Source organism: Cyprinodon tularosa, unplaced genomic scaffold, assembly GCF_016077235.1.
Source record: "Cyprinodon tularosa strain WSP-4 unplaced genomic scaffold, ASM1607723v1 ctg241, whole genome shotgun sequence".
Lineage (NCBI taxonomy): Eukaryota > Metazoa > Chordata > Actinopteri > Cyprinodontiformes > Cyprinodontidae > Cyprinodon > Cyprinodon tularosa.
The window spans coordinates 619,973-764,151 of NW_024038899.1; the positions used below are offsets into that span (position 1 = coordinate 619,973).

The 144,179-nt window shown below is 38.9% G+C and overlaps 5 protein-coding genes across 8 annotated transcripts; 3 read left to right on the forward strand and 2 right to left on the reverse strand.

Moving 5' to 3' along the window:
• Positions 1 to 4,090: 4,090 nt before the first annotated feature.
• alad (aminolevulinate dehydratase) lies at positions 4,091 to 13,776 on the reverse strand. The gene is made up of 12 exons (XM_038287596.1): positions 13,692 to 13,776; positions 11,795 to 11,928; positions 11,624 to 11,674; positions 10,516 to 10,612; positions 10,266 to 10,401; positions 10,100 to 10,183; positions 9,072 to 9,160; positions 8,895 to 8,950; positions 8,730 to 8,817; positions 8,548 to 8,634; positions 7,819 to 7,948; positions 4,091 to 4,403 (listed from the first exon to the last, which is right to left on the reverse strand). The coding sequence occupies exons 2-12, from the start codon at positions 11,911 to 11,913 to the stop codon at positions 4,345 to 4,347; spliced, it is 996 nt and encodes a 331-aa protein (XP_038143524.1). The 5' UTR covers positions 11,914 to 11,928; positions 13,692 to 13,776; the 3' UTR covers positions 4,091 to 4,344.
• Positions 13,777 to 17,149: 3,373 nt separating this feature from the next.
• On the forward strand, positions 17,150 to 20,381 carry tmem203 (transmembrane protein 203). The gene is made up of 2 exons (XM_038287627.1): positions 17,150 to 17,307; positions 17,721 to 20,381. Exon 2 carries the CDS (start codon positions 17,880 to 17,882, stop codon positions 18,294 to 18,296), a length of 417 nt encoding a protein of 138 aa, XP_038143555.1. The 5' UTR covers positions 17,150 to 17,307; positions 17,721 to 17,879; the 3' UTR covers positions 18,297 to 20,381.
• A 3,081-nt stretch (positions 20,382 to 23,462) lies between these two features.
• tprn (taperin) lies at positions 23,463 to 62,539 on the forward strand. Its single transcript, XM_038287622.1, is given in 5 exon segments — positions 23,463 to 24,866; positions 24,868 to 25,477; positions 56,604 to 56,805; positions 60,162 to 60,280; positions 60,937 to 62,539. Coding segments are annotated over 5 exon segments (2,334 nt in total). The 5' UTR covers positions 23,463 to 23,526; the 3' UTR covers positions 61,000 to 62,539.
• Positions 62,540 to 66,189: 3,650 nt separating this feature from the next.
• ssna1 (Sjogren syndrome nuclear autoantigen 1) lies at positions 66,190 to 74,039 on the reverse strand. Of its 2 annotated transcripts, XR_005281020.1 has the most exons (4): positions 73,823 to 74,039; positions 71,392 to 71,591; positions 69,236 to 69,324; positions 66,190 to 66,414 (listed from the first exon to the last, which is right to left on the reverse strand). XR_005281020.1 is itself a non-coding variant. In XM_038287603.1 (3 exons), exons 1-3 carry the CDS (start codon positions 73,872 to 73,874, stop codon positions 66,322 to 66,324), a joined length of 345 nt encoding a protein of 114 aa, XP_038143531.1. In that variant the 5' UTR covers positions 73,875 to 74,039; the 3' UTR covers positions 66,190 to 66,321. The 2 variants fall into 2 exon arrangements, 1 of the variants encoding a protein (XP_038143531.1); XM_038287603.1 differs by lacking the exon at positions 69,236 to 69,324.
• A 5,170-nt stretch (positions 74,040 to 79,209) lies between these two features.
• On the forward strand, positions 79,210 to 142,762 carry ehmt1b (euchromatic histone-lysine N-methyltransferase 1b). 3 transcript variants are annotated; one of them, XM_038287616.1, is made up of 26 exons: positions 79,210 to 79,266; positions 109,054 to 109,135; positions 109,220 to 109,737; positions 114,227 to 114,449; positions 114,535 to 114,683; positions 117,980 to 118,132; positions 118,249 to 118,320; positions 118,461 to 118,563; positions 120,393 to 120,491; positions 122,306 to 122,583; positions 124,539 to 124,771; positions 124,872 to 125,078; positions 125,165 to 125,247; positions 128,714 to 128,820; positions 128,911 to 129,033; positions 129,131 to 129,232; positions 131,976 to 132,080; positions 132,990 to 133,144; positions 133,258 to 133,428; positions 133,612 to 133,756; positions 133,852 to 133,929; positions 136,638 to 136,753; positions 136,844 to 136,930; positions 139,510 to 139,588; positions 139,787 to 139,962; positions 141,600 to 141,780. In XM_038287616.1, exons 1-26 carry the CDS (start codon positions 79,246 to 79,248, stop codon positions 141,778 to 141,780), a joined length of 3,846 nt encoding a protein of 1,281 aa, XP_038143544.1. In that variant the 5' UTR covers positions 79,210 to 79,245. The 3 variants fall into 3 exon arrangements, with proteins under 3 accessions (XP_038143544.1, XP_038143542.1, XP_038143543.1); XM_038287614.1 differs by lacking the exon at positions 79,210 to 79,266 and adding an exon at positions 92,431 to 92,634 and having other exon boundaries at positions 141,600 to 142,762; XM_038287615.1 differs by lacking the exon at positions 79,210 to 79,266 and adding an exon at positions 107,583 to 107,672.
• Positions 142,763 to 144,179: the final 1,417 nt, after the last annotated feature.

The following is a 144,179-nucleotide window of genomic DNA, read 5'->3' on the forward strand; positions in this document are numbered from 1 at the left end:
TTAGGAAATCCTATACACTACTGTTTAGGCTCTAAAAACATTCTAAATGACTTCGTTTCGAGTAAATTCTGGATGCTACCCACTCAGGACACTTGGATTACATTGGACGAGCAGTATGGAGGAATATTGACAAGTTTTTGTGGACTTTTGTGGACCTTTCTGTCTCGGGCGCCATAGACCTCCATTATTTGAATGTCAGCAGACAGCAAGAAGCCTCCCAGATCTCCAGATGCATTTGAGATATCAAAAAAGTACTCCAGAGTTTTGTTCAGCATGGGGGTGAGTAGAAAATGAAGGCTAATCATGTTTTGGGTGTACTATTCCTTTAAGGTACGGCTGCTGATTACACTTCACATGCACATATTGGTTGATATAAAAACAAGATCCAAATGCTAATGTCAGCCAAAAATATCTGTATCAGTTTATCTCTACTTCTTATATCTTGCCTTCAAACTTGCCACCTACTAATCAACACTGGATCTTTGATGCATTAAATCAGTGGTTGTCCTTTAAATCTGTTCTCTCACCTGAGCTTTGGATCTCAGCAGCTCCTCCAGGGTTATCATGGACCTCTTTGCTACTTCTCTCATAAATGCTCTAGCTTTTTTAATTTTAGTCTAGGTGCATGGTGGAAGATTTACTGTCACAGCACATTTGAAGATTGTTTCGATGTTCAAACTTTGATTGCACACATGTCCCCAACTTATATTTGCCTTTAAGATAAATCCCCCAAAGCACATCAATGTTTGCTGTAATTAAACTACAATAATATGAAAAATTGTTTAAAGATGAATCAGTATTTTTTTCTACAGGGCTCAGTACCTCCTAGCTGAATAATCTCTATCAATTTCAGTTTATCTCTATGTATTTCAGTTTATGTATTGTTTGTCCTTTTTTCATAAGGTTAGAGTTCAGCTTGGGAGTCACTACCTACATGAAGCTCCTCTCCTCCTGCAGATCTCCCTGCAGCATCTTCATCATTCTGACAGAAAGGAAACACATGGCTTCTTGGTTTTCATGCAGTCAAATATTGTTAAAAACAGCGAAAACAGGCATCGCTGCTCTGGAAAACGGTGCAATTCTGCCCTCGTGTGGTCGCAAGTGGAATTGATATTTCTCTTGACTTATGATGGTTTTTGGTTTGTTTTTCTTATTTTAAAAAAAATAAACACCACTTCTTACATGTAGAAATCAGACTTTGGTAAAGCTAGCAGCTATGATTTCATTCATTTTAATTCAGTCAACCTCTCCTATGGCGGCCATTTTTGATCTGAATCAGAACCTCTGACCTTAACGAAGGCCTCTGAGGCCTGCAGCGCTGTAGATGGTGTATTCCAAAAAAGTTAAAAAATAAAACCACTGACAAAAAAAGCCAAACGACCCCCGTTCCAAAGGGGTGGACCCGTTCGTCTGTTTCGAGTTGCATGCTGTATAAGCAAAAACAAGGCTTTGTCGGGCTACCGTATAAAGCAACTCAACGCTGTTTCTGACATTTGAATTGAAAAAGCTTCCTGTATGGGAACCAAAACATCTTCAAACCTGGAAACAAAGTCCACTGGATTGTTTGTTTAACTTTTTTGGAATGATTATAACCTGGATGACTGAGAATCTTCTACCAGCATTTAGATTTTACTCTAGGTTCCTCAGGGGCGGAGCTAGATGGGGGACCAGGGGTGGCCATTGGCCACCCCTACCATTTTCCCCCTCTAATTCAGACATAGGCAGCACTAATACTCTCAACTGGAATATTCAGTACATTTTATTTTTTATATATTATTAATTACTTGACAACAAAAACACTGTGGTTGATTATGCACACCAATATACTAACATTAAAGATGATAAATACAGAATTAATACTCTTTTCAGAACTAGATTTTGTTTTTTATGGGGTAAAGTAGAAATGATGCATCACCGCAAGTCATCCAGGAGTCTTCAGTGAAATCATAGATGAGTAACTGTTTTAATAAAAACTTAATAATAAATTCATGTAAATATTAGTGGTTGTAAATATCAATTTTATGCAGAATGGTTATTGATAAAAGTAGGAAAAGATGTTCACCCCAGAACTCAAACCTCAAATAATTTTATCCACTATACCTTTTGTCTAGAAAGCACAGATGTTTGGATATCTGCGTCTATTTGTTAGCAAAGGGTGTGGGAAAGTATAGTTTGTCTTTATTTAGAAAATACGGATGTTTTGCTCGTTAATTTTACTGTTGGAACGGTGTAGATTGACCATGAGGTTCTGGCACAGATCCACTTTCGGCCGCCCCTCAGTATACACTGGTTATTGCCAGTGTTGGGCACGTTACTTTGAAAAAGTAGTTAGTTATAGTTACTAGTTACTTCTCCCAAAAAGTAACTAAGTTAGTAACTTAGTTACTCCACAATAAAAGTAACTAGTTACTAGTAAAAGTAACTATTGATTTACTTTTGCGAGTGTATGAAATGAATAACTGGGGATGTCTAATTCTGAAATCTTGTGTTTGGGTTGTTATAGATACTGCAACATGTAGCTATATCTAAACCGTATCTGATGGGGAAACGCAGCTCGACGTAACACCAGTATTTCCATTGGAAAGCGCTGTTTTGCTGCTGGAGTCCTCCTCACTCACCATCCTCCCCTCTCTCATGACGCGCGCACGAGTCCTATCATGAAAAAAGGTTAAAGGAGAATTCCGGTTTTTAACACTTTTAGCCCATTTTCTGTAGTGTCCAGGATGGAATCGAATGATCGACACCAAAATTTTGACAATTGGTCCTGTCTCTGCTTTTTGGCTCATGCAGAATCCCCCCCTGGCTGCTTCAGAATGGCTTCCATAGTGCATGTCCGATAATGTCCTTAAAACAACCTTAAACGTTCTTTTTTTTAAATATGCTACTCACCGTGTCGTCAGCGCTGTTCAATGACGTTCCAAAAAAAGTTTCGTAAAGAAAAAACGTTCCTGTAGTGTTTAATTTAGCATTTTGTAAATCCCATTGAGTTCTGTTGGAATAGTCAATATTCCCCTGCCACCGGAAACGGAAATGGGGCCTGTTTACACAGTTGTAGTCTTTTCGCTTCACTCTGTGTACTCCGACGTCGAGGTGCTAACGTCTCTGTTAAACACTTTAAAAAACTCTGAAAATGGAATACGAAAGGTGGATTCTTGATTCTCGACTTCAGAGTACACCGAGTACACCGACCTGAGTAACGTGCAGTAATGGGGCGTCGGCAATTGTAACTGCGTTATAGTTACAGTAAGAGTAATCATTTTGATTACTCGTTACTAAAAAAAGGTAGCTGCGTTAGTAACGCCGTTACTTTCAACGCCGTTACTCCCATCACTGGTTATTGCCTGGCCACCCTTATAAAAATTTTCTGGCTACGCCTCTGCCTCTGTGACCTCCTGCATGGCCGTAATTTTGGGAGGGATGGGGGGGACATGGCCCCTGCACTTTTTAAAAGGTCAGTATTGGTCCCCCACATTTTACTGTCCAAAATAAATATAATGCTTGGACCATGCGGACAACCACAGGTCAAACTGAAGCCTGCTTCCCTGAGTGGCCCGCCCTCTTTTCTTTTGTGATTGGCTGTCACTCCTGAGAAGCTCACGTTACAAACATCTGATGCGTCTCTGAATCGGGTCTTTGATTGGATGGTCAAACACCCTGAAGTTAGTTAAATTTAAAATCTCCCCAGTCACCCCTTCTGAAATCAATATTTGGTCAATGATGTCCTGTTTGTATCCCAGGAACTAATTAGAAGAACTTGTTCTTATTTTTTTTTATATAATCAAGTATCAGGTGTTGTTCTGGGTTCTATTGGCCTGCTTCATGTTGTCAAACTGGCTCTGTGTTTTTGCTTAATTCAACTGGTCAGGCAGTAATGGGTGCAGTGAGGGAAAACAAATTAAAATATCCCAACTTTCTCATTTAAATAACTTTTTTTCACACAGTGAAATGAAATAATCTGAAAAGTCTTATTTATTCAGTCTTCTTTGATTTACATATAATCCTAAAATGTTTAATCATACGTCAACAAACTTCAGACTTATTCGCAGCTTTATGAGACAAACATCAGTTCCATTTAAAACCAAACAGTAGATGGAATGAACAGCTTTATTTCATGTCATTACTATCTTCTAAATGGTCCTTTAGAGGTTTTCCTTTATGCAGAAGTGACTTGTTCAGCTTAAAGCAAAATACTCTGTTTTTACATTCAACACGTCCAAAAAGCTGAAACCCAGATGTGATTTGCAGGATTCAGGATGGAGGACTCAGTTGTTTCCAGTTGATAAAGTTTCCCTCTGTCAACACCAGAGTGTGAAGGTTTGAGGCTCGCCGCAGCTCTGGCTCCTTTTACTCCTTCAGCCAGGTGAGCAGCTCAGGTGTGTAGTAGGTGATGATGATGTCAGCGCCTGCAGGTGACACACACAGCTTTACTGTACTGAACTCAACAGAAAAAAAAACAAGCTCTCTGTAATCATTCTTCCACTGCCTGCAGCTGCTGCCCTGCGACTGGAAACACAAACCGGTTTTAGCTCCTTTATGCTTGTCTGAACAGATCACCTTCACCTGAACTTTTGAAGCGGATGCAGAACTTGAGCTCCTTTAGTGACAGATGAAGGAACGCCGTCACCGATCCTTCCTCCAATCTGCTGTGAGACTTTAAAACCTTCACTGTTTCTCAGCTTTTATCGTTTGTACATTAACACCTTTATTTGCAACTTAATCTGATCTTATTCAAGCAGTTTTTCTTCAGATATGTTGTTTTATCTTGAACATTTTCATTTCATCTGAGTACGCCCTTTTTTTCTCTTCAGAGATGTTTTTCCCTCTGCAGTACAGCCTAGAGATAATTTTTCCTCATATCGTTATCGGCCGATGTGGGCATGCATTGGTCAGCATCCATGACTTCAAGAAACATTAAAGGAGAAGTCCGGTCATATTCAGAATTCAAACATCTGAGAGTGCTTTAAATATGAAATTATTACATGCTGTTCAATAAATGATAAGGGTTTTTAATTTAGAGTAATTTTCATTTGAATGTGCTTTACTGGAGACACCCATAAACTCTACTGCCACCTACTGGTTTGTGACTTTACGGCGTCAACGCGCTATTATCCAAGTCATCTTGAAAACATTTTTCTTCCAAATGTTGGCTACATATTACGGGTTTTTTCTCTGGCAAATCCTCCCTCTTCAAGTTGGCAATCCAACCACGAACCCCTCCGTGGAGGATCAGGAATTGGAAAGGTGAAAGAACTCTTTTTTTTTTCCTTTACCCGATGTATTCCAACATCCAGCTGCCATGCACGTGGGCATTGTCAGTTTCACTACAGCTCTGGTGAATTTTAATGGTGAAGTCCTTTGGAAATCTTCAATAATTGTTGTTGATTGCAGATGTGTCTAGTAGTTCCCGCTGATTTTGCTTGTAAAGCGGGGAGAATGGCGCTAGGCTTACCGGAACTGTGACATCACTGCCGGAAGATGGCAGGAGGGAGGTGTTGCTATATTTGGGCAAAAATGGCCGCTCCCAGACTCAGTGATCGAAACGAAAAAGAATGTTTTTTTATTCTTTTACTGACTAACGCTAAATTCATTAAAATCACTGAGGATGTATTAGCTTTAGGTATAAATAATGATCCATTGATTATTTCTTGCTGACCGGACTTTTCCTTTAAATGACTCACATGCTCTGCTGCTCCCTCCATCTGTTATTCATTATTGATGTTTTGTTTGATTTGTCAACAAATATTTCTTTTGCTTGAATTAAGATTTGTATAACATTTGGAATTTGGCTGGGCTCAGTGGAACAGTGGGTAGCAACAAGGTTGCAGGTTCGATTGCCGGCCTGGGGTCTTTCTGCATGGGGTTTGCATGTTCTCCCTGAGCATGTGTGGGTTCTCTCACAGTCCAAATACATGACTATAAGTATAATTGGCTTCTGTAAATCCTCCTTAGCTGGGAGTGAATGGTTGTTTGTCTCTATGCTGCCCTGCGGTGGACTGGCGAACTGTCCAGGGTGAACCCCGCCTTTCTCCCGTAGACAGCTAGAGATCAGCATCAGCACCTACCATCCCTACTTGGGATAAAGCGTGTCAGAAAATGGATGAATGGAGTTCAGCTTTATCATGTAAACTATTGGCAGCAAAAATGGGATATCAGATAGGCTTAGCGTTTGTCTGCCTTTTGAAGGGAATATCTGCAAAGCGTACCAAAGCGTTCGTCCCGTTTTCAGAAATTGTTGTTACCATTTAAAGACCGTGTAAAGAGAATCCCCCAATTTCCTTCTAAACACATCAGAAATGTCGTAAATATATTTTTCTATGTGTAAAAAGTTTCCCAACCTTTTATGATGCTCTGCGACACTACAATTAAATCTGGGTTTCAATAATCCTGTTTCAGAACTTTTTGGGTGCAGCTTTATTTGATCAATTTAATTCAATTTATTTATATAGCGCCAATTCACAACACGTCATCTCAAGGCACTTTACAGTTCACCCTATCATAGTCAAATTGATTCAGTTTTCTATCTAAGGAAAACCAGTTGATTGCATCGACTCACTAAGCATGCTTGTAGCGACAGTGGAGAGGAAAAACACCCTTTTAACAGGAAGAAACCTCCAGCAGAACCAGGCTCAGTGTGAGCGGCCATCTGCTGAGGCCGACTGGGGTTCAAGGAGACAGAAGCAGATCATCATCTGCCTTTAGCATAGGCCCCGCCCCCTGCTGGCCCAGCAATATAAAAACAAATGATAAGGCTGCCTCTGCATCATTTGCACCTTTTCAGACCCTTTTTTCAAAAAAACCAGCTGGTGATTAATCTCGCAAAATTTTCCTGTCTTATTGGAGACTTTGGTGAGACTGTGGAACAAACTACTCCCTGACATCCGCACCACTACTGACCTCAGCCTTTTTAAAAAAAAGCTTAAAACCCACTTTTTTAATTTAGCTTTTAATTCTGACTATAATAGTCTCTTAGATGTCATCTTTCTGTGTGTTCCTTTCTATGCACTTCTGGAAGGCTTTTAATGTCCTGCAGCACTGCACCACTACAGCACTTTTAATTGTGTCTTGTACGTTTTTATATGTGTTATGTATTGTTTTTATGGCTTTGTTGTAAAGCACTTTGGGTACCATTTGGCTATTCTAAAGGGCTACACAAATAATTTTGATTTTGATTTTTTTTTTTTTTGAAACATAGAGCACCGATCGCTCTGAGTTTACCATCTTTTCCGTGAGCGACCCCCTCCCTCCTCCAACACACAGGGACTCGGACGCAGCAGCTGCAGCCAGTGTCTGCAGTCAGAGAGCAGCTACTCTCCCGTTTCCTGTTTGAACACGAGTCGCTAGTTTGGAAGCTTTCACAGATTAAAAATCAGAGGGTGTGGACTTAGCAGCCAATGCAGACACAACGGATGTTTTCTCATTATTTATAAGATCTAATTTTAAATGCTGTGTTTGTTTTTATTGTTCAGATTTGGATGGGTGATTCATAAAACATTTCTGTGGCGTGACAAACGAAAAAAATGTTTTATTTCTACTGTACGCGGTCTGAATATGCATTAGCAGGTAAGGATTATTTTATTCATTTCACTAAGTTTCGTTTGATGTCAGCTAAAAAACAAACAAAATAAAGCATATCTTGTTCCTTTCCTGACAAAAATCTCCTCTTCTTATAACAGTCTATCAAATTTGTTCTGAAAAGGTAAATAAAGGGATGTATTCATTCATGTATGTGTCAGTCTTTAACTCCTAAACCACCTGGGTTTATTGTTCCTTTACTCAGACCCCCCACAGCTGTGATGTTAGTCTGCAGATTGTTCGCACCTGCCCTGCGAAACGCCGTCATGGCCTCCATCACTGCAGCCTGTAGGTCGAACGCTCCAGCCTTCGCTCCGTGCCACAACATGGCAAACTCCCCGGAAACATTGTAGACTGCCAGAGGATGGCTGGGGAACTGGAGGAGAGATACAGAAAAACACCCAAAGAGCTTTAAATGTTTGGGAAAAAAATGATAAAATGCAGAAATGGTGCTGTAAAATATGTCTCTCCTCTTCTTTGGATTATCTGGCTTTCACTCTCACAAAGAAAGAACCACAGGACGCTCTCAGCAGACAATCAGATCCTGCCTTCGATAGGAAAGGATGTTTTGCTCTAGAAGTCTCTGTGTTTGCCTCCAATTATGATGCATCAACACAACAGTTTACTCTGAGCTTACAGCTGAATTTTAGGATCTAAAGATAAAACCTGGAGAAAGTAAACACCGGTAGGTGAGGACGAGGGGGTTAGTGAATGGACAGATAAGTCAAAGGATGAGTTCAAGGAAAACAGCATGAAGGAAAGATGAGTAAATAAAGAGATAGAAGGATAAACAAATGGATTAACTAACAAACTGGAGAAATTGAGGATTAAATGCTCATAAACATGAAGGAAGATATGAATGGATGATATAAGGATGAGTAAAGAACTGCCAGATAATGACGGATGGATTAATGGTCGAATCAAAGGATGGATAGAGCTTTGGAAGAAGTGATAAACAGAGTGAAAGAAGCTCACCTTGTCCTTGACTTCCCTCATGATGTCCAGGTACGGCAGGCCTGGTTTCACCATCAGCATGTCGGCCCCCTCCTTCACGTCTCGCTCCTGCAGCAAACAGAAACCCAGAGTTCATCATCATCATCAGCAGGGGCAGCATCGGCGTCCTAATCTCCCCCCTTCTTAACAGAACCCAAACATACCACGGCTCGAAGCGCCAGACCTCTCGCCCCGGGAGGAAGCTGATAGCAGCGTCTGTCTCCAAAGGCGGGCTTCGACTGCGCAGCATCCCTGCAGAGAAACAACGCCGGGTTACAGACATCTTTAGAAAAATATCTGATGATCGCTGACCGGCGGCGGGTTTTCACCTGAAAGGACCGTAGTAACAAGAGGCAAACTTGGCGCTGTAGCTGAGCACTGAGACCTAGACCAGGACATGGAGACAAACAGAGCAAAATGAAAATTCTGCATCTTTATTAACAGGTTGTTGTTGTTTTTTTTTTTTTAAATCTGCTGCACAGACATCCGCTTCAGAGGAAACCAACCTTGTTTCCCAAACCGTTGGAGAGCAAAGCTTGTTTTATGGCGCGGATCCGTCCGTCCATCATGTCAGAGGGAGCAATGATGTGGCAACCTGTGCGACAAGCTCTCGTTAAAACCTTCAAAGCTGCGTCAAAAATCACTTCATATCAAACATGAGAAACGAATCCTTCTCTAAACCAAAGTCTTTACGGATCCTTCACACAAATGGAAAAACAACAAAACCTGAACTGGGTTTAAGAGTGTGAGAATTTTTTTTGTCTAATCCATAATTCTGCAGCCTTTCTAATCCAAAGAGATATTTTTTTTATTCAGTTCAGCGCATAAAAGTTGTTTAGAGCCGTAAACACTACATGAAAAATGAAAAAGATAACGTAAATTTAATAAAGATCTACCACGGGAGATTTATCCCTCTTAAGTAACCACTGTGCCAGTTCAAATTGTAGCTTTTAAATCCAAGGAAAAAAACTTGTGAAAAGAGAATAATTTGATTAAAAATTTGTTGCTGAAATTTATAGAAAATTATGTAAAAAAAAACAAAAACAAAACACATTTTCTCGCACTTATAAGATGAAAAAATATGCTTCTGTTATAGTCAATTATGAAAAGCCGAAAAAAATACATTTGTTTGTTTATCTATATTTCAAAGTATTATCTATATTTAGCCGTCACTTTATCATTTTAAGCCAAAGGGATGAGGAACCACATGTTGCAGACGTCTGGTTAAATCCATACAGGGACAAGATTATTAAGCTACAAGCAACGAAATGAAAAGTAAATGCTCCTCAAAGATTAAGTCTGTTTTTTTAATTTGTCAAATGTTTGAAAGACCAATTGAGCAGCTAATGTTTTTACCATCAGGTTTTTTGATGAGTCAGCAAATCCACACTGGCGATCACAACTTAGATCAGGAATCATATTGATGCTTTCAGAGTAACTTTAGTAGCAGTTATGAAGCAGAAGGAGCGAATCCGCAGTAATTTATCCAGAGATTCACTCTTATTAAACAACATAGGAAGGAAAACACGTCTACCAGCTTGTGCATATGCCAGAGCGACCTCTGCCAGACGCAGACAGCTGGCGTCGTTGTTCAGGGTGCCGTCATCATTCAGGATCCCTGGAAGCAATGATCAGGTAGAATAATCAGACAAGTGCTGCGTCTTTATTTATAACCATGGAGCGGGGGGGGGGACACTGACCGCAGTGTCCATGTGAGGTGTAAGGGCACAGACAGACGTCGCACGCCACCAGCAGCTCCGGGAACAAAGATCGGATTTTTTTAATGGCCAGAACAGCAGGAGTCTCATCAGAGTCGGCTCCCGAACCCCTTTCATCCTGAAATAAAAAGGGGGGCCGGTATGGACGACACGTTCAGAGTAATCACTGTGAACAAGCATTTCTATTTATGCAATAGTAAATTATGTTTCCTTGACTTCAGATTTGACGTACCTTTGTTATTTTGGCAGGGACACCAAAAATGAGGACACATTTTAAACCTTTCTCCACCAGGGGGCGCAACATTCCCTCCAGCTTATTCACCCCATATCTGTGAATCACAGTCGTTTTATTATTAAAAAACAAAAAAAAAAACACTCATATATCACAAGTAAAAAAAACAAACAAACACAGAGTCAGTCACTAAATAAAATAGGAATATAAAAGAAATAAATTTTTCAAATAAATACTTATACTTGAATATCAAATAAAATGTGAAATTAACTTAAAAGGAAATAAATATTCACTAATAAATAAAAATGACCTAAACGGGGTATAATAAAAATCTAATAAATAAATAAATATTCTTTTTTATTCACTTTTTTCAATTGAAACAGATTAAACTAATTTCATAGAAAGCAACATACCATAATGTATGATGTTTATAAAGAATACATAAAAAATAAAATAAAACCAATAGAGAAAGACCTTTCGAAAGGTCAAATAAAATCAAAATCAATTAAACAAAAATATATTTTAGGTAAATCACATAAACTAAATATGAAATTCCTAACATGTCACTTAGAAAGAAATTAAAATGACATAAAAAATTAATAGAAAAAATAAAGTAAATTAACAAAATGGGCTGAAATGAAAATCAGTGAATATATGATGCAAAAAATAAGCACAACCAATTATTTAGAATAAAACTGAAGAAACCAAAAGAAAAATCTCAACGAACCAAAAAATTAATAGGAATAAATAAAAACTAAGAAATATTTTTAAAAATACAAGATTTATAAAGGAAAATAAAATAAATAAAATTGGACAAATTGAAAAAATTGAACAAAAAAAATGGGAGCGAAAAGTTTGCAACTTTGAATAAAACAAAGCTCTAACTGATTCTCCTTATCTCTTCAGCCCGGGTTCCCTGTTCAACTTTGGCTCCACCCTGCCTAGCAGCTTTTATCTGAGGACAACACCCATGATGTCTTCATGAGTTTGGGCTCCTTATTCATCTAAAGCCATGCATTAAAACATTAATCTATCAGGAATCTATCCTTTCCACATTTAACCCTCGTTCCGTTCCTATCTGCAGCTCTGGTTCAGGTGTGATTCTCACCTGGCCTGTCCTGGCAGGCTTCCGATCGGCTCCACTGCATCTGAACTGTCTCTGTAACAGAAAATCAGACACAGGCAGCACCATTCATACATGTTCAAAGATCAAAATCCAATTAGGCTCGTTTCCATTTGTCTTTAGATGAGACTCTAAACAAAAAGTAATTTAACTTACGTGATAAAGATTGGATAGATGAGATTGTCTGGTCTAAGATCAGTGGCGCAGGTCTGCCAGTAACGGAGCGTTGGGTGGAAATATCCACTATGAAGGATCGACTGTGCCGGTGTCTGCATCTTCACCCTTCAGCACTAAAATACCAGGAGATAAAGAATGCAGAGAGAGAAAACAGCTGAAATTCTGTTATGTCTTTGTTTAAAAGCAGAGCCAAAATACGGCAGTAGTTTCTTTTTTCTACATTGAAAGACCAAGTCACAGCAGAATGAGGAATATGTGAAAAACGTAAAAGTGTTGAACATCCAGCGACTAAGGCTGCTCTTATTTTCTTCATGTTGTTGAGTGATGAAAATATGCCAAAATCAAGAAAACCAATAAATTTATATCTATGTATTTCATAATAATATTTATATTTCTCGTTCTGCTGATAAAAAAAAAACATTTGCACTATCAATATTTCTTTTTTCCCCCCCCCTTCATGCCCAGTTAGGAACAGCCGAATTTATTTACTGGAAGTTTAGTTTTTTCTGCTCAGTCACTGAGAAAACTGAGCAAGCATGCATGGTTAATTGTGAAAATAACCCAGGATGAAACGAGCTGAGGAAATCCAGTGGAATGTCAGGAATAATCCACTACAAAGGAGCAAAATGAAAACAATCTATTGTCTCAGCAACATGCAATAATCCTAAAATCATGTTAGCTCATAAATGTATTTATGAATCTAATTACTATAATCTTATTAAACATTTATAATGCATTTCTTTTTAACACCAATCTTTATTTGAATTACGTTATTGTGTAGACTTAAAATATAGTGTCAAGATGAGAAAATAATTAACAATCCTTAAAGAAAAAAACTAAATATTAAATTTTTTTAGGAAAAGTTCCATTCATAAATCTTTATGAAATTGTCTTTTGGTTAGCTAAGCAGAATAAGCTAATTCTGATAACTGAAAAATAAAAAGCAGCGACATTTAACATTCACTTTAGGTGAGAACTGCAGCCAAAAAGACAATTTTCTTAAAATTTTCAAACATATGGTTTAAAATAAAGTTTTAAACCTTATGTCTAATCATAAAATCTATATTTTAAAGTTTTATGAAGTGAGAACATTTTGGTTATCCTGATGTTACACATCAATAATAACTTCCTACAGATGTTTCAGATCCTTTTCAGGTCCTTAGTGTCTAAAAATGAATAACTCTTTTAATATTTTTGTGTTTTTAATCATAATTTCTAAGGTTAAGTTTTAACAAAGAATCTAATTCTCGTTGGTTCACTTAATCTTTTTTTTTTTAGTTTTTTTTAACACAAAGGAATCTTATTGTTAGTATCAACTTATTATGTAGTTACAGCTAAATATATATAATTTATTTCGCCCAAAAAACTGGTTTTCACAGAAGCTTCAAAATGAAATAAAATCATTGTCTAAAACATAATAATAAATGCTTGTAGAGTAATCTCCATTTTTAACTGTTTAAAAGCTGCAGGCTTAATGTTAACAAGAGAAATTAAGAGCTAGTTCACCTTAAATAACAGCATAGTAACATTTTAATTACATTAAAGTCATTCTAATTATGAACACATTAGCTATCAAAGAAATAAAAAGTGTTTCAGTTAAAGTTCAAAATCCCCTGAAACATTAAGCGACGTTCAATGGGTAAAAAAAAGTTGTATAATTTAGGAAAGTTTACTTAGAAACAACTACAGGCCCCTGTTTAAATAAAAGGAACTTTCTTGTGAGCAGAAGGGTCAACCCCTAACCGTCTTTAGATTTTAAGCTAACAGCATATCGCCGCAAGGGACATAAATGAGATAGCTTTAAATTAAATTAATATAACTGTAAAGATATTCAAAAAAAGATAAACACCAACAAAAATCTTTTAATTAAACTCACCTCAGAGTAAGAGGACTGTCACTTCCACTCCTCCGCTCAGATATGCTGCGGCTTCTGCTTCTACTTCTTCGTCTCCTCCTTTTGGAAGTGCAGCAACTACTTAAGAAGCAGCACCATAGCTAGGTTGCGCCTCCTAAAGGCGAAGAGTATAAATGCAAGCAAATTAAGCTTGACTTCCCTTAGCTAATACCACTGCTACTACAAATAACAATTGTATAAATGTGTGGTAAATTCGTATATTTAGCCTTAAAAGTAAAAAGAAAAGAATTTTAAATTAAAACGTGGAAAACCTGACTAATTAAGTAGATAAATTTAATATTTACAAGACTATAAAAAAGAAGACACAAAAGTTACGATTATACATTGATTAATGATTAGACTTAAATCCAAGAAATAATAAATAAATAAATAAATAAACTGCTTCTGGGTCATTAAATGTTTTACTTTTTCTTTTAAACAGATTGTAAATGTCATAAATATATTGTTCTAAATGTGTAAGCAGTCTTACAACTATTGAGAATGTTATCATATATTTATAATTCAATTTGTGTTCCAAGATTTAGGATTAATATTAACTTTATTGTCCCAAAGGAAATTAGATTTCTGTACAGACTCTGGCTGGTACATATTCCAAACTATGTGTCACACTGCATTCACACATAAAAAAAAAAAAACTGCTATAAAAGTCAATTCTAAGACAATAAATAAATACACAAGGAAGCATGTTACATTACATTCACAATAAAAAAAATTATAAAAATATGTGGGAAAATAAATATATAAAAAAGCATGTCAGTTTAGTTTAAATTTTGAATACCATTGCCTATTCCACAATTTACTGCTTGATACGGCTTGATTTGTGTTTCAGGATTTTATGGGTTTGGCTCTAAGGATGGTCATCAGAAGTCATGCAGCTGAAATCTATGTATCATTTATGCAGCTTCTGCCTGGTGTTAGTCCAGGATTTGACTTCTGATGGTATTTTTTTGCACTATGTTCTATTTAAGTGTGTCAAAAAATAGGACTGAATATAAATACAAAAACATGTACTTTTCAGATTTATCTGTCTTTCTGATGTTGGTTGTTTTTTTCACCTCTGTTGTAATCTTTTTTGTGTTGGTCTGTCACAATGATATCCAGTTAAAGATATAAAGGCTTGTTGTGGTACTGATGCACTGTAGTCATTGTGTAAGTATGAGTCAGTTCAATGTTATGAGGAAGAAGATTAAAGAAAATAAACCTATAATTATGAATGGACTGTATTTATAGACACATGCGATTACATTTCTTTACAGCTCTTAATCATAAGGAAGCCAAAAAAAATGTTTTTCCAGGGTGATTCACAGTAAGAAGGAAATTATTTGACTCATTATAGAGAAATGTTAGTTGTGTATGACACAAATCGTGTCATACATATGTCTGGAAGAGAGCTACAAAATAAATTGTTTTGTTAATTGAATTTGGCCCATCTAATGTGATGGCAGATCCTTCAGCCATTACTCTTCTGTCTAATCTTAGAGGTTATAGCTGTACCACTTTCAGACCTCTAATACCTTTAAAGGTAGACCTTTAATGACCATATAAGGGCAATTTTTACATTTTATTTTTTAAGACAAGGCATATTTGAATAGCAGAAATCAGTAAAATGTCAGTTAAAAGTGCTCTACATGAATTAAACAGTTAAATAAAAAGCAAGTAAAGATAAAACACAAATAAAACAGTGATACATTTCTTAAAAGAGTCTGTTCTAAGTTTAAAAAGTATTCCAACCATATAGAAAATGTATCATGAATTTATAATTTAATTTGGGTTTTTCTGATGAAGGATTTTTTGGATGCGGCTCTAAGGGCAGCTCTGGGCTGTCAGGAAGCTGAAATCTATGTATAGAAAGCATTATGGTAAGTTTTTTTCGTTTTTTGTTTTTGGTCTTTCGCGTGTATTAAAGGCCGGGTCACATGGTACACTGAAAAGTTCTTTTGCAGTGCATTCCAAAAGAACACGGCCCCAGATTTTCAGAGCAGAAAAATCTTTCCATTACTTTTGAGAGCTAATTTTACATGCTTAGTGATGTTTTTAATCATTCAAATTGTGACTGGCTGATTAATAGCACATGTTTCTGTTGACTGAAAAACTTAGAACACATGTATTCCTACTTTACATGGGCTTTAATTAGATTGGTTATCTATTCATCACACTTTAAGTTCTACGGAAAGATGTTGAGACACTTAAAATCAATCAGTAAACTTCATTATAACTATTAGTCACATATAATTCATGGTAATTTTTGGTTTCTTAATAGTTAAATCCTTTAACTGAATACTGTGCATCAGCTTGTCATCATAGATTCATCACTACTTGGTCTTTTTGTATATTTCAGAAATAAAAGACTCCAGAGATGAACGATCAGCTATGCAACCTTTAATTAGCTGTTTTTATTCATCCTCTCTCTGCCCTATAATAACCTTTGTGAATGTGTCCAAGAAGCCTTTTTCTATACTTTTCCTTCTGTTTTCTGTTTATAATAACTATTATAATGTTGTGTTTATGTCTAACAGAATCTTTATTTAACAGTTTTGAATGTTTGAACGTATGGGATCGACTGTGCGTATGGCCATTTGTATGGGAATGTATTTCCTGTTATATCATACTCTGCACTATCTGTCTGTTTTATTTATTTTTGATTATCACATCTCCAAGGGCCATTCCTTTCAATTCTGAAAAAGTAGGAAATATTGCTTTTTTTAGTTATCTAAACACATTTATGAATAATTTAATTTTGACTAAATTAATGAATGTATAACTTTATTTCATACAATTCAGTAAAAATTCAAAAATAACACATATGCTAATTTTGTGATTATATATATAATTATATAAGATGTATAATTTTGTGCTTATTTCTAATAGGGGATAGGAGGAAGTAAAACTTAATAAATCACACCTCTTCTCAAAAAATATAAAGATGTACACAATCCTTCAGAACCTACTGTATATTTTATTTATATATATATATATATATATATATATATATATATATATATATATATATATATATATATATATATATATATATATATATATATATATATATATATATATATATATATATATATTATATATATATAAATAAATAAATTAACTTTATTATCCAATGTAAATGATTAATTTAATGAATTGGATAGTGGTTTATTAAAAATATGTTTATGTTGTGCAACAAATTTGATAAGTTTGAAACAAGATTTAAATGAAACAATAGACGAACCCTTCAAAGCGTCTTTTTTTAAGCTTTGTAAATATTACATTATATTAAAATATAACTAATTGGACAGGAGTGTTTATGTTATTTAGAGAAAAATAATAAAAAGGCAGAAAAGGACAAATAAATTAATGAATTAATTAATGGCATCGTGGCGGATGCCTCTTTCTTGGGACCTCGCGTTGCTTTGTACAAATTGTTGATCGCCAGTAGGTGGCAGCACTGTTAAATCAACGCCACCGTTGAGCCGAAGAAGAGCGGAGGCAAAAGCTACCATGTTAGCTGCTTGTTAGCATCGCCGTGTTCTGCCTGTTTCACCTTAAACTACATGGAGAAGAAGAGCCGCCCTTCGTTTCTAAGGTAAATAACTCCACACAACCTTGAATATATTTATAGTTTTGCCTGTTATCGTGTCGTTTTTGGGCAACGGAGCCATACGTAACTGTGGTTAGCATTCAGTAGCATTCGGATGGTTTCTTTACCTCAATCTTCGAGCTTTTTGTTTTGTTTGAAAATGACCTGAAATGTTTATGTGATCCCATGACGTAATTATGTAGAATGAAAATGCACAATCTGGTTCGTGATCTATGTGAAATGCCAATAAAAAGTCACCTGACAGTAGGGAAAGTTAGATGCTGGGCTCAATTCAGGGGCCCTTTGCTTTACTAAAAACCAAAACTTAGTTTTTTTTTTATGCTTTTCTTTATTTTTTCTAGGTGAAAGTAGGATTTTAAGAATCACAGAGCAATATCCACATTCTGCTTTTTCTTCAGGCTAGATGAGAAGATGTAGCCACACAGGTGGGGGATCCCTTCACTGACATAAACCCTCCTGTTTTTGGGATAATCCTCCCACTCTCCAGCCCTGGAGCTCCTCCAACTCTGACCAGGAGCTCGGATCGGCAGCTTTAGTCCATCCGTCCATCCTCAGCCATGCTGTTTTCTCTGAGGGAACTGGTCCAGTGGCTGGGCTTCGCCACCTTTGAACTGTTCCTCCACCTGCTGGCCCTGCTGGTCTTCAGCATGCTGGTGGCCCTGAGGATGGACCTGTTCGACGCCAAGCTGAGCTGGTGGCTGGTGTTTGTCCCCTTGTTTGCTGCAGACGGGCTCAGCACTTACTTCACGGCCATCGTGTCCATTCGGCTGTATCAGGAGAATGAGAAACGCCTGGCCGTTCTGCGGCTGCTGTGGGTGCTGACGGTTCTCAGCCTGAAGCTGGTCTGCGAGGTGCTGCTATGCCAGAAGCTGGTCGACCAGGAGCGAGCCAGAGACCTATGGTTCGGCCTTATCGTGTCGCCTCTCTTTATCCTGCTGCAGCTGCTAATGATTCGGGCATGCAGGGTCAACTGAGGGCAAAGTGGGCTCCATGCTGATGCTGGAGCGGAGAGCACTCTCCATCTGCCATGAGAGATTTTAGGGATACAAGTTATTTTTTCTTTTTTCTTTTTCTTTTGAAATGTCACCTTTTGTGATAAAGGTTTTTTATGTTTAGGTCACTAAGAATCACCTATAGCAGAAAAGCTTCAGGAAACAAGAAGATAATTGAGAATATTACCGCAAGGTTACTTGTGGGCTCAAAGACATCTTGTCTGTGGTGTAGGTTTGGAACATAGAAAGGCCGTTAACATCATAGTTACTGACTGATGATGAGCCATGAGGAGAAGTATGTTTCAGTATGTGCAAAGGTCTTGAGTCATCTTTTCTTTCTTTATAATTTCCTTCTAAGCAGCCAGTTTATCTCCAGTCTTTCTCTATTTATGTTTAAAGTATTTCCTCACAATGCTAACAAACTAACCAATTAAGAAATAATCAACAAATCAGAATGTCATCATTTTAAATTGGCTAAATATGTCAGACTTTATGAAATGCACCATCTTTTATTTTATCTTTTTATTTTGGAGAATTGAACTGAAGACGTTGGAAGTAAATTCTCTGTGTAACACACTGCTTATTCTAAATAAAATTATATCTGTTCAGTTTCACCCAAAGTATTTGCAGCAAAGCTCAGATGAAGGAAACTCAGGAATATCCATTGAATTAGAAACATGTCTGAATAGATCAAAATTACAAAAAAACCTAAATATTGAGAATAAATTCAGTCAAATGGCTTTAATTAAGAACTGTCAAGTAAAAAAAACATTTTTAAAAATACATATTTTGATAGATTTAAATGATTAATGTCCAAAATTAATAAGTAAAATTAATAATGCTAAGCCAAGTTGAACAAGGTGTGGCTACTTTGAAAAACAAATCTAGAGAAATACTTAATATGATCATTACTAAAGGTAAAAGTACTCATTTAGTCTGGAAACCCTCTGCAATTATTACTTTTAATCCGCAACTGTGTTTTCTTTTCAGATTTAATTTTTATTTTCCAGTTTAACATTTTATTCTCCGTCTTGCAGCTAAAAACATTCAAACTGTCACTGTACGTTTTCAACAGTTAAATAGCAAAATAAGATGTCTCACTGGACTGCGTCACGTTACACAGAGACCGACACCCTCCCTCCTTCGCTGTTCTTTCAACGCTGGAAGTTTATTCAGATAATTCTCATTTATTTCCACATAAAAAAAAAAAAGTAACTCTGGATTCCTGTCATCTTCATTTTCATCTCCATGGAGGTCATAGGGAATGCAAAATCTGGCATAATTTTACTGATAATCATCAGTTTTTGTGTGTGGTTATTAAAACATAAATATAACTGCTGGGATATTTCAGTTTGCATTAAAATATCTAAAAACACTATAATATAAAATAATTGAACTGATTCCTAATATAAATACTAGAAAAATAATTTTAGAAAAAATAAAATAAAGTTAGTATTAGCACTACTGCAGTGGCATCTTGTTTAATATGAACAGGGCAAAACCAGTAAATCCAAATAGTTTGGTTCCTTCAAAACAAAATCTAAAGAAATTGCAGTGACTCAAACTTTTGCATAAAACTGTTCTAATGTGTTCAAAATGTGTGAACCTAATAAGGTGATATTAGAGGAGGAGTTCCCTGTTCATCTGATGGGTTGTGAGATCCCAGGAAGCCGCTGCAGCTCTATTTTCCCCACAGGACGACGCTGCTCATCAGCTTAGACTCCATTATCTCCCATATCGTTGTTGGGAGCGTTGCTCATCCAGCTTCTTCTCCTTTATTTAAAGTTGTCTGCAATCATCTTCCCTAAATATGCTGTTCATGTTTTGTTTTTTTACCAATGGTGTAGAAAATATCCAGTCTGTTTTTTTTCTTTGTAAATATTTTTTGCATGTATTTATGGCCTCCTTTTAATTTAACTCTTGATGTATAATTCTGTGTAATATGTATATGTTGAATGTTTAAACAGAAATCCACATGTTTATATTTATGTTATGATTTTTTTTTGCTGTCGTACGCATAGGGTTATTTGGAAAGGATCTGTTAATAAAATAATAAAAAACTTAAAATAATCTGAGTATGTGATGTCGGGGTGTATAAGCACTGGCTGTCCACAAGGAGTCGCCAAAACTGTGATCGCTCATGTTTACATTTTCTTTTCCAGTTGTGTGTTTAAAGGCAAATTAAACTCTATGCTGCTCTTGCTTTAAATTAAATTTTGCGTTTCTTTATATGTAAGCACTTTTGGAATGCTAATAGATATACAATAATGTGGAAAAACTCAACACACCAAGATTAGCTCATGTTTGTTGAAAGGAGAACTGATGACAAAAACATCTTATTTCAAAACAGAAAATCTGAAATGTTGGGTGTTTGTATATTTAATAAGCCCCATTTAATCTGAAACATCTTAATACATTATTTGAAACCCATTAGCATGATAAACGGAAAGATTTAATCATAAGATTTGTTCAAGGGTTGTCCGTTAATATGACGAAGGACAATTTCCAGCACTTAATCCATTGTGGTTTTCTAATAACATACTTCAATTGCAAATTCAACAGCTGAAGTTACAGCACAAAAAGAATGACTGGTGCATAAACATCTTTATGGGTTTTTGATTTCAGGATCTTGCAGGAACCCGTTCCAAGTTAAAAAGCAGGCATTCTCAAAGTTGGTCCTCGAGGGCCACGGTCCTTCAGGTTTTAGAGGTTTCCCTGCTTTAGCACTGCTGATTATGATGATTGCAGTTGAGCAAACGCCTGTTAATCAGCTTTAAAATCAGATGTGCTGGAGAAAGGGAACCTCTACAACCTGCAGGACCGTGGAACGACTTTGGGGATGCCTGGTATAAAGGCTATTGCTCACATGGAAAGGGCTTTTCAGCTGACTGTCAGGCTGGGCAATCAGAGAAGCAGACAAGAATCCCAGTTAGAAGAGGCTGCTTTTTAATCAAGCAGCCAGCAAATCTTTCCAAGTGGTAAGAAAGAAGCTGTATATTTTTCAACAAACACTAAACCATGAAAGAATGTGCTCTGATGAGATGAGATTTAAACTGAAATTTAAGCCCAATGTCTAAGAACTGACCCATGCACCACATTGAACATAAACCCATAGAAAAGTATGGTAGAGACAGCATCGTGCTTTGGGGAGGCTTTGATCCAGCAGGTAAGGAGAAGTTAAACTGAGTCAAATTCAAGGCAATCGCTTGTAAACAGAGAAAAATAAAACTGAAAGCACATATCTCTTTTAACAAATAGTCAACCTAAAGACGTGTAAAAAGAAGAAGGGTTTAACACCTTTGCTTTTTGTCCTCAGCTTGTAACATCCAAAGTTAACAGCAGATCTTTTACAGCTCAGTAAAAGTCCCTCCTGACATTGCAGAAACATTTCTATTGGTTTGTTTCCTTGTTAGTGTTTTTAGGTACGGATTTTATCAGTAAAGCCTTTCATGATTGAGGAAATGACACATTTCAGGTCAGAATTAATGTCCTCTGTGCTCTTTGGTCAGACTGTGTTTAATTACGCCTTTGACATGAATATTTTATTAGGAGCAGTAATCTCCTGTAGCACCCAAGAATAGCCCACTTAGTGCTGATTCATGTGCAGCAGACTGCACAGCTTAGGTGTTCAGTGAGCTGTATCGCTTAAAGACATTTGCTGCGGTGCATCAGAAACATCTCATAGCATTAAATACAACCTTTAAATGTGTGATTCAGCTGCTATACTTCAGCTGATGCAAAACTAAAAGATGTCATTAAGAACAAACTTAAAACGCACCGCTCCTGCAAGCATTTTAATATCAGTAGTGGGAGGATTGTTTTATAACCCTGAGTTTATTTAAATTTACTCATTATTTATTCTTTTACATTTCTTGTATTTTGTGATGTACATCACATTACCTTGTGACGTTTGCTTGCTTGTGACAGGCGCTATAGAAAAAAAAAACTTTACCTACTTAAGCATGATTGTTCCTACAATATAGCGCTTCTGCAAAGAAAAAATCCTGTTTTTAATGTAACAATTGTGTGTTTTGACTATTGGATTTCATTGTAATCAGTGTAAATACGATAAATTTTTTTTAAAAAATGTATTCGAATAATCATGTATGGATGATATTTGATAAATTATAAATGAGTGTGCCCAAATAGCCTAAATTATTAAAAAGTGTTAAAAAATATATAAATAATATATATCATTATTAATTATTATAGTAATATCAATAATAATTAAATAATTGTTAATAATAATTAAAAGTAATTAACAATACTGAAATAATGATTTATATATACATATTCAAAAGCTTTATTATTTTATTTATATATCTGTATTTTCAAAAATGCATAGTCATCTATGGATATATAGATAATTGAAATAAGTAATAATATTTGATAAATTATAAATAAGTGTGGCCAAATAGCCTTAATAATTAGACAGTATTAAAAAATATATAAATAATATATTATATTACATTATTCTAATTAATATTCAATTTATATGAATGATAATCAAATAATTATTAATAATAATTAAGATTAGTTAAATAATAAAAATGAAATAATGATTTTTATATAAATTTATGTATTTTTTTTGTCATGTATGGATATATAGATAATATTTGATCAATTATTAATAAGTGTGCCCAAATAGCCTAAATAATTAGATAGCTAGATAGAAGATTAGATAGTTAGATGATTAGATAGAAGTATTAAAATACCTTAATATATAAATCTTTGAAAGTTTTTTTTTTTTGTTAAAACAATTACAGTTATTGATGAAAGTGCATATTTAAACTGCCATTTTTTTTTTTTTTATGAAAACAACGCCTTAAATTATTCCAGATGGCTTTGGCTTGGCTTTATTTTCTAATCAACAGATTTATTATTTTTAATTAAATTTGACATCAACTATTTTGATTGACAGTTCTTCATTATGGTAACAATGGAAGCGGGAGTTGCTTCAGAGAGTGAGGGGCGTGACTTTAAGTGGCTTTGACCAATCAGCATTCGAGAAGGCGGGGTTTAATTCGAGGGATGTGAGGAGAAAGGGAGCTGACCTGAAAGCAGGCAGGGAGCGAGATAAAGCGGCGGAGGAAGGGATGATTATCTGTCCGCTGCTCGGTGCTGCAGGTACGGTTACAGCCGGATAACAGCTCTCATAGCGCCGCAACGGACTGCGGTCCTCCCGTTTTTCTTCACGAACAAACGTGTAAAAATGTCCGGCGGGGGAGACACCCGCGTTCTCCTCCAAGAAGCCGGCCAAGAGAGTCCGAGGATGCCGGCCTGGAAGCGAGAAATCCTGGAGAGGAGGAAGGCTAAGGGCGGCGTTTCTGCCCCGGAGGCGAGCCCCGGTGGCGCTCACGTGAACGGAGAGCTGACGGGAAACGTGAACGGCAGCGGCGGTGGTCCGAGGAGAGACGGCGAGCCGAGCGGTGTGACCGGGCGGAACTACACTATCACCACGGCCAGCCAACATTTCGCCCACAACAAAGAGCCCCGAGCGGCGGCGGCGGCTGAGAGGATGGCACCGAGAGAGAGTCTGGTGCTGCAGGAGAGTCTGGGGCCGCTGGAGGAGAACCCGTTCATCAAGCTGGAGAAGGAGCGCAGGAAGCGGCAGGACCGGGAGAACACCGCCCGTCCGGTCCAGCACATCCTGGAGCTGTACGGGAGCGTCCCTGGGATCAGAACCATCCGGGCCGAGAACATCATCATCATCGAGTCGGATCCGGATTACTTCCAGGAGGCCGGAGACGGTAAAAGCTGGCAGCCGAACGGCGGGGACAGTTACAGCTCTCTGAACGACCTGCTTGAGCGGAAAGGCAGCGCGGTGACGGAGATCAGAGCCAAGGAGGTGGTCATCTACGACAACACGCTGAGCCGGAGCGAGGAGAACCTCAGCACCCTGGGCCGCCCGGATCAGGTCTCCGATGATGCCGCAGAGGGCCAGGGGAGGGTCAGCCGGATCCTGCAGAAGTTCGACTGCAACTATGGGAAGCTGCAGAAGAAGTCCCGCAGCACAGATAACCTGCTGGACCTGGATTGTAGTGCCAGTGCCAGGCCAAGACGTTGGTCCAAGCCACAGCCAGATCTGGTGCCAAATCCCAGAAGTCCAACCTTCAGCAGCCAGCCAACGTTGCCTGTCTTCCAGGCTCCTTGGACTCCCAAACCAAAGCCACAGCTGCAGCAGCATCCAGGGTCCCCCCAGCCTGTGTCCTCCTTCCGGCAGAGGTTTGAAGTGCCCCCTGTTCAGGCTGTGGTCCCCAGAGATGAACCAGACAGAGGGCAGAGCAAGATCACCAGGGAGCGAGACTGGGAGGGCGCCGAGGTGCCCCCCAGACCTAAGGTGCCATGTTCTCCCGAGACCCGCCGTACCCGTGCCGAGTCCTCCTCACTGCCCATCTCCTCGAAAGTTATACGCTCCTCCTCTGAGTTCGAGATCCGTCCCTCCCCTAAGCCGGACATTGACCGGATCCCAGATGGAGACACCCAGGCTAGGGCCCTCGCAAACCTGCGTCTGCAGTCCAAAAACTCCTTCACGGTGGTCCCAAAGCGTCACCCTCGAAACCTCGACCGGCAGCCCTGGACCCCAAAGCCCAGTCAAGTCGTCACCCTCACACAGAGCAGCTGAAGCGCCCTCACCGGGAGTGCCAACCCCTCGCTCCCCAACACTCCCTGCCCCTCGCTCCCCAACACTCCCAGCGCTCACAAAGAAGAAAGAGGAGAAAGTTCAAGAGAAGAAAGAACCTCAAGCGCCTCCTGTTCCTCCTCCAGCCAGTGAACCTGTAGCTCCTTCCTCTCCACCTGTCCTGACCTCACCCTCTCCACCCTCAGAGCATCCCACCGTGGACAAACTGCCAGTCACAAATATCGACGACATCGAGGTGGAGCCCGCGCAGCGTGGCCCCGTCCCCAGCCCCATGGTACAGAGAAAAAAGGGCAACACCTTCACCGTGGTGCCTAAACGTAACCAGCAGACCCCAGCCGAGCCCCAGCAGGAGGCTCCGATTGAGGCCCCACCGGAGTCAACGGCACAGCGACCAAAGTATCCCCAGCTGGGCAGTCGGCTGAAGAAACGCTACCCCGCCGTGGAGGACATAGAGGTCATCGGAGGGTACCTGAGCCTCGCCAAGTCCTGCCTCTCCAAGACCGGCTCTGTGGGCAAGAAGGTGAGAGGAACCGTCTCAGTTACTGATGTAGGGAATCACAACATCAGGAAAACGTGCAAGTGGGAGAAAAATGGGATTAATACCAGTTTTCCTCCGTCTTCTCATTTCACATCCTCACTTTTCTCTATTCGCTTTAGCATTCTGAGAACTAAACCAGACAGCATCAGATTCACCTAATCCGACACTTTGTGATGCTCCAGATTTCCTTTAGCTTTTCTCTATAAACTTTGCCCCTAAAAATGACAAAATGTCATCTTAACAATCTCTATCTAACTCATTAGGACTTAGAAATCCCACAGTTTTCATGTGTTTAAACGCATCAACCAGTCTGTGCTTTGATCCACTTCTTTAGTTCAGTAATATTTGGGGGAGTGATGGCCTAGTGGTTAGGGCATTGCACTTGGAATCCAGAGGTTCTGCAGAGGTACATTTCTCCAATGGGAGACAAATCTTTGAGGGCCTTAATTTGGAGGTTATTGCAGTTTTTCCCCCCCAATTTTAAATAATATGCAACACATTTTACATTCTTTCTCTCCTCAGAGTTTTATGATTATATGGTTAAAATCAGAACCGGTAGTCAGACCTTAATGAAACGGAACATCTTTGTTGACCAGGAATTATGGGATTGCTTTGATGCATACATGGGGATAATCTTCTAATTCCATCATGTTTGGTGGTATTTAAAATAACTTTAATACAGAACCTGCAGCATATTTGGTTCTTGGAGAAAAACAACAACATTTTTGGTCAAAAATCGGAACCTTGAGGAATGATAATCAGTGGATCTCTGGCTTGGATTCTGAATTTTCCGGTTTGTCCTTTTATAAAAACACAAAAGAATTTTTATTCACCTGATTCTGGATCTTCCTGTGATCTAAATAAAGAACGTCACTGAGGAGTGGCTCTGTTTTGGTTGCACCTGTCTCCTAACTGTTCTCCAACAAAGCCGTGCTGAGTGTGTGTGTTGATCTAAATCTCTTACGTCCGATCACTGGACCTGCTGCAGCTCTTTCTGTCTAAGTGGATTAACTGTGTGTTTACACAGCCGGTTGGAGCAGCATGCAGAGCTTTTCTGCCCTTTTTTTGTTGTTGGTCGTCCCACTAATTCACGCAGTTTGTTGTTGTTTCCGTTGGATCTCGTTCAGTGACCAATCCCATCAAAGCCGTCTGGTCTGCTGCAGCTTCTAAGAAGCAAAATTTTCCGTTTCCTTAAAAACTGCGTGTTTATTCCCTGTAGCTTTTGTGATTAAATCAATTGAGCGTATTTTAGCGTTATTTAAAGATCACAGATCTGATGCTTTGCTGCTTAAGGCAAATTATTTCTGATTCACAAGCTTTTGGGATTAATTAAATATCAGGCGGTGTTGCTAATTAATTTTTGTGAAGAGCTGTAGGGCTGATCTCTCAGATTGAAACCGGATCAGTCTTGCATGTGATGCTTTTTCTTCTGCAGAAAGCTGGTTCCTTTATGATGCATCGTCATCTTGAAAGGAGAGGAAATAACTGCACCCTTTGCTTTGAAGCTCTCTTTATTTTTACCGAGGCTGCGGTGAGATGCACAGGAACCACAGCATCCTGGACAAAGGTGCATCATGGTTGAACCATAAACCTCATCCTCTCATAGATATGCACAGTGCAACATCACTCATGCATGGAGAAGTTTTACACATCTTATTACCAAATTAAAGCAGAGATGCGTAACTTTTGACCCAAATATTAGCTTCAAGTAGGATACATGATTATGTACATGGCGCGTATCGATGCTCCATGCAGGCTGCCCTTTTTAAAAACCAGCTGAACTATCACTGCAAAGTTAAAGCTGTTTTTTTTTTTAAGTTTAGGGGTAGTCTGAACATGTTTAAGTCTTTAGTCTAAGTTTTAGGTCTGGACTTTGACTAGGCCACGCTAACTGATGAATGGCTTTGAGCTTAAGCCGGGCATACACTTTCCGATATAATTTTTTTTTTGCAACGCTTCTCCAGTCGTGCAAGAATTTTTTTTCGATAAAGAACGTATAACTTTTAAACCCTGAGGTTTCTTCATACATTTAGTGTTGTAGCTGCGTTCAACAACTGAAAATATCATGCTTTGTATGCCCGACCCAAGATGTTCAATTTTGGCTTGGCCTAATGTTGGCCCCAGTCTCTAACAGGGGTTCTTCCAGGATGGCTCTTTGTCTTTAAAGTCGTAGGGAAACGGCTGTTCCAACGGTGCAAAGTGAATGTGATTGGTCGTTTATCAAGGGGGCGGGATTGCTGTGGTGGAAGGTTCGCAAACAAGTTTGATTGTGGCTGGTGTCTCTAAAGCATCTTGCTAACCAGTTAGCAACTTAGTGCTAGTAGGTTCCCAATGGGAAATTCCATTGGGACCAAGTAGCACTAAATTGGACAGCGGAAACATGCAAGAGGAGGAGAGTTTTGTGTCGGACGTCGTGGATGAGTCTCCTCCGTCGTACATTTTTTTTTATTTAGAAGAGGAAAGCAGGAACGAAGTTGTTGTGGAAGAGGACGCCAGGGCGGCAGAAGCTTGGTTTGGTGTAGAAGGCTTCCAGCCGTACATGTTTGAGCCCTTGCCTCGCAACGCTGCCAGTTCTGTTAGCTCTACGCCTGCCGATGACACAGACGTCCATCCCCGTGAACACTGGGATGGAACTCAATGGGAAAGGAAATTATTCTTATTTCAACCGTTGCGTTTATTAGCTGTGACATATGAATCAAGATGCTATGACCGAGAAAATGTGATTGACAGATGACCGTTGATATATGATTGACAGAATTTAGGTGTACTAGCTGATGTATAACTAACTGGTCTGCATAAGATAACAAAAAAAAACAACACAGATTTTAAGACAGGATTTACATTTTTTTTATATAAATTTTACAGTACATTTATATACATGTTTAAGCAAGAATGTTTTAACATTTAGCTATGCCTTCCCTACAACTTTAAATAGCTTCTTCCCCACATCATGATGCTGCCTCCGCATGTAACTTTAAAATGATATTGCTTGTGAGATTTTTTTTTTCCTACAGTCGCTTTTCTTACAAGTTTGGTCTTTTTTCCAGAGTTGATCTCAGAAAGGAAATTATTTGCATAGTTGAAGCTATTAGGCCTCTTTAACAGCTTTCAGAAAGCCAGAAAAACTGCTCTTGATCCGTAGCTTTTAGGTTCTCTGTACACTTTTGCTGATTTTGTTTATTGCAGAAAGGTTGCTCATTAGAAGAACAGTGTTTATCTCGGTAACCTCTCCCATCGGCAGCACATGGACCCGGGCCAGTGTTACAGCCTCTCAGACTTTGGCCTGCCATTGAGATACTAAATCCTCCGCCGTCTTTTTACAATCAGCACAAGGAACCTTTACATGTTTCATTATTGGCAGCCCTGGTTAAGCATGTGCTCAAAAACAAAGAATCATAAAAAGAACAAAAAAATCTCTTTCTTTTCTACTTTCTACTCTTTTCTGGTACTGACCCGAGTTGCACAGCCAACTGGAAAGGCATGATGGGTTTGGGCCCGCTCTGCATAAATTGTGTGGAATATTTTTTTCCCTCTGTATAAAAAGGGCCTGCAGAGTTCTGGCCCGGTGTCGGGGATTTATTTATTTTTTTTTAATGAGGAGTTTGGCCTAAAAAAAAAAAAAAAATGTTCCCATCAAAAACTTGAACTCTTTCCTCTTGGTTTTTTTTCCACAGCTATTTCTCTTCCCAAATGTCTGATTTTTCTTGTCGGACGTCAGGCAGCTCAGACCCCGCTTTAGCCTGCTTCCTCGTGTTTCCATTGCACATTGTTTTGGAGGGGAAAGTGGTGATTAATAAGCTTCGCTCCCAGCTTCCTGTGATCTCCTCTCTGTTGGAGAAAGAAGTGTGGAGGAGCTACTGTATGTAGGTCAAGTGCAGCTTTTTGTTCCACGTCACTCCTATATTTGCATAAAACCGCTCAGAGTTTTTGGGTTAAACACAGAATGGGATTGACTCCATTAGCTTCCATTTGAAGTTTGCCTGGGTTTCCTTTCCTTTTAACTGATCGCTGAGCATTTTAGACATGATGGATGTGGACTGCAGAGAGCCGTGGGAGGAGGCAGGGTTTGTTTTTGAAGTTTCCCTTTCCCTCTAACTACTGGTTATTATGGGAAAAGGAAGATCTAACCACGTGTTTCCCAGCAAAAAAGATGCATATCAGTGTCTCTCTTAAGTGTTTATGCTCACTTTAAAGAAACGTAACGCTTAATTGAGGCTCAAAGAGCTGTTTCTTATGGAGTTCTGATCAACCTGTCACTGACGCTGCAAAAAATTAAATATAAGAAAGTCTATTTGTTCCTGAAATAACTGTATTTTACCTTGTTTTGACCATCTAAGCTAATTTGCCAACAGAATAAGACGATTTACATTTAAAATTTTAAAAAACAACTCCATTATTCCATCTCAAGTATGTAATGCCTAATTTCATTACTGTAAAGGCAAATATATGGAGAGCTAAAAGGGCCAAATTACATAAATGAATATAACAAGAAATAAAAAAAATGTAAATCTATTGCGAAATAAAGAAACAAACGTTAAATGAAAACATAAATGTATAATTAAATAATTAACTGCATCATTTATTAATTGTTTACATTACTCAATAATTATATGTTGATTTCATAATGACATGCAAAGTTAAACAAGTGTGCCATTGAGTACTTTATTATACTTATAGTATGACATTTAATAACATGTCTTTTTTTTATGAATTAAATTGCACATATATTGTCATTCCATCATTTGGTGGGCGGGACCACAGCCTCGTCCACAGAAACCCTGATATCTGATTGGCAGCTTCTCACTTAGCAAGACAAGACGGCTTTAAACTCTTCCCACTGAATCTTGATTGAGTTTAGGTCTGGATTTTGATCTTGCCAAACTTGACAAATTGATTACTCTTTTTCTCCTTACTTCAAAGCATCCTGTAGAAAATAAACCAACAGTCTCAGCCTATTACAGATCGGTATCCCATACCATGATGCTGCCATCACCATGTTTGTTGGTTGGCAGGCTGGATTCAGGGTTTCGTTTTAAAGAAACCTTTTCATAAATTACATTTAAGCAGAAATGTATATCGTAACTGTCAGGTCTAAGGACCTAAAACATCATACATACATACAGGGAAAGAAAGAAGGCACAGAGACAATTAATTTAGTTTTACTCGGGAGGAGAGTAGGAAGAGACTGCAGAGTTTACAATCTCCACCTTACTCTGCAGTTCCAGCGTTCTGCTCGCTATTTATTAGAAATCAGGGGTCCCTTGTTACAACAGCTGAGACTGCTCTAGAGATCAGAAACAACATGAAAAATTCAGACTTGCAGTCTCAGTAAACATCCTATAAATTTCAGGGTTCAGTCAAAGTTTAAGCGGTTGAAGCTGTTCACCAAATATCAGCAGGTCGAGTGCTGCCCGTAGATCAACCACAACCTCCCCAAAAGCAAATCTTACAAATCACAGTATACTTCAGAAAAGATGGCTATAAACACATGCACATAGCACACAGCTTTATGCATGATAACACTACAGATACATTTATATACTATTATTCTAACAGTAACACAACAAGATAATCAGACAGAGAGAGAAAAAAACTTAATTTCATTTTTTTAAGTGAGGAAAAATGTAATGTTTCCTTCCAGACAATAGTTGTATGAATGGGCAATAGAAAGGATACAGGAGTAAATGGAGAAATATTAAATGAGTCGTAACCAGCAATAAGGCTGAAGTAGAGTCTAATTGTTGCACAGAAGTTGTTCCTGACAGTTAGTCAGATTCAGTTGATTTTTAGATTGATGGCTTGTTGATAGAAACGGTTCCTAATATTGTATCTGTTTTTCTTTATCAGACAAAATGTTCTCAAAAGTAAGGTTGAAATTTCCCTTTTGTATTTAGAGAATAGGCTGCTTTAATAAAAGACGGATTTCTCTCTAACTTGGTCACCAATGACGTTAGAAGGTGCATTGTTTCCATAAAGCTGATGTTAAATAACTGTTCACACGGAGGCGAAACTCGGTTTCTAACCTCCAACCTAAACTTTCAAACTCTGTGGTTCGTTTACATCAAGGTTTGCATGAAGCAGCTGAAATCGGTCCGTCTACAGAGTTGTCTGTGTTCCTGTTAAACAGTTTGGAAAGAAACCAATGTGGTGTTCTTTCATTTGAAAAGGGTTGGTCTCTCTCACGGTCTCACTGTTGTACCAACCCATAACGCAAAATGCAGCATTTGGATATGTAAACACGCTTAATAACACGTCTGGAAATAGAAGCAGTTCAGAACTTTATGTGCATCTGCTTTCCTGCAGCTTCCTTTTCCTTTATGAAAAGAGCAACAACCTTGGATTTGACTGTCAGATTCAGGTATGGGATCCTCATGATGCAATAACCTTTTGCAGCACTCCTAAAAAGGGTTTCAGACCGTATTTATCTTGATAGCTGTTTTTAAATGTGCAAAATTCTATAAGTTGATTTGAATATGTTTAGAATATGCAGCATTTATCTTTGCACATAATCAAATAGTCACTTCCAAACATCTGTTTATGTCACTGAGGTAAAGAAACAAACACGGAGGTGTTGGTTCTGAGTCTTCCAAGCACTCTGAACGGACCTGCGTGAGGTTCTTTCAGTGGTTTAAGTTATTGCTTTCTATAATTAAGCTAAAGGCTCAGCCATTCATATTGTTCCTTTTCCTTGTAAACATTAAAAGAGCAGGAGGAAATTAACATCCCTCCAAATTTTTAGTGCCTCTAAGTAATTTGCTGCTGCCTCTTCCTCTGCAAACATTCACACTTGGGTCAGCTTGCCACGATCTAAATAGCATGATTGGAAAACGTATTTAGTAGGGATGCACGATATTGGGATTTTGGCCGATATCCGATATTTTAAAACTCATGTAGCCGATAACCGATACCGATGTTAAAGCTGGATAAAAATAAATAGTCATTGAAAATAGCAGTTTTGTTATCCATTTCTGACACTTTGAAAAATAATATACTCAAATATATTTTCATATGCTAATATCAAATTGATTTTTAAAAACGCGGTATCGATCTATTTTACTTTCAAAATTTCGTGAAATTTCATCGTTCTGTTACAAACTCTCGTGATATTTTGCAAATTCTTGTGAGATTTTGTTAGTAAAATAGATCGATACCGCGTCAATATATCAACATATTAAAATATGGCAAAATTTTGTGAATTTTCGGGGGATTTCGTAGCATAACGATGACATATAGCAATATTTCATTAGTAAAAGAGATTGATATGGTGTTTTTAAATGGCAATATATCAGCATATGAAGATATTGTGATATTTTAATGTATCAATATTTTTTCCCTCGTCTTTAGAAGTTTTTAAGTCTGTAAAAAAAGAAGTTTTTGAGGAAGAAGAAGAAGAAGTAGTATTTATTTTTTTTTTTAGACTTTAGAAACTCAGAAGCTGATCAAATATCGGGTTAAATATCGGTGGGGTGGCCGATGTCCGATATTCAGTTTTAAGGCCGATACAGGCCGATACCGATAGGGGGCCGATTAGATCGTGCATCCCTAGTATTTAGGTAAATTCTAGTTTGACTGAGGATGTGCATGAACCACCGTTTTGTGCATTTTTTATCGTACATTTTTATTTCAATCCACATTTATTTTATTCCCAATAAGTTCGGTTCACCTAATTGTTGAAGTAACTGAAAGAGGTGCACGAATACAGCCAGTACATGTAGAGCCCTCTATAGGTTAATTTACCTGGAATAACTGCAGGCAGATTAGCGGCAGCTACATTAAGATCCCAGTAACGGTTGTGTATGTTAAACTTTTTCTGTCTTCACTCAGTTTTCGGTTTTCGTTTGCTGGCTTTGGGCTTCTCTGTTCTCCGTCTAGACTTGGCCTCAGATCGGTTGGTCTTGGCTACAAACCTAAGGTGCAATCTAAAGGTTTGTCTAAATTGTTCTGGTCAATTTCAAAACCAGATTACCTTTCAGCTACTCCTTAGGTTGGATAACCTCCTGTTTGAATGAATGGATCTTGGACTTTTACTATGCTTCAATAAGTTCTTCACATGCATTTATTTACCATCGATTGGTTTCTCAGGCTTTAGAAATTGTGTTTACCTCCATATTTCCTAGCCTTCCTCTGTTAAAAGATACATAGCCTTGTGATGCATCTATAGGCCCCCTATCGGTATCGGCCTGTATCGGCCTTAAAACTGAATATCGGACATCGGCCACCCCACCGATATTTAACCCGATATTTGATCAGCTTCTGAGTTTCTAAAGTCTTTTGGTCAGTTGCTCTTAGTAAATGACAGTTTGTGGTGTTGAAACACATCAGACGTCCCCTTACTGTTGTTGCACAAACAGATTCTGCAGACCCTCTGCAGCCTGTCCCAGCACAGTAGTAGCGAGCTACCACAAGATGTTTTGAGATCCTTGGAAATGCGGTTAAAGGGTTGCTTTAGTTGACTTTTTCTGCAGGGAATTTTGGAATCCCTACTTCCCAGAAACCAACTCAGCCTGGTTCTAGAGGACTTTGATTATGTTTTTTGTTTTTAGGGCTACAACCAACGATAGTTTTGCAAATCAATTAATCTGTCAATTCATTTTGTTTTATTAAACAATTGATATTTGGATAGCAAAAAGTTCCTTAAAGAAGACTATTTATAAAATCAAACCAGGTGAAGCCAACTAAAACTTTTGCACTTGAGGAGTCTTGGATAGAGCATATTGACAGATGAAATACATTTTTTTATTTTAGATGCAAATGTTTATATATATATTTTTTTTACAGTTTTGGTATAGTTACTGCTCTAAGTTGGTTGCTCTTTCAACTAAAGGCATGTTTTAGTCTCTATACTCCAGTTGACGATTAATCGATTACTTAATTAGTTGACAATTATTTCAATAATCGATTAATTCAAGTAATTGTTTCAGCCCTAGTTGTTTTATTGTAAGGCATGGCTTTGCAACACTCGGTGTAGTTGTGCTCCATTAAATATACACTAATGACACATCATGAGGTCATAAGAGTACAAGCCTTTTGAGTTTAAAGCATTTATAGTAGGTAAAAAATATTTTACTCTCCACATGTTGGTTTTAATGTTTGCTGAAACTCACTCAGCCCCAAAATAATCAAACTTATTTAATATACAATGAAACTTGTCAGATTATGAACCCGTACTTCACAATAATGAACCCTTTCTGACCGCTTCTCTTCCTGCTTTATGAGTCATACTTAGGCAACATTCCTAACTTACCTGAATTTAAATTCTATTTATGGACTATTTTGGGTTAGATTCATTGCTTTAGGTGGAGGTTTAAAAATACCTTGAATGGCGTAAAGCTCCCTGTAACACAGGAAGGCCAATGAAAGGGCACGCTCCTACGTTTACATTATGCATCTGGGCTACAGGTGTGAAAGTCCTTTGTGTTTAATTATTTACCACTCGACAGGCATTCCCTATTTCTGCCCTCTCCTCCCTTACGCTTCCTGAAAACCAACCACCTCGCCTGCTAGTCCTTTCAGAATCAGAACCAAAGTCCCATAAAGGAAGAAGACACAATCGTTTTGTTTTTTAAATGAAGTGCATATTTCCCTTTTTAAGGCCAATTTAAAAGCTAATCACCCTAGAAGCTAGTTTTACCCCCTCTGTTTGAAATACTTCTCATCCTCACATTTACCTCTGAGGTGTTTCTGGGGATTCCTGCAAGTTCAGCCTATTTCAACAGTCCCCAGCATCTAAATGTGCTTTCACCCACAACCCCTGAAACGATTTTACCCCTGCCAGAATCTGGTTTCTGGTGTACATTAGTGGTGTTAAATGAATCAAGACCACGAAACGGACACTGGACCCATAACTGTTTGCCTCTGGCACAGTCTATTTTGATTTTGGAGCCATTCTCTTGCAGTGCGAATTAGTGTTGCACCAATACCGATACCAGAATTGGGTAGGGCCCCTATACTGCACTAAAATGGTGGTATCGGTGAGTACCAAAAAATGGGGCACCGATACCGTTTTGAGAGCCAAAAGTTTATTCAACTTTTGTCACCCATTCCAGGTAGGCAATAAAAAATTCTACTGAATTCACTTTGTATTAGTCTTTTTCCTGCTTTACAAAGGTAGGCAGCAGCTTGACAAAGCCATGATGGCAATTATTTTACATCCAAGTAGTATGCAGTTCTTCATATATACACACATCAATTTCAAACAGATGGTATCGGTATCGGCCAATACTGAACAGCCAGGTATCGGTTATCAGTATCGGGGCCAAAAAATGGCATCAGCGCAACTTTAGTGCGAATGGATTCTTCTCCCAGTGTACCAAAAGTAGGAAGAGAGAATGTGAAAGCTTCACTTTCAAGTAGAAGAACAATAGAAAAAAAAAATTTTCATGGGGTAAATTGAAAAATAGACCATCCAAAGAAGTTACAGAGTTTGCATGAAATGATTTTTTTCACTGATCCATAGTCCGGATAGCCCTCTAATTCTCTTTACCCATAGATCTGTACCTTAATCTGAGAAATTTTAGAATCCATTTGATTCAGCACAGAACATGGACATAAGTTTAACATTATAATGCAGAGCAGTTTTAATATAATCCATTTAGCCTTCTTGTTATCATCAGAAAGTCTTGCTCTCTCTCACGTTCTTGCAGCATGATGTCACAAAACATAGCTTCTTATCTGTCTGGTTCTTCTGACTTGATGCTAAACAATTAAAAGTAGTTACAAGTTCTGCACCAAGGACTGTTATTGTTAGCATGGACAGCTAGCGTGTTGTTTTCACTGACTGCTAAAATAATCTGAATTTTTGAGTTTCCAGCTATTCGGTCACTGGTCAACTTAGCTAATCTTTTAGTGCAACAGGTAAACCCTACAATAATATGTTAAGTACAGGTGCTGGTCATAAAATTAGAATATCATGAAAAAGTAGATTGATTTCAGTAATTCCATTTAAAAAGTGAAACTTGTATATTATATTCATACATTACATACAAACTCATATATTTCAGATGTTTATTTTGTTTAATTTTGATGATTACAAATGACAACAAATGAAAATCTAAAATTCATCATATCAGAAAATTAGAATATTGTGAAAAGGTTCAAAATTGATGGCCCCTGGTGCCACACTCTAATCAGCTAATTAACTCAAACAACCTGCAAAAGCCTTTAAATGGTCTTTCAGTCTAGTTCTATAGGCTACACAATCATGGGGAAGACTGCTGACTTGACAGTTGTCCAAAAGACGACCATCGACACCTTGCACAAGGAGGGCAAGACACAAAAGGTCATCGCTAAAGAGGCTGGCTGTTCACAGAGCTCAGTGTCCAAGCACATTAATAGAGAGGCGAAGGGAAGGAAAAGATGTGGTCGAAAAAAGTGTACAAGCAAGAGAGATAACCGCACCCTGGAGAGGATTGTGAAACAAAACCAATTCAAAAATGTGGGGGAGATTCACAAAGAGTGGACTGCAGCTGGAGTGAGTGCTTCAAGAACCACCACACACAGACGTATGAAAGACATGGGTTTCTGCTGTCGCATTCCTTGTGTCAAGCCACTCTTGAACCACAGAGAGCGTCAGAAGCGTCTTGCCTGGGCTAAAGAGAAACAGGACTGGACTGCTGGTGAGTGGTCCAAAGTCATGTTCTCTGATGAAAGTAAATTTTGCATTTCCTTTGGAAATCAAGGTCCCAGAGTCTGGAGGAAAAGAAGAGAGGCACTTCATCCACGTTGCTTGAAGTCCAGTGTAAAGTTTCCACAGTCAGTGATGGTTTGGGGTGCCATGTCATCTGCTGGTGTTGGTCCATTGTGTTTTCTGAGGTCCAGGGTCAACGCAGCCACATACCAGGAAGTTTTAGAGCACTTCATGCTTCCTGCAGCTGACCAACTTTTTGGAGATGCAGATTTCATTTTCCAACAGGACTTGGCACCTGCACACAGTGCCAAAGCTACCAGTACCTGGTTGAAGGACCATGGTATCCCTGTTCTTAATTGGCCAGCAAACTCTCCTGACCTTAACCCCATAGAAAATCTATGGGGTATTGTGAAGAAGAAGATGCAATACACCAGACCCAACAATTCAGAAGAGCTAAAAGCCACTATTAGAGCAACCTGGGCTATCATAACACCTGAGCAGTGCCACAGACTGATTGACTCCATGCCACGCCGCATTGCTGCAGTAATACAGGCCAAAGGAGGCCCAACTAAATACTGAGTGCTGTACATGCTCATACTTTTCATGTTCATACTTTTCAGTTGGCCAACATTTCTATAAATCCTTTGTTTTTATTGGTCTTCAGTAATATTCTAATTTTCTGATATGATGAATTTGAGATTTTCATTTGTTGTCATTTGTAATCATCAAAATTAAACAAAATAAACATCTGAAATATATGAGTTTGTATGTAATGTATGAATATAATATACAAGTTTCACTTTTTAAATGGAATTACTGAAATCAATCTACTTTTTCATGATATTCTAATTTTATGACCAGCACCTGTAGATGCCTCGTTTCTTCTCTCTAGAATTTATCATTTCACCTTTCTCCTCAAAGGCTGCCGTTACCAGCCGGGCTGCTTTGAGTAACACTATGGTTAAATAAAATCACCAGGATGACACCAAGAGTCTCTCACAAACGAGAGGTGCTACTTCTGCTTGTGCTATTCTCAGGGGTGATGCAGATTTGGTTTCCAAATGAGAGACGTGTCATTCTCTTTACGCACAGGCTGACTTACACTGAAACTTGTGGGTTAATGCAAGTTTCCCACACGGCCCTCGGGCTGCAGCCAGAAGAGTCAGTGTAATTAGAATTCAGTCAGCAAAGCCCCACTATCATAGTCATGTTTAATTCAGTGTGTGTGTGTTTATGTGTGGGTCTGTAAAGTGCAGGAGTAAGGAGCCGAAGAGGGCAGCAGCAGAGGACGCCAACAGACGGGGCGGGTTTATAAAAAGAACCAGAGGGGGTCACCGACTCTGTCCCCTCTCCCGTTTCTACTGTGGATTATTTTTTTTAAATACTTATGCTGGGGATAATAAGGCATAAAAATAATCCGATACTCTGCGGTTTCTCGATTGCAGATCAGCCTGGACGCTGCGGTTTGATGCGGTGCTTTCAGTACCTCCATGTAAATTTGATTCAAATAATCTCCTCACACAAGCAGCGTATGATCCACCTGGATCTGGTTTCATGTCCCTCACTTCCAGCCCGACATGTGCAGCACGTAGAAGTGGATCCGAACGGCTTTTGTCCCAGACGCTCGGGATCATTCGTTTTTTTTTTTTTTTTTTCCCCGTTTGCTGCATCCATAGCTGCCCGTCTCAGAGGCTCTGCTCGTCTGTCTCCGTCTCCAGCTTTTACTCTCCCGTTTCCTTCTGTCTCATATCCATGGCGCCTGTCACCAGGGCAACACCAGCCGTGGCCATTCTATCCCGTCATTAGGATTCCCGGGTAAAGACTCTCCCTCCCACAGGCTTTTTTTTTTTTTTTTTTTTTTTTTTTTTTGACGTCAGTCTGGATGCTACAGGTTTCAGTAATGATGATTTTGGAACTACGAGCATTTATCCGCCAAATCTGAAAAATTCTTTATCTGGTCAAGGTTATGTTTTCCTTTTTCTACCAGTTCTGTTAATTTCATCTCCGTACTCAGAATAAATAAAGAATCATATAAAGTCTATATTTTGTGATTCCTTGTGCAAAAGCTTTTAAACCTTGTCGAACCTTTTTGCTTTTTCTCACAGTTAAAAGCTTTAGTTTATTTAATTTGGATTAACAATGGAATAAGTAAAAACTTTTCAGGAAATATTTGGATAAAGGAGTAATTTTTTCCCTCTTTCAGCTTTGCTGCCTTGACACACAGTCCCATACTGACTCATCTCTGTCCCAGAGTTTTCTGAAACAATGGTTTAATCCTGGTCCAGAATCTAATCAACCGAACCGGCTGTCGGTTCTGGCTGGACAAAGGGATCTCTGGGATTCACCAGCTGGATTGCTCCCATCATTAGTTTCTCTTTAAGTTGGACAGAAGACAGCTCTTTAATGGTTTGAATTTCCAAACACATTTGCCTTTAATTCTATGATTATGTCCCAGATCGGCTCCTTTTTTTTTTTAAACAATCCTGGTTTCCATTAAAAAATTCATTCTCCACCAAACAGAACAAATAACATATGACTTAAAAAATCAGAATAAAAATGAGCAGAGCAAAGAAAATCTATTATAACATCAATAGTTTAAGCAACAATTAACTCAAATATTTAACTGATAAATGAGATCTGCAGGTTGCACGCTGAGCAGCAGCTAATTTACTAACATTTATGTGAAACTTCTTAAAAGTACACCCTTCATTTCATTTGTAGATGTTACTCATTCATTTTTTCCACTGAATCTATCATAATGTTTCATAATTCACCCCGATCTGGACCCTAAAAGCTAATCTAAGAAACTGATCGTCTGATCTTCCATTTTTAGGACTACTGACAAAGTCTGGAAAATTTGACTAAAGCATTTATCCATCCACCTAAATATCTTTTTAATTAGTCCATCTACCTGTCTGTCCATACAAGTATAATTATAATAAGTATAATTTTCTCCATACAATCAGTTTTCATCCATCTGATTGTAAACACTGACTGTCATTCCTTCCCTCCATCCATCCCTGTATATAATCTAATAAAAAAGCCGATATCGGAGTGAATATGGGTCTAAAAGCTCTTCTTCACAGCGTTTCTACTGTATTCCTTTAGGAGTCATATTAGCAGTCAACCTTTCCCTGGAGACCTTCTTTCTCACCATTCAGCCTGCGATCTTGCTTTTGTCTCATTGTGGCTTTTCCAGACACACCTAAGCCCGAACTTTTTACAGTCCAGCATTAAATGCATCAACAATGATGGTGTTTGTGTGTGTTGGGAGTGGACCGCTGATCGGTTTTGGATCTCCACCCTGCTGGTTTCACCTTTCACACACACACTTCACGTATATCTGCAGAAATGCTTTCAGATGAGTCAGAAAGTCATTGTCCGCTGACCTAAACTAATCGATGAAGGAGCGCAGGCTTGGAAATCCATCCCTTTCTTTCATTCTAGCTCTTATCAGTCATATGATCCAATCCTGAGGCCACACGGATGCTTAAACACGTAACTCACAGGAGGCTAAAGGGCATACTATTATCGCAGTGACTCACAGCATCTCGGGCCCCGGCAGAGTAAACACAGATTTCTCAGTTGGCACAGCTTCCGTCCCACTCCACCAGCCGTAGCTGCAAGCGCCATCCACCTACAGTTGTTGAAGCGTTTCTGTGTGAGCGCTGAGGTGATTCTCCCTCACAGGAGATTTAAAACCCACCTACAGCTTGGCACTAAACGAGTCACTGGGTGGTTTATTTACCACAGAAGGTGGATAGAAGTTTACACACCCTCATTAGTCTCATGTTTGTTAAGGTGGAATAACTAAATAGCTGAAAGACTTTGTTTGATTTTAAAATGATTTTCTTTTATCATAAATATAGGCTCATAAAAAACAAACAAAACCCCATATATATTTACCTTGATGTACTTAAGGAAGGCACATCTTCTGGTGTTTCAGTGGCTGCTCAGTGGGGAATATTGCTGCCTTGCAGCAAGAAGGTTCAATTAAATTTTTTCAATTCAGTTTATTTATATAGCGCCAAATTCACAACACATGTCATCTCAAGGCACTTTACAGTTCAACCAGATCATACAGTCAAATTGATTCAAAGTTTTCTATCTAAGGAAAACCAGTTGATTGCATCGACTCAGACTCAAATACAATTCCTCACACTAAGCATGCTTGTAGCGACAGTGGAGAGGAAAAACTCCCTTTTAACAGGAAGAAACCTCCAGCAGAACCAGGCTCAGTGTGAGCGGCCATCTGCTGAGGCCGACTGGGGTTCAAGGAGACAGAAGCAGAGATACAAAAAGCTGCTGCAAAAGGAAGAAGAGAGTACATCCAGTCAGTCACGGTCAGAGAAACAGGACCGCACTGAAAAACAGGCCGATCTCCAGCATCTATAAACAACGGTGTTGATGGCAGCAGCACAGCTGATGTTTCTCTCCAGGATTGCGTCACAGCCAAACAGGAACAGACGAGGCAAAGCTGCTCTGAGAAAAAGCAGAGAGAGCATTAAACGTTAGAGATTAAACTAACAGATTCTGCAGAATAGGAGAATAGAGAGAGAATGAAGCAGAATGATGAAATGGGGGTCCCTAAGTCCTCCAGCAGTCTAAGCCTATAGCAGCATAACTATAGAGATAGCTCAGGATAACCTGAGCCACTCTAACTATAAGCTTTATCAAAAAGGAAAGTTTTAAGCCTAGCCTTAAAAGTAGACAGGGTGTCTGCCTCACGGACTAAAACTGGTAGTTGGTTCCACAAGAGAGGAGCCTGATAACTAAAAGTTCTGCCTCCCATTCTTCTTTTTAGAAATTCTAGGAACCACTAGTAAACCTGCAGATTGAGAGCGAAGTGCTCTGTAGGTTCCGGTTTCCATTCCTGGCCCGTGGTCTTTCTGCATGGTGTTTGCATGTTTGCTATGAGCATACGTGGGTTCTCTCTCCTAAAGCCCCAAAACACGACTATTTAGGTTAATTGGCTTCTCTAAATTCTCCGTAAGTGTGATTGTGTTGTTTGTCCTGTTTGTCTTTGTGTTGCCCTGCAATGGACTGTCCAGGGTGGACCCCACCTCTCGCCCGTAGACGGCTGGACCCCGCTTGGGATAAAGCATGACAGAGAATGGATGGATGGATATTTCACAATTGTCCTATGTTAGTGTTTTATTTGTTATAGGACAGCATATTAATCAACATAAGTACACTTAGCTAAAGTGTAAATATGCCAAATTTAGCCTAAAAGGTTCATTTACAATCCCACGGCAGGTTAGCAGTAGAGAATTGGGACAAATTACAGGAAAGCAAACAGCAGGTTATGACTATAGAATGCACTGATTTGATTTTCATTTCTCTATCGCATTGGTGAAAATGTGCCCCATCCACAGAGGCTCTTCTATTCAGTCTATTTCTATTATAAATCTGAGTTGGGTTAAAAATCTCTTGAAGAGCAGAGAAAAATATGGCTTTATGAGCATCTGTCTTTGACTTAATAAACAGGGTCAATTTGAACAGTTGATATTTGTTCTAGGGAGGGCATTTGTCGTGTGAAAATACATTTCTTTTTTATGACTTCCTTTCCAGACCTTGTACCAATCCTAATCTATAGTTACCATCTGGAATATAATAAATGCATACATGCTTATCATAGTTGAAGGAAAAACTCTTTTAAAAGAAGAAACCTCCAGCAGAACCAGGCTCAGTGTGAGCGGCCTTCCGCTGAGGCCAACTGGGGTTCAAGGAGACAGAAACCGACATGCAAAAGGAACACGGAAGCACTGATGCATTAAAAACCGTCCGTTAGAAAAGCTAAAAATGCTCCATATTTGGCTCGGTCTAGACAAGAGCCAGTCAAGCAGATGAGCTCTGAGCCAGTTTTCACATCAAAAGGAATGAAAGAGAACACAGTCACAATAAAATACTGACTGTACACAATATTAACTAATCAAACAAAACCTTAACAATGGATAGCAAATGGAGGGAGCGGCAATGCATGGGCTTCACCTCGACTCCAGGCATGGCTGCTGAACAGCTAACACTAAAGGGCAGATTATAGTTCTGCAACCGCACACATCATACGTCGCTTGGGTCTGGTCGCGACCCAGTTTTTCTGGTATGCTTCTGCACGTTGGTCTGGAATTTGTAGGGATGCACAGCAGTTTCCCGCAAAAACGCAAGGAGGAGCCTATTCGAGAACTCGTGAGAACTTCGGCAGATGGTCACAAGAACTTCGGCGGCACCGGCGCGAGTGTTTATCTTCCAAAACAACAATGGCACGTCTGTCACATATCACGGTCACGAAGATGGATCTAGATTTGCTAGACATCGAAGAGGAACAAGTTCTGTTAATGGAGTTGGCAGAAAGACTGATTAACCTTTCGTCGTAGTTGTTTATTGTAGTTGTTCCTCGGTTTTTAAAAATGGTGCGCCCCTGCACCTGAATCGACAAGGACGACCACACAGACAGCTGGAAATGCATACCAAGGACCAATCACAGCTGCTTTTTTTGTCTGCGCACTTCCACTTCAGGTCTGCGGTGGTTTGCGACAGTCCGACCCGTCCAACGCCAATTGGCCTTAACATTAGCCTAGAATGTCAGCTGCCTGATGTAGCATGACAGTTTCACCTAACCTGACTTCAAAGAATAGTTCACAATAGTTTAGGGCTATTCTTCTGGAATTGCCCTAAAGAATAGCCCTGGTCAAAATAAATATATATATATATATATATATATATATATATATCATGTCAGGAAAGCAGGATCCTCAATATAAGCTGCTGAAATGAGATTCCTCGTTTTCTGAACCAGGGGTGGGTACCTCTAATCCTGTAGGGCCAGTTTTCTGCAACTTCTAGTTGTTCTTGGTCCAACAATGGCTGAATTACCTCCTGTGTTTACAGGCACTTTCTCCAGACCAAAGACCACCAAACTGGTGGCAAGATAGAGCCGGGACCCCCTAATTATATATATTGTATTAAATTGTGTTATATCAAACTGGTTCTAAAAAACCTCTATTACAGATGGTGTCATGTAACGAAAGTAAGTTCGCCCTGGGATTATTAAAGTATTTCGGATTCGGATTCCTGGTTGATGGGACAGGTGTTGTGAATGAAACGGTTCCCAGCTTGAAAGAGCTCCTGTGTGTCACTGAATCTGTGCATTGATGACTGAAAGACATCTTCTGCCTCCATTTATCTGTTTACTACAGTGTGTTGAGACACACAACACATTTCAATTAGTAGAAAAAACTGCAGGGAGAAAATATTAAAAAAAGTCTAATCAACCAAAACTTTTGCCACCCCCATGCAGTACCTCCATGGACCCCCTAGGGGTCGTTGACCCCTGGTTGAAGACCTCCGATTTAATTGATTGAGTCAAGTACACATCTAAAGGTTGCAGAATACCAGCCTTCAGAAATTGAAATTGCCCACCCCTGTTGTGGACCCAACCTCAGACTGGGTGAGGGGCTTCATCATGTGGTGAAGATGTTAGGAGTGAAGTCGCTGCTTCTCTGGATCAAAAGGAGTCTTTTGATTCAGGATCTGGTGGCAAAGATCCTTGTCTTCCAATGTTTAGAGGTTTTCTGGCATGTCCCATCATAAGGAGACCTGGAACGTAGAACTCTGAGGCAGTTTATATCCTGTCTGGCCAGGAAATGCCACAGAATGAGTTTCTCATACCCCTTTCTCACTGAGAAAACCCAGTTAAACCTTGGAACAATCAAGCTTATTTCAGTGGGAAAGAGGCTTTTACTTTCTGTGGTTTCAACCCCTGAGTTCTTTAGGACGGATGAGTGTTTATAAATCTCAAAACTAGTCCACAAACGTTTTCAGCACAGTATAGTCCCCCTTTCCCAAAAGCCCCCCCTGCACCAGGTCAGCTAGGCATCCAAACCTGTAAACACTCTTGAGACCTCAAGGTTTATACCTCTATTTATGAATCATGTAAATTTGTATTTGTATTTTTTTTTTTATTGATTTTTTTTTTCTCAACCAAGTCATCTACAACTACACTTGTAGTGTATTTCAAGGGAAGCAGGTGTGACATTGGCGTGAGACATGGGTGTTAATTTGGATTCCTGGCAATCAATGATAATTTTTCCACTCAGGGTGTGTCTTACTGGTAGTTGTTGGTGCTCGGAATCATTTCCTATAACTGCTGATTAGATTGGCTGCAATTTTAATGGTTCAGCTTGCAAAACAATTTGAGCTCTTCCTTCATTTGGTAAGATGGTGCATACATGCTTGTGCCGTCATGTTTGGGTGGAAAGGGCAGTAAAAATGATTATTTTCCCAGCAAAATAATACTGTAGGTTGAATTTCTGTATTATAATCACCCCCTATTCAGTGATCCCCATAAATAAAACCCAGTTCAACAATCTGCCTTTAGAAGTTCTTTAATTGGAAAATGGATTCCAGTAATCTCTGTATGCATGCCGCCCTTCTGTCTCTATCCTCAGAGGTTTGATAGTGAACATTAGAGAACAAACAACATCCTAAAAATACCAGGAAGCACGGGGAGGACAGGTCAAAGAGGAATGAGTATTGAGTAAGGAGTGTTAAAGCCCTGTTATAAAACAATGTCAAAGTTTAAGGAGATTATAAATCACAGAGAACGCCGAGAAATCTCTGAACAAACCATCCTCACTGTTAAACACGGTGGTGGCAGCATCATGCTGATTGATTGATTGACTTTATTGATCTCACAGTGGAGAAATTTACTTGTTACATCAGCTCAAATAGCCAAAAGAGAAGAAGGTGCCAAAGGAAGATAAAGGGGATATTTATGGTCCACATATAACAGCTTTTTTCTTTTATTTTTATAGCAGAATGATTATACAGGATTGTTGCACAGAGTGGTTACATGGGTCTTTATATAGATGTGTGTGTGTGTATATGTGTATATATATATATATATATATATATACACTATATTGCCAAAAGTATTTGCTCACCCATCCAAATTATTGGAATCAGGTGTTCCAATCACTTCCATGGCCACAGGTGTATAAATTCAAGCACCTAGGCATGCAGACTGTTTTTACAAACATTTGTGAAAGAATGGGTCGCTCTCAGGAGCTCAGTGAATTCCAGCGTGGAACTGTGATAGGATGCCACCTGTGCAACAAATCCAGTCGTGAAATTTCCTCGCTCCTAAATATTCCACAGTCAACTGTCAGCTGTATTATAAGAAAATGGAAGTGTTTGGGAACGACAGCAACTCAGCCACGAAGTGGTAGGCCACGTAAACTGACGGAGCGGGGTCAGCGGATGCTGACGCGCATAGTGCGAAGAGGTCGCCAACTTTCTGCAGAGTCAATCACTACAGACCTCCAAACTTCATGTGGCCTTCAGATTAGCTCAAGAACAGTGCGCAGAGAGCTTCATGGAATGGGTTTCCATGGTCGAGCAGCTGCATCCAAGCCATACATCACCAAGTGCAATGCAAAGCGTCGGATGCGGTGGTGTAAAGCACGCCGCCACTGGACTCTAGAGCAGTGGAGACGCGTTCTCTGGAGTGACGAATCGCGCTTCTCCATCTGGCAATCTGATGGACGGGTCTGGGTTTGGCGGTTGCCAGGAGAACGGTACTTGTCTGACTGCATTGTGCCAAGTGTAAAGTTTGGTGGAGGGGGGACTATGGTGTGGGGTTGTTTTTCAGGAGCTGGGCTTGGCCCCTTAGTTCCAGTGAAAGGAACTCTGAATGCTTCAGCATACCAAGACATTTTGGACAATTCCATGCTCCCAACTTTGTGGGAACAGTTTGGAGCTGGCCCCTTCCTCTTCCAACATGACTGTGCACCAGTGCACAAAGCAAGGTCCATAAAGACATGGATGACAGAGTCTGGTGTGGATGAACTTGACTGGCCTGCACAGAGTCCTGACCTCAACCCGATAGAACACCTTTGGGATGAATTAGAGCGGAGACTGAGAGCCAGGCCTTCTCGTCCAACATCAGTGTGCGACCTCACAAATGCGCTTCTGGAAGAATGGTCAAAAATTCCCATAAACACACTCCTAAACCTTGTGGACAGCCTTCCCAGAAGAGTTGAAGCTGTTCTAGCTGCAAAGGGTGGACCGACGTCATATTGAACCCTATGGATTAGGAACGGGATGTCACTTAAGCTCATATGTGAGTCAAGGCAGGTGAGCAAATACTTTTGGCAATATAGTGTATATATATATATATATATATATATATATATATATATATATATATATATATATATATATATATATATATATACATATACATATACATATACATATAGAGAGAGATAGATAGATAGATATATGCCACCTGCTGCATGCAGGTTTGTCTTCAGGCACTAATGCAGCTACAGTTGACACTGATCAGCCTGATCATCGCGGTGCTGTTCTAATATTATCGACCTGCGGGAGATTAGCTGTAATCAGGCACCTGCTCAGTCTGATCCTTAAAGCATTGTGTATTTCGTTGCTGCACCAGGCGACAGAAGACACTTTATCATGTTTAATCACGATCCAAGACTCACTAAATACAACTCCCAACATGGCAGGTCTGAGCTGTGGATAGAAACCGTTACATCTGCTGCAGCACCTTAAATGCTCCGTAGCCGTTTTATTGTTCTAGAGCTCCTTTGTGGTTCTGAGCCGTTTAATTTAAGCCCAGTCAGAGCAGGAACCATGCTTCACCAAACGAGGACATGCCATGCCGCCTGGCCTGGAAAGAAATTCCTGGCAGGGCCCTCATCTCGGCCTACTGGCCACAACACATTCATGAAGACATAATCTCTTCTGCAGCCTTTTCTTCTTCTGCCACATAAAGGCACAAATAAAAAGACAACTTCGGAAAATGGGGAAGGAAATGCTAAAGGGAAGTTGGCCCTATGGATAATTATAGGCTTTTTACATGCGAAGCTGCAGTGTAAAAAAAAAAATCCTATGGTTTTTAGGCTCTCTGCATTTATTCAACAAAGTTGGAGAGGTTTAAAAACATTTTGAAGATAAACTATAGCGTTGTTTGTTTTCCGTTAATCCCTATGACAGACTGAGCAAATACCTAAAGCTCTCCACACCAAAGCAGTGCTTGTGTTAATGTTATTGTACATCTGTTCGAGCTGTCAGCCTTATTCTAAGAAGCTAAATGCTGAGGCAACATGGGAGTTCTAATCGAAAGTAAAAAGTTTCTCATCAAGCTGAGTGTGACTTCTGGGTGAGGACTTTAAAGGAAAAAGCAGAACAAGAACCCTGGAGAAGCCAGGAGAGACTGATGTCATTGCATCCAGAGGATGTTTCTTACACCCTGTCAGGGATATTTGCATTGTCGTGCAGGATTTTACTACGTTGTTATTGGGGCCTTCCAAGTCATTGCCGTGTTTGGTCCTAAAGCCATGCATTACAGCTTCACATGCAGTGTTTTTAGGTGAATATAAAGCAAATCCAGTCCCTGATGCCACAGCATCCTGTTCCTTCGCCCTGTGGTGAACCAGAATGACAGCGACTCTAAATCTGCTGGCGAATAGCCCCCCACCTCCCCACCCCTCTCCTTCATACACCCTCCAGAAAGAGGACAAACCACTCCTGCCTTAGTGACGTAGCCTTTTAACGTAGAAAAAAATGCCCCATAGCGGTGCTGCAGAGGCCGAAAGAGTTCACAACCCCGCGTTTCTTTTGGCCCACTGACTTGGATCAACGGGAGGCGAGGATACGGAGTAAGGAGAGAGCTGGTGGGGCAGACCAAAATAAAAGTGAAAGACTGAAAGAGGAAGCGAGCCCAGCGGCTCGGCCTGATTTATTGATGGGGCCGGGATTCAGCCGCTCTTCCTCAGAGACACTGCGCTGCTTTAGCAGAGGAGGTTTTTAATGGCAAAATTGAGTCGATATCCTGGAACACATATCAGTAACATTTAACAAGGTTTTATAGAAAGCCTTTTTTTTTTTTTTTTTTTTTTACCAAGCATCGATGGTCTTTGAATATATTTGGACTTATTTATACTTCCTTTTTGCTGACGCCATCTAAACTTAACAAGCAGCTGCAAACATCACTAGATTTTTACTGAGACCAACACTAATTTCCATGTAATTGTAAAATGCAGAGGAAATAAAACTTGTTTTGTGATTTAAAAATCTAAAAGGTGTCCATCGGTATTCAGCCAACCTGAGTAGAACCACTTTTCAGTGCAATTATGCTGGGATACATCTCTACACACTTTACATTTAGGTTGTTGCCAATTTTTTGCCTAGATTCTTTATTGGGTGTACTTTGATTAGGACATTCTAAAACCAGCTAAAACTAATCTGTTACAGTTCTGGCTGTTAGTCAAGTGTTATTATCCAGGTGGAAGGTGGACTTCCATCCTAGTCTTAAATCATCTGTAGCCTGTGGCAGGATTTTCTATTGTATTAAGCTATATATATATTAGGGATGCACGATATTGGGATTTTGGCCGATATCCGATATGCCGATATTTTAAAACTCATGTAGCCGATAACCGATATCGATACCAATGTTAAAGCTGGACAAAAATAAGTAGTCATTGAAAATAGCAGTTTTGTTATCCATTTCTGACACTTTGAAAAATAATATACTCAAATATCAAATTGATTTTTAAAACGCAGTATCGATCTATTTTACTTTCAAAATCTTGTGAAATTTCTCGTTCTGTTACAAACTCTCGTGATATTTTGCAAATTCTTGTGAGATTTTGTTAGTAAAATAGATCGATACCGCGTCAATATATCAACGTATAAAAATATGGCAAAATTTTGTGAATTTTCGGGGGATTTCGTAGCATAACGATGACGTATAGCAATATTTCATTAGTAAAAGAGATTGATATGGTGTTTTTAAATGGCAATATATCAGCATATGAAGATATTGGGATATTTTAATGTATCAATATTTTTTCCCTTGTCTTTAGAAGTTTTTAAGTCTGTAAAAAAGAAGTTTTTGAGGGAGAGGAAGAAGTAGTATATATATATATTTTTTTTTTAGACTTTAGAAACTCAGAAGCTGATCAAATATCGGGTTAAATATCGGTGGGGTGGCCGATGTCCGATATTCAGTTTTAAGGCCGATTATATCGTGCATCCCTAATATTTTTACCTGCATCTCTAACCAGCTTGTTTGCTCCTGCTAAAGGGAAGCGTCCACCCAGCCTGATGCTTCCACTACCATGTTTCACTATGAAAAGGATGGTTTTTGTTGTGATTTGCATAAATGCTAATTCAAGTCACTTCAAGTCCTATTCAAACGCTCTTTCCTGTCCATAAAGACCAAGAGAAATAAGTCTTCACTCCAGAGGAAAACTGCCTCCTAAAATAAAGCGACTGTGATTAGTAAAACTTTCTCTGAGAAAGAGAAATTTGAAAAAAAGAAAATCTAATTTTCAAACTATTAGATCTCTGAAAGAAAAGAACTTTTGAAAAATACAATATTGGAAAAAAACAAAGTTACTCTAAAAAAAGTTTTTCAAAGTTTAATTTCTGAATTGCAAGTTTTTCAAATCTCAATTTCGAAATAAAACTTGTTTGCTCGCAACAATAATGGCAAAAAGATTCCTTAAGAATATAATGCCAAATGTATCGTATTTAATACATACGGTTTCTGAAATGTTTTGCGTCTGACACCTTTTGCATAATTTAATGGTAAAAACTTTGCTCAAAATCCTATTTTACACAATCAGATATACCTGATAACAGAGGGCAGAAGACTACCGGTACACAAAAAATAATCTTGACTTATCGCATAGTAATAAATTATTAATACCAAAAATGTATTTATGTTTTTTTCTTTTTACATATTTTGTTAAAAGGCCAAATAAGGACTTCAAACCAAAAAAAAGTTATTTTCTGTTTGCTTTATCCTTGAATCGGGCTTTAAAGGGTTAATAGATATCCGAAGCTCACTGTATAATTGGGGATTGTCAGCAAAAAAGGGGGGTGAGTAAAAATGCATGCCACACTTTTTAGTTTTTATTTGTTCAAGATATTTTTAATGCGTTTTTCTTCTGCTAAACATCACGTTCTGATGGTGTATTGCAAAAATCCAGTTAAAATACATTTGAGGTTTGTGGTTATGCAAAGACAAAAAAAAAGAAGATGGCACTGGATATGAATGAGGAGCTGTTTCAATCCGCAATATATCAAATTCCAGTGCAATAATAAACCCGACTCTATAACAACCATGGCAAATCAAACCACTTTGAATATTAAACTCCTTCACTATCAAATGTAGGTCGGTGCGCAGGGCAATAAGGCTTCTCCTAAACGACCTTTGCACTGCGACACGCCTGCAAAGGCTTTACAGGATTATAAATACGCTGAGCAGCTCCTCTAAGTTCTGCCACAATAATCTAACACCTGAGCTATTTCTCTTGTGTTTTAGTACAGGAAATACATTTTTGGACACTACAGAGCAAAGGTTTGATCTCCATGGCAACACCAGAGGAAGAAATAAAGATATTTTGAGTTTGTGACGCCTACAAGTGGTCAGAGAATTTTTTAAATAACTAGTAATAAACCATGAAGGGATTTTTTTTCTCCTCAACTTCAGCAATAACCACCCACCTAAGAAGAACTGTGATCTTTACCAGATAAAGGTCTGGCTTTGGGTAGAAATATATTCTTTAGAATAAGAAAAAGACACTTAACTAAAAATGAATTGTGTTTCCTGGAATTAAACGGCAGTCTGCCATCATTTCCTAACACGGTATCCAGAGATCGACCGATAACTGCTGTTTTAAAGCCGATGACGATCATTTTTACATCAGTGCAGCCGATCCCAGATACCTGCTGCTTTTTTTTTGTTGGGGCATAATTTCAGACCAATATTTCTTACTCTCTTTCTCTATTTACATGAAAAAAATGGCACAATGACAGCAAATGTTAATCATGCAGCAATTTAAACACAAAGAAAACAAGTATCAACAAATCAAACGATGCAATAGCAAGTGGACGAAGCGGAAATGCACTTTATATATAGCTGCTGAATGCTTTGATGAATCAGTGAATGCCATCCATCCATCCATTACAGGGTTCCCGCGGGTCCTTAAAAAGTCTTAAAAGGCATTGAATTCTTCAAAATGAAACTAGGGCCTTAATTGGTATTAAAATGTCTTAAATCAGTCTTTCGTAGGTCTTAATTTTTAAAGCATCATAAATAGGATCATTTTTATTACCATTTATTTTTGTAATATAAATAAAACATTAAAATTGACAATTTTTTTTTATTTAAAAAAAATATCGGCTCGCCATTATTGTTTCTGTCCCGATAGCGGAACCAATAAAGCGTTGTTGCGGCCTGGACATTTGGGCGATGCGACATTAACCTTTTGTCTGAAAAATATGAGCAAGTGTAAATGTAACCAAAATTGGCTCCAGCCAAGAGTTTTCTCCATGGCTAAAACCAGGGAACATACATGAGGCACAGTGGATTTAGTGCAAGAAGTCATTCAAGCTCAGAACAATGGGAATTAAGGCCGTGGAGTCGCACATGCGAAGCACGAAACACAAAGCGTCAAAATGGCGTTACAGAAAACCAGCCGGTATTTCTCAGTTTAGTTCCACCCTTGTCTCTGCAACGCCTCCACTTATCACCAAATCAAACATAGAAAACGATACAAAGAAAAATAGCTGCAAAAAAGACTTAGCACTGGTTATGTTGTGGCTTTAAAACTGATTTGTTTTGTTCCCTGCTAAAACAAAGTTTGCGAATTCAGTTAAATAATTGTTAAAATATATCTGTCATTTGTGTGTTTTTAGCTTCCTGTATGGGAAGCTTTTCAAAATTTGAAACATCAGTGCAGTGGTTTATGTTATAATAAACCTTTGGGTTAAGTTGTCGCAAGCAGGTTTTTCTTGTGTTTCTTGTGAATTTGGTCTTAAATTTTTATTTCAAGTGGCATTAAAAAGTCTTAAAAAGTCTTGAATTTAACTTGCCTTATGCTGTAGGAACCCTGCATTATCTGACACGCTTATCCCGAGTGGGGTCGCAAGGGGTGCAGGTGCCTGTCTCCAGCAGTCAACCCTGGACAGGTCGCCAGTCCAGAAGCCAATCAACCTAACAGTCATGTTTTTGGACTGTGGGAGGAAGCCGGAGTACCCGGAGAGAACCCACCCACGCTCAGGGGGAACATTCAACCTCCATGCAGAAAGACCCTGGGAATCGAACCCAGAACCTTCTTTCTGCAAGGCAGCAGTGCTACCCACTGCTTCACTGAGCAGCCCAATTAGTGAATGCATTCAAGAAAAAAATTGAAATATCAGCCAAAAAATATATCGCTGAGCCGACTTATTGATGAACCTCTATAAAAGCATTTAAAACCTTAAGACACAATAGTTCGGCTTCAACCTTCATGTTAACCCCCAGAACTTTTCTTCTCTCTCTCTGTCTGCCATTTTTTTCTTTAAATCTCTTCTGACATCTCTGAGCCGCATCCTGCCTCCTTAACGCCTTACTGTAACTAAAAATAACCAGCTTTAAGTCCTCCCTCTTTTGTAGCTTCAGCTCTGAAGAGTGTTTTTGTATCCGTGGCATCGTATTGCTCAGGGATGACAGATTCAGAGGAAAATAATAGAACTTTTCAGTTACTGAACCAACGTTGATCAAACTAAAAAAAAAAAAAAAAAAAAAATCAGCTGATTTCTAAGAGCATCTGTGAAACTTCAGGCCCAACCCACAGCGCTGTCCTTCGTGCCGCCATCACGTCAAGAGTTTGTTCTTCCAGAGTTAGCAGAGAAATGACGCTTCGGTAATCTGAGGTTAACGTCCTCTCTCTTTTTGTGTTCCTAGAGTCCTCAGAAAGTGCTTCCTGCTAAAATCGAAGTGATTATCTTAACATGTCATCAGTTTTTATGGACTTTCCTCATTTGTTTTAATTATTATTGCACTTTATGGGCCTATTTCCCCCTTATCAGATAAATACATATGTAAAGATTAATGACTTGGAGATGCATATGGGTTGTTTTTATCTCACTAGACATGAGGTGAAGTATTTTTCCTGCCATATTTGAAATTACACTCAAAATATTTGGCTCATAGACAAATCTTTGCAAGCTTTTGCAGATGAGCAAGAAAAAACTGAGTAAGTTTGCATCAGGGAACGGAAACGGCTAAAAGGTTTATGTTTCTGCACAGAATCAGCCTCCATTTCACTGTCATTGTTTAATCAAACTCTTTAATCCCATTGGTCGTTGGTTTCCTGGAAAACTATGTTTGTTTCTTCTAAAAATATGTCTTACATGAATACAACAAATGTTGTGGATAGAAGGAAATCCAGTTATTTGCATTTGGCTTCGACCCTGGGAAAGAAATTGCTCCCTTTTTAGATAGACATGCAGACAGACCCTTGGGTTTGGCTCCAAAAAGGCTTTACAGCATAAAAAGGAAAGGATGGATGGATGGATGTAAGCCTTTGCTCTAAACACATCAACCTTTGCAAATGTTCAGCTTCCTGACTGAATTATCACTGTTAGCATTATTGCTGCGTTGCAAATTTGTCTGGTGAAAATGTGTAACACTTGTTCAAAAGCTCTCTGCCAATGTCAGGTTAATATTTTAGTTCATTTCTGGGCCAGGTGTCCACATGGGTCCAGAACATCTTTTCTGTTAGGAGGCCAAATTCCACAAGTCGACGTTCCAGGAAGCCTGATATGTTGTTTCTCCTTAAAGCAAAGTTTGAAAGTCCTTCAGAGTCGTGTGTTTTATGACTTTATGGTTCGTATGTTATCGTTTCCTCATTGCTTCATCATTACAACGCCTCCAGTGGATGTCATGCTGAAGCTGTGAAGTCACCACAGTCGGCTCTGAGCAGACGGCCTCATTGTTCACCATAGATTCTAATTCTGGCGGCTGGATGCTGAGTTGCTCCAGTGGGCCGGATGGCTTCTTTGCAGGAGCTCAGTGTTTGCGCCTGATTGTCTGCAGCCTTTCGCTGAGAGACACGTCTGTTTGGCAGCACTTGTGCGGTCATGGTCATGTAATCCAACATGAACAATGGCCGCTCAGTGGGTCAAACATGGCGTTTATTCTCTGCGGAGACGTGCTGATCACCTCAGATTACTGCCGTTACCAGACTGTGCAGAAGTCTGGGAACAGATCACTTTTCTTCATGTTGCTTCTCAGCAGTCAGGGTTTGTTTCTAGTCTATTAAGCTGGTCTTGCTCAATCTTTCTAAATGTTTGGACTTTGGCTGCCTTTTTGCTCCTTTTCAGATTATTTCCAGATACTATTTTGTATTTGTTAAGTTGGATAACTCTTCATGAAAAGGCTCCTAAACTCGAGGCCCAAGACTTAACAAGAAACTATTTCAGATTTAGTCCTTTGACAAAAAAAGGACAAAAAAAACACCTAATTTCTTTGCATTTATTTAGTTGAATCAATTTAATATCTTAAGGAAAACAGTTTGACAAACAGAGAACAAGATTTTAGCTTCAGTTGGGTAGTTTTTTAAATGTAGCATTGTCTAAAAGCCTGGGACACAATAAGAAGAAGAAAAATGTTTATTTTTAATTGTTGAACTAGAAAAGCTGTCGGAGAGCACAGACCTCCCCCAAATTGTAGGAATCCAGTATCATCACCAAAATGTATTAGTTTCCAGTCACAATATGCATCTTCAGTAAAATGCATCCACTTTTTTTTATTATTATTTATTATATCAGTTTTTGCTTTTCGTTAGTTTTAGTTAGCCATTATAACCCCGGATCGTAGCAAACAACGGTACTGAAATGAATCCTAATCCTGCCCAGATACACTTGTTTGCCATTAGTTTTTTAGATCTTTCAGCAGACGATAAAAAATGTTCAACTATTCACTAATTTGATGGTGGTAGAAGCAAGAAAATAAAAAAACACACAAGGTTCAAAGCTACAAATATACATTTGAATATCAGGAATTAATTTTATTAGGGTGCAAAATCTCACATTGATCCAGGTTACTTTATACCCCCAACTGTCCAGAACAGCTTTAAAATAAACTGCAGTGTTGATAAATCCAGGTCACATGTGGGCGTCAGAAACTCTCAGAGGTTGCACTTCCTCCTCCTGTGCTGCTATGGAAACAAAAATGATAGAAACGCGCAGAAAACAGCAGGTTTAACCAGCGCTGCCTGACTCCATCTGATCTAAATCTGTCCTAATCTGCATCACACGGACACAAGCCAGCGATACCAACAACACCGGATAACAAGGTTTGATACTTTCTCCAAATTCCTCATGACGTCCATCAACTCATCATTAATCATTACTGAGGAAGTTTACATAATCCTTCACTCATATCTCACAATATATCTCTGAAATATGTTTGTTTTTCTCTATAGGATATTTCTCTGTCTTGATCTGTAGGCTTTTTCAATTCTCCCTCATGATAGCGCTACTTCTAGCCTTGTCTGTCAGTTTCAGTTTCTTAAAAATTTGAAATTACTTCGCATGTAAATATAAATGAGTTCCCAGTGAGACAATAGCTCATAAATAAGAGGGAATTCCGAATCATTCAGGTGTTTCTTTCCTTTGCAGCTAAAGATCTCCTTCAACGAGTCCAGCCTTCACAGCACCTACGAGTACCCGTCAGAGAGTAGCACGTGGGACAGCGGGGAGGAAGACGAGGAGGAAAAACAGGAAGCGAAGCCGGCGGACGAGCAGCCCAGCATGGTGGGACGTTTCCACATCCCCCGCCCCAGCCTGATCGGCTCGCCGGTCCACGCAGAAAACGGCAACGGTGAGAATCCAGAAACGTCCGTTCCCAGTTCTGTCTCGACCTTTGACCTCGGTTGACTCGCTATAAATCACGACCAAAGAAGCAGGAGGTTTGATGCAGAACTTTAGCGAACACGCACAGGTGGGTGGGGCTTTAAGTGGGTGCAACAAAATGCAGGAAAAACCTGGAGAAGCTGAACTAAATCTTGTTCCTGTGATCTTAAGCTGCATCCCTGATCCAGTTAAACTGAGGGAAATGAGTGGCTCATTACCAGGCTGCAGAAATCTATAACAACTTAATAAGGTCGTTTAGATCAGGCATCCCCAACGTCGGTCCTCGAGGCCCGCTGTCCTGCAGGTTTTAGAGGTTTCCTTGCTCCAGCACAGCTGATTTTAATTGAAAGCTGATTAACAGGCTTTTGGTCTACTGCAATCATTATAATCAGCTGTGCTAAAGCAGGGAAACCTCTAGAACCTGCAGGACAGCGGGCCTCGAGGACCGACGTTGGGGACGCCTGGTTTAGATGACTGCTTTAAATCCAAGTTTATCCATGTTTTACAACGACCCAGTCAAAGTCAAGACTTAAAGGCACACTATGCAACATTTTTCAGTTAATTAATGTGTTCCATAACGTTTTGGATGATTAAATGAGTCATTTCAGGTTGAACAAAGGTATTCTCGGCCGCCCTGGTGGTCTGTGGGGGAAATACTGCACTTGCAATTGCAGGAGCACCGACCCGCACCCACAGGCTCAGAAGTCTCGTGAGAGTCGGTCTTGCTTTACGGCCGAGAACTGCTACACCCCCCAGTTAAAAGCATTCTCGTTGCTAGCACAGTGGCGATCTTTGTGCAGTTATGCTACGTTCACGCAGCAAAAGCAGCAAAATAGTGTCTGCTGCTTCATTTTTGCTGCTTGAACCAGTTAGTTCTGACGCGCGGCTGAAGCAGCTTTGCTGCTCTGGCTGCGCGGTGCAAAAGTGTGTCTGACGCGCGTTGGGCGGAGCTTCACTATCCTTTCTCTGCCTTGCAGCTATATTTGCTGTGATCAGTGGGAATAAAGTAGTTTTAATATGTGTTTAAATGAGAAAATACACCTGAAAACGTAATCAGTGCCGTCAGTTCATTCAGATTATTATCCTGCCTTCAATATTTTTTCTGTCGGAGCCGCTCAGACCCCCACATACCAGCGGTGCGCCGACAGAAGGAACCCCTTCAGCAGCAGCCTCTGGCCAGGTCACCTCCTCGCGGTTCACCGCGGCAGCTGGTAGGTGTTTTTGATCTAAATAATCCAAACTGCATATTCTGCCGGCAGATTTCTGCATTTTAAGTTAATTTAGGCGTCAATAAACTGTTTAAGAGGAGAGATCATAGCCTCTGATCATCAGCGCTGTGTCTCTCTCCCTGCTTCAGCTGCTCAGACGCGCTGGCCCTGCTGCTCAAAACGCGCCGCGGGACCTTTTGCTGTGCCTTGACGTTACGTTGCATGTAAACTAGCTGCTTCTGTCGCGCCAGCTGCGGTGTGAACGCAGCATTAGTCATTCGTTGCGTTCGCCTGTCTGCTAAGCTCAAAACAACCGCGCCTGGCTTGACGGAGAAACCAGGAGAACAGCTGTACATATTTACGACAGTGCACTTTTACTTTCGCCCTCTGGGGGGAGCCTCGCTGGAAAATCAACACCGGTTGCATAGTGTACCTTTAATTCCTACTAAGAATCTGTCGCAAGAAATGGATGTTTAAAGACGCCGTCTCTTGATTCTGATTAAAAGAGATTTTTTTAAACTTTTACAACAAAATGTTAAATATCGGGCATGAAATACTTTTTGTTGGCCCATCACAAAAATTCCTATAAAAACACATAAAAGTCTTTAATCATAACCTCTAAAACCAGAGGTCATCAACAGGGGGTCCGTGACCCCTAGGGAGCCCACGGAGGTACTGCATTGGGGTTGCAAAAGTTTTGGTTAATTGATTACAGTAATTTTTTTCTATATTTCCCCTGCATTTTTTTCCACTAATTGAAATGTCTTTAAATCCACATTAACATGAATTCAACACACTGTAGTAAACAGATAAATGGAGGCAGAAGATGTCTTTCAGTCATCAATGAACACATTCAGTGACACACAGGAGCTCTTTCAAGCTGGGAACCGTTTCATTCAGAACACCTGACCCATCAACCAGGAATCAGAATCAGAAATACTTTATTACATATGGAGTAATGAAACTAAAGTAATTTCTCCCTGGGATTATTAGAGTGACTATAGGACCAGTTGGATATAACATAATTTCATATAGTATATATAATTAGGGGATCCCCGCTCCATCTCGCCATCAGTTTGGCGTCCTTGGCCTGGAAAATGTGGAGGACCCCTGTCTTAAACCATCCATGACTACATGAGACAGCAGTGAGGTGTGTGGAATCGCTTCTGTTCGAAAAGAAGTAGCCCATTATTGTGCCACACTTCTGAAATTCTAGTGTTTAAACGGCTGGAGGAAAATGTACAACAGCAGGAATAAAAATAAACGCACAGTTATCAAATTAGACCAATGAAATATGCAAATGAGTGGGATGAAATGAAAAATGTACAAAAGGAACATGCAAAAAAATTTCATGAGAAACCGCAACAAACCAGGAGCTCCCATTGATAGCAGATAGAGAAACAACTTATTGATGCTGTGGAGAGCAGAGATGGTTATAAAGTGTAACAGCTTTCGGAAGGAAGGATGTGAGATTACGCTCCTTACTGGACCTACGGTACAGATGCATTTATTGAAAGGAGCTCTGAAGTTTTTCTGATTCCCTCCACCTGCACTGATTCCAGGGGGTTCCCTAGGATGGAGCTGGCCTTTATCTCAGCTATTAACTGTACATCTAAAGAGTATCAGTATTCCCTTATTGAAGTGGTGATAGGAAAGCTTGAAGCTAAGATTTTTAAAGTGGCTTAGACTGCATCTCTATGAGGGAAAATGTTTTGGTTTGGTAAAAAGGGCTGTTTTTGCAGACAAAGTGGAGGGATTATGAAATAAATCTAAAATATATTTACCTTAAGTTGACAGGAGTGTGCAAAGAATACCTACAATCTTTATACTTTTATATACAAGTTTATTTTTATGCAGAAAGGTTTAAAGATATTCAGCAAAAACATCCAATATTCAAACCTGAGGTTGGTTATTAGTGTGCTGCCAGTGACCCCTACTGGACAAACCGTTCACTGCAGTTCATTTTATTTGAACAAAGTTTTAATGTTTTTTATTTTTTTATTATTATTTTTTTTTTTTTACATTATTGTGTAAATCTAAAATTACTAAGAAATAAATATTGTGCCTTATAGGATAAGTTGTAATATGCTGTGTTTTTTTTTATAATTATTTGCAGACCTTTCTAGCTACATTCCCAAACACTCTGTGGACTTCAACGCCTGGCAGGAAAACAAACAAGAAGACAAAGTTTACCAGGAAGAACCCACATCGCCGCAGATCTCAGAGGAGGTCATGGTAAGGGGAACAACATGGTAACCAAAACCATGGTAACTGTTTGGGTTTGGGATATTTTTCAGCCTGTTTTGTTTTGTTGATTGTTGGTTGCGTTGTTCTAAAAATGTACACTCAATGTCACAACGTATCTGGTACAATTCAATGGGAGAAAAAACATGACTTGAAGTAAAGATAGGATGCAGACTGGTTAGGGCGGCTCTTAAATTGCAACAAAAAAGGAACTGACAGACCTTTAAATGAGTATTTGATGTGCTAAACTTAGTAGGTGATAAAATGGGAGCCTTTTCTTCCAGACAGAACATGCAGGTTAATTCAAAATCACACAAAACCTTTTACATCAATATGTTGGGATTTAAACCTAAGATGAACTTCCAACCAAAAAACAACTTCAGACATCACAGAATAAACACCATTCTTCCAGTCATGCATGGTGGTGGCAGCATCATTCCATGGGGCTGCTTTTCTTTAGAGGCAACAGATGTTTCTCAAATATACAAACATACAAGTAATGTACAAAATATATAAATCCAAACATACAAACCTAAAATCTCTGGATGTCTCTTTTAGTTTTATTACAAGCCGTTTCTGGACAAAAAGACTTTTACGCAGAAAAGTTTGACATCATTTGAAAACCAATTTTTTTGTTTTCCATCCAGCTGACGCCAGCAGACAGCTCCTCCCTGTCCGACTACAGCAGCGAGCCGGCTCTCTACTTCTGATCGCTGCGGACGGCGGCAGCATCTCCTGAAAATCCGGCGGGGATTTCGCCACACGTCCAGGCCCGACTGCAAGCACACGCTGCTCCGACCCCGCTGTTTTCCTGCCATCGGAGAAGTTTCCAACCTCTTTAGGAGGAAGCAACAAATCGGAATAAAGAAAGAAAGAAGCAGCTGGCCTGTGTTTCCCCCCTTTGATTGCGGACAGTTGATCTGTCCCATACTCTCACTCATCGGTGCCGGAAGTCAGTGTTAGGATTTTCCTTTCCTTTCTGTACAGATTATAAATAGCAGACATACAAACTGAAAAACTACTAAAAATGAAGGTATAAGGGTGCCACGTTTAAATTTTTTTCTTTGGTCATTTTTTTTTTTTGTACGTGCATGTTTGTTTTCATGTTTACTGTAAAGCTTCTCTTCGCCTTTCTTTTAGTTGGAGGTCTCTTTGCCGTATTAAATTTGCTGGATGTTTCTCAGAGGTGTTTTAAAACCTCCTTTCTTTTGTTTGAAAGGAGTCGATCAAGACGCCCGTCAATCAGTAGCAGCTTTTATTCCGTATTGAACGCTCGGGAAATAAAAGTGACCTTCGCCAATAATAGTAATAAAAATAACGTCTGTATGTCCCTAAACTGAATCATCGCTTTGCAGAATGTGTTCATGTGAGCTGTAAAGACAAATGTTCCGATCTGACGGCTTTTTTCCGACTTCTGGTCTGTGCGATCCGTGTTTGCGTGTGTGAAGTAAATCAGGAGAAGCAGGAAAAGCTTCTTACTGGATTATTTTCCTTCATTTTTTTTTTTTTTTTCTCCTGTCAGACCTCAAGTACTTTGACATTCCACAGAGAGAGCAGCCATTTTATTTAAGGCTTCTGTGTTGAATGTTATATTAGTGGGAATTAGGCATGGGTTGGATTCAGATTATTGCATCATATTTGCACAATTTAAAGCTATATCATCATAAGAGCAGGTAAAAAGAGAGTGAATAAATAATGGGACCGAGCATAGAACCCTGAGGAACCCCACATCTAAAGATCTCACGTCGTTTCTTCTCTTTTTCTGGCATCTCATCTACATATTTATTTTGGGATTTGCTTAAACAAGATGAATGAAAATGATTAAACTCTTTATTTAATGCAGATTTTCTATAACTGATACGATTAAGGAAAATTGGCTGTTTCTCTAGTTTATGATCGAGGTATCCCAACAATATTGCGACGTAAACTGCGGTAACCAGCCCATGCCTAGTGGGAAAGTATGCCGTGAGAAAATGGGCTTGTGATCGTTTATATATATTTTCTTTTCTACCGATTTGTTTTTATACAAAGGAAAGTTTTCAGATGATTTTATTTTTCTTGAACTCATAATGCCAACTGATTCAAATGTTGCCGTTCTGGCCTCGCACTCGTCCGTCCACCAGTGTTTCCAGACTCAAAAGATCCACGTAACGCTGGTCATTTTCTCCACAATCATCTGGAACCTTTTCAGTCCTTGAAGCTGGATTTCTGTTGTTTTCAGTTAAAGTCCTGGAGTCTTCAATGTTGCACTGTCATGCTTTTTTTTTTTTTTAAGCTGCATTTTGCACCTGATAATTAATGAAGACAGGAAATGGAGGAAATGTGCAGAAGGAGAAGCCAACCCAAAGGGTTCGGTTTGAGGTTGAACCACTAAACCTGTAGGAAACGGAGGCGTAATTATGGACTAGAAACAAGCAGAAGAACATTGAAAGTAAAACTCTCCAGCGGAACGAAATGAATGCACTGCCGATTATCGCCATGTTGGCTTCTGTCTTTAAATGTTTGCCGCAGCCTTGTATTAAAGTCTCATGATTGTCGGCCTCGTCACTGTGACCATACGTCCGCCGCTCCACAGCAGACATGAAGCAGCCTTTAAAATCAACTAAAAGTGTTTAGATCTTTTAGTTGATTTGGATGTTTTGTCTCCATCTTTTTCTGGTACAAACCGGAGCCATGTTTGGCCATAATAAACCAAACCGGGGAGGATTTTTATTTTTTTCAGTTTGACTATTAAGAATATTCAAAATGTAATAAAGCATCACTGGTTGGAGGACCTCAAATAAATAAAAGCCAGCTGAGGGGTTTCCTTGTTTGATTGGAGGTTATGTTCTGAAGGGGTCAGCTGATCCAAATGGGGATCAGAACCCCCCCCCAACCCACAATAACAGTTTTATGTTGGATTTAAGCTGTCCACTTATCACTGTAGGTCATGAAAATAACAAAGTAAAGGGACAAAGTTTTTCTTGAGTAGGAAATTGGAGGTTGGATGGTGTTAAAATCTGACCCAAATTATATTTTCTCTGCAGTTTGCAAACGTTTAACATTTCAAGTGATTTAGAAGCCGATTTATTGGAACTATATTCAGATTAGCTTGATTTAAAGGTGCAGTAGATCTTTTCTGATGCATTTTTTACCATGTGGCTTAAAGATCTCCCCAGAGCCACTTAGGAAGCAGTGAAATAGGTCTGGAAGTGAAACTAAAATAACTGATCCCCGCTACAGAGAAATCAATGAATAATAACTAATAATAAACAATAAAAGGATGTAAAGTTGCTGGATTCTTTAATTTTCATTTGATATGTTGAGCAAAACTCTTCTTTGTTTTGTTTTACTTTGCCAGACTTCCTTTTAGTCTCTTTAAAGCAGCTTTGCTGTGTTGCTCTCCGGGTTTTCTTCCAAAGTTTCTTTTTGCTTGTTTTTTGCCATTTGTCTTCTCTTCAGTCTTTGAACCTCCATGTTTGGTTTGGAGAGAAAATTACAAACTTGTCTACTGGATTGAGCTGAAGGCTCATCAGGATGACTTCTAGATGCAACCCTTATTATTGGTTGGGGACTTCAGGGAGGAACCAAAATAATATATATATATATATATTTTTTTTTTACAGTGTCCTGTCTGGCAATGTGGCAATAAGAATAATTGTCTTGATGCCAAAAAGAGCCCAACAGATTTTACTTTCACAAGTGTAGCCATATGGCAATTGCCTTACTGCTACACTTGTTTCATGCACATAAATTGCTTTATTATAATTATGCAGGGAGTTTTACAGTTTATATGGACACTGCAATGTAAATAGAGCAGAAAAACAGAAGAAGAAAAGGAAAAAAGAAAGAAAGAAGAGATAGAAAGGAGATAAAAGAATTTAGAAGATTTGGGGTTCCTGACCTGCAGCTTTTCTCAAACTCCTGAATCTCTCCAGTTTAATTGAACAGTTTGACAAACTGAAAAAATTTATAATTTAGCCCCCAAATTGTGTTTTTCTAAAACTGATCATATAATAAACTTGCCTAATGTGATGAGCACATGAAGAGCAAAGTGCCAGGTACAACAGCTGGACTGAAAATGTTGAAAAAGTTCAATAGAAAAAAAAAATGTCCAGAAGATTTACTGATCAATAACTCTTTAAAATACAAATAAAACAGAAAAATCTGTAGAGGTTTAAGATCTTTTCCAATTTGTAGGAGCCAATTATTTTTTGTTAATGATTAAAAATGTTTTTTGTTTTTGTGCATAATCTAGATATTTTATTTTACTTTATTGTTTATCTGTTTTGAGATTATGTTTTTTGGTTAATTAGTCATGTTCCTTTATTTTTTGGTCAGTTATGATTAATTTAGGTTAATTATTTTTTATAAATAGGGCAGTCAATCGTAGGACCAGCATGCATCTGGGTGGGCGTATGTCTTTTTTTTTTACTAATGTGGCCCAGCTTTGATGACACAAACATACACTTGGCTGCCTATTTATAAAAAATAATCAACCTAAATTAATCATAACTAACCAAAAAAGAAAGGAACATGACTAAATAAAAAAAAAAATATAATCTCTAAACAGATAAAGTAAAATAAACTTAGCTAGATTATGCATTAAAACAAAAAACTTTTAATCATTAACAAAAAATAATTGGATCCTACACATTTCTATAAAAATTTTTCAACCAGAAAATTATATAGATTATAGTTATGAAGAGCAGATTTTCATACGACATCAAAATGTAACAAGAAATAACAAGTAATAACTTTTAAGGAACCAATTAAGTGGTTGTTTTGAGATTTTCTCTGGGTAACAGGGTAAAAGGGGCCTGGATACAAATATGCATTTCAGATATAAAACATATTTGAAAGAAAAGTTTATTTTCGTCATTTTCTATTTAATCATTACACGATATTCCTAATCTGAGCTGGATTTTTTTTTTTGCCGTATGGCAGTAAATTAGTATTTTTTTTAAACACATTTAATTTATTTTATTAATTTATTTAAAGGGACAGTGTACATTAAAAAGCATTCCTGCAAATGCACCAGAATTAGCCAAAAGGCTATTTTTCATCTGTTGTCCCTGGACAGATCTTAAAATTTTCTACCTAAAAAAACACAACAGTAAGCATTTTTCAATGAAAAATACTAAAATAAATAAAAACAGCTATAACTCTTCAAAACTGATTTAAAAATACAGAATAAGTATTTGTTTGAGGAACCACTACTAAAAACGGCTTAATGAATTTCCCCTCAATTAAAAAAAAATCCTAATTCACATTTTCATCTTTAGTTAATCCAAGTTTAGAATCAGACGATTTCTGCATGAAATCACCGAGAAAATCCACTAAATGTGCTTTTAACTAAATCAAAAAAGTGCAAATTCTAAAATTAAATGATAAATCTTCTGCAGTTTGTTGCGTTAGATTTTATTTGGGGGTATCATAGTTAAGTGGGGTGAATATTATTTCACCCCACTGCGTCAGACCAATTCTAGTTCTGAAGCGACAACAGAAACGTAGAGCTTGAGTTAATAATTTGATTTCTGAGCTTTTAGAGTTTGTTCTCTGAGCTGCTGTGGAGTCGTGGCCCGTCTGACGATCCATCGAAATGATTGATGGTCCTGGATGACACCAGCAGAAAAAAACCAAACATGTTGGTTCTGATTCAGCTGTGTACGTCTCCTCCCGTCACACAGGGAGCAGTGAGACTCTGTGATAGAAGCTCCATCCATCCGTTCATCACCCTCCTGTCTGTAAACCTCCATTTGCTTGATGTCAACTTACTGTCTACAATCTGATGGGGGGGGCAAGGGGTTAAAAAAAACAAAGATGTCATACTTGTACAAAAACAGAGCTGAATAAATAGACGACTTGAACAAAAGAAGATGTTAACGAGTCTGTTTTGTCTGAAAGAGTCACTGGAGATATACAGTTAAAAATCAAACATTTATTGCTTTACAGAAAAGAAAAAAAAATACCCAATGGAACAGATCAGTGGGTTAAAAAGTGCAGAATGAGAGGATTGTGGTCCAACAGAGTTCAGTGTGGTTTCTGTGGCTTCAATGGTCCTTTTTCCGAGGCCCTGTGGCCTTGCTGAGGTTTCCTGCTTCTTGTTTCAGGACGCTGAGTAGGGACTGGGAACTCTCCAGGATCTGAAGCACAAAAAAATCAAAGTGAGAAACTTTGTTCTGGTACAAAAGTATCAGCTCATTTTGATTAGTAGCTGCATCTAAATAAATCTGAATGTAAATCAATAATTTCACATTTAAGATTGAATTCAAAACTTTATAACGTGAATGGAATGATTTAAATGGTTTTGATGTAATCTAACGGCAAAATCAAAAGCAAGCTGATATTATTATGAAATTGGAAGTACTATGAAGGACAGAAATAATACAGATATTTCTGTTCGGGAGAAGACAGCTGACTTGGTTTGATATCCAGCAGAAAAAGAAGTTGGGTATCTACAGAGGGCTTTATCCAAGAATAGTAGAAAGTTGAGTGGAAGGAAAAACGATCAAAAACAGATTTATTTAGATTTATACTTCATAATATTTTCATGGTTATTATTCAAGTATTTTAACAGATTGTGTTGTATTAGGTCCTTTTAATTTCACATCTTGTGTTTGGGACTTTATTGTTTAATATGTTAAAAGGCATTTTATATTAAATCTTTAAATCTTTAAATTTAATTGGGAAGCATTTATTCTCTTAAATGCTAGGGATGGAACGGTTTATGAAAACCGTCCGAACCGTTCGGTTCGACTGTCTCGGTTCGGTTTGCGTGTGTTGCGTTCGGTTCATGTGCTGCTCCTTTTTCTCATAGGCGAAGCGTTTACACTCCAGAGCAGCAGGTGGCGCTACTGCAACCAAAGCCAACCACCAGTAGTAAACAAGAAGAAGAAGCGAAGCAGCGTAGCCGGGTGTAGCAGGGAAAAAAATCTGTTGTTGTGGAGAATTGTGTGGGTATGGCGAGTGGGAAAGAACAGGAGTTGGAAGACGCGCCAGCAGCACTTTCTAGGTCTGCTGTATGGGACCGCTTTGCATTTAGAGTGACCTACGATGACGGCGGAAAGAAAGTTGTGGATAAAAGTGCAACAGTGTGCAATCAACATATACCGAACCGAAAACCGTGACCATGAAACCGTGAACCGAGGATCTTGTAAACCGTTCCACCCCTATTAAATAGGTATCTTTAACCTCAGTTTCATCTTGAAATGAAAAATAATCCAGCCACCAACTTTATAGCCTTTCAGGGAAACTGCTCTTAAGCCTCTGAATGGAAAGTAAAGCGGAAAGAAAAACTGTGGTAGAAAAATGGTTATGATATGAAGAGCCATGTCCCCTGTTGTAGACAGTGTTTTAATAAAGTCTAAGGTTAGAGAGGCTGTCTATTAGAAAATAAAATTTGTGATAGTTTTCAACATAATATACAAGTTTAATTGACCCATTCAGAGATATCAAAACACTGGGGACACCTGCTGAGCTAAAGGAGCCAACTACTTCCATGTTTTTTGGGACTGTCAGGTAATAAAACCGTATTGGGAAGCATTCCACAAACATATTGAAAATATATTTAATGTAAGCATTCCATTCAAAAGTGAAACATTATATCTGGGCAATTTACAATTGGTCACATGGACTAATAAAGACAAAAAAAACTGCTGACTACACCACTGGCAACCAGTAAGAAGGCTAAACAGGAAACGGCTGAAACCAGATCCACCCACTATTGATGAATGGATTGAAATTGTTTACCAGGTTTATGTTATGGAAAGAATCTCTTTTTCCCTCCAAGTTGAAAAAGAAACATTTTATAAGATCTGGACAAAATAGACAGAGTATGTAAAACCAATTAGATCTGACTTAATTAGATTGTTCTTGTGAAATATGTGTCTTAGCCTCTTATTTCTTTGTGTTTTCTTTGTTAGAGGTGCTAAAATCTCAATTATAGTTTCATTCTGTTCATTTTTGTTATTGTTTACAACTAAATTGGTAATATTCTGTAAAAATACCAGAAAGGCAGCATGAAAAAAATCACTTGGACTTTCTGCTTATATCCTCAGATACGATCCTTAATGGGTAAAGCTGTAATTACTGAAAACCTGAAAACTTTCTAAATGAAAAAAATACTTCCTAGTTCCTTCTGCTGACAACTTTGGCTGAGATGCTGAGCTCATTTTAGAAGGACCGGAAATAAGCCCACACTGATAAGGTACCAACTACTGCTGATTGGCTAGCTAACTGGGTAGATTAAACCCCATAGTGAATCTGAGCTGATATCACCATTACACCAGGGATTTACTGACTGGTCTCCTCCAAGAAAGAAATCCTTAAAGGTGTAGAGGAGAATTTTCCCACCCTCTCCACTTAAAAAAAAATATAAAAAATGCACATGTAAAACCCTGTACCCGCTCCAGAGAGGGAACTACGGAAGAGGATTAGGGCCACTGGAAAAAAAAAACTGATTTTTTTTTATTTAATTTCAGTATAGTATGGGAAAAAGTCAGAATTCTGACTTTTTTCTCAGAATTCTGACTTTTTTCTCAGAATTCTGACTTTTTTTTATTGTCAAAATTCAGTCAGAATTCTGAGATTAAAGTCAGAATTCTGAGATTAAAGTCAGAATTCTGAGATTAAAGTCAGAATTCTGACTTTAATCTCAGAATTCTGACTTTTTTCCCATACTATACTGAAATAAAATTAAAAAAATCAGTTAACTTTTTATTTTTTCCCAGTGGCCCTAATCCTCTTCCGTAGGGAACGCCTATAAAACGCATGTGAGAGCGTGCACAAGCCCATTTCTCCTCGTGCACGCTCTGTTTAAAAGTTGCTGTTTGCATCACTTAAAAAAGCTTAATTCTCCACTATGTCAGAGTCACCTTTACGTAAACATATCACCAGAATGATTGACAATTAAGAAGACCACTTATTTAGATGATCCGACTGGAAAAAGAACATCCTCCACTGTACCTTTAAGTAGAAAGTGTAACGGAGGATCCTGACCTCCTTGATGTTTTCCCAGACAGGGCGACTCAGGAGTTTGTGTTTTCATTCATTAGCTTGAGGACAAAGGGAGTTTAACAATAACAATAAGGATATGCCAGGATTGTACCAGTTTAATTAGATCTGCTCAACTTACTACAAACACGTTAGGCAGTTACCGGTATATCTGTTTTATTTCTTTTTATATTTCTATTGCTCGCTGTAAAAATCTTACTGTTATGTTTTTAGGTGGACAATTTTAAGATCTGTCCAGGGTTAGGGCTAATCCTGCTGCATTTGCATCAGTGCTAATTAATGTACATTGTCCCTATAAAATAAATAAAGAAAATGAAATTTTTTGTGTCAAATTTTCCAGTCAAGACATTTATGCAGGAAAACAGGCAGTTAAAAGCCCTAAAAACCCAGTGATGATGTTTGATTCTCCCCCAGCTATCCCTTTTTCTCTAGTTTAACTCTTTACTTAGCTTAGCTAAACAAAAACAAACAAAAACGCTCTGCATTTCAGATGCACATTGTTTACACCCTGGACCGCATCATCAAATGGGAGGAGCTTTGGCCGCGTGAAAAAACTCAGCAAATTAAAATAGTTATTGCTTCTTTAGAGCAGGTTTGTGCATTTTAAATGGTCATTTGTAAAAAGGAAAATAAATAAAAAGAACTCACATGCCGCTGTTGTTTTAGAGATATTAAAGATTAATTTTTAGGTCACCCAGAGGTCAACTACCCCCCCATTAAGCTCCAAATTGAATCAAAATGATCTAGCTTACTTTTTCAGTGCTATTTGTGCAGATAAAACTATCGTTTTAAGATAATATTATTTTTAATCATGGCCCATGACGTGGCCGATAGTGCTGCGCTCGTTTCCTGATAAAAAGCATAATGCATAACATTAAATGTTATTCCTGTGCTGGTATTGAATATAACAGTGGGCACATTTACCTTATTTAGTGGCTGGAATAATTGTTTAATATTTAGTAAATCACCAGCCGCCCAGATCCTCTGCTTTGGACATGTTGTTACCCCTGGCAACCCCGTAGCATTTCTGGTCAAGGTCCTGATGAGTTTCGGCATATCACTATAAAAACCTAACATCACGGACTAATGCTACATTTTTCTCTATGAACAACTTTTGAATCACCTTGGGGAGACCTAACCTGACTCTGCCAGATGGGTTTGCTCCGCATATCCATCTGGGAACCTTGAAGTAATTTTGGGAAGGGGCGAAAATACTGGTTAGCTGATTGGCCTATGTTAGTGATAGACGGGCCAAATAAACCAATCAGATCAACCAAGCATATGACGTACTAACAGAGCGACGACGAAAACACAACCACAAGCCAGGCTACTCTTGCCGAAACCAGTCGGGAGAAGAGCAAAAACATCTTTTCCTCTGAGAAAAGCCTCCAGAGCAGTGTTTTGCTCTTCTTTCAGTGAAGAAATACTCTGTAATTCCGATAAAACTTGCTGGATAGCCACGCTAACGCTAGTTTCATCGGCTGAAGCCGCCATGTTCTTTAGACTGAACTGTCGCGCTTCTCGTTGCGTCACACGTCAATCCGCCTCAAAGCCAACGCTGATTGGACGTTCGTTTGGTGAACGGCTCCAAATTTTCTTTAACGGAGAGTCTTCAGAATGATCTGCGAGTGAAACCTTGAAAGCTCGCGAGATCAGGATGGTCTCACGAGGCTGGGGGAGACCACCATTTTTCGGAAAAGCCCCAAAAGCTCTGAAAAAAAAAAAAAAAGATCCACTTTGGTTCATCCAGAAGCAGCTCTGATTCGGCTGGAGTTCTTTGTAAATTTACCCCCTCAGAAGCCAGAAGTGAGTCAGTGACAGACCAGGCTCTGTGCTGGAGGTGAGTGAGGACGAGCAGTGTTTCTAGGATTAAAGTAAAACAGCTTTTTTTAAAGCCACCTAAATACCACTTGACAGCACTTCTTATTTTTCTTTGTATTCCATTTTAAGTGAAAAAAGGCTTAGCCTACAATCTTTAGGAATCAATAGAAGAATCAATTCAGAATTGGAAAATCCATCTTTTTAACAAAGCACAGCTGCAATACCAACAATAAAGCCTGTTGTGGTGCTGATGTAATATCAAAGGCAGCGGGTTTGGAGATGCAGACCTTTGTGTATGCCGCCTCGGTCTCTGCGATGGTACGGTCCAAGTTGGTCCTGGTGATCAGTCTTTGGGCCAGGCTTTCATTCACCTTGCTCAGCTTCTCAGAGAGGACCCGGATGTCACGCTGGAGTCGCTCCTTCTCATCTTCCTCCAGCTTAATCTGGCGGTTCAGCTCGTCCCGCTTCGAGCACAAGTCCTCAATACCTGTTGTTATGGAAACCAATGTCTTATTGACAGAACAGTTGGAAGGCATCTTCTGTAAGTTTCCATAAATTTCACAAACTGGCTTAAACCGGTCTTCCAATGTTAGATAGCACCGTTTTGACAAAATATATACAAAAACTTTGTCAGTTAATATATATATATATATATATATATATATATATATATATATATATATATATATATATATATATATATATATATATATATATATATATATATATATATATATATATATATATATATATATATATATATATGTATGTATGTATAATCAAGGGTTCCTACTCTGAATTAGTTCTGCAACTAACAAATATCTTGCAAATCAATCAATTAGTTGATTATTGTTTAGATTAATCGATTAATAATCGGATAGCAAAAGGTTCCTTAAAGAAGACTTTTTGCAAAATTAAACTAGGAGAAACTAAAACATTTCTGTTCTGGATAGAGCACATCGACAGAAGAAATGTATTTTTATCTTAAATGCAACGAGTCAACACATTTCTCCTCACAATTTTGATACAATTATTGCTCTAAGTAACTTGCTCTGTCAACTAAAGGCATGTTTTAGGGTCTCTACACTCCAGTTAATGATTAATCAATTACTAAATTATTGGACAATTATTTCTATAATTGATTAATCCCATTCATTTTTCAGCCATATTATGCTAATTGACTTCATAACCATTTTGAAAACAGCCATGTTGAATAATTACCTCAAACGATGGTTAATCCATGTTCCCCTCATATTAAGGATGCTTTGATACCATGTAATAGTTGGACTGTAAACTACACCTAATGCATTTTTTGGTGGGGGGGACAAATCCTGTGATAGAGGTAGTAGGAGAATCAAACAGAAAATCCCTACCTATGCATCTAGTCCATCATAATTAAGGTTTAGATGCAGAGGTGAGGATTTCCACTTTTCCCTCTTCATTGAATGCATCATTGGTAACCCCTCCCTCCATTTTTACTTTAATACAATTTTCATCTAACATCTTGTAGTTTCACCCCTGTAGCAAGAAGGTTATGGGTTTGATTCTCAGTCTGGGGTCTTTCTGCATGGTGTTTGCATGTTCTCCCTGAGCATGCGTGGGTTCTCTCCGGGTACTCCAGCTTCCTTCCACGGTCTAAAAACATGACTGTTAGGTTAATTAGCTTCCCTAAATTCTCCTTAGTGTGTGTGAATGGTTGTTTGTTCTGTTTGTCTCTGTGTTGCCCTGTGATGGCGACCTTTCCAGGGTGGACCCGCCTCTCAGCTGTAGACAGTTGGAGATAGACACCAGCACCCCTCACGACCCCAACTGGGATAAACTTGATGGAAAAAATGGATATTGTACTTTCCTATTTTTTGCAGTTAACTACAAAAAAATTAATCTCCAAGAGCATCCTTAATATGTAGGTAACTACAAAAAAAAGGAAAGTAAAAAATGTTTGATGAAAATTGTATATAGTAAAAAAGGAGGAATAGGTTACCAATGATGCATTTAAGTAAGAGGGAAAATTTTGATTTTTATCACTATCCATCCATCCATCCATCTATTTTAACATTAAATATTGCATAATTTTAAAACTTGATCACATAAGTTTTTAAAAATCATGTCCTTTAAAATGAAGCCTAAAGAGAAGCTTTAAAATCAGAAAAAAATAATAATAATCTCATCTGAAGTTTCCTCTGAGGCTGCAAAACCTTCAACAGATTAGGAGAATTTTAGCAGCATCGCTTTCATCCAGTTTCCTTTAAAATGAAGCCTAAAGAGAAGCTTTAAAATCAGAAAAAAATAATAATAATCTCATCTGAAGTTTCCTCTGAGGCTGCAAAACCTTCAACAGATTAGGAGAATTTTAGCAGCATCGCTTTCATCCAGTTTCTTCACAGAAACGAAGATGGATGTTTTATAAAAGAGACTAAATGTTAGGACTGTGACAGATGATTACAGCCACATCGTAGCCCTGTGCACAGAGTTAGATGCTGATTTTAACCCTAATCTGTGAGGATTAATCAGATTGTGCGGTGCTGTCCTGAAGGTAAAGAGAGGAGGACATTAAAAAACCAAAATTAGATATTTTATACACTCAGTGTAATGTTTGGCTAAAACAGAATGAATGTAAAATCATTTTACAATGATAATTTACCGGGGAGTATATTTAAAACAGAAGCATCCGTTCATCCCCCTTAGAAACAGAAGTTAAAATGAAAAGTAGTTTCCTACATTTGACAAGTTCGTTGTTGTAGGTCTGAAGAGCCGCTGCCTGTTGAGTCATGGCGCTTTAGGCAAACTTTCCCTTCGTAATCAGCTAAATTAGCCTTTTAAACCAACGGCTAATGTTTCTATAGCTGTGTGAGGATAAACAGCAAACGGAGAAAAGTCAACTGACGCGCTCCGTCTTACCGCCGCAAAGCTTCTTCTTCTCTCGTTTAAAGGCGGTTGCCTTTTACTTCTTCTTATGTTTTTTATTGGCGGGTGGCAACCAACTTAAAATGCATTTACCGCCATCTACCGGACTGGAGTGTGACTAACAATGATGTCACAGGGAAGTTATTAATTCATACCTCAATTGTATGCACGAATCTGTATATTATCTATACATATAAATTAATGTGTGTATATTCACGTGCATACGCACACTTATATTATTCATTTAAATACAATTAAATAATCCAGTATTTAAAAAAAAATCTAATTAACTGATTTCTAGCAGAATTAGATTTACTTCCTAAAAGGTTTATCATTGAAAATCCAAAATTTTTCTCTATTTAGTGTTGACTTTAAATGCTGACTTACTGTGAATACTTATTACATTCTATTAACATATGTTCCACTGTTTCCATCTGATTACAGTGATTACAAGCCCCTGTGTCATGTTTCTCTATTCTGAAAAGAGAACTATTAAGCCCTGTATGACCAATTGTAAGTCGAGATATAAGTGCCTCTATTTTCCGCCTTCCTTTTGTACAACTATTACCCCCCACAGTCTTTTGAATTTTATAAAGATCTCTACTAGTGTCATGATTATCCCAATGTTCCAGCCAAACCTTACAGATTTTATTCCGAATTATAGATTTATCCTCACTTTTGCTTAGTGTCACTAAATAACTTGTTTGTTCACATACTGTTTAAAAAAAATTGCCATTTAGCTTTATTAAAGCAACATCTTGTTATTTTGAGTTCATCTTGTCTTAAAAAATTATCTTTAATGATTGTGCTAACAGGATAATGATCCCTTCCTATTGTGGACTCTCTATACTATACATCCACCATATGCTGCACTATGTTCTCCCCCACAGTTAATTTAAATTCAATTAAGTTTATTTATATGGTGCCAATTCACAACACGTCATTTCAAGGCACTTTACAGTTCAACCAGATCATACAGTCAAATTGACTCAAAGTTTTCTATCTAAGAAAACCAGTTGATTGCATCGAGTCATTGACTCAAAGGCTATCCCTCACGCTAAGCATGCTTGTAGTGACAGTGGAGAGGGAAAACTCCCTTTTAACATGAAGAAACCTCCAGCAGAACCAGGCTCAGTGTGAGCGGCCATCTGCTGAGGCCGACTGGGGTTCAAGGAGCTGTAAAAGGTGGCCCCTTCCAGGAAGATGTTGCAACAATTAACTTTGCCATCTTTATCACAATTTCCATACTCATGTCCACCTCCACACCTTGAACACCTAATTTTCCCTTTGCACTCCTTAGCTACATGACCCATTCTTTGACAAACAGAACATCTTATTGGGTTGGGACTGTACTCTCTCACCCTGAAGTTTATATAGCTAATCTGCAAAGATTCTGGAATCACATTCTCAAACTGCAATATAATTGCGATGCTGTCTTTAACAACTCCATCTCTTTTGATTTTATTCCTTGTTACTTCACTTATTTTTTCCTCCTTTTATTTCTTGTTTGATTTCATCAACAGTCATGTCAAGTGGAACACCTGAAATGACTTCTCTTAATCTTGCAGCTGCGCTAGGGATGTATGTGTTGACTCTTTCACCTACAAAAGTTGTCATTTTGAGAATCTGTTCTTGGTGTTTTTTGCTAATGGCAGAAATTAATACCTTATGGTTGTTTATTATCCTGGCAGACTTGATTCTTCCAATTTCCTTCTCAATTGCTTTAGTTACTGTTATCGGATGTAAGTATCCTTCCTCTTGTTTAAACTTGACTGTAACTTTCCACTCCTCTTCCCCATTTGCTTGCTCTCCCTGCTCTTGTATTCTCGGACTTTTGTTTGTCTTTGTCTTTTTACTTCTTTCCTCTCTAACCTCACTCCCATCTGACCAAATTCTATCTCTTTCATCTCTTCACCTAATTTCACGCTTTCTTCTTGAAGACTTAGACATCCTCCACTCCATTTCCTCTCCACTATTTCCACCTGATGTGGAAGCCATAAAGCTACATTCAATGTACAGTTCATGCAAACCGCCAAAAAGTTTTCAACTCCTACCAACTTCGTACTCCGCTCGCAAACCTCACGTGGCCCAAGGTGGTTGCCTAGCAACTGTTTGGTGTCTAATATATCAGGTTGGATACCACTGATCTCTATTTATTCACTGAATTTCTGATAGACTGAAAAAACTGAAGTCACCTACCGCCATCTTGGTACTCCCCATTTTCATGGATTTGCACCATAAAAATGCATGTTACGCAGAGGTATCAAGTAACGAAGTACAAATACTTTGTTACTGTACTTAAGTACACTTTTTCGGTATCTATACTTTACTCAATTACTTATTGTTCTTCCTACTTCTTATGTCTACTCATTACCTTTTCACAGAAGTATCTGTACTTTCTATTCCTTACATTTTTAAAACAAACGTTACTTGTTACTCTTTGCTTCGGTTTAATGTTTATAAATATTTATTTCACGTCATGTGCGCCATCCAGTGAAGATTTTGGCGCCATCAACATCTAGTGAAAACTAGTGTAATTGGATGAGTCATGTAACGCAAACACTCATTGTTTAGCTATTCGTCAAATTTTTGCTAACGCCAAAGGAAATCATCAGAAGCAAGCAGGTGTTCTTCAAATTGCAAACGTGAATTGTCTATGCCATGCTACAATGTCGGATTCAGAAAAAGATGTTGAAATGTCTGAAAGGTCGGACACAGGTGAGAGCGTATCAGGAGATGGAGACCAACAAGACCTCCCTCATCCTTGGCCCTATCTTAAAGAATTTTTTAGAAATTGTCAAAAAATAAAAAAGAGCTTTCAATTCATATAGTGGCATCTGGCTGTTTTTTTTTAAAGGTTACTTTATACTTTTATACTTTGAATAATTTTTGGAGCACATACTTTTCACTTTTACTTGAGTAAAGAGGTCAAGTTGATACTTCGACTTTTACCTTAGTGTTTTTAAACTGCAGTATCTATACTATCAAATGCGTGTACTTTTGACACGACTGACCCTTCTCAGAATCTGTAGGAAAGCACGTACACTGAGTTTTGGCTCCTTAACTGTGACAGCAAGTTGAAGCTATTGAGAACTTGACAGGTTGTGAGATGAAACCCTTGGTTCAGAGGGTTCAGTATTCATAACACACAGGAATAATTCTACAGGTGTACAAACAGATGGGATTAGCAGGAATCTATAATTGGCAAACTGAGACTTGATTGATGCCGTGGAATCAGAAGCAGAAGACGGGATCTGAAGGTCAGACTTGAATCAACTGTTAAGGCACAGAAACATGGTCAAACACTGGGAGAGAAGATTCAGACTGACAAATACAAAGGAAAGGCAGGAGGTAGTAATCTGGAAATAGAGGCAAGGTTGAGGTCCACAGATCAAAGATCAAAAGCCTGTAGAATATCTGAATAGGAAAAAGGGAAATCTGGAAGGCAAAAACTTGATCAAGATCGGACAGGGAAAGAACGCTGGATATTTTCTTACACAATGGCATTCGATAATCTGGCTTAGCTTGTCTTTCAGAATTCAGTATGAATTCAGTGAAACCTGGAATACAGCTGTTAACAGTGATTCAGTCAACTGCACCACAGAGGAGCAGACAGACAGGCCAGAATCTTGACAATATAATTGTTTCAATATTTTTATTCGGTCCAATTTTTATGTTCAATGCTCACTTTTTTTTGTAAAATACATCATACAAATGAAGAAACGGGGCTTGGGTTAGTTTTAAAAGGTTAAATAAAAACAACTGTCCTTGGATCATAACAGATAATAGACTTATCAGCAAGACATCTAAATAACTGATAAAGTTTGATTTGTTTTACCTGCTCAAGAATAACATGAGAAATCAATTTTTAATAAAACAAACCTATTTTTGATAACAGAATTGTTAATCATATATCCAAAACTTAAAAACAGTTTGGTATACATCCTTATTAAAATAATGCCATCTGTTTTACTAAATGATTTGAGTTTAAATAATATATAAATATATTGGAACAGGATTTGGGCCAATTTCTTGTTGAAACAGTTCCTATGAATGAACAAAGGGCTTCTTCCGAGTCAAGGTCACTGGAAGTGATCTTATTTATGAAATTTAATGCAACCCCCCAAAAAAACATAGATTAAAAAAAATGATACCATTGACTATAGTATGGAGGACAAATATGGAGGATAAAAAGTGCCAAAATTAAATAAATAAATACAGCATTAAATAAATAATTAAATGTGTCAATAATTAATTTAAACTCACCCAACAAAGTTAGGGGGCGGTTAAACGCGAATCAAGTCTCTGTAATCGATTTGCTTCGCCTTAATGTGCAGGGTGACCTGCCAGGTGTTAGATAACCGCCCCCTAACTTTGATGGGTGAGTTTGACAGATGCTTTTAATAGTTTCGATGCACTGCGACACAGGACCATGAAATAATTAAATGCACACTGAAATAATTATATATATATTTTTTTAATAAAATGAAGACGTATTTTATTAAATTAATAACACATTTATATATTTAATTCCTTATTTATTTAATGAATTACACATTTAATTAATTGTTTATCTCTGTATTTATTTATTTAATTGTGGCACTTTATATTAGTGACATGGTTTTAATTAATGAATGACACATTTATTTATTTAATTCCACATTTAATTAATTATTGACACATTTAATTATTTATTTAATGCTGTATTTATTTATTTAATTTTGGCACATTTTATCCTCCATAAAATACATGCAATATCAGTTGCATTAAAGAAAATGCCTATTCAAGCAATGTTGCTTATTTATATTCAAAGAATCTGGCAACCCTAGCTGTGCCAATTTTTTTCTTTTGTGTGAAGATTTTATTTGTTAGTAATACGTTTTTTGTAACTATAAATATTTTTCGACAAACACATAAACTGATTGGGTTGGCAGGTCAAATCTGAATCATGATTTAACTGCAGATGAGGCCTCCCAAAATAAGTCCAGGAGCCACAATTAGCCCCCAAATTGCACTTTGGATATCCTTGAATTAAATTATGCCAATTTATTACCCTTACGTATCTGTTATCATCACCTATCCAACTTAATTACTATTTTTTCTTCAAATGACCAACAGTAAATTTTTTATTTAATTTTTTTTTGTTTTAATCTGTCTTATCTAAGGTGTGGTGTCACTGATTGCAAATCAATAGATGTGACATCATCGGTAGTGGGCGGAGCTAACGTCCAGGCACCATGGCTTCGGTAGAAACCGAGGTGAGTAAGAGAGCTCTTTCTACGATTAACATGTCTCAGTCGGCTGCTCTTCCTCTGCACTTATAGAGATAATTTCGTTTTCCTAAATTAGGGAAACGGGCGATAGATACGCAGGTTGCCAGTGTTTTGCCAGGGTTTCACCGCCAGCTGGTCGGTGCCAGCTCGCAGTCTTGTGCTTTTGTGCCGGAGGACAACTGAATGTGCAGGAAGATGCTGTGCCCCGGAACATGAATAATGTTGGCTGACGCTTTGCTTAGCTATCAGGCTAGGCTTATTTATACACGGTCCCGGTTGATGTCCCTATCCCTAAAGCTTTGGCCACCTTAAGCTGCTCGTAATAAAAATTGCAGACGTTTATCTTGCATCATGAACCGACGTTATTCCCAGATTTTAGCTCAGTTTTCTTTCGGTGGCTAACCGGCGGGCTAATTAAGAATGCTGCTCTGCTAGCTAGCAGCGATGCTAGTTAGCAGACTGCTCTCTAACAAATCTAACCGCCAGTGGTTTGCATTGAAACGTGTATGCCTTAATAAAAAAACACGTTAGAGTTTTATATTTATTTTTTTTTTTGCCTGCTGCTGGTTTGAGAGTGTTGTCTTTACTGTGGGTAGGAAGCTAACCGATTAATGAATGCAGCTGTAGCAAGGCGCCAGCTATGAAATCTTTTATTTCTGTACGTTGTCATCGCTTAATCCCATTTTCAATAATTGGTTTCCTTTAACTTATCCTTATTTGCAAAGTGAATGTGGATTCAATCATGTATTTATGCTCACTTAAGGTTTAAAAAAGTGTTAGGATTTTTCATATACTTTATTTTCATTTATATGAAATTTACCATTGCAAATAATAAAAAAGAACGCCTGCGATGATAAAGAAACTTTAAAGACAATTTAATGTCCAGGGATTATTTTTTGAGCTTTAGTTTTTGTTTTCTTTTTTATTTTAACAGATATTAATGTGTAATGCACGATCTTTGTCATCAGGGGGCGCTCAAACAGCATTCTGTTTTCAGTGTAGATTTACTGGTGCTGGAGCAATTTCCAGGTGACTTTAATGTGGTGTTAAACCTTTAACAAATTTGACAATTTCCAGTCTGATATATGTTTATATTGTTTAGTCCTGAAACAATTAATGGGGTTAATTGACATTAATGGATTATTTTAATAATTGTCAACTAATACAGTAACTGATTAATCATTAACAAGAGTATAGAGACTGTGAAATATGCCTTTAGCTGACAGAGGAACCCAAATGAAGCAGTAATTATATCAAAATTATAAAAAAGAAATAAATATTTTGGGTTTAAGATAAAAATTTTTTTTTTCATATTTCAATTCAATGCAAAAGCAATCTAGATATTAGTACCAGTAATGTCTTAAGTGTATTTAGCCTTAATTTGAGTAGGTAAATAAAATATTTGCCAATAGAACAAGTGTTTTTACTCTTGAAATAAGATGATCAGATAACATGCACTTGAAATGAGACAATGCAATTGAATTTTTTGTGTTTTGTTTTTTACTTCAAATATAAAATTGTCTTCTTCGATTGACAAAGACAAAATTCACTTATTTTAAGAAAAGATTACCTATTTAGATTTATATTTTTTGCAGTGTATGTTCTATCCAGAATGCTTCAAGTGGAAAAGTTAGTTTCACCTGGTTTAATTTCGTTAAAAAAATCTTTAAGGAACCTTTGGCTATCCGATTATTAATCGATTAATCAGAAATATAATTGACAGATTAATCGATCTGCAAAATAATCCTTAGTTGAAGCCCTAATTCTGACTGCATAGTAATTAAACTCCTTAATAATTTTATACATATAGCAATATGGTTAAGAATAAAATTGTTATTGCGTTCAGCATGTTTATAAAACGTTTAGTAAAGCTGTGAACTACAAATGTTAATTCATCTCTGAGAGCTCTTAAAAACCAGAAAATGTTCTTTACATTTATAGATACATTGAATATTTAACATCAATAGTATAAAAGAGGGCTTTCTTTAAAACAGCCCCCCCAGTTATAAATGTGTGCTCATGTTCTGCAAGAAACACAGCAGATTCTCTGAAAAGAACCATGGAGACGTATGAAAAACAAGTAAAAAGTAAAAACAGCTCAATTTTTTCCTTTGAAGACGGGACATATCTTAAACTTTATTCTTCATAGTTTTTAATGTTCATTATGTTTATTGTAGATATGAAGCAGGGACTTATTTTTTAACCAGTGTTGCTGCATTGACTGAATCTTTCATATTTATAGTTTTATTGATACTTAAAAGTTTTCACTTTACAAGCACAATTTGGTTGGTTTTTATGAACTTCTAATGGGACTCAAAAAGCAGGTTTTGTTGCGATTAGTCCTGCATTATATTAACGTTAGAGACGCAATGTCTGGCGCTTGGAACATCTCAGGGACCTGCTTGGATTTTGTGCATATCTACCATTATATACCAAGTGTAATATACTGTAACTATCGATAATGCCCACACCTGGGGAAGATTTTTGGGGATGAAAAGTTAAAGCTCATCTGGTGAGGGAGGAATTGTGTTATTATAAAATAAAAAAGGAGTCATTCAATTTGGGTAATCAATATCATTACGGATTTTAGCAATATTATAAAGAAAATATATATTTTCTATGAAATCTTGCCTCAGTGGCCATATTGTAAAATGGTATTGTGTTAATCCCTTTTAATTAATATGTTCAATTTTTTTGTCATTGATCACAGTTAATTAATAAATTATTTCTTAATTATATATAATAAAAAATACTTATTGATAAAAAATTACTGCTACAATAAGTGATAATTAACCTTGGACTTCTGTGTTTGGATTTAATATTTTAAACATGTTCTTTACAAACAGTAGAATCAGCTTAGCTGATATAAAATATCCTGTATAATTCAGTAAGAAAATGTTTTGGTATTGGACTGCTCATATAATCGCTACTCCGAAGATTTTAAAGTAAAGTTTTTTCCAAATTATGGCTAGTCAGTATAGGAAAGCATTAAACATAATATAATATTGAGATGTGGTCAGAATCCTACAGTATGACCTATGATGAACATTAAAAAAATACAGGTGCTGGTCATAAAATTAGAATATCATGAAAAAGTAGATTGATTTCAGTAATTCCATTTAAAAAGTGAAACTTGTATATTATATTCATACATTACATACAAACTCATATATTTCAGATGTTTATTTTGTTTAATTTTGATGATTACAAATGACAACAAATGAAAATCTCAAATTCATCATATCAGAAAATTAGAATATTGTGAAAAGGTTCAAAATTGATGGCCCCTGGTGCCACACTCTAATCAGCTAATTAACTCAAACCACCTGCAAAAGCCTTTAAATGGTCTTTCAGTCTAGTTCTATAGGCTACACAATCATGGGGAAGACTGCTGACTTGACAGTTGTCCAAAAGACGACCATCGACACCTTGCACAAGGAGGGCAAGACACAAAAGGTCATCGCTAAAGAGGCTGGCTGTTCACAGAGCTCAGTGTCCAAGCACATTAATAGAGAGGCGAAGGGAAGGAAAAGATGTGGTCGAAAAAAGTGTACAAGCAAGAGAGATAACCGCACCCTGGAGAGGATTGTGAAACAAAACCCATTCAAAAATGTGGGGGAGATTCACAAAGAGTGGACTGCAGCTGGAGTGAGTGCTTCAAGAACCACCACACACAGACGTATGAAAGACATGGGTTTCTGCTGTCGCATTCCTTGTGTCAAGCCACTCTTGAACCACAGACAGCGTCAGAAGCGTCTTGCCTGGGCTTTTTATTGGTCTTCAGTAATATTCTAATTTTCTGATATGATGAATTTGAGATTTTCATTTGTTGTCATTTGTAATCATCAAAATTAAACAAAATAAACATCTGAAATATATGAGTTTGTATGTAATGTATGAATATAATATACAAGTTTCACTTTTTAAATGGAATTACTGAAATCAATCTACTTTTTCATGATATTCTAATTTTATGACCAGCACCTGTATATCTTTTTTTTTTTGTTGAGTTGAGTTTTTCAAATTTAAAGACGTATTTAATTAAGGATGTTAATTAATTAGGAGCTTTGTTTAAAAAAAATAGCTGAAAAAATAATTAATAGAGTAGTCAATTACTATTGAAAGGAATCGATGGCTGCAGCCTTTCCAAACATAAAACAGGCCTGGGGAGCATGAGTGTAAGCTGATTATTAATTGATTAATCAAAAAATAATTGACAGATTTATCGATTTGCAAATTAATCCTTAGTTGCAGCCATAGGATCCATAGTATTACATTTGAATGGTTTGAATGTATCGTTAGAAACTCGTGTTTTTGGGGTCAATCTTAACCAAATTGTCCAATTTGGTTTCATCCTTACTGGTGATTGTAAAGTATTTTACACCTCTAATGGCCTCACCTGTGGCAGGATAAGATACAGTCAGTGAGTTTCCGTTGCTGTTTATGACCTGCAGTAACTTGTTGCCAACGGTGTGTTAGTTATCTGTTACAGCTGCATGCAGCAATGCTGTTTTTTTCTTTTTTTTTTTTTATAGTTTTGCATATTTAATGTTTCTCTTTTGCACAACCGTTAGACCAGAAAAGGGGTGGTTTCCCTTTAATGTCTGTTATTTTTTTGTAAACATGGCATTACAAATGGTGGTGGGGCCTAGTTTGTGAAAACGATTTTGTGAAAGAAGTTTTTATGTGAAATTTCTTATTTTGACTATTAAACTGACTCCTATATCTGTACTAAACTTAAAATAGTGCAAAACTATTTGGATGTTTGTTTGGAAATACTTTGGATTAGAGCCGACCAATATGGAATTTTGAAGGGTCGATATCTATATTGGGGGCCGATATGTCCGATATATATTGCCCGTTATCTAGGGATGCACGATTTAATCGGTCCCTTATCGGTATCGGCCTTAAAACTGAGTATCGGACATCGGCCACCCCACCGATATTTAACCCGATATTTGATCAGCTTCTGAGTTTCTAAAGTCTAAAAAAAAAATAAATAAAAAAAATACTACTTCTTCTTCTTCCTCAAAAACTTATTTTTTACAGACTTAAAAACTTCTAAAGACGAGGGAAAAAATATTGATACATTAAAATATCACAATATCTTCATATGCTGATATATTGCCATTTAAAAACACCATATCAATCTCTTTTACTAATGAAATATTGCTATATGTCATCGTTATGCTATGAAATCCCCCGAAAATTCACGAAATTTTGCCATATTTTTATATGTTGATATATTGACGCGGTATCGATCTATTTTACTAACAAAATCTCACAAGAATTTGCAAAATATCACGAGAGTTTGTAACAGAACGATGAAATTTCACGAGATTTTGAAAGTAAAATAGATCGATACCGCGTTTTTAAAAATCTATTTGATATCAGCATATGAAAATATATTTGAGTATATTATTTTTCAAAGTGTCAGAAATGGATAACAAAACTGCTATTTTCAATGACTACTTATTTTTGTCCAGCTTTTACATCGGTATCGATATCGGTTATCGGCTACATGAGTTTTAAAATATCGGCATATCAGATATCGGCCAAAATCCCAATATCGTGCATCCCTACCGTTATCAGTTATTTGCTTATTTCTGATATATATTGGTTGGAATATAGAAAAAAAAACTGAACATGGACGTACACAGGATATGCATTGTCCAACTATATCCCAACTCAAATTCCTATAATAATCAAAAAGTTGATTCAACACATAAAAACAAACATAGAACTATATAATTAAAATAAGCAGCTGTAGTTTGAACAGTGTCGCCATAAGAATATAAATACAATCCATTTTTGAGGAGCTGTTTAGGTATTGCCTCTAATGTGCAATGTTTTTTCTGCTTTACTGGTTCTGGAGGCCTGACTTACTGCAGATGCTGCTTTCTCCAGCTGTTCCATCCTGCATAAAGTGGTTCCAAGCCTGACTTTTCCCCTCTACCTATGAAATGAATATATATATATACATTTAGTGTATTTTACTAATTAGATTTCCATTCTACAGTTGAGCATTTAAAATGAAAACAAGCGGTTGCATAAAGCTTAAAGTGATAACAGACTTGTGTTTTGTATGTGATGCAACTCATTCACAAAAACACCTCAAAAATATAAATTTGTCATATTTACAAGCAACTAAAAAGTTCCTCCTCCAGTAAACACAAGGGACTAAACTAGATTTTAGTAGCAATGCTGCAGCTTTTAAAACATTCAAACATGATAACAACTTAAGTTGTAAATTAAGTTGGAGCCTTTTAAAAATGAATTTAATGAAAACATTAACTTCTGACCTTTCAGTACAGCCTGCATGTCAACAAGATGTGTAGTGGGACACAATCTTAGAATCTTATTTTCCTTTTGAAATGTTATTTCCCAAAGGACTAGAACTTACATAAAACTAAAATGCTAGCGCAAAACTAGCGCATATAAAACTCGTCTGCTTTCCTTAATTTAATGCACCCTAACAGGGTGTTTGCATGAAAACCTTTGTGGCCATTGGACTAAAGTGTAGTTTTACAAAATAACAGCTTACCATGGAGTGAACTGCATACTTTCTACCTCTTTGTCCACCTCCATGCTTATGCTAGCAGCAGCTGTGTGAAAGGCAGATTAGACTTCTGCAACCGCACACATCAAATGTAGCTTGGGTCTGGTCACGAACGAGTTTTGCTGGTATGCTTCTGACGCACAGCAGTTTCGTCACGAGAACTTCAGCGGCGCTGGTGGGAATGTTTATCTTCCAAAACAACAATGGCGTGTCTGCAAAATATCAAGGTCATGGAGATGGATCTAGAGTTGCTAGACATCAAAGAGGAACAGGTTCTGTTAACGGCGTTGGCAAAAAGAGATTAACCTTTCGTCGTATTTGTCCATTATAGTTGTTCCTCAGTTTTAAAAAAAGGTGTGCCCCGGCACCAAATCGAGAAGAAAAACCACACTGACAGCCGGAATGGCATACCAAGGACTAGAGATGTCCCGATCCAGGTCTTTGCACTTCCGATCCGATACCGATATTGTTTTTGGACTTCCGATCCGATACCGATACTGGCCGATACCAGCCTATCCGAGCATGTATTTAAGTTTAAGTTAAAGTATTTAGCCTTAGTTGTAAGACTCATGTTGAAAAGGGTTTTAGTACTCTTGATAACATCTAGCCAGCTGAATTAGGTGAGATTGAATAAAACACAATGATTGGTAACAACAAACTTACCTGTTTATTAAGAGATAAACACAAACTGGACAGAATTATGAATAGCAATCTGAAATTGCACAGTGAACAGTAAAACCGTAAACAGTTAAATGTGCAAGTATTACTGTAAGTTTTAATAAAAATGCAAAACAGACAAGAATGGAAAATAGTCTATTAACTTAGAATCAGGACTCTACTCTTGAAAAAAGACACTGCTTAAAAAAAAATCATTGCAAATAATAGTGAACTATTACACAAAAATGCCTTATACTCCCCAATCTCCTCCACACCTAGTCTCCATCTACACATCGTGCAGGATAAAATAATCCCACACGGCTGACATTTTCCCTGCTATCTTCCAATTCACCTGTTTTAATGGTTAGGCCCGGAGACAGACCCAAAAAGACCTGTGGGTGTGTTGAAGGTGTTCTGAAAAATGCGGACCGGATTAAAAAAAAAAAAAACTGGATCGGCATTTTTACATGCTTTGCCGATACGCATTTTTTTTGCCAATATCGGCGTCCGATCCGATACGTGGATCGGATCGGGACAAGCCTGCCAAGGACCAATCACAGCTGCTTATTGTCTGCACACTTCCGCTTGAGGTCTGCGCTGAGGTTTGCGATCGTCCGATGTGTAGTCAGGATTTTTTTTAGGTTTGCAACGACGGTTGCAGAAGCTCTGCGAGGGGGGCGTGGTCCCGCACAGAGACAGAGTTTGGTTGCAGAGGCTATGCGTCAGAAGCATAAATTGGCCTTGAGTGTTTTTGTTTGTGGGGAGGGGCGGAATGGAGAAGCTCAGCTCTCAGGAAGGGGGGGGGGGGCAAAGGAGCAGAATCAGCGGCCGACCAAAGCTTATTTCAGTTGTTTACAGCAAAAATATAATTTTTATATTGGGCAAATATTGGCCCAAGTCGATTAATGAGGCAGAAGCTAAATCCAGCACAAGATTGCTTTTTGTAAGTTCCTACAGATTGAAGAAATGCCCACTTAGCCCTCGCTACTTTTATATCCTATTGATAAATTAGTTTGCACATTTCTACTTATCATTTGCATATTAGTTTATATTGGACTTACACTGGTCAACCGGCCGTCCTCCTTAATCAGCTGATTTTCACATGATTGGCAACCAGCCGATAGTTATGAAGACAGCCGATTTTAAGTGCCAGTCTTTTCGTTGTTAATGAGTTTTTCTTTGAGTGGACTCACATCTTTGGTCCATGGTTGTTTAGGTCAAAGGGCCCAAAACGCAATGAAATACCTTTGCAACAGGGGTAAGGTGAAATTCTGAGCTCAGACAGAAGAAGAAGGAAATCAGTCCGAGAACACCGACAGAGAAAGCAACACAACCGGGACGAGGCAGCCAGTTGTGCCCCCCTCTGGAGCTAAGGAACCACAGTGGTAGATGATAGGAGCCTGCTGTGCTGACAGCACGCTAGAGTGGAGGGGATAAGGCAGAGCGGAGGAGCACATTTGTAGATCGGAGATGCCAGGTGAGGAAACGGTGCCAGGGCAGAGAGAGGATAGAGCTAATAGAGGCTAGCTAGGCTAACTGCGGAGGATTGAAGGAGTATGGTGGAAAAATCGGATAAGTCCGCCAGGGAAATGGTACGCTGAAGGCGTGGGGAAGGCTGCTGCTGCCTGGGAGTAGGACAGCGGTACTTTGGAGAAGACGGCCCTGGAGAATGGGTAGGATGAGGCTATGGCTGACAAAGACTGGCCTGTAGAGGCTAACTGCTGGAGGTGGAAGATGGATGGCGGGGATCAGAGCAGTTTGTCGGCAAACATCGTGGCGGAGCGGGGAGAGGAGGTGACTACTTGTTGATGTTTGCGCTGAAGGTAGGATGACAAAACAGTCCTAGGGCTGAATTAAAACAGATTAAAAAAAAACAAACAAGCACAAACCTCCTAAGAGCATGCAACACTTGACCCTTTCAACATTATTTTCTCTACCTTCCATCTTGATTAAAATAAAACTAACACCTCCTCCACAAAACAATTGTCAGTTCATGATAATTTCTCATTTGCATAGTTTTGGTACCCGATAATACAATGTCAAAGTAATCGAGACAGCAGTTGAAGAATATATGGATTTGGTGCTTTGATCGGCAATCGGCAGACATTGAATTTTGTGATCGGTCATCAGAAATTGACTCCCGAAATCATGACCGTTACATATCTAATTTATATATTTAGTAAGGATTTTCGTATATACTACAAAGAGAATAAACCAAAAGACTAACATTTATATTATCGCACTTCATTTAATCATAACCATAACTTATCTTTATATTTAATGAGATATTTACGCCTGCTTTACACACCGAAATTTGTCATCTCATTTGTTACATTATTTACCTTCATTGACCTCATAATCTGAGTGCGTAAAGGTTTGCACGACTGTTAGGGAATATATCCACTATTGGGCAGTTCCGAATTAGCTTTCAAATTTAGAGAGAAGCTGCAGCGGAGTGCAAACATTCAGACATTGGAGGAGGTCACTTGATGTACAATGCCAGTCAGTCGTTTTGACTTTCCTTTGTCATTCAATTGATTTTCCATATAATTTAGTTGTCTCTGCATTTTTTCATTTTAGATAGTGAACACAAAAAGAAAAAATGACGTAAACAAATTTTAGACATCATGTGAGCTGCATAACTGCTTTCACATGTGGAAATGTAACTCATAGTGAACTAACCACGTGCAACATTACATAGCTGTAATGGTGGAGGTACGAAAGCTTTTGGTGTTACTTGAGGCATTTGGTGAGGCTTTTTTTCTAATCAGCAAACACTTGAGCAAAAAAAGTACAGCAAAAAATGTTTTTTTCTGACTTAAACATGAGGTCAGTTTGGTTATTTCCCAGCACAAACAAATAAATTTTAAAGCCCTGGCCTTCTGTAGCAAGAGGAAGAGTGATGAGGGGTACAAAATTACATTGACTGATTTGAAAAAAAAAAAAAAAGCCATCAGACCATTACATAACAAACTATCATGTTAATTATTGTAAACTAGTTAGACAGACCAAACATATTCAACCATCCTAAAAATCCAAAAAAAAAACAAAGCACAACTAGCTTTAAGCTTTACCTTAACCAGTAGTGTGTTAAGCTCACCAAAAAGTTGCCACGCCACTAGGGGTGGGACGGTTCACAAAATCCACAGTTCGGTTCGATTCACGGTTTCGTGGTCATGGTTTTCGGTTCAGTATATGTTGATTGCTAGCCTGACATGTTGGTCGTGTTGCTGCTAGCATAAACAAAACGTGTTGCACAATGCTTGCACACTGTTTTTATCCACAACTTTCTTTCCACCGTCATCGTAGGTCACTCTAAATGCAAAGTGGTCCCATACAGCAGACCTATAAAGTGCTGCTGGCGCGTCTTCTAACTCCTGTTCTTTCCCACTCGCCATACCCACACAAAACCCCACAACAACTTATTTTTTTGTGCTACACCCGGCTACGCGGCTTGGCTTCTTCTTCTTGTTTAGTACTGGTGGTTGGCTTTGGTCGCAGTACCGCCACCTTCTGCTCTGGAGTGTAATCGCTTCGCCTATGAGAAAAAGGAGCAGCGCATGAACCGAACAAAACACACACAAATCGAACAGAGACAGTCGAACCGAACGGTTCGGACGGTTTTCATAAACCGTACCATCCCTACAATGTATATTCTCACAGCGTGCCACCCAACACTCTGATGCCATCTACCTGTTCACAACATCCAAAAACCACATATCGGACTGAGCGCCAAGAGATGACGCTGGTCGGACTCGTCAGTCTGGAAGAAAAAGAAGCAGAACTCCCTTATTAGCACATGCACAGTGCTCAAGGTTCTGGAAAATCGACTCATAGCTCTGCTTTAACAGTAGGGTTTTTCCACCTTATGACGGCTGACTGAATTTCAAACATGTTTGATTTTCTCCTGACATTACGATTCCTGATTTGAGGTGGTCGTGAGATGCTGATCGCACCTTGTTACTCCCTGTATACTACACGATGCAGGATGCACGATGAGGCTGAAACTTGGCCAGATCGACAAATTCTCGAATGACTGGAGAATCATCCCGAAAAGGGCAAAAAATCCCTACCATCTTCCAGCCAGCATATGTCAGTTTCTGTCCAAATATTTTCTTTTTGTTGTGGATTTTTGTAACAGGCATAATTTGGAACATACATGGTTTGTATGAACTATGTTTGTTCTCTGCTTCCAAACTCAGCATCTCTTCGTCCATGCCTGAGATGAGAAGTTTCTTTTAAAGTTGTGAGAGGTGCTCTTGGGCGTTTTGACTGGATTTGATAAAAATTTTAAGCCTCTTAGTATAAAATAAATATTTTGATCGAGATGAGAAATCTGCTTCCTGGTATGTTGAAGTACCAATAGTGTGCATCCAATCATTTCAACAAACGGTCTCAGTTTTTGGGAATATATAAGCTCACAAATGAGAGAACGCTCATAGCTTGTGAATGGCGTTGTCGTCATTCAAACCCAGGTTTGAAGCCTTGCAGGGCAGCCTAAAGCCCACTGCTCTCATTAAACCATAAAAAAGAAAGAAAGACTAACAAATGGTCAGTTGAGGTGTTTTTTTTTTTATATATGAGAGTCAGGAAATTTTCTATATACTAAACTAGCTGAACGATTGTTCTTTACTTCAAAAAACGCTTTCGATTTTAAAATGGAAAAATTTCTTTTTTTTTTAATTTAAAAATTCAATGTATAACATGGATGCATAAAAAATGCTTTTTATTTCAATGTTAAATGCTGTTTAAAGTAACAAATTATAATTAGAAATCTCTCCAGACCTTCACTGGTTGATGATTTTATTTATTCGGACCCTGCTGATTTCTAATTGGTGACCCCTGCTGTATTAGATACAGTTTCTAACTCTAAAAGGTGTGGGAGCTTTTATTTTGCTGTGGAGGTGCGCCACGATCACTTACCTGTAGCAGAAACCCTGCAATCAATAGCTGCAACCCTACCTAAAAGTAAGAAATATATCCGAAAATAAGTTTTCGCCCAATTGTCGAGCCCTGCTTTCTTTCCTGGAACATAGCTTAGCATCATTGCAGCTTTTATTGACTGTTTTGACAAGTTTTCAGTATTTATAAAGCAAATAGTTTGGTAATGAAAAGTGTTTTACCACAACCAGATTTTTGGTTATTTGGGATTATATTTACAGTCCAAATAAATGAATCTACCCATTATGTGTTTTCACCAGTTATGTAAAAGGATTTATAGAGCAGAAGGTACTGCCATTTGCTGATATTAGGTTTGAGACGATTATTTTCGATCATCGAAGAATTTCTGAATCAAAATAAATACAATCATTCAAATTTTTTGTCTGAATTTTGGTCAGTTCACCCTGAATTGCAAATCATCACCAAAGTTGATTGTGCTTTATTTGTGGTTTTAATTTAATCAGAATATTCCTATAAAAATCATTTCTTCCTAATGAGGAGTTCATTCTTAATTCCCATTCTTTTTAGCTCTGTTTCAGCTTTACTGTTTCGGTTAGTCTGGTTGAGTTTTTCTGCCTTTTTCTTTCTGGTTCATGGAGGATCCTTGAGACAATCTAAAAACAGTTTGACTGTAAACTGAGGAGGTGTTTTAAAAATGTTTTCTTTAAAAGGCTTTTTTTTTTAATTAAAAGCATTTTGGTTGGGGTGACCACTGAGAATATAAAAATGGGGGCTTGCCTACAGTGTGTGGCTATGTGTGAGAGAAAAACCTCCATCTCCATATATGTTGATTGGGTTTTATAAGCATCTCTGCCTTCGTACGAAGTCTAAACTCTCTCATGGTGAGTTGGCTCCAAAGGGTATCTTCAGAGGTCATCCAGTAGAGAGAAACAGAGAGGTGTTACAGTTGAACTGACTGAGCATGCTCAGTGGAGACCCTCTCAAGGAGGAGGAGGAGAACCGGCAGAGGGAGCCAACAGGTCACATGACCGGCGAGGTGAATGCACATGCAGGGAAAGAAAAGGAAAAACGGGAGCAGTCTCTTCAGCGGGTTTTGGCGCTCTTCTCCTCCTCTTCCCCTCTCTCTCTCTGTCCTCCCCACCATTCCTCTTCCTCTCCTACCCCACACACTCCTCCTCCCCCACTCCCTCTCTGACGCCTTCTTCTTCTTAGTGGAGGCCATGAGAAGAAAGCAGGTATGATGCTTCCTTGAGACACACAGAAGAGGAAAGACATGCTGTGTTCTTTCTCGATTGGCCTTAGGTGCTTTAAGGAAACGTAGCCTCGCTTCATTGTGTCTAAAATAAAAACAGTTAACTGGTTTGAGTTTCTTATATTAAGCTGGTTTGCTCAGGCTCTTGCCTCTTGAGTCGAAGGTCTTAATTTATTGAAGCCATTATACTTGTTTGCCAGTAGTGTCGATTTATCCAAAAGACATCAGAGAGTTTACATGTTGGCTCCTGTCTGTAGAGGAATCTCTTCAAGGAGTTAGAAACAGCTGTATTCCAATGGTTAACCGCGTGTCTTTCCTCACAAAGAGAAAAATCCAGATGACCCAAAGTTTTAGACAATATGCACCTTTTTTTTTGCCTCAATCCTGTTATTGTCTTGGCCATGTTAGGTTATGCGTGATGTCTCCAAATTAGAATCTGCAGGGAGCTGGTAACTGTTCTTAAAACGACAGAAAATTCTTGAATGACACAAAAGAACCAGTTAGTGACTGAATGTAATTGAGGTGCAGTCTCCTGCAGACGCTGCCTCTGTCTCTTTCAATGTAAACTCTCTTTGTGAAAAGCTTTGATACTTTGTGTTTTGGAGCTCTGACTTGTTTTCAAGCCTCTAGGAACAGATCTAAAGATAGGTCTAGGCTTTGACATACCAGCTTCATCTGATATTGGAGAGTCAGTAAAAGATTGTACTGGTGAAGGTTTGTGTAGTATGGCCCGTTTAACAGCACTATGGAATTGAGTATTAAAGTTCCTGTTGTACATTTAGTGTAATCAACTGTCTTTTCATCTTAACCAAGCCCTTAAGTGTTGCTGATCATCTCCCTCAGCTTTGGTTTCACGTTTGGAGATTCCTCAGTATTGCACCAGCTTCCCTACCCCTTCAGTTCTCCATCTAGTGGAAATCTGCTGCAATGGCCGGGCCATGTCGGTAAACAGTCTAGTTGTGAAATGGCGGAGCTCTGCAGACAGCTTTCTCTGTCTCCCTTCCCCCCTCTCTCTCTCTCTGTGCCTTCTGACTTCAGTGTCAGTTCCACTTTCCACCACTAGGGGGGAAGGGAAGTTGTTGGTTTATGTATTGTCCTTTGAATAAGAAGAGGAAGCTGCAGGGTTCCTCTGGCCGCCCCCCACTCCCAGGTGTTCATACGGTAGGTCAAGCTCTACTCAGACTGGATGGTCTTTGGGAAAAAGTCTCAGTGTTTGTGCTGCAAAGCAGCTCAGGAGGAAAGCTTCTTGCTGAATGACAAGGTGTTGGTCTGCCTTGGGTTTAGGGTGTCCAAAGCACACATTATAATGAGGATTGGGGTCTTCTATCCTGGTGGTTCATGTGGTTTGGGTCCAGATTGCAGACAGGACTCAAATTCTCTAGTAAATGAGTGAAGACCTGATTAGAAATTGTCTGGATTGATCTGTTTATGCTCAGCTTTCTCAGAATCTTTTAGATCTTATATCGGGGCAATTAAAACCATATACTCCATCTCTGGTGAAATTGGACTCATATGTTTAGCATGTCTCCTTAGAGCGGGGGCCTTCTACTGCAGCTATTTAGTAATACTAAATAGTTGACAGTAAACAAGCAGGGAAGGTAGGGGTGAATTCCTGCTATATTCTGGCTTTGTCTTCACCTGAATTTTATAGTCAGTTCTTAAGTGGAAGCTGCCCAGTTTCATCCGAAACCTAATATTTCATGGTAGATTCTGTTAATGTCTCCTCAATGAGTAGGATAATGTTTGTATATCATTCACTGCATAGGGATTAGATCTGAAAATTGGAAAAGTACAGCCTCCCTGATTATTATATATTTTTTTTGGAATATTGTCTATGGTGTTGTCACTGGTTCTACATCATGATGTGATTCTTGACTGCCGAAGCAGGGATTGAGAGTTTAAAAAAACTTGCATAAACTGTTAAAAATGTAGTTGACTTGTTTTTCTCATTTACATTAGATAAAACAAAAATATTTCCTGTTTACCATTAGTTATTATTTCCTTTCACTAAATAAAGGGCTCTATGCACTCCTCTTCTTCCTGAATTTAAGACAGCTCTTTTGTTTCCTTTATTTCATTACTAGATGAACTGATTAATCCAGGTGGGTCTGGCCATGGTTACTGAGATCAGGCACACCTGGATTAATCAGCTTATCTAGTGGAAAAAGACAGGAATCAAAAGAAGTGCCTAAGTTCAGGAAGTAGTATAGTTGTGCATAGAGGCTATTAGGGGTGTAAATCACATCCATCATGGCAATTCGATTCAGTATCGATTTCCTGACCCAACGATTCGATTATTTTCGATACTCAAGAATACACCACGATTCGATTCGATTAATCGGTTATTTTTTTTTTTTGTAATTTTTTTTTACACCTTACAGGCCAAACAAAGTTTCAAGTTTGAAATAAATCAATGAAAGCTGTAATATCATTATGCATTTTCTTTAGAAACAACAGCAAATAACATAGGTAGAAAAGTTGCATCAAAAAATACTGCAAAAATACTGCACAATATCAGTGTAATGAGTTTAATGCAATACCTCGGCTCCAGAGAAACTGTCCAACATATTTTTTTAGAATGTAATAAATATACTCAGGAAAGAGAGATGTTGCTTAGAGAGTTAGACAGGAATAAAAATAAACTAGATATAAGGGAATTGTTTCAAAGGTCATCTGGGGATGTAGTTTTTGGTAGTATTTTTAATTTTCTAAGAAGAACGGGTATTTTAGGGAGAATATAATAGTTTGTCTGGTCCATACTCCATTCTGGAAGGTGGCGGTAATGCACCTTAAAAAAAAGAAGAAGAAGAAGGCTTCAGAGTGTCGACGTCACCGCCCACTTGAGAGACGCTCCGCTGCACCTCTCCCAGATTGTAGCTGACCGCAAACAGTGCAGCAGACAGGAGGCCGGCTTGTTTTGTTTTTATGACCGAAATTGTGGAAAGCAACTCGTGAAGTTTGACCCGCTAGAATAGCGAGGTGCGCGAGACCGCTGTGACCCTTTTTCCAGCTGAATCTCCGCTTTTTTTTGCCCTCATGTCCCTTCGTTGTCGGACTAAACTCGCCCCCACTTCCTCGCCGCCTCGGCCGTATCTAGACCCACAGTGTGTAGCGCAGACCACGCTTCAATACTGAGCATAATTTAAAAATGTCTGTGTGAAGCTTGCTGCAACAAACTGCTGTAAGAGTATAACCAGGAAGCGCGGTAGGAGGGCAAAATGGGTTTAGCGGCACCGCAGCACGGGAGGGAGAATTACGCCCAGGAGCAAATGGATAAAAATAGACCGGAGGAAAAAAAAACATGAATCGATTATCTTGCGGACGTGTCGATGCATCGGATCGTCGGCTTTTGGATCGATGCATCGATACAAAACGATTATTATTTACACCCCTAGAGGCTATTACAGGGGAATTTTTAAACCCTCTTTATAAAACTGTTTGCATACCTATTTTGCTGTTTAGTCTGATTTTGTGGAAGAACCAAGGGAAATAAGTTTGAAAATATTTGTGGACCTCCGCAAGATTGGTTCGTCCTTGCATCGAAATTTCCCATGCCGGATATTGGTTTCATCCATTAAAGCCAAAGTAAAAACAGCATGGAAATATCCAGACATCATGCTGTTCAAGAAGGAGGTAGGTTCAGTTTCTTGGAGATGACTGGTTTTGGTACAAAATGTGAGTATAAATCCCAGATTCAAAGTAAAAGGCCTCATAAGGATGCATACTGAAGATGGTAATAGCGCAGCATTATTTACGGTTTCTGAGAGGTCCATCAGCGGCAAAAGATAAATGTTTTAGTATCCGCTGCGGACAGTTCCAAGCACAGTAATAATTTAACTTATTGATATCGCCACAATACACACATTTTGGAAAGAAAATACTGTCACTCTTATAAGACACCAGGTGAGATTAAAAAGCTTTTAAACAGCTGTGTTCTCTACTTCTACGCCAGGCATACACTGTTCGATATCTTCAGTCGTTGCACGCAGCTACAGCTCACACTGTACGACGAAACCACATGGTTTAAAAGTTCACAGCTCACAATGTGTTAGGGGTGGAACGGTTCACAAAATCCACGGTTCGGTTCACGGTTTCATGGTCACTGTTTTCGGTTCGGTATATGTTGATTGTTAGCCTGACATGTTGGTCATGTTACTGTTAGCATAAAGAAAACATGTTGCCAATGTTTGCACACTGTTGCACTTTTATCCACAACTTTCTTTCCGCCGTCATCGTAGGTCAGTAAAAAGGTCCTCACAATGTAACAGTGAATATTGGACACTGAAAATTTTTTTTATGTAAGAGGAAAAATGTACATGGAAAAATCAGAGCATAAAATAAAACTCAAGGTTTGTACTTTTTTATGTTGTGTAATTTTCTTTTTTTTTTCGAACTGATATTATAAAACTGGTATCGAAAAAAGTATCGTTCAGGAACTGGTATCGAAGTGAAGGTATCGGTATTGGTACCGGAACTGAAAATTTTTGAACAACACCCAGCCCTACCTATAAAGTGCTGCTGGCGCGTCTTCCAACTCCTGTTCCTTCCCGCTCGCCATACCCACACAATTCTCCACAACTGATTTTTTTCTGCTACACCCGACTACGCAGCTTCGCTTCTTCTTCTTGTTTACTACTGGTGGTCGGCTTTGGTCGCAGTACCGCCACCTTCTGCTCTGGAGTGTACACGCTTCGCCTATGAGAAAAAGGAGCAGCGCATGAACCGAACGCAACACACGCGAACCGAACCGAGACAGTCAAACCGAACGGTTCGGACGGTTTTCATAAACCGTTCCATCCCTACAATGTATATTCTCACAGTGTGCGACCCAACACTCTGATGCGATCTACCTGTTCACAACATCCAAAACCCACATATCGGACTGAGCGTCGAGAGATGACGCTGGCCGGACTCGTCAGTCTGGAAGAAAAAGATGCAGAACTCCCTTATTAGCACATGCACAGTGCTCGAGGTTCTGGGAAATCGACTCATAGCTCTGCTTTAACAGCAGGATTTGTCCACCTTATGACGGCTGACTGAATTTCAAACATGTTTGATTTTTTTCCTGACATTACGATTCCTGATTTGAGGTGGTCGTGAGAGGCTGATCACACCTTGTTACCTGTATACATCATGTAGTATACTATCTGTATACTACACGACGCAGGACGCACGATGAGACTGAAACTTGGCCAGATCGACAAATTCTCGAACGACTGGAGAAAAGGGCAAAAAATCGTACAGTATATGCCTGGCTTATATGTAATGTGTTGTTGTAAACCTAACAATCAGTGTCTTTCACTGCCCCCTAGAGTCTTGGAGAACATTGGTTACAGCTGGTAAAAACGCTGCATGGAGTATGAAATGCTGCAAGCAATGTTCCAGAAACACATTGGATATAGAGGCATTAAGAAAAAAAACAACCTTAACGCTGCCGCAGAAGTAAAGATTTTCACATGGGGATTAAAATTTTGTAAGAGGAAGACCATGGGGTTAAAATCAAATACGTGAGAGAAAATACGTTGTTTGTTGGTGACTGGCACATCTACTTAAACACTAGGGGTGTAAATAATAATCGTTTTGTATCGATGCATCGATCCAAAAGCCGACGATCCGATGCATCGATACGTCCACATGATGATCGATTCATGTTTTTTTTTTTCCTCCGGTCTATTTTTATCCATTTGCTCCTGGGCGTAATTCTACCTCCCGTGCTGCGGTGGCGCTAAAAAAATGCATAACGATATTACAGCTTTCATTGATTTATTTCAAACTTGAAACTTTGTTTAGCCTGTAAGGTGTAAAAAACATAATAATAAAATTTTTTTTAATCGATTAATCGAATCGAATCGAATCGTGGTGTATTCTTGAGTATCGAAAATAATCGAATCGTTGGGTCAGGAAATCGATACTGAATCGAATCGCCATGATGGATGTGATTTACACCCCTATTAAACACTATAGAGAAACTAAAAATGGGATAAAATCCAGCATAAATCTCAATAGCTCCTTAAGCACAGCTGCAACTCTGAAGTCCACCATAGTTGCTGGTGTTGATGGATTGGTAAGCTACCTGCATGCATTTATAAATCCTCCAATTTTTAGTCAGTTGAGTGGTTAGGGCTGTCCACACCGAGCCGGCACTGGGAGCTGGCCTTAAAATTTCCCACAACAGGTGCAGGTTTTAAATATAGCTAGTTTTGCTCCTGCTTCATGGGGACATGAATAGAAGCTTGGTCAACACTTCTACACCCAGTTTCATGTGGGCATGTACTAAAATGTGTTTTTTGTTACAGTGACCACCTTTACATTTGGACGTAAAAGCAGACATTTTGCAAATCTTAACATCTTATGGCTATGAAGTATGTAGGTTGCTGCATCATGTTGTTGACGCATTCTACTGAAGGAGGGACTATCACACTTCACAAAATAGGTTGACAAATTGAAACAGAATCTCTAGACATCAGCTACTAAGATGAAGGTGATGCACAAGAATAACAATTTAACTGCAAAGTGGCTCAGGGAAAACAAAGTCATTGTTTCGTGGTGGCCTTCTCAAAGCTTTTATATCCCTTACCCATGGGAAGCTGTTGGCAGAGCTGAAATGTGTGTGTGGGCAAAGCAGCCTATAGACCTAACTAAAAACAGTTCTGATAATGATGATTCTAACAGACCTAAAGCAGAAGGAATATCTGAACCATCACAGTAAAACATATTAAATTTTTAAGGCATAGCAAGGAATGATTAAAGCAGTGTAATAGCTTAAAAAAAGTGAATGTAAATGTAGTCTCCTGCAGACGCTGCCTCTGTCTCTTTCAATGTAAACTCTCTTTGTGAAAAGCTTGGATACTTTACGTTTTGGAGCTATGACTCAAAAGATAGGTCGCAGGCTTTGACATACCAGCTAAACCTGATCTTGAAGAGACAATAAAGGATTGTTCTGGTTTAAAATACAAAAGTATTTGTAGTACTCCAAACTTGACAGCAATATAGAATCTGGTATTCAGCTCTAAACCATTAAGGGTAAAATGTCTTCAAAGATACTGCTTCACATTTAGTGTAATCTACTGTCTTTTCATGTTAACTGAGGCCTTTAGTTCTGCTGATCATCTCCCTCTGCGTTGGTTTTACGTTTGAAGATTCCTCTGTGTTCCAATCCACAAGCCTCCCAACCCCTTCAGTTCTCCATCTAGTGGAAAGCTGCTGCAATGGCTGTGCCATGTCGGTAAACAGTCTAGTTGTGAAATGGCGGAGCTCTACAGACAGCTTTCTCTGTCTCCCTTCCCCCCTCTCTGCATTCTGGCTTCAGTTTCAGTTCCACTTTCCACCACTAGGGGGAGAGAAAAGGTTGGTTTTGTGTTTTTCTTAGAACAAAAGCAGGGAAATTGCAGGGCTCCTCTGGTCTTCTTGTTTCCAGGTATTCCTCCGGCAGGTCAAGCTCCACTCAGACTTGATGGTCTTTGGGAAACAGTCTCAGTTTTTGTGCTGCAGAGCAGTGGTTAAGCTGTCTCTGATTGACAAAGGTTCTCTCTGATTGACATGGTGCTGGTCTGCCTTGGGTTCAGGGACTCTGATGCACGTATTTTTAGAAGGATTGTGGATTTCTGGCCTTTTTGCTTGTGTAATTTGGGCCTGGGTTGCAGAGAAGACTCAGACTGTCTGGTAAAGGAGAGAAGGCCTTGATGACAAACTGTCCAAATGAGTTAGTAGTATGCAGCTTCCAGGTGCCTCTGTGTCCTTTTGGTTTTTTAATTGGGTCACAATTTGCTTCTCCATTTAGGAAAAATCTGTCTCCAGATCTGCTTTATCTCTCTTGTTTTTGATCCTCATGTGCGTCCGGCCTTGTTCGGCCTCCTAAAAGCTTCACATGATGTAGAGGAGAGCTTTAACAGTAGTCATTAACAGCTTGGATGTTGTTAAAGGTCAGACTGATCCGAGGTTCTATTACTTTCATATTTGTGCTGAAATGCTGTCAAAAATTGAAAAGTCTGCAACAAAGTGGCAGGGAAGCGGCGATTGCATTCATGCCACCCTGCAACTCCTGTGCAGTGACACATAATGGAAAACATGAGTAACGCGATCATTGATTGTACATTTCCTCAAAGGGGGACACCAGTCGGATCCCCAGACGATCTGTTTACTGCAGCCTCCCTGTGGTCTTCCTTTTCATCCTATAATGTCATTCCCGAGGTCTCTAATTAGTCTTCATATCATGATTACATTCTGTTTGTGTGTCAGGATGAGTTCATTGTATTAGCAGTTGGATATTTCTGATTTGCCTTCTTGATTGATTCTTATAGACATACCTGCATGTTTTGTTCTTCTCAAATGTTAATGCATCAGCGGGCAAGTCATTGATGTAAATATGGAACTAATCCCTCTCACTTGGTCTGGTTATTCTATGGTTTGGTTGATCCTTGCATAATTTGACTGTTTGAGCTGACAGGAAGGAGGAGGAGATGAAAACGTAATTTGTGGGATCAATAAATGTGTATCCTGAGCTCTTAAACTAACATACTTTTATTTTACACTCTGTCTTTTCTACATTGGATTATTATTTTCTTGAGAAAGATGCAGAGAGAGAATATTATAAAGTGGAGCAGAATTTCTAAGTTGGAAGGAAATCACACAGATCTTTTTTTTAACATTTGTGCAAACAACCTCTTTCTGATGCCTCCAAATAAAATCCAATCGTTTAACTTCAGAATTCACAGGATTAATAAAGAGTCTACATGTATGTTGTTTATTCTCAGTGTAGTTTCAGCTGCTTTTGATGGCCTCAGAAGATAAAGGAGCGGAGCAGACGGATTTGGTAGAAAGTTGTGTAAAAGTTTAGAGAAGGATTAGGGTTTAGGACGGTGTAAGAGGTTTGTCAGAGCTCAGTTTAATCCAAAGAGGACATTATAAACAGGCGAGAAATAATGAGGTGATGACACTGAAGGCCTTTCAGAAATCTGTAGCTAAGGTTGGAAACTCTGCAGGGCTTCATCCAGAAAACTGACCATGCTTGGGTGGTGGGTGCTGTTAAGGCCTTGATTTTGCTTAAAGTTAAATGTTGACAGCAAATAAGAAAATTTGACTAATTATGTGTCATTGTTATCTCTTATTACCAATTAGTAAGTCTTACATCAAGACATACACTTAAAATACTTTAACAAAAAAAAATTGCAGTGAATAAATATCAGTTTTTTACAGTTAGATTATATTCTTTAAATCCGTTATCAGTTAGTGAATCCTGAAACAAGCAATATAATGCTGGTTAAATTCAAATGTAAAACAAGTAATATTTTTAAAAAAGTGCAAACAGGTAACTAGCACACTGATCACTTCAAGGCCAGCCTATGTGCACAGGCTGCACATTGGCTGACGACAGGGAATCATTTGGGTGTTTAAAATTTTTCTAAAGCTTTCTGGAAGTCTGTGTCAGCTGCAGAAGGTCCATTTGTTTAGCTGTGTTTTGTTTCCCCTGCTGCATATTTCTGAGGCCTGCCTTTATCTAATTACCAGAGATATCATACCTGACATTTAAAATTGTGTTGTTTTTTTTTGTTGTTGTTTCTTTCAACCAAAATTTCAGTTGCAACTCTCTTTCAATTAACTTTCTTTCAATTGTCCTCTTTGCTAAGCCGAAGCATTTAGATGTTTGGCGCCAGGGTTTTGATTGTTTTCATGACATTATCATGGTTATGCATTGTAAAAAAAACTAATTCTAAAGTTCGATTTATGTAACTAAGGATAGATTTAAAACTAAATTGTGTTTTTAACTCTCCTTTAGGGTTGTCACGATACTAAACTTTTCAACTCGATACCGATACCAAGGAAAATATTCGATACTCGATACCATTTTCGATACCACAAGGATAAAAACAAAGACTCCAAAATTCAACAGAAATATTTTCATTAATAAATAAAATACAATAAATAAACACAATAAAGGTTGTGTGCTGTGCATAAAATTATGCAAGCTTGATAAAAAACTTATAAAATTCAAATTAAGTGTTCCTTCCTTGGCTATGCTTTGCTCACATAACAATGACACTAGCCAAACCAGTTAAGAAACAAAAATAAGTCTTAGCAGCTGCACCTCTTACAAAAAAAAAGTCTGAAACCGAAAAAAAGCACAGAATTATTAAATCACACAGTGTTCAGAAAGTGCATTGTCCTCTATTCTGCACTTTAGATGAATGACTGCTTAGGTGCCACCGGTGACGGCACTGTATCGATAATTTTAAAAACGAGTATTGTATCCGGATACAACATTTCAGTATCGATACTTTTTTGAGTTTCGATACTTTTGACAACCCTACTCTCCTTACAGTAGCTATCACCTACCACTACTTGATTAATTTGCTGTTAAATGTTAATATGAAACTAAATTTACTCTGTAGCCATTAGGGATGGAATGGTTTATGAAAACCGTCCCAACCGTTCGGTTCGACTGTCTCGGTTTGGTTAGTGTGTGTTGCGTTCGGTTCATGCGCTGCTCCTTTTTCTCATAGGCGACTCCTTTGGCAATACCCACCACTAGAAAGAACAGGAGTTGGAAGACGCGCCAGCAGCACTTTATAGGTCTGCTGTATGGGACCACTTTGCATTTAGAGTGACCTACGATGACGGCGGAAAGAAAGTTGTGGATAAAAGTGCAACAGTGTGCAAGCATTGTGCAACACGTTTTGTTTATGCTAACAGCAACATGACCAACATGTCATGCTAACCCCGAAATCCCACATACTCCGTCAGCGCTCCGCCCCGCTGCTCTGTGGCTCCCGTCCGCTCCGCTCTGAGTTCCTTGGAGATCGTAGAGGGCATGCCCCAGATGATTAAATTTAAAGCAGCAAAACATGCAGAAATGATCCAGGGTTTCCGCGGATTATTAAAAATAATTACAATTCATTAATTTTTTTGGATTTTTTCATTAATTTTATAAATTTTCATTTTTTTCATTAATTTTTTATAATTTGTATAAATTTTTTTATTTTTCGGTGTAACAATAAACATATACCGAACCAAACCGAAAACCGTGACCACGAAACCGTGAACCGAACCGAACCGTGGATTTTGTGAGCCATTCCACCCCTAGTAGCCATGAAATTCAGGTTACAGCTAGGGAAATGTTTAAATAAGATCAGATCGAAAAGAATCAATCCTGAATCTTAAAAGTTGGAATTTAATCTGTGCTTGAAATATGAATCGAAAACCAGCCCTAATTAAACTCGTGAAGCTCTGGAATGAGAAGGTCACTCTTGTTAAATGTAATATATCCAAAATTATGTCTTTCTGCGATGAACATTTTTTTTTAAAATTGCGATTACACTGCAAATGGAAAAACATTGCCCAGCCCTAGCACAAAGAGCTATTAGAAAAGTAAAAAAAAAAAACTCTTCCTGTTCATAGCCGAAAAATTTTGTTTCCATAGTTAACAACTGGTAAAGCATAGGTTAGAACTAGTGCTAAGCTATTATGCTTATAGCCGAAATTGTGACTTTTTTTTTCCTAACATAACTGCTCTTTTGTTTTTGTTTTTACAGTTTTTCACAACACGAACCACAACCATATATACGTTTGGCTTCAGGGTTTCATTGTTTTCATGGCCCAACATGCTCTATTGGTCAGAGTCCTTCGTTGCTAGACATTACTGTTGTATAGAAATGCTAGGTTGTCAGCACGGATCTGTGTGCTAGCTACAACACTTTCCCTTTTGTGAGGTATCAAACCCACTATCAGCGACTAAAGTAAAATGCCTCTACGATTAAGAACTTTCGATTTTAAAATTCTGTTTTTTTGTGAATGCAACCCTATTAAGAAAATGCCACAACTATAAAACAAAGCATAATATATAAATATATATTTTTTCATTGAGTACAAAACAATCTTAACTGACTCATTCCTTTAGAACCATTTTAAAGATTTAGGTTCAAACTCATTGTTATAAGTTAAATACCCTAGGCTGATTTTTACCGTCACTGCTGCCATGAAGCTGTTCTGACGACATGCTAACATCCAAGCTACATGGCGCTGGGTCTACCTCATCTAGTTTTCTCCTCTTTTGTCAAAAAAGTATACGAGCGGGATCATCATACCCACAGCTCATTTAGCTTTGAAAATTTTAAAGAAGTTATTAGCATGTGGATAAGTAGAAACAAATATTGACTCGTCTGCTCTTCTGTTCCTGTATTGATCATATAGGAAACGAAAGTTAAGTGTTTTGACTCATTTCATCACAGATCATGTATTTTCCAACTGTTTCTATTGTATAGAGAAACGGTTATGTAAAAACAACACTTAAGCCTCTCTCCCTCTGAAAAAAGCGGATTAACGTGTTTTTCAAATATGGGTTGACATGCTAAAAATTGACATTTGGCTACCTTCCCACCAGCAGAAAAGGCTGAGCCTAACCCCTAGCTAGCAAGCTGCGTGGCGTCTGTCCCCCTGCGACTACGTGTCTGGTGGCACCATCATGCTGGGTTAGGGTTGATGCTGTCACCAGTGCAACAGAAATCAGGAAAGTAAACAATGGAAAGCAACATGTAAGGAAGCAAGGTGTAGTCGGTGTGCTCTATTGTTTTGCTCTATTATCTGTCCAAATCTCTCTGACCAGTGCTGCTCCGTGTTTATAGAATGTAAACAGACCTTGTTTTGGCTTGTTAGATCAGACGCTTGTTGACGTCTCCATGTTGTGTTCAATCGTGTCACGTAAATTAGCAGTTCAACCCGGTTCCGGTGTTCCAACATCATGCCAATCAGAGCCGAGGCGATTTTAATGCAAAGTCATTTGACCTGGGTGGACACGCAGCTCTGACCTGTTCCCACTGCCACTAAAAGTCGATTTTTTTTCTGGGTTTAAATGGGATTTTGTGCCAGTGGGAAAGGTGTATTATTCTGGCAGTGGTGGGAGACAAGTAATGGCAACCAACCTGGCCTATAAAACCGTGGGGAAAACCATACTCTGTTATTAGGATAAGTCTAGGTTATACTCTCCAAATATCTGCCGTTTATGGAAGAGGTGGGAGGAATAAAACCATGCCTGAAATAAAGTACTAATTGGTCGTGTTTGAAGTTTGCCACAAACAATGTACGGTACTCTGCAAAAATGAAGAATCTTCGTTAGATAAGAACAGGATGAGTTTTTGGACTATTAAAGAAGGGCTAATAGTGGTGAAAACAATAGAAAAGATTTGCACATATGAACCAAAAATAAAATCTAGATATTTTTGGACTGTATGGCTATATATAAGATATTTATCCATAAAATAATCATAACGAGACACCTCTGATTCAAAACTCAAACCAAACGGCTGTGGATTAACATGAGATCACGTCAGAAATGGCAAGAATTCATAGCAGTATAATACTATTAAAAAGTAGACCATTTGATACAAACATATATAGACTTCTCTCCTTTCTCTTTTGAAAAAAAAGAAGAAGATATTTTTCAAAAAGGCAATATATTGCCCAGCCCTAAAACTGCTACTCCAGTTCAAAGAAATATGCACAGATCTATTTAAAATAAGGAAATTCACGCAAGAGTGACATACACATCGGTCATTATTCAGGTTTTTTCTTGAATCCATATCAGCTGACGCAGGCTTTCACTGATTCATTAGTGCATTCAGCAATCCTACTTTTTAGATCGTGTGAAGCACATGCGTTGCCACATCCTTCCATTTGCTATCCACTGTTAATGTTTTGTTTGATTTGTTAATAAATGTTATTTTTGTTTACATTGAGACTTTTCTAACTGTTATCACTTTGTTATTTTTACTTTGTAAATATAGTAAAACAAAAAGCAACATCTGCATAAAGACGCTGCAAAACTCAAAATAATCTGCAGCAACCCTAAAAAAAAAGGCATTGTCTCTCTCTAATTCACATCTACTTTGCCCAGATGGTATTGCTCCAACATTGTGATTAAGAAAAAGAAACTGCAAGCAGGTGCATGGGGTGTCATTGCTGTTTTGGTTTTTAAATTCAGTTGTAGACCGTTATCTCTTCACTAGTTTGCATAGCTCCACAAGAATGTTTAAACTTGATTTGTCTTTACATATAAGTTGTTTTTTTTAACCGTTTCCTCGTTTACTGTAATGTGCTCGTCTTGCCTCACATCCTCTTGTCTTGCTTTTTAAATACTGGGACAGCCATGTTTTGGAACTGCAGGAGAGGGTGAATAAACCGTACCATTACCAACTGTTGCAAACAAACAGGATACATTTGAATTCAAATTAAATTCAAAACGCTTTATTAATCTCAAAGGAAAACAGCCTGAAGACGTGGTGTTTGTACCATCAGGGTGTGGGAAGGCTCGTTATTTAAGCAGGAACAGGAGAGCTGGTCTGAGGTGGATGGATGGAGTTATAATTACAATAAAATGTTTTTTATTCAAAGCTCTCTAAACTCCTCCTGTTTGGAAAAAAAGAATAATTTAGTGACTGAAAGATCTAAAGATAGGTGGCAGGCCTTGACATACCAGCCTCACCCCACATTGAAGAGACGGTGGTGTAATATTCAGAGTCTAACAGCAGTATTGACTCTGGTATTCATTTAGTCTAATCCACCATCTTTTTATGTTAGGTGAGGCCTTTAGTTCTGCTAATCATTTCCCTCAGGTTTGGTTTTACATTTGGAGATTCCTCAGCGTTTTATTCCATAAGCCTCTCAACCCCCTTCAGTTCTCCATCTAGTGGAAAGCTGCTGCAATGGCCGGGCCATGTCAGTAAACAGTCTAGTTGTGAAATGGCGGAGCTCTGCAGAAAGCTTTCTCTGCCTCCCTTCCCCCTTCTTTCTCTCCCTGCCTTCTGACTTCAGTTTCAGTCCCACTTTTCACCACTAGGGGGAGAGACGAAGCTGTTTTTTGTGTTGCTCTTTGATTAAATAGAGGAAACCGCAGGGTTCCTCCAGTCCTTCCACTCCCAGGTGTTCCTGCAGCAGGTCAAGCTCCACTCAGACTGGATGGTCTTTGGGAAACAGCCTCAGTTTCTGTGCCACAGAGGAGCTGTTGAGCAAAGCTTCTTACTGATTGACAAGGTGCTGGTCTTCTTTGGATTTAAGTTCTCTTAATCACTCGTTGTAAGGTGGACTGTGGATGTCTGTCCTGATGGTTTGTGTAGAGTGTGTCTTGCATGCAGGACTCAGGCTGTCTGGGGAAAAAATGAGATGGCCTTGATTAGAAAGTGTCCGGATGGGTTTGTCAATGTGCAGCCTCTGGGTGTCTCGACGTTCTATTGGTTTTCTGATTTGGCCAATTTGAAATGACACTGTACTCTGTCTTTAGAAAGACTCCTGATCCTGTTCTCTACATGTGTCTGCACCTGGCCTTGTTTGGCCTCCTAAAAGCCTCAAATGGAGTGGAGGGGGGCCCTAACACTCGTCATTCAGGCTTGTCTGGATGTTTTTAAAGGTCAGGCCGATCCAAGCCTGTCTTGCTTTTTATATTTGTGCTGAAATGCTGACAAAAACTGTAGAGTCTGCAACAAAGATGGGTGCATTCAGCCTACAGCGATCTATGCCTTTTTTCCTGAAGGGGAAGAGGGTTGGATTTTCCTGCAAGAGGTTAGAAATGATTGATGGATGTTTTAGATTTGCTGGGTATTTCAGAAAGATGGCGGTGTCATATCTTTTTGCTCACCATACTCTCCCCTTAATGCCAATACAAAAAATCTAAGAAATTGGTTAATTCAGGGGTTAAGATGCATAAATTGGAGCTATTTTTGTCAGATTTTATTTCTTGTTCCTCGTTTTTTTTGTATTAATAGAAAAATTAGTAAATCTCAAGCTCAAAAATAGTTTCACTTTATAGATATTTTGACCTGCTTAGAAGAACAACCCTTAATCATTTTCCCAATCAACCATACATTTGCTACAGAAGAAATATAAGAGAAGTTCTTTATTTTCTAAGAGTGAATCTTTCTTAAAGGGGAACAAACATGAACATTAAATGAACACTGCATTTAAGGAATAGGATCTTATAAAAGAATCCAATAAAATGCAGCCGGTTGGTTGAACCGGTTTGATCTGCTCTCTAAAGCATGGATGTGTTCAATCAGGCCAAACATGCCAACCTTCCTTTGGGAAATCTCTCTGCTGCTATTTTCACAGATTTTCGCTTCAAGTTGATTAATGCTACAATCGACGCAACAATTAGTTTGTCTCTTACACAGAACAATTTTCCCGAGGTACTACAGGAGATTCAGCTATGAGTAGCTCAAATAAAGTCAAATGTTTTGGTGGTAATCCAGAAATCAGAGTTAAAGTTTTGTTATGATGTTAAATAGTATCTTCAAAGTGAGGAGGAAGAGGTTTGTAGAGAAAATATAATTAAGGCCTCTGAGGTTTAAGGATGAGACTTCTATAAGGTATTGTTGTTTTTTTTAACTGGCTACTAATGGTTCACATACTTTATCCACAGCCCGCTGGTTTAGCCGTGGATAACGTTGCACCCCCAAAGAAAGAAGGACTGGATCACCTGAGCTACAGAGAGGAGAAGTCAGGTCAGACTTCAGATTTACTTCTGAGATGTTTGGATTCAGTGTCTCATTACTAAACATTTTTATTTCTACTGTTGTCTAAATCAGATAAGGACAAAGACGTAGCAGCAGGACACGGCTCTCCCCCTGCAGCAGAGGCGATGCTTAACGGCGCAGAAAGCGACAATGGGAGGCACACGGACCTGACGATAAGCAGCACTAAGGCTCTGCCGTTGGTGAATGAAAATGGCTCCGCAGAGGCGGAGACGCCACATGGATCTGTAACTGGAAGCAATGGGTTCATTCTCGATAAGGAGCAGCAGCAGCAGGACACGAACGCTGCAATGACGCCCGATTCAGGAGCTTCCCCTCTCAGGACTAACAGGCTGCCTTCGGGCTCGCCGACAGGGGGACAAACAGCCAAACCTCTGCTCACCTCAGCATCAGGGTGTGCGCAGAGCTCAGGTGCTTTAAGGACTGCCCCCAGTACGGGGAATCTGTCAGGACAGGGGACATCGGACTCTAAAAATGGATTTGCTTCAAGTTCTGTCACAATTCCACCACCTGTTACTGTACACAGAGCCCGGAAGACCATGTCCAGACCTGCAGTCAGCCCGGCACAGAAGGTAACACACATTTACACTCAGTTCTTCTCTGAACTTCCTCCATAGTGCAGCTTTTGTTAGTTTAAAAGATAGGCTGCACAAAAAATTGTTACTGTCTTCCTTACATAAATATTAAGCTCTGTTCAGATGGATTGAGTCATTTTATTTGTATTTTTTCCAAGCATCTTGGAACTTTCTTCATCGACATGCACCGATCTGAGTTGCCAATATTCAGTCTCCTTTTCTTTTCAAACTTTGGCCTGTTATTGTTGACATTGTGTGATTTAAGTTTCTCTTGAATATTTTAGTAACATAAAACAGATCTGTTTTTAGTGGCTGAGGAGCTGAATCTGGAGTGGGAATATTTAGATTCAAAAGAGACCATTAAAATAAGGTTTAATTGATATCACTTCAATACTGAGCAATAGTTTTGTAATTACATATTTCATAATATCATGCTGCCTATGCTCAAGCAGTATTTTTTTAGCCTTTCTGCCTTGAGTGTTCATGTAGCTGTGCAAAACCTTGAAAACACAGAATCTGATTTTGCATCCAATCCAACAGAAAATCGTGTCTTACGAGGTCGTAGTTTTTAGCGCTCATTGAAAGTCTTTGGGGTTGAATATACCTGGCACAAATTTCTACAATGCAGCACCTAGGTTAATACCGCAGTCATATAAATATTTATATGCAGGCCAGGCACCTCTTTGGACTCCTTATGAACCGTTCGGTTCGACTGTCTCGGTTCGGTTCGCGTGTGTTGCGTTCGGTTCATGCGCGGCTCCTTTACATTCCGTGTACACTCCAGAGCAGAAGGTGGCGGTACTGCGACCAAAGCCAACCACCATTAGTAAACAAGAAGAAGAAGAAGCGAAGCAGCGTAGCCGGATGTAGCAGAAAAAAATCAGTTGTTGTGGAGAATTGTGTGGGTATGGCGAGTGGGAAACAACAAGAGTTGGAAGACGGCAAAAAGAAAGTTGTGGATAAAAGTGCAACAGTGTGCAAGCATAGTGCAACGTGTTTTGTTTATGCTAACAGCAACACAACCAACATGTCGGGCTAACCGAACCGAAAACCGTGACCACAAAACCATGAACCGAACCGAATAGTGGATTTTGTGAACCGTTCCACCCCTGATAAATATATATATATATGCCAATGGTAGATATCTCTTCCTCTCTTTAGTGGAGGAATGGAACAAAGGTACGGCACATCGAGGCAAAACAAACACTGAAAGAAATTATTAAGAAAGGAGAAGAAATAGGAAGGGATTAAGTAACTAACAGTTTGGAGCCTAAGGCTTGGTCAAAACGCTTTTTTCCAAATCTGAAAGATGCTTTTTTTTTTTTTTTCTTCACCCCAAAATTAAAACATTTTGTGCATTTGACTGGGTTAAAAGTAAAGAAGAACAATTGGAATATTCAACACCTTTTTTAAAAGGGAAAATAAGTATAGCTGCAGAGCCGAGCCAGCTCTCAATCAAAATACAAAGAAGCACCAGCCTGTGCACCATACACCAAAACAATTTTAATGGAAAGTACTTTTTAAATAAATTTAAAAAAATGGCCACAACAAAGGCTGTGTCCGAATGTCCGCCCTGACCCCTAAATCCCTCAATCACTATATCAAGCAGGGACTTGATAGTGAACTCGGTTAACTGACTGTTCGGACAGATGATCAACACGTTTCCCTCACTGTTGGCCACTTAACTCCGCATGGTGCCTGTGCCCTCTTTGTTCTTTCTGCCTGCAACAAATCCCATGATGCTTTGTGAGGAGAGCTCTTGCAAAGTGATCTGGGATATATCTGTTCATCAAATGAGCATTGAGGATCACTACTTTTCAAGGTGCATTGTGGGGAAAATTGGAATCCATTACTTTTTCATCCACTAGACATCATCTAAAAAAGCATAATCACTGTATAATGCCCTGCATAGTGATTAGGGCGGATGTTCAGACACAGCCAAAGTTGCATAATGGTTCATAAATGGGTGAGGCTGTGAAAGGTAATTATCAAAGAGCGTTTTGTCTAGTTTGCCCAAGTTTTTTTTTTTTTCTGAAGCTTTCTGAAGCTCAGAGTTTTTTTTTTTAAACTAATTTGATTGTGTATGTCTTAGTTTTCTCCACTTGCTATGCATGCACTGTCTCTTTCCAAATGAACAAAGCTGACTGGTTGACCCTGGGATTTAGAGTTTTTTTTTTTTTCTGTATATTCCCCAAATTAGTTGGTTTTATTTTGCCACCGTATCTCTTTTGCCGTTTGACACATATTACAACCAAATTGCGGCATAGGTTTTCTTCAGCTGCTCTCTCATGTACATCAATATTTTATTGGGTATCACAATTATAGGAGATGACGCTGATCCTGAACTGACGATTATTTTAGTTTAGGGGGCAACAGATATTAGCTTTTTATTAATCAGAATAAAAGATAGAAAAAAGTTATGTTGACAACGGATGAAATGGACTATTATCTTAAGAGCTTTGTAGGTGGCTTTGAAAAAAACATTTTTTAATTTATCCCTAGAAGGACTGTTTCATCATCCTACCTCCAGACTAGACACCAACCAGCAGTATGCCCGCAGCATTCTCTGACCACCAGCTGACATTTATCCAACTCCAGCACTTAGTTTTTAAGGGTTAGCCTTGGCTAGCCGTAGCCTAGCTGCTCATTTTCCCTGGCAGTCTCCTTAAACGTAATCCTGTCTAACTTCCGGGAAGGAGTAGCCTCTCCCCCACCCTCAGTGTTCTGTTTCCTCTGCGTACTTTTTCAATCTTTCACCGTGCTCCTTAGATCCTCCACAGTAAGCCTAGCTAGCCTCGGTCAGCCGTATCCTCTCTCCGCCCTGGAGCTGGTTCGCCGTTGGACTCATCCAAACTTCCACTATGTACATTAAGACTACGATGGAAATATGTTGATGCCTGGACTTTTAAGGGCTGCGAAAACTGTCTTTTAAACTCAGCAGTAGACCCTCCGAGGATACAGCGGGGGTCATTCTGGAGGTAGGATGATGAAACAGCCCGTCGCTGGGAAAACAGCTCACCGAGGCAGATGAGCACAATGTTGCCAGCTCATTGACTTTATTTCTACCATTTCCCATCTTGTTGCAGACTTTGGTGACAACAGATGCAGTGATATCTGATAGTTTAGTGCCTTCAGTGAGTAGTGAGTGAGTAAGCCCCTCCCTCTTCCAAACACTGTAGCTATAGTTTCCCCATTGAACATGAATTGTGCAAATGTGCTACGCTTCCACATGTCCCCTCTGTATTAAAAATTTTGATGTACATATTATATATTTCATATTTATTTTCTTTGAACCTGTGGCACTAAAATAGATCCTCCCTGCATTTATTGCATACATACATAACCTCATCCACTATGTGCCTTTGGTAACTGTCTTTAAGATGAATTTGACATGAAATTGATTTAGTTTCAGATCAGGTTAAAATAACCTTCTGGTACACTACAAAATGTTTTTAAAGTTTATGCTGGTTTTTTATGTTTTTGGAGTATTTTTAATCATGATCTGTCTCCTAATGTTGATGTACCTATGATAATGAAATGTGATTGCATCATTATCTTTTTTTTAACATCCCTTATTTTGATATGCGTCTTTATCAGAGGAAAACACAAATCTAATTGTTATGGCTTCATTATTATGACTGGTCTTATGGAAAATGCAATAAAAGGCATATGACAAAGGTAAAGGTAAAATCCGCATAAATTATTATTTAGCTGAAAAGAAGGGGTCTTTATTTCCATTTTCAATGGGAGATGTCAGCTAACATCGAGGAGGTGGTGCCCTAGTGGTTACTGCATAGAGCTTTGAATCCTGAGGTTCTAAGTTCAAGCCCCACAGGTTGCCATTTTGGGTCCTTGAGCCAAACCCTTAATGCCAGACTGCTCCTCTGGCACCGCACTTTAGCTGGCAGCCTTTAAAAAAATAACAGCTTGCTTACAAGCTAATTCTTTGTTTAGATCTGATTGGATCAAACTCTTCCTTTGGCTTGATTTTGAGGACAACCTTTCATAGGAAAGAGCAGCAAAGAAACAGGCAGGTAGTTTGGCGTTTGGTGACTGGAAAGCCCCGTTGGAAAAACTCATGAAACATAAGTTATTATTTCCCATGTTATTTAAATTTAAAAAATGCTGCTATTTAAGAAAGTTCATAGTGCCGCTAATTTGCCCCTAACTTTGTGAGCAATCATGCTCAGGGTAAAAAAGCTCAGGCTACAGCCCTGATAGGTCCTCAGGACAATCATCCAGCCATCTTTTCTTTCTTTGGATTATGGGTCTTAAACATTTAGTTGCATCTTGGTGAAATCTACCCTGATTTGTTGTGTTTAAATAAATACGGATGTTGAAGAATGAAATAAAAAATAAAAGGTAAATCAGTGTGACATGAAGGAATCTTGGGATAAAAAAGCTTATCGGTTAGCTGTAACGAACAGACTTTAAACCTCACCATGTTGCAGTGCTTCTAACATTTCATTGTTTTTGTCACCTGTAGCTTATTAACAGGGAGTTGAAACAAGCAAACAGTGCCAAGTTGGAGTCTCCAGTCGCACCAGATGTGCAGAAATCCTCTCAGCCGTCGCCTGCGTCGAACCATCTACCTCAGAGTCCACCAGAAACGCCAGCTTCAGCGCACACTGCTTCATCAGTTTCACCAGCAGCTCCCACAGAGCCTGCAGCTCCCTCGGCTTCTTCAGCTCCTGCTAAGTTTCCCCTAGGTAGGACCGAGCCCAACGACTGACGTTCTGATGGAAACCATTGGTGCCTGATGATATTTGGAATGTTCCCTTTTCTCTGAACCAGGACCCTACTCATTAGGCCTTTCATCCCGTAAGAAGAAGAGGAGGATGGGAACATACAGCCTGGTTCCCAAGAAGAAAACCAAAGTGCTAAAGCAGAGAACCATGCTGGAAATGTTTACACAGCTACAACAGTCAACAAAGACCCAACAGGTCTGACATCCTTGTTTGAAAAAACATCTCTTTCTGTAGTTTACATAAAAAATTGTCCATATATGGCTTTAATTGAACTAAGAAAAGCAGTATAGTCAAGATAAGATGATTGTGCAGCTTCTTTAATTAGCATATCAAACTTCTTAATTAGCTTCTTTAGTTAGCATATCAAGACATAACTTAAATAGTACTGATTCTTAAAGGTATATTGGAGGATGTTTTTTTTCTCTGTGTGGATCATCAAAATAAGTGGTCCTCCTAATTGTCAATCATTCTGGTGATAATGTTTATGTAAGGCCATCCTATGTGTTCGTCCCCGTTTTCATTTACCGAGGGTGAGTCTGACATCTTGGAAAAATTGCAAATCTTACTTTGGCAATTAAGCTTGTGTGAGCGATGTAAACAGCAACTTTAAAACAGAGCGTGCACGGGAGCGGGTACAGGGTTGTACATGTACATTTTTTCTTTTTTAAAGTAGAGAGGGTGGGTTTTTTCCAAAAATTGCGAAAATGGTAAATGGCATGTACTTATATAGCGCCTTTTTTCAAGTCAGGAGACTTGACCAAAACGCTTTACACTACATTCATTCACCCATTCACACACACACTCACACACTGATGGTGGCAAGCTACATTGTAGCCACAGCTGCCCTGGGGCTCCCTGACAGAAGCGAGCCCCTCAACTATACCTTTAAAATGGTACAGTGATCCGCTTCTATAGTTCAAAAAAGTAACATGAGCAATGCAAACTTCAAAAGACACTCACACACACAGAAAAAAAATTAAATAGGAAAATGCTATTAAAGATGAATGCTGTAATCACAGACAGCATACGGAACCAAAAGTGAAAATCATGCAAATACTAAAAGTAGCAGCAAGTAAAAATAGCAGCAAACTCGCCTTATAAAATATGGGACCAGACTCTTCAGGCTGATTTATCCTCAGAAACCAGGTCGTCTGCGTGTGTCGCAGTGAACGCAAATGTGCCCCCATCCCTTCTGCAGACACTCTGCAGAGTGCGCGAGAACCCTGGAACCCTTTTTCCACCTGGATCCCTGCTTTTTCGACCTCATATCCCTTCGTTGTCACACAAACGTTCCCCCACTTCCTCACCCCCTCGGCCTTATCTAGACCCACAGCTAGTTCTTGATTGTCCCTCTTGCATTGTGGCGTGGAATAACATAGCGGCGACCACGCTTCAATACTGGGCATGAATCAAAAATACCCATGACAAGCTGACTGCGACACACTGCTGGGGTGAGTATAACCAGCCCTTTAGAGAGAGAGAGTGCTGTTTAATTCCTTGTATTCTTTAACAATATTTAAACCATTAGTCCATTTGGACTAAGCTGGCGTAGCTCTGCAGCCCTGCTTTATTTTCCCTTTTAAAAACACTTGATGACTCCCCCTAGTGGTGAGGTGCGCTGCTTCTGCTGTTTATTTGGCAAAAAAAAGAAACACTCATTCACATGTCAAAATCAGATCTTTACCAAATTCAGATTTTTTTTCTGCAAATTTATCCTAAGTCCAAAATCTGCAGTGCTCAGCGAAATAAAAAACAACAAAAACAAAACAACAAAAAAACTGAAGCTCTGACTATTGGAGGGCTAATCAATGCTAGTACCGGAGCGCTGGTGTCCTGTGGCGAGTAAATATCACAATAAACAGATGGTGAATAAATATCACTCTTGAACGACACTTAGGGGAAGTAAAAACGCTTGAAACTGTTTTCTACTTCTACCTGTATTCCAGTGTTGTAAGCTGGCAGTCTGTGTGCTACACTGCCCCCTAGAGCCTACTAGAATATTTGGTACGGCAGGGAAAAGCGGAAGAGCATAAAATGCTGGGCATCTACTCTGAAGGTAGATGCATCAAGCATAAACCAACCTTAACAGGCTTTTCATGAACTGAAATCACCCGAATTAGGTGTTGAAGGCAGAGAAACCTCTAACAGTTGTCAGATTCCCTGTCTTGAGAACTGGATTTGAATGCACCTGTTCTTAAGTATTATGTTAAACATTTAGGTTTATGAGAAGACAAAAATAGACCAAGCCAAAAAGCTTGTTTGAATGGGTTGAAATTTGCCTTTTCTCTCTAAAATAGTGTAAAGAATTGGTTTAAAACAGGTTTCCCGCGGGTCCTTAAAAAGTCTTAAAAGGCATTGAATTCTTCAAAATAAAACTAAGGCCTTAATTGGTATTAAAATGTCTTAAATTAGTCTTTCGTAGGTCTTAATTTTTAAAACATCATAAATAGGATAATTTTTATTACAATAATTTTTTGTAATCTAAATAAAACATTAAATTTGACAATTTTTATTTTTTTTTTTTAAATAACTGCTCCGTCCTGATTGGTCCCGATAGCGAAACCAATAAAAGCGTTGTTGCGGCCGGGACATTTGGGAGATGGCTAAAACGAGTACCAGGGAACATACATGAGGCACGGTGTATTTTGTGCAAGAAGTCATTCAAGCTTGGAACGATGGGAATTAAGGCAGTGGAGTCACACATGCGAAACGCGAAACACAAAGCGTCAAAATCGAGTTACCGAGAAACAGCCGGTATTTCTCAGTTTAGTTCCACCCTTGTCTCTGCAACGCCTCCACTTATCACCAAATCAAACATACTAAGAAAACGATACAAAGAAAAATAGCTGCAAAAAAGACTTAGCACTGGTTCTGTTGTGGCTTTAAAACTGATTTGTTTTGTTCCCTGCTAAAACAAAGTTTGTGAATTCAGTTAAATAATTGTTAAAATATATCTGTCATTTGTGTGTTTTTAGCTTTCTTCCTGTATGGGAAGCTTTTCAAGATCTGAAACGTTAGTGCAGTGGTTTATGTTAAAATAAACCTTTGGGTTAAGTTGTCGCAAGCAGGTTTTCCTTGTGTTTCTTGTGAATTTGGCCTTAAATTATTATTTCAAGTGGCATTAAAAAGTCTTAAAAAGTCTTGAATTTAACTTGCCTTATGCTGTAGGAACCCTGTAAAAAGAAAAATTCTGTATAAACCATAAGACATTTGGACAGATAAGAGAGAAAGGTAGAGATAACTGGTCATAATGAACAGCAGCTTACTGGAGAAAAACAAACAACATGCCTCTGGTATCACTGTTAACCAGGGGGGATACCATCTCAATGTCCAAAATGTCTTCATTTGTTAGCCATGCAGCTCCTCGCATGTTCATTATAGGTGAAGGTAAAGAATCACTGAAATTATTTCTGATATTACATTTTTTTTAATTCGATATTTGTTTTTTAAATTTTCTTAAGGAACCTTCGAATAAATCTCCTATCTTCCAGAAAAGTGAGGCGACTAACATAAATGGGGAGAAAGTGGTGAATGCATCCGAGGAGGATGAGTCTGAGGAGATGGAGTCTGAAGAGGAGATGAGACAACAGCCTGCAGAACAAGCCCTCCCAGCTGATAAAGACACCTCTGAATCCGCCGATCAGGTAGGAAGGACAAAATGACTTTCCAATATTTCAGAAGAACAAGCCTAGTTAATAACATCTTATTACCCCTTCAGTAGATGTTGATGCTGAGGTTGTCTGTTTTTCCTTGTTTTGAGGCGAAAGATGAGCATGAATCTGAAGACTCTGAAGCAGAAGAAGGGGAGGAGGAGGGCACAGAGTCTGATTTGGTACGATGTTCCTCAGAATCATTGATCTTCCTAACCTGCCATGATTCAAGTCTCCTCTAGAACGATATTTAATGAGCACAGAGAAAAAGAGTGCATGAAAAATACCTTGTTCTTGGTTTCTGTTTCTGTTATGATCTTAGAGCTTCGAGTCCAGCCTGAAGAAGAAGCTGAAAAAGAAATCAAAAGTAGACAGCGCATGGTTGAGACCGTCCAGGCAGAGGAAAAGAAGGATGACCCCCAAAGGTGATTTATCAACACAGTTTGAATGTTGGTTTAGATAAATCATACCGTTTGACATTTCTCTACTTTTTTAAATATTATAAGAAAACAGACAATGGGCATATGATTTTTTTTGTTTTCTCTTTTTTACTTTCCTTTAGGCTTGGAGTAGTGAGTTTTATGAGGCTCTGGGGGATTGTGCAGAAGAACAGCTGACTTTATTAATTTAATACAACTGAATTGAACGCATACAGCATCGTCATTGTGATAGTGTCACAATGACGAGAGGCCATGATAGTCCAAAACAAAACAGAAAAAAATCTGTTTTTTGTTATTAACTTTTCTCTCTCTCTCTCTCTCTCTCTCTCTCTCTCTCTCTCTCTCTCTCTCTCTCTCTCTCTCTCTCTCTCTCTCTCTCTCTCTCTCTCTCTCTCTCTCTCTCTCTCTCTCTCTCTCTCTCTCTCTATATATATATATATATATATATATATATATATATATATATATATATATATATATATATATATATATATATATATATATATATATATATTCTCTCCACTTGCTTTTTGTTTGTTTAGGAAAGATTTTAAGATTTTACAGCTCGCCATTTTATAAGGTTTGCTTGTCATAATATCATAACCTGATCTTCTTAATAGCTACCCTCCATCTAGTGCCAAACCAGCCAGCCTCTCTTAGATGTTCACTAGACCCAAACTAATACAGACGAATGAGAGCTGTGATCAAATCCCATCTTTTATTCTTTGACATTTGGGTCTAACAGAGTTATTGATTTTTTTAAGGCTAAAAGTTGTGCAATATATTTCTTTAATTATTTTACCCTTACCACTCTTTTAAAGCCGTGGGGAAGTCATATTTAAATGTCAAATCATTCTGGCTTAAACATGCATATTAATGTACTCTTTATCAGACGATATTGTCCCAAAATTAAGAAAATTTCTTTTTAAAAAAAAAATCCTATCTGGAAAATCTGTGTTTTTTTTTTTTTCATTATTTTATGCAGGCCAGTTAGTTATACGTCAGCCTGTGCACCTAAATTCAGCCAATCATATATTAACGGTCATCTGTCAATCACATTTTTTCGGTCATTGCATCTTGAGTCATATGTTACAGCTAATATATGCAATGGTTGAAATCAGAATCCTTTCCTTTCCCATTGAGTTCCGTCCCAGTGCTCACGGGGATGGACGTCTGTGTCTTCAGCAGGCGTAGAGCTAACAGAACTGGCAGCGTTGCGAGGCAAGGGCTCAAACATGTACGACTGGAAGCCTTCTACACCAAACCAAGCTCCTGGCGTCCTCTTCCACAACAACTTCATCCCCGCTTTCCTTCTCTAAATAAAAAATGGATGACCGAGGAGACTCATCCACGACCTCCGACACAAAACTCTCCTCCTCTTGCATGTTTCTGCTGTCCATAGTGATCCTTCACAGTGTTGTTGCTAAGTGCTACTTGGTCCCAATGGAATTCCCCACTGGGAACCTGCTAGCACTATGTTGCTAACTGGTTAGCAAGGTGCATCCGAGACACCGGTCACAGCCAAACCTGTTTGGGAACCTTCCGCCACAGCAATCCCACCCTCTTGATAATCAACCAATCACATTAACTTTATTCACTCGTGTAAAGTCGGGCAGCACTCGGGAGAATTCGGAAATGCAACAGTTGGAACGGCCGCTTCCCTGCGACTTTAAACGTATTGTTGTGTTTCCTTGCTCTTTTTGCTGTTTAGTCAGTTAACTAGACTGAATTGTAAAGCACTTTGGACAACTCTTTAATAAACTAATTATGACTTTTGTATAAAGCGATGTTTTATGTGTCGATCCTGTTCTTAGAACCAGAGACGGATGTTTTGCCCCAGACCTCCAGTCAGGAATACACACAGATCCTTCCATCAGAGGGTGTCGACCTCAGCAAGTCTTCAGACAGTAAAGGTGAGCTCAGAGCCAGACCACACTCTGCTGAAATGTGCTTCATCCTGGTATTTTGTTGGAAGCAGCAGAGCTCCTGTGCGAGTCCAATTTATTGCAATAATTCTTTCTTTTAGCTTCTATGTGTTTTGTTTGGTCTCTTTGTTAATATTAATCTGTTAAGCCTAAACTAAACATCTGTTATATATAATAAACATCTCCTGCCTCACTAAGCAAGTTTCCATAAACCTTATTGTAGTGAGTAGGACAGAAAATGAAGAGACTTCTGTCAGAAAAAGTATTTGTGTCCAGACTTTATTTCCTATACACATAATCAGCATGCTCTATCCTTTATTCGTTGTTATCGTTCCTTTCTTTCTTGATTTGGTTTTTCCATTTTCTTCCATCTGCTCTCCTTATAGTCCTCCATTTCTTTTTATCTATGCTACCTTTAACCCTTCTCTTTCCTCTCTTAATGTTGTTTTCTTCTTTATTTCCTTTCATTCCTTCTCATCTTCCATCACTTTTTCCTTTCTTGTTCTTCCTCTTCTTGTTTGCTGCTTTTTTCTTGCGTCTCTTCTTCCGTGTCTGTTTTTTTCCCTCACTTGTCATCTTCCTTCCTTGATCCCTCGTTTCCCATTTACCTTTTTTCTCTCTCTCTGCTTTTCATACCTTCTTTTTATCTGCCTTAAGGCCTTCTTTCCTAACATGTGTAATTCCTCCTTTCCTACCTTCTAATCCTCCTTCCTCTGAGATGTCCTTCCTTATTTTTGCCCAATCGCTCTTCCTTTTCCTCCATCCCACTAAGTTCTTCCTTCCTTTTTTTGCCTGTATCCTTTCTCGTCTTTCGTTCATCATTTGTGTCCTACTGATAACTCATTCTTCATTGTGTCCCCAATTCTTGTTTTTCTACCTCTCTATCCCTCCTTCTTCCCTTATTTAAAGGACTGTTACCTTTTATTGCATTTTAGGGTTAGTTCTTTATCCTTTTTTTTTGGTGGGTATCAGACATTGGAAACAGGATCCAGAAAGAACCCAAACCAGCAGACGTTGAAGGGCTTACTGATACACTAACACTAATTTAAACCCTTAATTTCTGTTGTTTAAAATATAGAACAAACCTTTCGCTTTGCTCAAACAGCTAAGGAAAGCATTTGCATTTCCTCACTGCCAGTTATTACACGTTCATGCAGGCATAGGAACCTTTGGCAAGCATTCTTTTCTGGTACGACTGATACCCGACAATTTTATGTTCTTATTCATAGTTTTAAATCTGCTTTATTTTAGGTGCAATAACAATATTAATTTGTCAGCTCCTAAGGCAAAAAACACACAGATTTTCTTTTTATAGACATATAGAAATTCAAGCGTCATGAGGTGAAGGTGAAAGATAAAAGAAAGGCGAACTAGCAGTTTACTCCTGATTGTTTTTTTACTCAGGTGGAAGGGATGTTTCACTTATTGGGTGGAGGTTTTTTAAAAACAGTCTGCATCTTTCAGTTTTTTTAGGTTTTGCCCTGACCTATTATTTCCATGGGCTGCAGAATGTCACTAATGCGGTCTTTATTGAGCATCAAGTTTTATTTCTTGGATTTAGCTTCTCATCTTCCTGGGTGTCTTTGGAAAGATGGCAACAGCATAAAGTCCTGTGACTTTGTTTCTCACAGACAGAACAGAGCTTCCTAGTTTAACAAAAATTAAGATCCTTATGATAAACTGGTTGGATATTCAGCTTTGATGTATTCAGAACCAAACCGTTTGATTTATGTGCAGTGCTTGGAATGTTATCTAGGTTTATCCAAACATTTTTCAGGAGGTGAATTGTTTTGTCTCTTCAGAGCCTTCGGGGTCAGCGATCGAGGAGGCTCAGGAGCTTCCGCTCTGCAGCTGCCGAATGGAGACTCCAAAGAGCAGAGAGATTCTCATCCTGGCAGACAGGAAGTGCATGGCCACAGAGAGCGTGGACGGGCAGTTAACCCGCTGCCAAAGTGCCGTCCTGAAGCACGAGATGATGCGTCCGTCCAACTCTGTTCAGCTACTGGTTCTATGCGAGGACCACCGCAGCGGCATGGTGAAGCACCAGTGCTGCCCCGGCTGTGGCTTCTTCTGCAGAGCGGTGAGTCCTGGGTCCCAGCAGTTCCTGCTCTACGTGGAAGAGGCTGGAAGGTCATTTCTTATTTATTTCAGTGGTCTGAACAGATTGGGAAAAGGTGCATCACCAAACTTTTATTCCTCAAACTGGTTTAGACCATTTCTTCATTCATCCTCCAATCACCAGTCTGTCTATCCGTCTCTTCCCGTCTTCTTTCATCCATTTATCCAGCATTGGAGATCTCCTGTTAAAAGGAGACGAAGAGCAAACAAGGAGATGATTCAGAGAGAACTTAAGAAATGCGAATAGTTGCAAAATTTAAATCCAATCCGCTTAGTTTTCCCCACCTTAGTTTCTCTTGTACTTTTCCTGCAGTGCAAAAAAAAATACAAGTAATGTTTTCTGATAATAAATGCATTTTCGATTTTTAAAAACAGTTTGCCAAATAAATACGATTTCCTTTTAAAATAGGAAAAGAAAGAACTCCATTAAGGATAACACAAGTAAGTGCAGCAAAGCGGCATGGGAGCGCGCTACGCGAACATTACGACTGTCACAGCATTCTGGAATAAGCAGTTAAGTAATTCTTATTAGGTTTAAAATGTACATACATATATTATACGGTTCCCCCCTAATTTAGGTTGAGGTTCTAATTTCAGACGCATATATCCTCCTGTTTGGCAGGATGACACAAGAAAACAGCATGCAGTGTTAAAGTTCTCGCAAACACATCATCTACCAGCAGAAGGAAGGCGCTTTCTATAAAATGATAAACAAAACCTAAAGCTGTTCATTCATGTACGCTCAATTAAACCAAACTAAAATATATGATTTTTTATTTAGATGGTCGAAACACAGACTTGTATGTGACATAGACAGGATATTTTATAGGTCATTTAACAACATATACATATAATTTACTATATAAATAACTTAACTATGTAGGAAAAGTTCTTACCTGCTCAAAACCTCATTGCTGAACAAGAGCTGCACTGCTCTCACACTCTGTTAACACGTCTATGGAAGTAAATCTGTGTCGCTGGGATTTGAATTAAAAATGCCACTGAAATTTAAATGTTGTATGTTTGTACTTACTGTTTAAGTGTTAAAATATATTCAGAACACATTTTTGACCTACACAGAGACGGATGTTTTGCCCCAGACCTCTACACAGCTGAAATTTCATTTGTTATTTTCTCTTCAAGGTAAAAATTCACTCATTCATTCATTACATTTTCAATACTTATTTTTCAGCTTAATTTTTTAGTGTTAAAAAAAATCTGCATATAAAAAAATTCAACCTTTTAAAATTCAAACTCAATATTTTCAGCCTCCTGAGATTCAACTGGCTCCATTTCACTGTCTTAAATTCGGCGTTAAAATTCAGTGTAAAAAGGGAAGGGTTAGAATTCAGGGAAGGGTCACTGAATTTAGACGCCGAATTTAAGACAGTGAAATGGAGCCAGTTGAATCTCAGGAGGCTGAAAATATTGAGTTTGAATTTTGAAAGGTTGAATTTTTTTATATGCAGATTTTTTTGACACTGAAAAATTTTACTGAAAAATAAATATTGAAAATGTAATCACTTTGAAATAGTAATGTGAATTTTTAGCTTGAAGAGAAAATAACATGAAATTTCAACTGTGTAGAAATAATGACAATACATTTTTTCAAAAATGTGTTCTGAATATATTTAACACTGAAACAGTAAGTACAAAAAAACAACATTAAAATTTCAGTGGCATTTTTAATTCAAATCCCAGCGGCACAAATTTACTTCCATACACGTCTGGTATATTTAAATCTTTTTCATTTTTCTGGTGGACAATAATTAATATCTTATTTTAAAGGCATATTTGGAGATTATGTTATTTACCAGTCCAAATCGATGGCAAATCCTCTTAGATTAACTCACTTTAAATCATATTTTGCAGTGTGTGAAGGAGTGAACAATCTCTGGTTGTGTTTTTCTGGCGCAGGGGACGTTCATGGAATGCCAACCGGACGTCAGCATCTCTCACCGTTTCCATCGAGCGTGTGCGTCAATGCTTAAAGGTCAAAGCTTCTGTCCGCACTGCGGAGAAGAGGCAGGCAAGGCCAAGGAAGTCACCATCGCCAAGGCCGACACCACATCCACCGTTCCTCCAGCACAGGCAAAGGGGCCATCCGCCCTGGGGGCCCCTGAGGGCCGAGCAGACACGACTACTGGCAGGTGAGATTCCAGCTGTATCGCCGTCTTTCATTTCAAAGCTTCCATCCTTGTTTAAAACTAAGCTAAGCATTTAGTTCTTCTCCTTTTCTTTTTTTTGCAGCTCTTCATGTTTGGCTCCCGTTGCTGAAGTCACCGGCAGAGCCGACAGTTCGCTCCCTGTTGAGAAAATCAACGAGTCGGCTGTTCCAGAGTCATCCAGGCAATCATCTTTGCAGCCTGGAGTTGGAACCACAGCACCACCTACACTCCCCCTGGGAACAACAAAAGAAACTCTAGAGAGCGTCCTGGTCGCCCTTGATGCAGAAAAGTAGGCCAGTCCACAGTAGAGTTGTGTCTATCTACACCACAGAGACATGATCTGATGCATCTCTTCTTTCTCGTTTCTGCTGTTAGACCCAAGAAGCTGCGTTTTCACCCCAAGCAGCTTTACCTCTCAGCCAAACAGGGAGAACTGAAGAAGGTGGTCCTCATGCTGGGTATGTGGAGCCTTCTTAGAGCATTCGTTAACCCTTCACTGCTGTGCAAAAGTCTTGATCTGTCCCTCTCACAAAGCTGCCAGACTTTGTAACGATACACTGGTATGTTTAATGCATCTTCTGGTTTTCTGCAGTATATGAACGTTTTTATTCTGCCTACCTAACCCGAACATTACAACCAAAAGCAATGTATTTTGTCGGGGTTTTATGTGATAAACCAACACAAAGTGATGCATTATTGCGAGGTGAAAAGGAAATGATTCATCGTTTTCAAAATGTTTGACAAAGAAGTGCAGATTTCATTTGGTTCCTGTAGATGAGTTCATTTCCAAGATTTTTGTAGCTCAAGTTGAACCAGATTGAACAGAAATTGACCTGTATATGGGTCTTGATCATCCTAACTTACTGTAAATATGTTTTAGGTTAAACCTGTAAATCTAAATCTGTTAATACAGGGTTCCCGCGGGTCCTTAAAAAGTCTTAATAGGCATTGAATTCTTCAAAATAAAACTTAAGGCCTCAATTGGTATTAAAATGTCAGTCTTTCGTAGGTCTTAATTTTTAAAACATCATAAATAGGATCATTTTTATTACGATTTATTTTTGTAATCTAAATAAAACATTAAAATTGACAATTTTTTTTTTTTTATTAAAAAAAAATAACGGCTCGCCATTATTGGGTCTGTCCCAATAGCGGAGCCAATAAAAGCGTTGTTGCGGCCGGGACATTTGGGAGATGCGCCATTTACTTTTTGTCTGGGAAATATAAGCAAGTGTAAATGTAATGAAAATTGTCTCCAACCGAGAGTTTTCTCCATGGCTAAAACCAGGGAACATACATGAGGCTCAGTGGATTTTGTGCAAGAAGTCATTCAAGCTCGGAACGATGGGAATTAAGGCAGTGGAATCGCACATGCGAAGCGCGAAACACAAAGCGTCAAAATCGAGTTACCAAGAAACAGCCGGTATTTCTCAGTTTAGTTCCACCCTTGTCTCTGCAACGCCTCCACTTATCACCAAATCAAACATACTAAGAAAATAATAAAAATAAAAAAAATAACAGCAAAAAACAAAGTTTGTGAATTCAGTTAAATAATTGTTCAAATATATCTGTCATTTGTGTGTTTTTAGCTTTCTTCCTGTATGGGAAGCTTTTCAAAATTTAAAACATTAGTGCAGTGGTTTATGTTAAAATAAACCTTTGGGTTAAGTTGTCGCAAGCAGGTTTTTCTTGTGTTTCTTGTAAATTTGGTCTTAAATTTTTATTTCAAGTGGCATTAAAGTCTTAAAAAGTCTTGAATTTAACTTGCCTTATGCTGTAGGAACCCTGTAATACCGTATTTTCAAGACCATAAGGCGCACCGTACTAAAAGGCGCACTCTCAGTTATGTGTCCCATTTCTGTATTTAACACACACATAAGGCGCACCGGACTATAGGGCGCGTTTTTCATATACAGGTACATGTCCTCTACTACCTTTAAATACCTCTACTGCGTATTTAAAAATACAGCGGGGGCAAAACTGAGTATGACTGTGCTTTATTCATGTATTTATTACAAAGTATTAATCAAACCTGGCAGCTGGCCGTGAGACAGACACATCGCAGATGACACAGCGCTGTGGTCACTCCTAAATTAACTTAAAATCCTGAAACCTGCTGACGGAATATGTTCGCTTTTATGGGTGCCTACAGTTTAAATTATTTAGATGAAAAACACCTGCCATCCACCGCGTGAACCCGGAGGCTGCCCAGCCTAGAGGCTGCTGTTGAAGGGATTTCTGTCGGTGCACCGCTGGTATGTGGGGGTCTGAGCGCCTCCGACAGAAATAGATAATCTGGATGAACTGATTGCAATTATTAAGTTTTCAGGTGGACTTTCTCACTTAAAAACATATTAAAACTACTTTATTCCCACTGATCACAGCAAATATAGCTGCAAGATTTAGATTATTTAGATGAAAAAACACCTGCCAGCCGCCGCGGTGAAGAGGAGGAGACCCGCCCAGAGGCTGCTGTTGAATTAAGTTTTCAGGTAGAAAAATAGAGCGGGAGCAAAACTGAGTATGATTGTGTTTTATTCATGTATTTATTACAAAGTATTAATCAAACCCATCAAAGTCATCATCCTCTGTTTCTGAATAAAACAGCTGCGCTAAATCAGACATGCCCATTTCCCCTTGATCGCTGTCAGAGTCACTTTCCGTGCAGCGCAGCTCCTCAGAAATAATGCCGGCTTTTGCAAAAGCTTGAACGACAGAGCCAGCAGACACGTTAGTCCAAGCATCTACAATCCATCCGCTAACGGTGGCGTAACTTGCCCGGCGCTGCCTTCCACTTATCCTGAAACTGTGGTCTCCGTCGGTCATCCATCGCTCCCACGCCGCTCGCAGCCTTACTTTGAACGGCCGCTTCACACCGATGTCGAGCGGTTGAAGTTCCTTTGTCAGACCCCCGGGATAACGGCGAGCACAGCGTTCATTTGATTCACCTTTTTTTCACATCGGCTGTGAGATGGGCTCGCAGCGATGGTGATGCGTGGAAAAAACCACCTGGTCTCCTCACATACACCTCCCTCAGCCACGCTTTCATCATCTCCTCATCCATCCAGCCTTTTCAATTTGCGTTAATATCATGTCATCAGAGCGCTGTGTCTGTCTCGCTGTCAGCTCCCAGATCAGCTTCTCTGATTGGTTGATGCGGCGTGTCCAGCAGCAAAACTTCAATTTTTCCATCTCGAGCAGCAGCAGCGCGTTGGCAGATGCTTAAACGCTCCTGCTGCTCAAAACGCGCTGCAGGACCTTTTGCTGCACCTATACGCGCGTCAACCATTAACTTTGCATGTAAACTCGCTGCTTCTGCTGCACCTGCTGGGTCCGGTTCACACCGATGTCGAGCGGTTGAACAGCGAGCACAGGGTTAATTTGTTTCCCCATGTTTTTCACATCAGCTGTGAGATGGGCACGCATGGAGTTACATATTAACAGCGATGGTGATGAGTGGGAAAAAAAACACCTGGTCTCCTTACATTCAGCCACTCTTTCATCATCTCCTCAATGAGGTGGTCTCAAAAGTGCAGTTACAACACACATAAGGCGCACCGCACCATAGGGCGCACCGCACATTTTGAGGGAAAAAAAAGACGTTTAAGTGCGCCTTATAGTCGTGAAAATACGGTAATAAGTGATGCACAGTTGATTTGTAGGGATCAGCAGTACCACAGCTGTCTCTGCTGAGAAACTTGCTTCTCCAAACTGTTAAGTGAAGCAGACTGAATGCAAATAATCTCCAACTTTGTGTTGGTTTCTCACATCAAATTCCAGTGAAATTCATTTATATTTTTTGGCTGTATATAGTTAAAACAAGAAAACTTTTAGGGTTATAAAGGTCCTAAATCTTCTCTTATTTGTGGGCGCTGCAGGTTATTAAAGACCGATTTATCTAACTATAAGTTCTTTTTCCCTTAGTGGAGGGAACCGACCCAAACTTTAAGATGGACTCTCAGAACAAACGCACGCCGCTCCATGCTGCAGCTGAGGAAGGTTACGCCGACATCTGCCACATGCTGGTTCAGGTTGGCTAAAGTTTCTCTGTGGGAAAACCACCGGGTTCAGATCCTGGGTATTTATCTATTTTTTTTTTTTTACGTGTGACTCCGCTTCAGGCCGGAGCAAACTTGGACATGTGTGATGAAGATCAGAGGACTCCGCTGATGGAGGCCTGCGAGAATAACCACATGGAGGTGGTGCTGTACCTGCTGAGAGCCGGAGCCTCTGCCATGCACAAGGTAGGCCAGGTTCACTTCGCCATCTTGACCACATTCAGGGAAATGTGGGAAATCTTTGGGATGTTTAAGCTTTTTTGTTTGCTTCCCTGCTTACCAGGACGTTGAAGGGTTCACGTGTCTCCACCTAGCGGCAAAGTCTGGACATTACAACATTGTAGAGCACCTTCTGTCTACAGGACTGATTGACATAAACTGTCAGGTTAGTGCACTTTCATGTGTTCCTCTAAAACAGGCGAGGACTGCAGAACATGAAGGGAAGTCTTACTGTTTTTAGAGACAGCGTAAATGTCTGAATTAAAGCTCAAACTGTTATGTTTTAAAGAATATTTGTGATATTCAGACAAACAGCTACAGTCCTGCATTTTACTATCAGTTATTTACATCTAAGAAAAATCCAGTTGGACGTTAAATATTCTTTTTTTGGGAGATATTTCTTTAATATTGATGTTTCATTGAAGTTATTATAAAGGACCTGTCATTCTGTCCATCAATCTGTTCCTCAGACCGGCCATTTGTCCATCCATCAGTTTGTTTTTCTGTCCATCCATTCAGTAATTGTTACCGATTCAAACGACAACCTTTCCATCCATCTATCGTTTGTTTTTTTCAACGTTCAGCTGTTTGTTTGTCCAATCAATAATACATTTGCTTATTTATTCACCTATTTGTTTGCCTTTCCATTCATCCAATTTATTTGCCCATCAGTTGAGGCATCTATTTCTCCATCGTTGCACCAATTTACTCTTCTACCTATTTCTCCGTTCAGTCATTCAACTAACCCAACAAGTATCAAACCACCCTCTAACAGTTTACTCATTAGTTTGTCCATTAGGTATTCAGACATTTTATCCGACAACCCCTCAGTCTGTTAATAATCCTTCTTCCATTCCTTCCTGTCTAGAAATCTGCAGAAAGCTGTAATTAACATAATTCATAATACAATTTTATATCTACAGTAGAATTTAGCTGAAGACTGAAACTTCTGGATCTGGAGCACAAAACTTTAAACTGTAATGTTTTTTTTTTAAGCCTTTCGAAGTCACCTATAGGCAAAAATAATGGCTTTAGAACAACATGGGTATTTTTGTGGTTTAAAATCTAGCTGTTTTTTTTTTTCTAACCCCAAAGAAAAACAGTTGCGTTCAAAGCAAAGCCTTCTTTCTCCGTCTGTGTGCATCATGAACAAAATCCAAGACCAGAGGCCAAAAATCAAATTTCCAAGACTTTATATATTAGTTTAAAAAGAAGTTCTGCTGCACATTAGCTGATAAAAGAGCCACTTGGTTTAAACTTTGAGCTGGAAATATTAAGCTCTACCTCGCATCACTCCTCCCTGATGGGAGAAAGGACGTTTGTTTACATTACCGGGACAGAGCGTGAAAGGTAGGCGTTTCCTAGAGGGAGATTCACTCTAGGTTAACATTCCCCAACAGCTTGCCTTCACAGGTGAGGGAGGAGCTGCTCCTCAGAGAGATGCATTAATCAAGCAAAATACCGCAGTAAAGCCGGACGTACACTGTGCGATTTTTGGAGCGATTTTCCAGTCGTGTGAGAATCTATTGATCAGGCCGACTTTCAGCCTGATCGTGTGTGTACAGGGGGTTATGAGGGGCGATCAGCCTCTAACGACCACCTCCCGATCAGGTGATGATTTTCTCCCGACCGTCGTGGGCAAATCACTGAGTGCGCAAACAAGGATTCTTCTTTTTCTTCTTCCTCTCAGATGTAAACATAGAAGCATGGTAGGGAAGCAATGAGTGAAATGGAGTTCCTTCTGTAAACCTGACAGACTGTAGTAGCCACGTTTGCTCAACCATGTCTTTTTTTCCAAATACGTCGTCGCCTTTTCTTTTTAGGGCTTTCAGCACAAAGTTCCACAAATTGCCAAGGCAGCGCGTTTCACTATAGTGAGCTTAATATTCCCCTTTTATTTGTTTGGCTTCCAGATAGACGAGTCAGAGCAGCTCCGTCTCACTGCAGAGCTGAGTCTGACGTGGTTTTAAGCTGTGCAGTGTGAGCAGGTAGATCGGATGAGAGCGTCGTGCTGCACATACGTCGTGAGCTGTCAACTCCCACTACGACGATTTAAAAAAAAAGCACAGTGTATGCCCGGCTTCATAGAATTAAAACATTGTTAAAAGCTCAGAAAATGTGGTTGTTTTTTTTGTGTAAAATAGTAACCTGACTCCGCTAGATGGATTTGCTCCGCATATCCATCTGGAAACCTTCCGTTGAAGTAATTTTGGGAAGGGGCAAAAATACTGGTTAGCTGATTGGTCTATGTTGGTGATAGACGGGCCAAATAAACCAATCAGATCAACGAAGCATATGACGTACTAACAGAGCGACGACGAAAACACAACCACAAGCCAGGCACAAGCCAATTGATAGATCAAACTCTTGCCGAAACCAGTCGGGAGAAGAGCAAAAACATCTTTTCCTCTGAGAAAAGCCTCCAGAGCAGTGTTTTGCTCTTCTTTCAGTGAAGAAATACTCTGTAATTCCGATAAAACTTGCTCGATAGCCACGCTAGCGCTAGTTTCATCGGCTGAAGCCGCCATGTTCTTTAGATTGAACTGTCGCGCTTCCTGTTGCGTCACACCTCAACCCGCCTCAAAGCCAACGCTGATTGGACGTTCGTTTGGTGAACTGCTCCAAAAATTTTTTTACGGAAAGTAGCCAGACTGATCTGCGAGTGAAACCTTGAAAGCTCGCGAGATCAGGATGGTCTCACAAGGCTGGTAAAATAGGCCCTTTAATAATGTTTCCAACCCCGAATGTTTTCACACAAAATATCAGTTTTATTTCTTCATGGCTTTTTATCCATTCCAGATCCTGATTAACTGCTTTTAGAAATATTAAAGTTTGTGATTATGTTATCACGTGTTTTCTCTGAAACATGAATGTAGGCAAAGAAATTAGCTGATTTCTCATCTCTGCAGGACGATGGTGGTTGGACGGCCATGATCTGGGCCACAGAGTACAAACATGTGGACCAGGTGAAGCTGCTTTTGTCCAAAGGAGCTGACATCAGCATCAGGGACAAGGTCAGTCCCAAGGAATGCTAGTACCCAACTATTAGCTTTACTTAAAATACATTTTTCTTTAGGTCATTTTTCAGCACTTGGTGTATAACAATGACTCTATGCAGGCTGCCTTTCTCAAAAACTCGCCTATGTAACTTGAGAGGGATGGATCCCCTGAATCATGTGACCCAGAGTGCTAACTAAGCTAAATAATGCAGTTAGCTAAGAAAACAGATGTGATCTTTACCGGATCAGAAACATCTTTGCTTCTCTATAGGATTGATTCTAAAGAGGCAGTGTTGTAGTACTCGAGATCGGTCTTGGTCTCGAGTACATTTTTTGATGGTCTCGTCTCGGACTTGACCGGATTTGGTCTCGGTCTTGTCTCGGGCGCTGAGGACTCGGCATTTTATTTTAAGACCGGTCAAGACCACAACTGTGGAAATAACGCTAATCATCAGAATATTATCAGTTTCTTTAAGATCCTTCTTTTTATTGGATGCTTGGATTCAAATCCAGTCCAGTTCTGTGTCTTAAATATCTAGGTGTTTTTATGTGAATGTGGGTCTTTTAGATCAATTTTTGTGATTTTGATCATGTTTCACATTTTATTGTCACATACTGGCGCTGGTCTTGGTCTCGACTCGGTCTCGACTTCCCTCGGTCTTGGTCTTGGTCTTGACTTGGTCTCGGACCCTAAAAGTCTTGTCTCGGTCTCAATACACTCTGGTTTTGGTCTTGTCTTGGTCTCGGGTTAGGTGGTCTTGACCACAGCACTGACCACTGGTTCAAAGTGATCTGATATCAGATCCAAAAAACATGTTGCTTTTAGACCTGTAATTACAAACTTTGTAATTACTAGTCCATCTAGTGTCCCCTCATTGCTTTAATGAGGATTTTTTAAATTTTCTTTGTTGTGTGTGTGTCCAGGAGAAAAATATTTGCCTTCACTGGGCAGCATTCTCTGGCAGCGTTGAGATCTCTGAGCTGCTCCTGAACGCCCACTGTGATCTTCACGCTGTCAACATCCATGGAGACTCTCCTCTGCACATCGCTGCCCGGGAAAACCGCCTGGATTGTGTCAAGTAAATAACTACAGCTTCACAGGATACAAGGATACTTCACTTTACATTGTAAAGATGTTACAGAACAGGACGGTTGTTTGATACCCTTTAAAATCAGTGTTTTTTCTCCTCAGACTGTTCTTGTCTCGTGGAGCTAATGTGTTTCTGAAGAACCGTGAGGGTGAAACTCCTCCAGACTGCTGCAGCCACAACTCCAAGGCCTGGGGAGCCTTGCAGGCCAACAAGAGGGAGAGGGACGCCAAAAACGGCAGGCTCAGACGGAATGAGGAGAAACTCCTTCACAGGTTGGGATCATGATGCAGTTCACTCAGCAGGAAAGAAAAAACTGACTTTTAGAACAATAATCACATTTTAGGGGAAAAAAAAGCTGAAACCCAGCTATAAACATTTAGAATTTCGCTTTTTATGTGTTTTACAGTTAACTTTGTTTGAAATGCTTCCTCCTCTGTGTGTGTGTCTGTCCACAGTGACATATCTTTAGGCCAAGAGCAGGTTTCCATTCCTTGTGTCAACACTGTGGACAGGGAACCCCTTCCAGATGACTATAAATACATCACAGAAAACTGCGTCACCTCCCCCCTGAATATCGACCGGAACATCACACACCTGCAGGTGAGTTTAAAGTCATCTGATCACGTTTTTTAAAGTACAGCTGAGATAAAAAACTAATTTCCTCTCTTCATTTGCCTTCCATCTGCGGTTAACAGTACTGCATTTGTAAGGAAGACTGTTCCACGAGTATTTGCATGTGTGGACAGCTCAGTCTGCGCCGCTGGTACGACAAGGTGAGGACAAGCATGCTCATTATACTGGAAAGACTCGCATTTATTTGCATTTTTCCTCCAAGCAGCCAAACCTTCCTGTAATTCCTCGAAGTGGTTCGGATCATTAGCTTCATGCTTTCTGAAGAGATTTTAAACCTTTTTCTTTAGAGTTTGGTTCCATGTGGCTTCAGCACACATAACTCCAAACTGAGGCCCTGCAACAATCTGCATTGTCATCATCCGTGTTTTCAGTGGCAATCTGAGCAAAAAGAAATTAGAAATTTAAACAGTTAAAGAGTGTTACTGGAATTAAAAAACAATCACAATCTAAAGAATTATCCTCAAAGATCATTAATCTGTCTTAAAAGTAATTCAAGGAGATAAAAATGTATAACTGCAAAACACCTGCTGTATGTTTTGTTTGTGCATCATGTCGGACCTTATAGTGCAATCAGAAATTATGGGCTAAACTAATCTGCCAGATTTAGTTTCCGACCAATTGGTTTATTCAAAGTACGCCTTTAGTCCAACTCAAAGTTAAACTGAACACATTTACTACCACAAAATAAGCGCCCTCTGTGATCTCCAGCTGTGGGAGCTAGAGTAACCCGTAGTCTTTATTCATATTTCATAGTTTGATGCTGACAGCTCTGCAGAAGCGATCACAGCTTGCATGTAGTGCCTGTAATCTCCCAGATTAAAGGCGCATTCAGTTTTACTGAATAGTTGACCTTCAGCGTCCAGTTGCAGTTCAGATTTCCCAACTCCAGTGTCTGGCTCTCGTGATGCTTGATGCGCTCTGCTCTCTATGCTGGAAATGATGCCAGATTCAGACCCTCTGATGTTCAAATCATGCCGCAACACTTAAAGGTATTGGGGAGGATTTTTGCAAACATTTTATAAGAGCACTCCACTTTGAAAAACAACAAGAGCATGCACGAACCCATTTCCTCCCGTGCACGCTCTGTTAAACAAAAATTGCTGTTCTCATAGCTCATACAAGCTTACTGTGTCAGAACGTCCGCCCTAACCCCTAAATCCCTCAATCACTATATAAAGCGGGGACTATGTAGTGGATTTTATAACAAACTCATTTTACTGACCTTTTGGATAGATGATCACTACTTTTTGCTCCATTGGTCACGTAACTCCTCCTCCACTGAGCCGTGTCTGCGCCATCTTTGTTATTAGTCGCCACTTTTACCCATGGCAACAGAGGGCCGCTTTGTCAGCAAATCCAATAATGCTTTGCGAGGAGAGCTGTCTGTGCAAAGCATTCTGGGATTTATCTACCTCTTCTGAGGCCTTTCTTTTCTTCTGATACACTTCATAGAAACATTTTTCTCTTTCGACCCTCGGCCATTTAAAAAAAAAGAGGTGAGAAAGGTGAGCTTCAATGATTGTCTGAAATCATAGCTCACCACAGATATACAGCTAAAAGTAGGCATGTGCAGAAAAAGATGGGTAACAGGACGAGAACGTAGGACGGCCTTACGTAAACATATCACCAGAGTGATTTTTTGTATTTGATAATAAAGTTGGACATTTGTAATAAAATGTTCCTTAATTATGAAGTTTTTTCATTATCAACTATTAGTAACTATTTAATACACATATATAATGTGACAATGTTCCACCCTTTTGGGGTCTGTGCCCCTATCTGGCAACCCCCAGCAAAAAATCTTAACCCCGCCCCTCTCAAAGAGATACGGAAGAGGATTAGGGCCATTCAAAATGATAAAAATAATAGGCTATTCAATTCTGACTTTATTCTCAGAATTCTGAGGAAAAAGTCAGAAATTCTGAGGGAAAAAATTCAGAATTGAATAGTCTTTTTTTTTCTTTCTTTTGAATGGCCCTAATCCTCTTCCGTAAAGAGAGAACGGAATAATGGCGAAACGATTAGGTTAGAGAAAAATTGATTCAGAATACAGGGCATTTAACCTGAATTGGACAAACGATTATTTTTTTGTTCAATGCAAAGAAAAGGCCGTCTGTCTCATCTGTCAAGAGGCGGTGGCGGTATTCAAAGAATATAACCTGTAGAGACACTATGAATCCCGTCATAAAGACATATATCCCGTCATAAATTTAGGCACTCTTGCAATCGTCACAATTTTTCTGTTACAAACTGACCCTGGCCCCCCATCAGGGAAGGGAAAAGTTATGTGGCCCTCACAGGAAAAAGTTTGGGGATCCCTGCTCTATACCTTTAAAGCTGTCTCTCATAATCTTTGCATGTAAACCAGATGCCCTGATGCTTACAACGGGTCTGTTGTGAACACACCACAGTCTTTGCAACAATGTGCCTTTGATGGTACGTATGGAAACACCTCTAGGCATAGAAGTTGAAATATTTACAGACCTTTTAGGTCTGAATATTGGCACCACTCAATGTTAGCAGTTCAACTTTAAACCCGTTATGCTCCTCCTTAACCCATTGACCATGAATGGTTCCTATCTAGAATAACGACCACTTCCAGATCACAGCTCTGACTTCAGAAGTATATATCAAATGCCACATTAGGTCTAAATATTTTTTAATGCTGTCCTGATTGCACAAGGAGGGAAAGTAAGCAATGGTCTAAAGAAATACTTAAAAAATGTTCTTTAAAAAATCCTGAAGACCACCTCGAAATATAAAAAGAAAGCATGGCTGCTTGGCAGGAAAAAGTCCTGCGCATTGCACATCCTGACCTCTATCTTCTCCTGTGTTTATGGATGAGTAGAGGGGCTGCCTTCTGCCTGAGTTCTGCTGTGAGGAGCCTCCTCTCATCTTTGAGTGTAACCATGCTTGTTCCTGCTGGAGGACCTGCAAGAACCGCGTCGTACAAAACGGACTCAGGTAACTCGAAAAGAAGCATAGATAGTTTTTTTTTTTTTTTAAGAGAGCGAGACGGAAACCTTTATGCTTAAAATGTTTTCACTCCTTTAGAACCAGACTGCAGGTGTTCAGAACCAGTAAAAAAGGCTGGGGTGTTCGGGCTCTGCAGGACATACCACAGGGGAGCTTTGTTTGCGAGTAAGTTTAACACAGTACAGCCAGACTTTAAGTGCTGAAAGCTAACCTGTTATCCATCCAGGTGATTTCTACGGAAGAGGATTAGGGCCACTGAAAAAAAAAAAAGTTAACTGGTTTTTTTTTATTTTATTTTAGTATAGTATATTCTGACTTTTTTATTGTCAGAATTCAGTCAGAATTCTGAAAAAAAAAGTCAGAATTCTGAGATTAAAGTCAGAATTCTAAGAAAAAAGTCAGAATTCTGAGAAAAAAGTCAGAATTCTGAGATTAAAGTCAGAATTGTTAAACTGAAATAAAATTTAAAAATCAGTTAACTTTTTTTTTTCAGTGGCCCTAATCCTCTTCCGTAGATTTCCCATTATTTCAGAAACAGATCATGTGAAAGTTTAACAAACCAGTTGCTGTTTAGCTGTTCACAAATTGAAAACTTGACAAACGCATCGCTGCAATGACACAAACAGCCCATTAGGTGGTGTGATGTGCTGACAAGCTGTGGATACAACTGTCCCCCTCAAATGAAGTGTTGCATCTAATCAGGAACTGCTTGCTATTTTTGTGTTTTTGTTGCACTTTGAGTGAATTAATGGAAGAATCTGGGAATAAGGAGAGCTTTCATCATTAAAGCAGTTTCTGTTCCAGCCCAGAAAAAATGTCTACTGCTACAGAAGAACTGCTTCCTAAGCGCAGGGAAGAATCACCTGATTTGGGAGAAGATAAACCACAACAGCTTAATTAATCTTCCAATTAACTTAGAATCCTGCATTAGATAGGATTCCTGGGAGGATAAAAATCCAGCCCAAAGGAAGCAAATCACCAAAAGTGAAATTTAGAGGAAGAAACATGTGAAAGAACCCAAACAGTTGTTCAGGCTGAAGTGAAGTTAGTTTTTATTATAATATAAAACCACACTAATGCAGCCAACAAGATTACCTTTTCCTGACATTTTGAGGAAATTAAAAACCAAAACATATATATACAGACAGATGTGTTTTAAGAGATTCTGGAAGAGTAATCCAGGTCCTCATATTACGTTTCTAAGGTTTATCCCACCAGTTATAAGAGGAACATAGAACAACATGCGCTATATTGCCAAAGGCATTTGCTCACCCATCCAAATTACTGGAATCAGGTGTTCCGGTTACTTTCATGGCCCGCAGGTGTGTAAAATCAATCCATGCATAACTAAGTGCAATGCAAAGTGTCGAATGCAGATGTGTAAAACCGCCGCCACAAAACTCCAGAGCAGTGGAGACGCCTTCTCTGAAGGGACGAATCGTTCTTCTCCATCTGGAAATCTGACGGTCGAGTCTTGTGGGAGAACGGTGTCTCTGACTACATTGTGCTAAGTCTAGAGTTTGGGGGAGCGGGGCTTTTCCCCTTGTTTCCAGTCAAAGGAACTCTGAATGCTTCATCATACCAAGACATTTTAGACAATCGCATTCTCCCAAATTTGTGGGAGCACAAAGACGCTGATGGCAGAGTCTGGTGTGGATGAACTTGACTGGCCTACACAGAGTCCTGACCTCAGTGGGATAGAACATATTAGGGAGGAATTAGAGTGGAGACTTGGAGCCAGGACTTGTTCAGCATCAGTGTGTCCGACTTCACAAACGCGATTCTGGAAGAATGATCAAATATTCCCATAAACAGGCCTAAACCTTTTGGACATCTGTCCCAGAAGAGTTGAAGCTGTGCTGTTTTGTGTTGGCCTAGTGGTTAGAGCAGTGAGCTTGTGCTCTTGAGAAGGTTGCAAATACCCGGTTTGATCCCCACAGCCTGCACTCCCCATCTCTGAGCAACACCCTTAACCCCGCACAATGGCAGCCCACTGCTCCCCAAGGGCATTGCTTAAATGCAGAGAGTGGATTTCCCCATTGTGGGACGATAAAGGGATTTACATTACATTTATTCATCAGGAGTGGGATGTCTATGGAGGACCAACTCTGCCATATTTGAAAATAAATACAGAAATAAATAAATGCTCAATAAATAAATAAATAAGCATACAATTAATTGCCACCAAAAATACAATAAACAAATAAATGTAAGTAGAAATGAAATTATACAGTGTAAAAAGGGCAGACAGAAATAAATAAGGCGAAGAAATAACTAGGGTAAAAAAAACTGTCATATTAAATGAACTTCGTCCATTTAATATGATGTTGTTAAAAACGCCCAGCACTAAATCAGGCCTTAACAAGAACATCAGCAAAAACTGGAATAGGTCATCAAATTAGTTTTTTTACATAGTCTTCAAAAGAATAAACATGTTAACCAATTTACACTTTTCATTTGTTGATATTATTTTAACTACTCAATTTAAATCTTTAACACTCTAATATCTGTGTCTGAACTACTGTCTTTAAATTCACCTTTGCTTCAGTACTTTTTAAAGCTTTCCTCCAATAAAAGCAGAATATTCGATTTAAAGAACAGCAGCTTTACCTGGTTGGTTGAATTAAAAGGATGACATCAGCTTCCTTTTGTATTTTTTTCTAATTAATTTCAAGGTGATAAAATCTTAAAGAAAAGGAGAAAGAAATGAACAGCCTCTTGACTGGTCCTCTGATTTCTGACAGGTACGTTGGTGAGATTATCTCAGAGGGTGAAGCAGATATGAGACAAAACGATGCTTACCTGTTCAGTCTGGATGATAAGGTAGGGTACTGATCCTCTTTGACGAAAGTGTATCTGTAAAACCTTCTCTTTAGAGTTATGCGCTCTTTCATGTCGCTCTCTGTTGGTTGAAACCTAACAAAGTCTTTAGAAAATACCATTAAATACATACAGAAAGAGCAGAGTCTTTAGCTGTGTATTTTTTATCTCTCTTCAAGCCTTTCTGTATTTTTCCTTCAGCCTGAGGATCAGTACTGCATCGATGCCCGTTTCTATGGAAACATCAGCCGCTTCCTGAACCACATGTGTGAGCCCAACCTGTTCGCCTGCCGAGTCTTCACAACACACCAGGACCTTCGGTTCCCACACATCGCCTTCTTTGCCAGTGAAAACATCAAGGCTGGAGAAGAGCTCGGGTAATCTGCTTTTCTTCCTCTTAGAGGAGAACGTGGAAAATACCAGAGGGAGCATACCTTTGATTTATTTTAAAAGTGAACAATGTTAGAAACTAGTTGGTAATTGACATCCACAGAAATGAAAATCTATCCTCAGATTTATATTTATATATATATATATTAGGGATGGAACGGTTTATGAAAACCGTCCGAACCGTTCGGTTCGACTGTCTCGGTTCGGTTCGTGTGTGTTGCGTTCGGTTCATGCGCTGCTCCTTTTTCACATAGGCGAAGCGTTTACACTCCAGAGCAGAAGATGGCAGTACTGCGACCAAAGCCAACTACCAGTAGTAAAGCAGAAGAAGAAGAAGCGAAGCAGCGTAGTCGGGTGTAGCAGAATAAAATCAGTTGTTGTGGAGAATTGTGTGGGTATGGCGAGTGGGAAAGAACAGGAGTTGGAAGATGCGCCAGCAGCACTTTATAGGTCTGCTGTATGGGACCACTTTGCATTTAGAGTGACCTACGATGACGGCGGAAAGAAAGTTGTGGATAAACGTGCAACAGTGTGCGAGCATTGTGCAACACGTTTTGTTTATGCTAACAGCAACACGACCAACATGTCAGGCTAACAATCAACATATACCAAACCGAAAACCGTGAGCCGAGCCGTAGATTCCACCCCTTTATATATATTTTTATATATATATATATATATATATATATATATATATATATATATATATATGAGGGTTATAGCACCATTCCAAACAAAATAATACAAACCTGCTGTTAGCATAAAGCACAATGGTAGGGTGGAAAATGGAAGACATAAGCAATGTATGAGTTTATAGAAACTGTCCTCTTAATTTTGGAAAATATTCAACGCAATCTTTTTGAATGTAAAAAAAACAAACAGGTACTCTGTGTTTTAATAAGGTGAATAACATAAAGCCCATGCCCGGCTGGAATAAAGTTAGAGTTATGAAGTATTTTTCCAATTGGTAATCAAAAGCTTTCAGTTTGTCTGTGAGGTTGATGTTAACACGATGCAAGAACTAATGGGAAATGTTTTTCTTTGGATCATCTTCATTCTTTTAATGCCGCCGCTGACATAAGTCATATCTTCGCCTACACTGCAAAAAATTTAAATCTAAATAAGTAATTTGTTCCTAAACTAAGTAAATTTTTTCTTGAATTGAGGAGGTAAGTGAGACACTTTGCCAATGGAACAAGACAATTTACATTTAAAATAAGAAAAAGCAATTGCATTGTCTTATTTTAAGTGCATTTTATCTAATTATCTTATTCTAAGAGTAAAAATACTCATTCTATTGGCAAATCATCCCATTTACCTGCTAAAATTAAGGTAAAATACACTTGATTTAAGGAATTTTTACTTATTTCTAGATTGTTTTTGCAGTGTACTTCATGCTTCCAAGTGATTTCTTGATTCAACTCTCATGGTTTAGTGGTGTTTTCCCCTATTATATGAATGCCATGTTTTGATGTTTGTGTTGTTTTTCTTTAGGTCATCCTTCCCTAAATTTAAAGTTTCTCGTCAGAAACATTTTATTAAAGAAAAAGTACAAACCGGATAAATCTGCTGAAGAGGGCGGTAACTTTAAGCACCTCTTGATCTCGCCTCTCCTTTTTCCCAGGTTTAACTACGGCGACCACTTCTGGGAGGTCAAAGGCAAGCTGTTGAGCTGCGAATGCGGCTCCTCGAAGTGTAAGTACTCATCGGTTGCCAGGGCGTCACTGCAGGCCGACAGCACACCAGAGGACCAGCAGCAGCCCAGCGCGTTGCCCGACACTAGCTCGTCCAGCGGCGCCTCCTAAAAATGGACCTGACACTGAGTCTGGTTTCACAGGGACGAAGACGAGACGGGTCCTCCCGGCTCACGTTGAACTTTTCTGAGTGAAATCGTACTGTATCTCCTCTTTCCATCATTACCAAGGACCATTCTTCTAAAAACTGTAAAACTTTCTGATCCAGATGCACAATCGAACCCTGGAACTGCTTCTCTTCGTGTGTCATGTGAAAAAGATGAGGGACGCGGGGGACAAAAAAACACTCTGTTGCATCCACACCTTTGCTGGAAGGAAAACTGTCCTTTCTTTTTTTTGCTATAAGTCAACAATGTTGTGAATGATACATTTTTATTTTTTTGGTTTTGCTTCTTGGAACAGCATCCTGAGCACACAGCGAGGTGTTAGGACCATGAACCATTCCAGCAGCGGTCAGACGATTATTACTGAACATTTGAATGCGTTTTATTTTCATTTCTTCTTTCTTGCCATGTTGGAAACAGATCAAAAGAGATGCTCCATACGTTTTGATTGTCATAAAGGTGACAAACCATTTTGCAAAGAAATCAGTTGTCATTTTAAACAAACATGTCAGAATATTTGCCACAGCCTTTGAGTGATCCTTTAAGGAGGGAAATAAAAACACAGGAAAATGGTGCTGACAGAGGTTTTTACTTTTGTTCTCATTGTTATTACCCAAGTGAACATAGTTTGTAAAATAAAATGTTTTTACTTTTTTTATGTTTAATTTTATCCCGTTTTCTAATACAGATTTTAATTTCCAATCATTTTTTTTTTCATTGGCTCACAAAAGTCAAATCCATTTTTTTTTATTTTTTTTTTACAGTTCAGAAAGCAGTGGCTGTTGTGTGAAGTCTTGAAAAAATTTATTAAATTGGAAAAAAAGTGGGATAAAATTGCACTTCCATTAACCTCTGTTACGTATTTCTGGATGATGAACCATCCGTCTGACTGGTTGTATCTTTTTCAATAAATTTATTAATGCATTGATTGTGCGGCTTCTTCAATGACCCTCTGAGTTTAATCTAAACTGGCTCAGGACTTTATGTTCTATTCAAACTTCACAAACTAATTCAGAAAGATGTTTAAAGATTAAAAACAGGGTTCATACTAAGCGTGGAAAGGTCTTGAATTATCAAGCATTTTCCAGGTCTGGGAAATGATGGAAAAATAAGCGTTTCCTCTGTCCCAACTGTTTAAACGTGGCAACCTTCCTTTCTTCTGTCCTTTACCTTATTTATACTCCTTCCACCTTTCCTTCATGACATTTTACATTTCCTTGCACTTTGTCCTTCGCTGCTCTTCAGTGTGTCCTTCGTTCACTCATTTGTGTCCTATCTCCTTTCCTTTATCCTTCCTCTTTGTCTCCCTGATGTAATTACATCTTTCCTTATTTCTTCATTTTTCTTTTTCAGTGTCCTTTCCTTGGTTTCCTTTGTTTTTTTTTTTACAGATTTTTTTCTTTAATGACTTCCTTCCTTCCTTCCTTCCTTCCTTCCTTCCTTGTGTTCTTGTTAATGGCTCTCTTAATTATCATTATGTTTACCTTGTATGCTTCACTTCTTTTCTTCCTTGTTTCCTTATCGTTATACAATCCTTTTTTCCCTCCCTCATCTTTCCCTTGTGTTCTATCCTCCTTCCCTCTGTGCTTATCTAATTTCCTGACATAAAAGAAATTCTAGGAACCTTGCTGATATTGCATTTAAATGACAGTACCTCATCAAAAATAACACCAAGGTTTTGATCTGAGATCAATTTAATCCCATCAAAATGAAGTGACTGATTAATCAGCTTCTTTTTCAAAGACTGGTCCGAAGACTTTAACTCAGGCATCCCCAACCTCTGTCCTTGAAGCCCGCTGTCCTGCAGGTTTTAGACGTTTCCCTGCTTCAGCACAGCTGATTATAATGATTGCAGTAGATCGAAAGCCTGTTAATCAGCTTTCAATTAAAATCAGCTGTGCTGGAGCAGGGAAACCTCTAAAACCTGCAGGACAGCGGGCCTCGAGGACCGAGGTTGGGGATGCCTACTTTAACTTGTATTTTGTCTCCATTCAGAAACTGAAAGTTAAGTCATCCATGTTTTTATGTCTTAAAGAAGTGCTGTAGTTGATGTGTGTTAGCTTCATCTGGATTTATAGACTAATATTGCTGAATATTACAGGGTTTCTGTGGGCCATTAAAAATCATTAAATGTCATTAAATTATTTTTTTAAATGAAGGCCTTAATTGGCATTAAAATTCATTATTGTAAATGTGTTTATTGTGGCATTTAAAATGCGTTCTTTCAGAAAAATTGTTAATAAAAAGAATTTCGTCAAACATTATATCACCATATATTTGTGTTGAACTGCTTCATGTTGATTGCATAGCCGTATGTTCAGAAAAAGCTAGAGAATGGGGTGAAAA

Coding starts and splice junctions, on each gene's coding strand:
- alad (XM_038287596.1), bottom strand. CDS start 11,913: ATGCAGACACCGGCACAGTCGATCCTTCATAGTGGATATTTCCACCCA. Junction 11,675..11,794: donor ATCTATCCAATCTTTATCAC/GTAAGTTAAATT, acceptor TTTCTGTTACAG/AGACAGTTCAGATGCAGTGG. Junction 4,404..7,818: donor GACGGCGTTTCGCAGGGCAG/GTGCGAACAATC, acceptor TGTCACCTGCAG/GCGCTGACATCATCATCACC.
- ssna1 (XM_038287603.1), bottom strand. CDS start 73,874: ATGACTCAACAGGCAGCGGCTCTTCAGACCTACAACAACGAACTTGTC. Junction 71,592..73,822: donor CAACAACGAACTTGTCAAAT/GTAGGAAACTAC, acceptor CCATAACAACAG/GTATTGAGGACTTGTGCTCG. Junction 66,415..71,391: donor CCGAGGCGGCATACACAAAG/GTCTGCATCTCC, acceptor TTTGTGCTTCAG/ATCCTGGAGAGTTCCCAGTC.
- ehmt1b (XM_038287614.1), top strand. CDS start 92,440: ATGCACATGCAGGGAAAGAAAAGGAAAAACGGGAGCAGTCTCTTCAGC. Junction 109,136..109,219: donor CTACAGAGAGGAGAAGTCAG/GTCAGACTTCAG, acceptor TGTCTAAATCAG/ATAAGGACAAAGACGTAGCA. Junction 114,450..114,534: donor TCCTGCTAAGTTTCCCCTAG/GTAGGACCGAGC, acceptor TCTCTGAACCAG/GACCCTACTCATTAGGCCTT.
- tmem203 (XM_038287627.1), top strand. CDS start 17,880: ATGCTGTTTTCTCTGAGGGAACTGGTCCAGTGGCTGGGCTTCGCCACC.